Source organism: Papio anubis, chromosome 16 (assembly GCF_008728515.1).
Source record: "Papio anubis isolate 15944 chromosome 16, Panubis1.0, whole genome shotgun sequence".
Taxonomy (NCBI): Eukaryota; Metazoa; Chordata; class Mammalia; order Primates; family Cercopithecidae; genus Papio; species Papio anubis.
This window is the reverse complement of record NC_044991.1, coordinates 29,123,867-29,255,449: the sequence shown is the minus strand read 5'-3', so window position 1 is coordinate 29,255,449 and position 131,583 is coordinate 29,123,867. Positions and strand designations below refer to the sequence as shown.

The window sequence follows — 131,583 nt, the reverse complement described above, 5'->3', positions numbered from 1 at the left end:
GAGACCACCCTGGCCAACATGGTGAAACCCCGTCTCTACTAAAAATACAAAAATTAGCCGGATGTCATGGTGCATGGTGCATGTGCGTAGTCCCAACTACTACATGAGACACGAGAATCACTTGAATCTGGGAGGCTGAGGTTGCAGTGAGCTGAGATCATGCCATGACACCCCAGCCTGGGCAACAGAGGGAGACTCGGTCTCAAAAAACAGTGCAAAAGATAACTAATATACAATAATATTTTTTAAGTGTCATATGTAATAATGAAAGAAAGCACAAACAAATTTCTCATAATGGGGTTAAATAGTCCACATAATGGAATGTGGATTAGGCCAGGAGTAATGGCTCATGCCTGTAATCCCAGCATTTTGGGAGGCTGAGGCGGGCGGATTACCCGAGGCTGGGAGTTCAAGACCAGCCTGACCAATATGGAGAAACCCCATCCCTACTAAAAATACAAAAAGTTAGCTGGGCGTGATTGAGCATGCCTGTAATCCCAACTACTCAGGAGACTGAGGCAGGAGAATCGCTTGAACCTGGGAGGCGGAGGTTGCGGTAAGCCAAGATCGCACCATTGCACTCCAACCTGGGCAACAAAAGCAAAACTCTGTCGCAAAAAAAAAAAAAAAAAAAATTAGCCGGGCATGGTGTCACATGCCTGTAGTCCCAGCCACTCAGCAGGCTAAGGCACAGCACAAGAATTGCTTGAACACGGGAGGCAGAGGTTGCAGTGAGCCGAGGTGGCGCCGCTGCACTCCAGCCTGGGCGACAGAGTGGGACTCCATTAAAAGTAAATAAATAAGGCCGGGAGCAGTGGCTCACGCCTGTAATCCCAGCACTTTGGGAGGCCCAGGTGGGTGGATCACGAGGTCAGGAGTTCAACACCAGCCTGGCCAAGATGGTGAAACCCCATTTCTACTAAAAATACAAAATTTAGCCAGGCATGGTGACGGGCACCTGTAATCCCAGCTACTCTGGAGGCTGAGGCAGACAATTGCTTGAACCCAGGAGGTGGAGGTTGCAGTGAGCCCAGATCACACCACTGCACTCCAACCTGGGCGACAAAGACTCAGTTTCAGAAATTAATTAATTAATTTAATTTAATAAATAGGACAGGCACGGTGGCTCACTCCTGTAATTCTAGCACTTTGGGAGGCTGAGGCGGGTGGATCACCCAAGGTCAGGAGTTTGAGACCAGCCTGGCCAACATGGTAAAACCCCGTCTGTACTAAAAATACAAAATTAGCCTGGCACGGTGGCGCAGGCCTGTAATCCCAGCTACTTGAGAGGCTGAGGCAGGAGAATTGCTTGAACTCCAGAGGCAGACATTGCAGTGAGCTGAGATCCTGCCATTGCGCTTCAGCCTGGGTGACAAGAGTGAAACTCTGTCTCCAAAAATAATAATGATAATAATAAATCCGTACATTTTTTAATTAAAAAATAAAATCTTTTTTTTTTTTTTTTGAGACAGTCTTACTCTGCCGTCCAGGCTGGAGTGCAGTGGCATCATCTCGGCTCACTGAAACCTCTGCCTCTTGGGTTCAAGCAATTCTCTGCCTCAGTCTCCTGAGTAGCTGGGATTACAGGCACCCACCACCACGCCCGGCTAGTTTTTGTATTTTTAGTGGAGATGGGGTTTCACCATCTTGGCAAGGCTGGTCTGGAACTCCTGACCTCATGATCCACCAGCCTTGACCTCCCAAAGTGCTGGGATTACAGGTGTGAGCCACCGTGACCAGCCAAAAGTAATTAAAAAAAAAAAAAAGAGGCCAGGTGCAGTGACTCACACCTATAATCCCGACACTTTGGAAGACTGAGGTAGGAGGATCACTTGAGGTCAGGAGTTCGATACCAGCCCAGCCAACATGGTGAAACCCCATGTCTACTAAAAATACACATAAAAATATTAGCCAGTCATGGTGGTGCGCCCCTGTAGTCCCAGCTACTCGGGGGACTGAGGCAGCAGGATCACTTGAACCCAGGAGGTGGAAGTTTCAGTGAGCCAAAATCGCACCACTGCACACTGCAGCCTGGGCAACAGAGCTAGACCCTGTCTTAAAAAAAATTGTATTTTTTATACAAAATTTAGCCGGGCGTGGTGGTGGGCGCCTGTAGTCCCAGCTACTCGGGAGGCTGAGGCAGGAGAAGGGTGTGAACCTGGGAGGCAGAGCTTGCAGTGAGCTGAGATCCTGCCACTGCATTCCAGCCTGGGCGACAGAGTGAGACTCTGTCTCAAAAAAAAAATTGTAGTTTTTAAATGCATGCAAAAATATTGATATATGGAAAAGTAACTGAAGAAAATAAATCAAAAATATTTACAGACGTTCTCCCTGGAAGTTGGGAATTTTTTTTCTATACATGTATACTTTAGTGTGTTATTTTTATTTTATGAAAGTAACATTTCTTTTCTTTTCTTTTCTTTTCTTTTTGAGACCAAAACCTCGAACTCCTGACCTCAAGTGATCCACCCGCCTCGGCCTCCCTAAGTGCTGGGATTACAGGTGTGAGCCACTGCACCCAGCCTACAGTGTGGTGCTATTAAAAAATATTTTTGGCCAGGCACAGTGGCTCACGCCTGTAATCCCAGCACTTTGGGAGGCTGAGGCAGACAGATCATGAGGTCAGGAGATCAAAACTATCCTGGCTAACATGGTGAAATCCCGTCTCTACTAAAAAAATACAAAAAATTAGCTGGGCGTGGTGGTGGGCGCCTGTAGTCCCAGCTACTCAGGAGGCTGAGGCAGGAGAACGGCGTGAACCCGGGAGGCAGAGCTTGCAATGAGCTGAGATCGCACCACTGCACTCCAGCCTGGGCGACAAAGTGAGACTCTGTCTCAAAAACAAAACAAACCAAAAAAAAATACATATATATATATATATATATATATATATATATATATGTATTTAGGCTGGGCACAGTGGCTCACACCTCTAATCCCAGCACTTTGGGAGGCCGAGGCAAATGGATCACTTGAGGCCAGCAGTTTGACAGCAGTTTGAGACCAGCCTGGTTATCATGAAGAAACCCCATCTCTACTAAAATATTAGCCAGGCACGGTGTCACATACCTATAATCCCAGCTACTAGGGAGTCTGCGGTGGGAGAATCACTTGAACTAGGGAGGCAGAGGTTGCGGTGAGTTGAGATCGTGCCACTGCACACCAGGCTGGGCAACACAGCAACACCTCGTCTTAAAGAAATAGAAAGAAAGAACGAACGAATGAAAGAAAGAAAGAAAAAATAAATAGCAGATTTCAAAAAGTTGTTCTCCTTGGCAGCAACCCAGTAAAGCTACATCTGGGCGGAAGGTAATATGGAAATATAAAAACTACAGATTAACAGGGATGGGAGGACCTGCCAGAAATGGGTTCGTTTTGTGTCCTGACTCCCTCCGGATTCTCTGTGTGTCTAGTCCAGGATCTAACCACTGTGATCTGCTTTCCTCATCCATTTGGGAATCAGGGCACCACTGCCTTGGGAGGCTTGAATGACATGAGGTTAAGCAGGCAGAGCACGGAACTCAGTCTCTGGTGAGCCCTGGTGTGGTGACTATGATTCTTGTGTCATATAGGAAGGATCAATTAGACCTGATTTGTTATTTTATCATTATCTGTTTTCAATAAAAACAGAAAGAAAACAATTATAAAAAAAATCCCCAAACAGTAAATTTCAGCTTTTTATCATGACAGCTAGGTTTAGCATTTAACAGTATTCCCAAATTTGAATTTCAGAAAAACAACCAGTAATTCTTTAGTATAAGTGTGTCCCATACAATATGACTTCTCATCTTCCCATATCCCAAACTCAAGACACCTTATATACACCATGATTTCTCCTGCCATCTCTGGGCATTCACACCAGGGCTCCTCCTGTCCAGGTCACCCTTCTCCCTTCTCCCACCTGTGCCTGGTGAATGACTCAGTTCAGACATCATCTCTTATAGGAAGTCTCCTGTGATCCCAGGCTAATCACCCTGATACAGTGCTGAAATACTGCTGAGCAGTTGGCATGAGGGCAGGAAGACTTGGTCTTGTTCACTCTTGTACCCAGCTTATACATGGCACCAAGTAGGTTCTCAATTAAAAGTCAAATGAGGGGCCAGGCTCGGTGGCTCACACCTGTAATCCTACCACTTTGGGAGGCCGAGGCGGGTAGATCACCTGAGGTTGGGAGTTCGAGACCAGCCTGGCCAGCATGGTGAAGCCCCATCTCTACTAAAAGTGCAAAAATTAGCCAGTCGTGGTGGCAGGCGCCTGTAATTCCAGCTACTGGGGAAGCTGAGGCAGGAGAATCACTTGAACCCGGGAGGGAGAGGTTGTAGTGAGCCAAGATTGTGCCATTGCACTCCAGCCTAGGCAACAGAGCGAGACTCCATCTCAAAAAAAAAAAAAAAAAAAAAGTCAAATGAGGTCGAGCACAGTGGTTCATGCCTGTAATCCCAGCACTTTGGGAGACTGAGGCAGGAGGATCACCTGATGTCAGGAGTTCAAGACCAGTCTGGCCAACATGTGAAATCCGGTTTCTACTAAAAATACAAAATATTAGCCGGGTATGGTGACGCATGCCTGTAATCCCAGCTATTTGGGAAGCCAAGGCAGGAGAATCACTTGAACCCGGGAGGCAGAGGTAGCAGTGAGGTGAGATCATGCCACTGCACTCCAGCCTGGGCTACAGAGCAAGACTCTGTCTCAAAAAAAAAGAAAAAAGTCAAATAAGGCCACTCATGGTAGCTGGCGCCTATAATCCCAGCACTCTGGGAAGTCAAGGCAGGAGGATTGCTTGAGTCCAGGAGTTTGATACCAGCCTGGGCAACATAGTGACATCTCATCTCTACAAAAAATTTTAAAAATTAGCCGGCCGTGGTGGCACTCATCTATAGTCCTAACTACTTGGGAGGCTGAGGCAAGAGGATTGCTTGAGCCCAAGAATTTGAGGTTGTAGTGAGCTATACTTGAGCCATTGTACCATAACTGGGCAACAGCCAGACGCTGTTTCAAAAAAAAAAAAAAATTGGCCGGGCGCGATGGCTCAAGCCTGTAATCCCAGCACTTTGGGAGGCCGAGACGGGCGGATCACGAGGTCAGGAGATCGAGACCATCCTGGCTAATACAGTGAAACCCCGTCTCTACTAAAAAACACAAAAAAACTAGCCAGGTGAGGTGGCGGGTGCCTGTAGTCCCAGCTACTCGGGAGGCTGTGGCAGGAGAATGGCGTGAACCCGGGAGGCAGAGCTTGCAGTGAGCTGAGATCTGGCCACTGCGCTCCAGCCTGGGCGACAGAGCGAGACTCCGTCTCAAAAAAAAAAAAATTAGCCAGGCATGTGGCATGCACCTATAGTTCCAGCTACTCAGGAGGCTGAGGCAGGAGGACCATTTGAGCCCAGGAATTTGATGCTGCATTAAGCCAAGGTCACACCACTGCACTCCAGCCTGGGAGACTGCGTGAGACCCTGACTCTAAAAAAAATAATAATAATAATGAAAATGAAAGTCAAATGAATGAGGCCAGGGGTGGTGGCTCATGCCTGTAATCCTAGCACTTTGGAAGGCTGAGGTGGGTGAGTCAGCTGAGCCTTGGAGTTACGGACCAGCCTGGGCAACATGGCGAAACCCTGTCTCTAAAAATACAAAAAAGAAAAAAACCAGGCGTTGCGGTGCGTGCTTGAAGTCCCAGCTACTCAGGAGGCTGAGGTGGGAGAATAGCTTGAGCCCAGGAGGTCAAGGCTGCAGTGAGCTGAGATTGCATCACTGCGGCCTAGCCATGATGACAGGGCAAGACCCAGTCTTAAAAAAAAAGAAAAAAAAAAAAAGTCTAGGCCGGGCGCAGTGGCTCAAGCCTGTAATCCCAGCACTTTGGGAGGCCGAGACGGGCGGATCACGAGGTCAGGAGATCGAGACCATCCTGGCTAACCCGGTGAAACTCCGTCTCTACTAAAAAGTACAAAAAACCAGCCGGGCGAGGTGGCGGGCGCCTGTGGTCCCAGCTACTCGGGAGGCTGAGGCAGGAGAATGGCGTAAACCCGGGAGGCGGAGCTTGTAGTGAGCTGAGATCTGGCCACTGCACTCCAGCCTGGGCGACAGAGCGAGACTCCGTCTCAAAAAAAAAAAAAAAAAAAAAAGGCTAGTGAATGAATTTCCTCCCAATTCCCCCTTCCCTCCTGTCACAATGCATCCTGCTGGTGCTTCAGAGCCATATAAACTCATTCGTTCATTTTTAGATTCATTCGTGTCACAGGGAATGCCATGCAGGCAGCATACACAGGTCCCGTAACCAGGAGGTAGAATCTCTCTTATATAAGAGCAACAGTCCCACTCAAATTCTGGTTGCTGATTTTGGCTCCCAACACTGAGTTTTCACTCTGTGTGGACAAAGCACTTTCCTCACATGCACTAGCTGTTTCTCAATACCACCTAGGAGGGGGTGTTCGTACTACCCCACTTTACAGATGAGAAAACCAAGGTTAGAGAGGTTAAGTCACCTGCCCAAGGTCCCTAGCTAAGCTCAGACTCCAGCCTCTCAGACTGACATGAGCTCAGTTCACCCTCTTAGGAACACTATGTGACGAATGCATCCCCAGCAAGCATATTCCCTATAGCAAAGGCCAGGCCTGTGATGGGTGCCCCCCTCCTCACCACACTCCTTCCTGTCAAGCCACCACTCCTCCACCCCTAGCAGAGTCATTCACCTTGAGCCCAAGGGAGGCCCCTCATGGGACTGTCATTCAACCAACAGATGCTGACAGCATTGATGAGGTGGACACTGGGCTAGTGAACAGCACAGATGTGTTCCCTGGCCTCAGAAGCCCAGAGACTCAGGAGAAGATGATGGAATACTCACAAGGTTGCTGGGGCTGGGCAAAAAGGTGCAGGCTGCTTTGCCAGGTCATAAAAGGGGAACTGACTTCCCTGGTCTGAGGAACCAAGCAAGGGTCCGTACCCTTGCCATGCCCTCTGCCTGCCATGCCGTGCTGTTCTTCAGTGCCTGCTCTAAGGTCACTCCTGGTGTGGTTTTCTCTGGCTGCCTTTCTTTTTTTTTTTTGGGGGGGGAGACAAACTCTGTCACCTAGGCTGGAGTGCAGTGACACCATCTCGGCTCACAGCCACCTCCACCTCCTGGGTTCAAGCGATTCTCCTGCCTCAGCCTCCCGAGTAGCTGGGACTACAGGTATGCACCACTACGCCCAGCTAATTTTTGCATTTTTAGTAGAGATGGGGTTTCACCATGTTGGTTAGCCACGATGGCCTCCATCTCTTGACCTCAGGATCCACCCCCCTCAGCCTCCCAAAGTGCTGGGATTACAGGCGTGAGCCACTGCACCCGGCCCTTTTTTAATTTTTTAATTTTTATTTATTTATTTTTTTGAGACAGAGTCTCGCTCTGTCGCCCAGGCTGGAGTGCAGTGGCGCGATCTCTGCTTACTGCAAGCTCCGCCTCCCGGGTTCGCCATTCTCCTGCCTCGGCCTCTGGAGTAGCTGGGACTACAGGCGCCCGCCACGACCCGGGCTAATTTTTTAGTATTTTTAGTAGAGACGGGGTTTCACTGTGGTCTCTATCTCCTGACCTCGTGATCTGCCCGCCTCGGCCTCCCAAAGTGCTGGGATTACAGGCGTGAGCCACCGCGCCTGGCTTTTTTATTTTTTATTTTTATTTTTTATGGAGACAGAGTCTGGTTCTGTTCCCCAGGCTGGAGTGCAGTGGCACTACCTCGGCTCACTGCCAGCTCTGCCTCCCAGGTTCATGCCATTTTTCTGCCTCAGCCTCCCAAGTAGCTGGGACTACAGGCACCCGCCACCACGCCTGGCTGATTTCTTGTATTTTTCCTAGAGATGGAGTTTCACCCTGTTAGCCAGGATGGTCTCGATCTCCTGGCCTCGTGATCTGCCCGCCTTGGCCTCCCAAAGTGCTGGGATTAAAGGCTTGAGCCACCGCGCCCGGCCTCTTTCTTTCTTTCTTTTTTTTTTTTTTTGAGACAGAGTCTCACTCTGTCGCCCCCAGGCTGGAGTGCAGTGGCGCAATCTCGGCTCACTGCAGACTCCGCCTCCTGGGTTCAAGCCATTCTCTGCCTCAGCCTCCCGAGTAGCTGGGATTACAGGCGCCCACCACAATGCCTGGCTCATTTTTGTATTTTTAGTAGAGACAGGGTTTCACCATCTTGGCCAGGCTGGTCTTGAACTCCTGACCTCATGATCCACCGGCCTCAGCCTCCCAAAGTGTTGGGATTACAGGCGTGAGCCACTGTGCCTGGCCTGGCTCCACTTTCTTAGGGAGCTTTGCTTGCCCTCTGCTTGGGGTAGTTTGTGAATTAATTGCTCTGTCTCCCCCAGGTCCTGGGTCTCCTGCTCGTGATCAATCTGTCACGTGCCATTTGATCTCGGAGTTGTCTCCACCATTAGACTGGCAGGGTCTGTTTTCTGGGGTCTGTGTGTAGGATACAATGGCCCCAGGATGGGTAAAAGAGGGGACCCAGTTGTTCTTCCGTGATGGGTGGAGAAAAGGGCCAGCAGGCCTGTTTCTCGGTGAAGCCCATGGGGAGACAGTCAAACCAGGAACCAAATCCAGCCAGGCGTGGTGGCTCAAGACTGTAATCCCAACACTTTGGGAGGCCGAGGTGGGCAGATCACCTGAGTTCGGGAGTTGGAGACCAGCCTGACCAATATGATGAAACCCTGTTTCTACTAACAAAAAATATATATATATATTAACCTGGCGTGGTGGCACATGCCTGTAATCCCAGCTACTCGGGAGGCTGAGGCAGGAGAATTGCTTGAAACCGGGAGGTGGAGGTTACAGTGAACCGAGATTGCTCCATTGCACTCCAGCCTGGGTGATAGAGTGAGACTCAGTCTCAAAATAAAAAAAAAGCTGAGCGTGGTGGCTCACGCCTGTAATCCTACCACTTTGGGAGGCCAAGGTGGGCAGATCACGAGATCAAGAGGTGGAGACCATCCTGGACAACATGGTGAAACACTGTCTCTACTAAAAAATTAGCTAGGCATGGTGGTGCACACCTGTAGTCCCAGCTACTCGGGAGGCTGACGCAGAAGAATCACTGGAACCCAGGAGGCAGAGGTTGCAGTGAGCCAAGACTGTGCCACTACACTCCAGTGTGGCAACAGAGTGAGACTTGGTCTCAAAAAAAATAAACAAATAATAATAAAAAATAATAATAAAAATAAAAAAAAATCCTGGCTGTGCCACTAACCGGCCAGATGCCCTAGAACTGACTGCTATGGACCTCAGTTTCATACCTGTGGAATGGAACTCAGAGCCATATCTGCTTCACTGGGTTGTGCAAATGTGAGGTAGTTACAGGATGCAGCAGACAGAAGGTCGGCACAGCCTCAGTGGTTGGAGGAGTGGGGGTCAAGTGGACAGAGAGGGTACCCGAGGGCCAGACGTAGAGGCAAGGTGAAGCAATGCTTCATTTCCCTGCTGAGGTTCCTCTCTAGCAGTTTGGAGGTGGGGCAGGAGTGGAGAAAACACATCCCCTCCTCAACGTGGGCTGAGAAACAGGGTTCTTGAGGCACCAAGAACCTCTCTGGGGCTCTGGCTTGTCTCCTGTAGTCAAAGGGATGGGCTGTGTGCAATGACTCACACCTGTAATCCCAACACTTTGGGAGACAGAGTCAAGAGGCCAGACCAGCCTAGGCAACACAGCAAGACCCTGTCTCTACAAAAAACTTCTAAAAAAATTAGCCAGGCACAGTGGTGGCACCTGTAGTCCCAGCTACTTGGGAGGCTGAGGTGGGATGATTGCTTGAGCCTGGAGAGGTTGAGGCTGAAGTGAGCTATGATGGCACCACTGTACTCCAGTGTGGGCAACAGAGTGAGACCCTGTGTCTAAAATAAAAAGAGGGCCTGGTGTGGTGGCTCACGCCTGTAATCCCAGCACTTTAGGAGGCCGAGACAGGCAGATCACTCAAGGTCGAGAGTTCAAGACCAGCCTGGCCAATATGGTGAAACCCTGTTTCTACAAAAGTGCAAAAATTAGTCGGGGCGTGGTGTTGGGTGCCTGTAATCCCAGCTACTCGGGAGGCTGAGGTGGTAGAATTGCTTGAACCTGGGAGGTGGAGGTTGCAGCGAGCTGAGATCACACCATTGCACTCCAGCCTGGGCAATAAGAGCGAAACTCCGTCTCAAGATAAATAAATAAATAAATAAATAAAATAAAAAGAGAGTGGGAGTGGACCAAGGCCTAATGGCATGGAATTTCCAAATTCTAGCTCCCTAGTTTTCTTTGGGGAGCCTTCCTCCATCACCAGGGCCCAACAGGGCCTCAGATGGCAGGGGGTAGGGGGGCAACACATATCCCTCATGGCCAAGATGCTAGGAAGCCCCTGAGTTGGGGCAATAGCCTCTGGTCACAGTCACGAGGGAGGTTGGGTGCAGCAGCGCTTATCTCGCCTGACCTTGTGGAGACTGACCACTCCCTCCTTCCGGAAAATGTTGCCCCCTGCCCTCTCCACGGCCTCCTCCTTCTTACATCCCCTGGTCCTGGTTGGGGCCTCAGCACCCAATTCTACTCCTTGACCCACCACCCTGAGGTACTTTTGCCAGGCCCCAGCCCACAGCCATCTGCCAAACGCCTCACCCTGGAGTCCCTGCGGCATCTCTGACTCAGCAGGTCTGTGCCTGCCCCTGCTGTTCCCCCCACCCAGTGGCTCTGCAGAGCACCCTGTTGCCCAAGCCCTGAGTGCTGGCCACTCCCAGGGCCTCGCCCTCCCCCACCACCAGCACCACCAATTTGAATTCCTATCTCTCTCTGGCCTCCTCCCTAGACCCAGGCCCTGCCCCAGGGTGGGGGAAGGAATCCTACAGATAAGGGCATTGGTCAAAGGGACACACCTGGGTTCAGGCCCTCAGCTCTGCCCCCAACCTGCTAAATGATCATGACAAATGACCACACCCCTCTCCAAATCTGAGTTATTCCCTATGTAAAAGGGGCGAATAATGAAACCATCTGGGTACATTGTGCTGAGCAATATGTGAGCTCAGGAAAGGTCAGTTTTCTAGGGGAATTATGGCCGCTGAGAGCCCCAGTCCAATGCTTCTCATTCACACGCTGGTTGGTGCCTTTCCTAAGTTGGAAATGGGTTGGTCCACAAATCCCGATGCCTGGTCCACACCAGGTCCACGTGCCTGCATTCAGGGTGCAGGGTGGAGTAAGACAGTCTGAAGAGAAAGGTAGCAGGATAAATGAGTAATTCCTGGGTGCGTTTTGGGATTATGCCTAAGGGCTGTCCAACCATGTGGGAGGGGAAGCTAAATCCTGTAAGGGAGGGGAGAATGGGGGAACACTGCCTGCAAGAAGTGGTGGAGGGTGCTTTGGAAGGACACCTGGGGGAGTGAGTTGGCTGTAGGCACAGGGCAGCTGGAAGGCCAATTTTAGGGAAGAGGAAATTGAGGCTGAAAGTCAAAAAACAAAGGAACTGCCTGAGGTCTCTCAACTGAGAAGTGACTGGGCCAGGGTTCAGATTCAGCCCCCACTCCATTCTCAGGCTGGGCAGGAAGGTACCTCGCCCTCAGGAGGGTGCCTTCGACCCAAAGCACCCTGACCAAGAGGCTGTGCACCGTGGTGACCCTAAGACTGAGGCCCAGGTCCTGGAGTTCCACCAAGGTAGGTACAGCCAGCCAGGTAGTGACAGGAGGATTTACTGGGGCTTTTGGGGACCCTGTGAGAGGGCAAAAAGAGGGCACATAAGCCTGTAGATATCAGATATAGATAGTGAGGGCTAGCGCTTTATGGGGAGGGTGGATGGGCCCTGTGGGCCAGGGATGTTTAGGAGATCTTCCAAACAGAGCATTCCAGCCTGGGGGAACAGACCCATTATAGACCCCACCCACCACCTAAAACAGGGACAGGTGGGGCTGAGCCTGGAGGCTGGCAGGACCTGTGGGGCCGGCTGGGGTGTCAGCAGTGCCACCGTGTGTGGAACCCTCTGTGCCTAGGTTCCTGGAGCCGGCTCCACCTGGCAATGTGCTTGGTTTCACAAGACGAGAGTTGGCCCATCGTGTTCCACCTCAGATGGAACACCTGACCTCCTGCACACCCCACCCAGCCTCCAAATTCAACCACCCCAGGAGTGAGACAGGGAGAGGAGGGTGTGACCAGAAGGTGGAATGAGCTTAAAATAGGCTGCAGAGATAGCTCTGAGCTTTTAAAAAAAATCATATCTTTCATATCACGTTCTTGTGAAATCTTCTCCAGATTTTTTACGATGACTCTGAAACTGATCAGTTAGCCTCATGCTTTCAAAATCCATAGCAGCAGCAAGCGAGAGGGGGCAGGTCAGCAAGAGGTGGAGGGGGCAGATGGGCCAGAGGTGCCTGGGCAGGGGTGGATGGGGCCAGGACAGGCTTAGTGACCCTTGCACCAGAACGCTCTGGACGCCGCCCCTTCGCCCACTCGTTAGGCTCCTCTGCCTTCAGGCTGGCTGGGCTGCCCATCCCCCCTCGGTCCCCTCCTGGGCAGGTCTGGACTGGACAGGTTTTGGGCCTCCAGGTCCTGCAGTCAGTCAGGAAAGGGGCCTGGTGCAGGCCACAGCCAGGCATCCACCTCCTTCCCAGCCCACCCCTATCCCCCAGCCGCCTGTCAACCTTGCTAGACCTGTGTGGCCTTCCCTTCTGATGAAAGTCTCCAGATTCTCAGGGCTCTGTAGGGGGAGCCAAGCCGGGGCTTAGAACCATGCTCCCTTGCCCCCACCCGCGACCTGTGCCCTCATCTGCTTTCTTTTTTTTTTTTTTTTGAGACAGAGTATCGCTTTGTCACCCAGGCTGGAGTGCAGTGGTGTGATCTTGGCTCACTGCAACCTCCGCCTCCAGGGTTCAAGCAATTCTCCTGCTTCAGCCTCCTGAGTAGCTGGGACTATAGGCGAGTGCCACCACGCCCAGCTAATTTTTTGTATTTTTAGTAGAGACAGGGTTTCACCATATTGGCCAGGATGGTCTCAATCTCCTGACCTTGTGATCCACCCACATCGGCCTCCCCAAATGCTGGGATTACAGGCGTGAGCCACTGCGCCCGGCCTCTTTTAAATTTTTTTTGTAGAGACAGAGTCTTGCTATGTTGCCGAGGCTTGTCTCGAACTCCTGGTCTCAAGTAATCCTCCTCCCTCTGCCTCCCCCATAGCTGGGATTGCAGGCACAAGCCATGCCGCCCAGCTTCTCATCAGCTATCTGGGTCTTTCTCTGGGTTCTGACACCAGGCCAAGTGTTCTGCACACCTGACCTGCTCAAAACAAAACCAGTTCTGCCACAGTCTGGGAAAATGAGGCTCAGAGAGGCCTTGCAGCTGTCCGTGAGCAGGCTGGCATTTGGATCCAGTGACTGGGTTCTGGAGCCCAGTGACTCTGTGGCCCTGCCTCTCCAGCCTTATGCTTCTTTAAAACTGCCCATGGCCTCTGAAGTTGAGGATTTAGGGGAGCAGGGCTGCCAGAGGGGTGAAGAAGGAGACCTTTCTGTGGGTGGGCATCAGAATGACCAGGCCTGACACTAGTCACTGCTCCCCTGGAAGGACAGCCCCTCTCGGTATGTGGGGAGTGGGCTGCCTAGGGTGCTCTGGGGAGAAGGGAGGGAGAGAATGGGGCTGGTCGGGTAGGGTGTGGATTCCAGGCCTGCTCAGTCAAAAAGATACAGTATTTCCTGTTCCCCCATACACTGGGCAGGCAGGTGTGGCCCAGGCAGCTCTGCCAGGTGTGCAGTCCCTGGGGGAATGACCCTTAAGCATATCTAGGCTGCCCCCTGGTGGCGGCATGAGGTCCTCCTCCCAGGACCTGTAACCCTCCCAGAGGAGGAGATCCAAACCAGCTGATGGGTTGGCACCTGTCCCCACTCCCTTTCTTCTTTCCTGTGCCACTGCTCCCAGAGTTGCCCAAAACACACGATCGACCAGGTGCAGTGGCTTGCAAAAAACTCTGTCTCTACGGAAAATACAAAAATTAGCCAGGCATGGTGGCGCATGCCTACAGTCCCAGCTACTTGGGAGGTTGAGGTGGGAGGATCAACAGCCCAGGAAGTCAAGGCTGCAGTGAGCTGTGGTTGCGCCACTGTACTCCATACTCCAGCCTCGGTGACAGAGTGAGACCTCGTCTTAAAAAAATTAATTAATTAATTAATTAAAACCTAGGTAACATGCTTGGGGGTGATGAGGGTTGTGGAGGAAAATAAAATAGGTGGGGGCTGGAGTGAAGAATGGGGGTGCCCCTTCATAACTCTGACAAAGACTACAACGCAGCTGTCGGAAAAAAAGCTGATTTGAGGCAATGGTCAGGGAAAGTTGTGAAATTAAGTAAAAAGTGATAGAACAGGCTAGGTGGGAAGTGGTGGCTAACACCTATAATCCTAGTGCTGTGAAAGGCCAAGCAGGAGGATCACTTGAGGCCAGGTGTTTGAGATCAGCCTGGGCAACATAGCAAGACCTTGTCTTTACAAAAAATGTAAAAATTAGCTGAGGGCTAGGCGCAGTGGCTGATGCCTGTAGGGAGGCCAAGGTAGGTGGATTGCTTGAGCCCAGGAATTTGAGACCAGCTTGGGCAACATGACAAAATTCCGTCTCTACAAAAAAAAAAAAAAAATGCAAAAACATTGCTGGCTGTGGTGGCTTACGCCTATAATCCTAGCACTTTGGGTGGCCGAGATGGGTGGATTACCTGAGGTCAGGAGTTTGAGACCACCCTGGCCAACATGGTGAAACCCCATCTCTACTAAAAATACAAAAATTAGCTGGGTGTGGTGGTGCATGTCTGTAATCTCGCTACTCGGGAGGCTGAGGCAGGAAAATTGCTTGAGCCCAGGAGACAGAGGTTGCAGTGAGCCTAGATCATGCTACTGCACTCCAGCCTGTCTGACAGAGCAAGACGCTATCTCAAAAAAAAAAAAAAAAACTTGCTAGACTGGTGACATGCACCTGTAGTCCCAGCTACTCAGGAGGCTGAGGTGGGAGGATCACTTGAGCCCAGGAAGTTGAGGCTATGATCGTGCTACTGCATTCCAGCTTGGGTGACAGCCAGATTCTGTCTCAAAAAACAAAACAGACAGGGCACAGTGGCTCACCTCGGCCTTCCAAAGCACTGGGATTACAGGTCTGCACCACCATGCCTGGCCTGACAGTGCATGAATTAAAGTTTCTATTCTCTTGCTAGTCTGTCATTGCTTCCCTAGTGTGTGGGAACCATACTTGTCCCCGCTTCTCTGTCAGAGAGCAGCTTGCCAACCTCCAAGCCTGTTGTCCCTCACTCAAGAGGTCCCAGGCTGTCCCCTCTGCAGAAGCAGCTGTCTTGTGGCTTACTGTGCTCAGACTCCATTTCTAGGCTGTGGGCTCACAGGGATCTAGTGCTTTGAAAAAATGTAAAGAAGAGCAGCAGTATTATTCACAATAGCTAAAAGGTAGAAACAACTGAAGTATCCATTGACAGATGAATGGATAAACAAAACGCGTTACATAACACACAATGGACTATTATTCAGTCTTAAAAAGGACGGAGGCCAGGTGTGGTGGCTCACCCCTATAATCCCAGCACTTTGGGAGGCTGAGGCAGGTGAATTACTTGAAGCCAGGAGTTGGAAACCAGCATAGACAACATGGGGGAACCCCCTCTCTACTAAAAATACAAAAATTAGCCAGGTGTGGTAGCACATGCCTATAATCCCAGCTACTCTGGAGGCCAAGGCATGAGAATCGCTTGAACCCAGGAGGTGGAGGTTCATTGAGCCAAGATCATGCCACTGCACTCCAGCCTGGGTGACAGAGTGAGACACTGTCTCAAAAAAAAAAAAAAAAAAAAAAAGATGGGGTGGAAGAAGGGAAGAAAATTGGCCAGGCACACTCTGGTAGGGGATGGTTAGATGAAGACAGACAGACAATAGAAAAACCTAAATAAAGACCTGGCGCAATGGCTAATGCCTGTAATCCCAGTACTTTGGGAGGCTGAGGCAGAAGGAACTCTTGAGGCCAGAAGTTTGAGACCAGCCTGGTAAATATAGTAAGACCCCAGTCTCCTAAAAAATATTAATTGGCCGGGCGCAGTGGCTCACACCTGTAATCCTAGCACTTTGGGAGGCCGAGGCAAGCAGATCACCTGAGGTCGGGAGTTCGATACCGGTCTGGCCAACATGGAGAAACCCCATCTCTACTAAAAATACAAAATTAGCTGGGCATGGTGGTGCGTGCCTGTAATCCCAGCTACTCAGGAGGCTGAGGCAGGAGAATTGCTTGAACCTGGAAGGTGAGGTTGCAGTGAGCTGAGATTGTGCCATTGCACTCCAGCCTGGACAGCAAGAGTGAAACTCCGTCTCAAAAAAAATAAAAATAAAAAAGGAATAGGCCGGGTGCAGTGGCTCATGCCTGTAATCCCAGCACTTTGGGAGGCCAAGGCGGGTGGATCACTTGAGGTGAGAGGTTTGAGATCAGCCTGGCCAACATGGTGAAACCCCATCTCCACTAAAAAAATTAGCCGAGCATGGTGGCAGGCACCTGTAATCCCAGCTACTCAGGAGGCTGAGGCAGGAGAATGGCTTGAACCTGGGAGGCAGAGGTTGCAGTGAGCCGAGATTGCCCCGCTATACTCCAGCCTGGGCAACAGAGTGAAACTCTGTCTCAAAAAATAAATAAATAAATAAATAAAACTTGTAAAAAGTAACAAGAAGAAGAAGAAAAAATATGAAAAAAAAAAAAAAAAAACAACAAGAAAAAAATAATAGGCCAGGCACGGTGGCTCATGCCTATAATCCCAGCACTTTGAGAGGCCAAGGTGGGCAGATCATGATGTCAGGAGTTAGAGACCAACCTGGCCAACATAGTGAAACCCCGTCTCTACTAAAAATAGAGAAAAATTAGCCGTGAGTGGTGGCAGGCACCAGTAATCCCAGCTACTCGGGAGGCTGAGGCAGGAGAATCACTTGAACCTGTGAGACAGAGGTTGTAGTGAGTCAAGATCATACCATTTTCCAGCCCAGGTGACAGTGCAAGACTCCATTAAAAAATAAAATAAAATAAATATTAATAATAATTTTAAACAATATAAAAATATGCTTTTTTTTTTTTTTTGAGACGGAGTCTCGCTCTGTGGCCCAGGCTGGAGTGCAGTGGCCGGATCTCAGCTCACTGCAAGCTCCGCCTCCTGGGTTTACGCCATTCTCCTGCCTCACCCTCCCAAGTAGCTGGGACTACAGGCGCCCGCCACCTCGCCCGGCTAGTTTTTTGTATTTTTTTAGTAGAGACGGGGTTTCACCGTGTTAGCCAGGATGGTCTCGATCTCCTGACCTTGTGATCCGCCTGTCTCAGCCTCCCAAAGTGCTGGGATTACAGGCTTGAGCCACCGCGCCTGGCCTGCTTTTTTTTTTTTTTTTTTGAGACAGAGTCTTGCTCTGTTGCCCAGGATGGAGTGCAGTGGCATGATCTCAGCTCACTGCAACCTCCGCCTCCTGGGTTCAAGTGATTCTTCTGCCTCAGCCTCCCAAGCAGCTGGGACTACAGGCACACACCACCATGCCCGGCTAATTTTTGTATTTTTAGTAGAGACGAGGTTTCACCATATAGGCTAGGCTGGTCTCGAACTCCAACCTTGTGATCCACCCACCTTGGCCTCCCAAAGTGCTGGGATTACAGGCATGAGCCACCACACCTGGCCAAAAAATATGTTTTTTAAAATAATAGAGATGAGGCTGGGTGTGGTGGCTCATACCTGTAATCTCAGCACTTTGGGAGGCTGAGGTGGGTGGATCACTTGAGGTCAGGAGTTCGAGACCAGTCTGGGCAACATGGTGAAACCCTATCTCTACTGAAAATACAAAACTTAGCTGGGCGTGGTGACACATGCCTCTAGTCCCAGCTACTTGAGAGGCTGAGGCAAGAGAATCGCTTGAACCCAGGAGGCAGAGACTGCAGTGAGCCAAGATTGCACCATTGCACTCCAGCCTGGGAGACAAAACAAGACCCTGTCTCAAAAAATAAAATAGAATAAAATAAAATAAAAGAGATGAAGACCAGGTGCACTGGCTCATGCCTGTAATCCCAACACTTTGGGAGGCTGAGGCAAGTAGATCACCTGAGGTCAGGAGTTAGAGAGCATCCTGGCCAACATGGTGAATCCCTGTCTGTACTGGAAATACAAAAAAATTAGCCAGGCGTTATGGCGGGCAGCCGATGATCCTGGCTACTCAGGAGGCTGAGGCAGGAGAATCACTTGAACCTGGGAGACGGGTGTTGCAGTGAGCCAAGATGGTGCCACTGCACTCCAGCCTGGGTGACAGAGCAAGACTCTGTCTCAAAATAATAATAATAGAGATGAGGTTTCGCCATGTTACCCAGGCTGGTCTCCAACTCCTCGGCTATAGCGATCCGTCCACCTTGGCCTTCCAAAGTGCTAGAACTACAGGCTTGCGCCACCACCCTGGCCTTAAACAATTACTCATGAAAGGAAGGAAATTCTGACACATACTACAACATGGATGAAGCTAAAGGACATTATTCCAAGGGAAGGAAGCCAAGGACCTGCCAATCAAGGTCGCAGGCCATCAAGGGCTCCAGTGAACGAGAAGGATTGAGCAGGTCTCTGGGCTGAGCAGTGGGGGCTCTGCTTTGGTGAGAGTGTGGCACGGATGGCGGCAGCCTGTGGAGTGCAGGCGCCGTGGAGCAACTGGACACTCTGTTGAACGAAGTACAAGGTGGTAGGTTTTTGCTTTTTCTTTTTCCTAAGATGGAGTCTTATTCTGTCTCCCAGGCTGGAGTGCAGTGGCACGATCTTGACTCACTGCAACCTCTGCCTCCCAGGTTCAAGCAATTCTCTGCCTCAGCCTCCTAAGTGGCTGGGATTACAGGCGCGAGCCACCATGCCCAGCTAAATTTTTTTGTATTTTTGGTAGAGACGGGGTTTTACCATCTTGGCCAGGCTGGTCTTCAACTCCTGACATCATGATCCACCCGCCTCGGCCTCCCAAAGTGCTGGGATTACAGGCGTGAGCCACTGCGCTCAGCCACAAGGTGGTGGTCTTTCTCAAGGACGCTGGGGCAACCCCATTGCATCTTCACCAACACCCTGGTATAGATCCTTCAGCTGCAGTTTACCCTGTATACAACATGTGCAATGATCCCTAGCTAGGCAAGGCATTCAGAACTATTCCATAGGCCGGGTGCAGTGGCTCCAACCTGTAATCCCAGAAATTTGGGAGCAAGGCAAGGCGGGTAGATCATCTGAGGTCAGGAGTTCAAGACCAGTCTGGCCAACATAGCAAAACCCTGTCTCTACTAAAATACAAAAAATTAGCTGGGTGTGGTGGTGCATGCCTGTAATCCCAGCTACTCGGGAGGCTGAGACATGAGAATCACTTGCACCAGGAGGCGGAGGTTGCAATGAGCCGAAATCACACTACTGCATTCCAGCCTGGGTGACAGAGTGAGACTCTGTCTCAAAAAAAAAATTAGCCAGATATGGCCACGTGCGGTGGCTCACGCCTGTAATCCCAGCACTTTGGGAGGCCGAGGCAAGCGGATCACGAGGTCAGGAGATCGAGACCATCCTGGCTAATATGGTGAAACCCCGCCTCTACTAAAAATACAAAAAATTAGCCAGGCATGGTGGCGGGTGCCTGTAGTCCCAGCTACTTGGGAGACTGAGGCAGGAGAATGGTGTGAACCTGGGAGGCGGAGCTTGCAGTGAGCCGAGATGGTGCCACTGCACTCTAGCCGGGGCAACAGAGCAAGACTCCGTTTCGAAAAAAAAAAAAAAAATTAGCCGAGCATGGTAGCATGCATCTGTAATCCCAGCTACTCGGGAGGCTGAGGAAGGAGAATTGCTTGAACCCAGGAGGTTGCAGTGAGCCAAGATCGAACCACTGCACCCCAGCCTGAGTGACAGAGACTCCATCTCAAAAAAAAAAAAAATCGACTATTCCATGGGAGGCAAAGGCAGGATGGTTTCAGGCCAGGAGTTGGAACCAAACTAGGCAACACGGCGAGAACTCCTCATCTCTACATACATACACACACACACACACACACACACACACACACACACACATAAATTAGCTGGGTGTGGTGGTGCATGCTTCCAGATACTCAGGAGGCTGACGTGGGAGGATGGTTTGAGCTCTGGAGGTTGAGGCTGCAGTGAGCTATGATCATGCCATGGCAGAATGGGGACCAGGTAGAAGAACTGAAAAAGTTGGGGATCCACTCCACCCTTTCAGATGGAAAGAAACACCAAGACTCAAAATGAGGGTGCCCAGGTCCTCACTGAGCAGAGACTCATTGCTAAAAAAAGCCTTACCTATTTGAGTTTTCACTAGTAAGCTAACAACTGCTACTACTGATCTTTATGGTTTGTAAGCAGTCGGTAATTTTAGTTTGTCTGGGTTTCAGCCAAGAATATTCTATTGTAAACTTAATTATGACAACTGCACTGTAATAATTCAATGTCCTATTATGATATTGCTATAGACAAAATTTGCCTTTACATTGTCGTTTATTTTGTTTTATTTTTCTTTTGAGACAGGGTCTCACTCTGTCACCCAGCTGGAGTGCAGTGGCTCGATCTTGGCTCACTGAAACCACTGCTTCCCAGGCTCAAGCAATTCTTGCACCTCCGCTTCCCAAGTAGTAGGGACCACAGGTGTGAACCACCATACCAGGCCAATTTTTGTATTTTTAGTAGATACGGGGTTTCACCATGTTGCCCAGGCTGGTCTTGAATTCCTGTGCTCAAGCGATCCATTTGCCTCGCCTCCCAAAGTGCTGAGATTACAACTATGAGGCACTGATTTTTATTCTTTCTTTTCTTTTTTGTTTGAGATGGTCTCACTCTTAAATAATAGGCTATGTATCATGCTGATCTCGCTCACTGCAAGCTTCTGACTCCCAGGTTCAAGCTTTCTCCTGCCTCAGCCTCCTCCTGCATGGGACTATAGGCGTACCACCATGCCCAATCCACTTGAGATCTTGAGTCTTGCTCCTTGGGTCACCAGGCTGGAGCATAGTGGCAGTCTCATTCACTCTGCAACTACCCAGGTTCAAGCAATTCCCTCTTCCTCAGCCTCCCAAAGTAGCTGGGATTACAGGCACCTGCCACTACATCCAGGTAATTTTTGTAGCTTTGCAGTAGAGATGGGGTTTCACCATGTTAATCAGGCTGGTCTCTCAACTCCTGGACTCCTGTGATTCCACCCTTTGGCCTCCTGGCTACAGACATGAGCCACCGACTGGCCTACTTTTTTAGAATTAAATTTTAAAAATTGCTTCTTATTTTAATGTTATTTTTATTTTATTTTGAGATGGAGTCTTGCTCTGTCGCCCCAGGCTGGAGAGTGCGTGTGCAGTGGTACTGTCTTGGCTCACTGCAACCTCCCCAGCCTCCAGGGTTCAAGCATCTCTCCCTTGCCTCAGGCCTCCCAGTAGAAGCTCGCTGGGGCTACAGGTGTGTGCCACCAAGCCTGGCTAATGTTTTTGGATTTTTTTTTTTTTTTTGAGACGGAGTCTCGCTATCTCCGAGGCTGGAGTGCAGTGGCTGGATTTTGGCTCACTGCAAGCTCCACCTCCCGGGTTCATGCCATTCTCCTGCCTTAGCCTCCCGAGTAGCTGGGACTACAGGCACCTGCCACTATGCCCAGCTAATTTTTTGTATTTTTAGTAGAGACAGGGTTTCACCGTGTTAGCCAGGATGGTCTCGATCTCCTGACCTCATGATCCGCCCACCTTGGCTTCCCAAAGTGCTGGGATTACAGGCGTGAGCCACCGCACCCAGCCAATTTTTTTGTATTTTTAGTAGAGACAGGGTTTCACTGTATTAGTCAGGCTGGTCTTCGACTCCTGACCTTGTGATCTGCCCGCCTCAGCCTCCCAGAGTGCTGGGATTACAGGTGTGAGCCATGGCACCCTGCCTTATTTATTTATTTATTTATTTATTTATTTATTTATTTATTTTGAGACAGAGTCTCGCTCTGTTGCCCAGGCTGGAGTGCAGTGGTGCGGTCTCAGCTCACTGCAAGCTCCGCCTCCCAGGTTCATGCCCTTCTCCTGTCTCAGCCTCCCCAGTAGCTGGGACTACAAGTGCCCACCACCACGCCCAGTTAATTTTTTTGTATTTTTTTTTAGTGGAGATGGAGTTTCACTGTGTTAGCCAGGATAGCCTTGATCTCCTGACCTCATGATCCACCCGCCTCGGCCTCCCAAAGTGCTGAGATTACAGGCATGAGCAACCGCACTGGGCCCAGCCTATTTATTTATTTTTAAAGAGATGGGGTCTCACTATGTTGCCTAGACTGGAGTGCTGTGGTGCTATCTTGGCTCACTGCTGCAAGTGATTCTCCTGCCTCAGCCTTCTGAGTATCTGGGACTATAGGGATGCACCACCACGTCCGGCTAATTTTTGTATTTTTAGTAGAGATGGGGTTTCGCCATGTTGCCCAGGCTGGTCTCAAACTCCTAACCTCAGGTGATCCACCCGCCTCGGCCTCCCAAAGTGCTGGGATTACAGGTGTGAGCCACCGCACCCAGCCATCTGGTGTGTTCTTTGAGGATAAGGCAGCACTAAGTGTGTTGGGTTGAGACAGCCCTCAGGCCTGTGCCTTCCCTATCCCCACCTTTAACCGCAGGGACAGCGTGGTAGAACCCAGTGGCGCCAGTTCATGAACTTTCCATGGAACCAGTTGGTAGCTCTGGTCCTTCTGCCCCAAGGTGCTTCTGGTCATTTCTGATGACACCGAAGAAGTCAGTGTCCTTTCCTTATTTTCTCTCTCTCTTTTTTTTTTTTTACCTGGGTATTCTGGAAGTGTCTTTCCTCTGACAGTGTTGCTGGACATAGGGAAACGAAAGGGTATGAAAAGACCACCCCTCATTCCCGCCCTCCCAGAGGGGCAGCCTGGGAAGTCTATGGAGGAGGTGACTTTGAGCCATGATGTGACCTTAGATGAGGAGCCCCTCTGAGCCTTAGGAGGCTCTTCTGCAAAATGGGACAAATAAAGAAATGTCACCGGGCGCGGTGGCTCATGCCTGTAATCCCAGCACTTTGGGAGGCCGAGGCAGGCGGATCACCTGAGGTCGGGAGTTTGAGACCAGCCTGACCAAAATGGAGAAACCCCGTCTCTACTAAAAATACAAAGTTAGCCGGGCGTGGTGGCACATGCCTATAATCCCAGCTACTACAGAGGCTGAGGCAGGAGAATTGCTTGAACCTGGGAGGCAGAGGTTGTGGTGAGCCGAGATTGTGCCATTGCACTCCAGCCTGGGCAACAAGAGTGAAACTCTATCTCAAAAAAAAAAAAAAAAAAAAGAAATGTTCACTGTGTGCAGTGGCTCAGGCCTGTAATGCCAGCACTTCGGGAGGCCAAGGCAGGAGAACCACTTGAGTGCAGGAGTTCCAGATCAGCCTGGGCAACATAGCGGGACCCCATCTCTGCCAAAAAATTAAAAAATTAGCCAGGCACCAGGTGTGGTGGCTCAGGCCTGTAATCCCAGCACTTTGGGAGGCTGAGGCAGGTGGATTCTTGAGCCCAGGAGTTTCAGACCAGCCTGGGCAACATAGTAAGACCCCTGTCTCTACACACACACCAAATTTGCCAGGCGTGGTAGTGCACATCTGTGGTCCCAGCTACTTGGGAGGCTGAGGTGAGAGAATCATTTGAGTCCTGAAGCTCAAGACTGCAAGTGAGCTGTGATTGTGCCACTGCCCTCCAGCCTGGGCAACAGACCAAGACTCTGCCTCAAAAAAAGGAAAAGGGCCAGGTGTGGTGGCTCACACCTATAATCCCAGCACTTTGGGAGGCTAAGGTGGACAGATCACGAGGTCAGGAGACTGAGATCATCCTGGCTAACATGGTGAAACCCCGTCTCTACTAAAAATACAAAAAATTAGCCAGGCATGGTGGCGGGCACCTGTAGTCCCAGCTATTTGGGAGGCTGAGGCAGGAGAATGGCATGAAGCCAGGAGGCTGAGCTTGCAGTGAACTGATATTGTGCCACTGCACTCCAGCCTGGGTGACAGAGCGAGACTCCATCTCAAACAAAAAAAAAAAAAGGAAAAGAAGGCCGGATGTGGTGGCTCATGCTTGTAATCCCAGCACTTTGGGAGTCCAAGGCGGGTGGATCACGAGGTCAGGAGTTCAAGACCAGTCTGACCAACAGAGTGAAACCCTGTCTCTACTAAAAATACAAAAAATTAGCCGGTGTAGTGGTGTGCACCTGTAACCCCAGATACTCAGGAGGCTAAGGCAGGAGACTCGTGTGAACCTGGGAGGCAGAGGTTGCAGTGAGCCAAGATGGTGCCATTGCACTCCAGGCCGGGCAACAGTGCAAGACTCTGTCTCCAAAGAAAAAAAAAAAAGAAAAAGAAATGCCATCCCAAGGTGGTCCTTCACAGAAAGGGACTCAGAAAAGCAGTGAGCTGGCCGGGCGCGGTGGCTCACGCCTGTAATCCCAGCACTTTGGGAGGCCGAGGCGGGTGGATCACGAGGTCAGGAGGTCGAGACCATCTTGGCAAACACGGTGAAACCCTGTCTCTGCTAAAAATACAAAAAAAAATTAGCCAGGCGTGGTGGTGGGCGCCTGTAGTCCCAGCTTCTCGGGAGGCTGAGGCAGGAGAATGGCGTGTACCCGGGAGGCGGCAGAGCTTGCAGTGAGCGGAGATCACACCACTGCACTCCAGCCTGGGTGACAGAGCGAGACTCCGTCTCAAAAAAAAAAAAAAAAAAAAAGAAAAAGAAAAGAAAAGCAGTGAGCTACAATAGCTATCTGAAGCTGGGAGACACTACTGACTACTCACTCTTCGCAAAGGGCTCAGCAGCACACAGCCTCCCTGTGGGGATGCCCTCGGGGAAGATGTGGCCCAGAGTAGTCTTTTAGGCCCTGCTCCTCAGTCCTGGCTCTTAATAGGACCCTCAGCAGTCAAACTAGCACAGCCCGAGCCACGCTGACCTCAAAAAGTAAGAATTCAGGGCCTAGGGACCTTGAGCAAAGCAGAGAAGTTAGCGTCAGATGAGGTGCAGCGGGTATGGTAGAATAAGGTGTTCTCAGGTCCCCAGTGCAGCCCCCAGATAAGACTGCAGTATTTTCCTTATATGATCTGGTCCCACCGTGGGCAGCACTGCATGCCCAGAGCCTGAGAGGATTATGAAAACATGGCAAGGGAAGTGAGGCCAGGGAACCCAGCATGGGGGCGTGAGGAGCAGGGGACGGTGGGTGGGGCTAGAGGACAGGGAGTTTAGGGAGGCCTCTGCTGCTGTGACTGTGAGCCCCAGCCAATGATGATGTGGCCACTGCACAATCTGAGTTCTGGGAACCACGTGGTGGAGTGTGTTCTGGGAATAGACTGCAGCAAGGAAAAAAAAAAAAGCAGAAGGGTGCACCCTCCCTTCCCTGGCCAGGAAAACATTTCTGTAGCCCTTGCAGACCCACTGCACGGTAGTGAGAGGGAGGAAAGCCAGGCTCATGTTTTCCTTGGTTGTGCTTCAACTTCTAAAATATGTTTTTACTATGAACATTTTAATGAGGGGTTGGACATAAGACAGAAAAATAACATTCTGATAGCTTGTTTGGAGGTCCTAGCAGGGGAGCGCAGCTACTCTTATACCTTTGACTGAAGACCGATCCTCCTCTATCGGGGATGGTCATCCTCTTCCACTGAGCGCACAGCTTCTGGAGGGACACACACGGAGCAGTGAGGGAGGAAGGGGATACCCGCCCAGTCAGCCAGATCAGCCGAATCAACCCTGGTGATCAATGGGGTGACAGATGTGGCAGCCAGATCACCCTCACATCCCAAAAATAACATTCAGATTGCATTTTTTTTTTAAGATATAGACTTTTCTTGAGACTTTCATACATACAAGGCAATGGATAGACAACCTTAACCTCCTAGAGAAAACACACATTGACCACAGAAAAAAGGCACTTCTCCATATACCTACCATAGTTATCAGCAACTTTTGAAATGGTCTCTCAAACTCTCAGGGGTTGGCTTGTTTTGCTTGCTTTTGCAAATAACTCAGGCTTAAGTCCTGCTACTTTCAGAGCCTAGGGAACACTTAAGGACTACCATCAGTTTAAGGACTACCATCAGTTTAACATGGTGGCACTTGGAGCACATGCTACTTATGGTGGTGAGGAGGGGTGCTGGTGTGAGGGTCTGCAAGATTGCCTCTTCTCTGGCAGGGTGTGAGCAGCCAGAGACCACTACCTGGGCAAGGATGCTTGCTCAGTGTCCATGGAGGGACATGTGATCCAGCAGGTGGGCAGGGACCAGGCCTCTGTGGCCGCCCAACTCTCCATAATAGAATCCTTGATCATCCATAGGCCCATAAACCATGACCACATCTCCTGCCCTCAGTGCCAGCCTGCCCTTCGCCTGGCCCCCTGTTTGCCCATCCATGGGATCATAGTCCACAGCTGCTATCATGGTCTTTGGAGTCCACAGTGGGGGCCTCTTGGAGTTCCCTTGGAGCACCAGGGAGGAACCCTGGGGGATGGTGAGCCCCTGAAAGTCCTCAAGGTGGGCCACAGAAGGCAGGTGCCCTTGGGCTGGCAAACACCACGTCCTGTCAGTCTGCTCTGTGCCCACCTCCATCTCAGCCACTAGGTGCCCAGGGATATTGCCCACTTGCCTGTTGCGCTCGCTGAGATAGAAGCCGTGGGTGTCCTGAGAGCCCCACACTCTTAGCAACTGCCTTTTCTGGAAGACCAGCTCCTCCTCTGCAGCCTTGGGGTTGGCAGACATCACCAGGGGGCTGTAATCAGAGAGGGCCACAAAGACCCTGGCTGGAGTGTTGGCCCCTGTCCCCAGCTGTTGGGGGCCACCCCTGGGCATCTCGATGACTTTGGCAGATGGAGCTGGACACGGTGCTGAGCTGGGCTCGTGGAGTTGGCACTCTCTCTTGGCCCCCAGAGCCTGTCCTTGCCTGCTCTGGGGCTTGGGCTCCCTCCTCTTCTCTTGCTTCTCTGTGCCCCATGGATCCAAGCACAGTGCCTCCTGCTCCTCCTCCAAAATGTTATGGAAGTCAGATGCATACTGTTGGCTGGCGCCCAGCTGGGGAGGTGTGAACCCTTGGGCATCTTGCTTTTGCCGAAGTATCCTCTCAAGGGCAGCCTTTTCCTGACACGGTTCTTTCCTAGACCCACACTTGGTGTGTAGTTGGATGAATCCTGGAGCAGGGCTTTTGCTGGTGCCCATGTGCTGGTAGCAATTTTCCTTCTCCCCAGGCTGGTCACTGAGCAAAGGTGGTCTGTGATGCTGGGGACTCTTCTGAAAGAGCAGGTCCTTTCTACAGCCCTCCCAGGCCTCTGCAAGCTCCTCGGCTTGGCTGCCAGTCCCTGAACTCAGATATTCTCCTTCTGAGCCCAGGTTGGACACTGGGGATTGCCTCCTTGGTGGTTCTTCAAAGAATGCTTCTAGGAACTTGTCCTGGGGCTCCCCACAGCTTCCAGGGTTGTGGGGGCTGTCCTTGGCATTCAGAGGAGCCAGTGCCAGCTTCTGGGGGCAGACGGGGAAGGTGACTCTGTAGGTGGATGGGTCGCCACAAGTGTAGCTGAAGGGTGGAGTCTCTGGCCATTGGTGACACATGAAGCAGTCCTCGGGGATCTGAGCTGGCACCGAATCCAGGGACTCACCACAGAGTGACATGGTTCTCACTGAGACCTTCTGCCACGTTAGGGGCACCTGTAGCTGGGAGAATTCCAATAGAGTGCTCCCAGCAGTGGCATCGGTGACCTCACAAACCTTAAGCCCATCTGCATACACAGCATAACCGGTGACCTGGACTCCATTGGAGGACCCAGCTGAGTCAATGGTCACAGGGAGCCAGCTGACCACTAGGACGCCTGGCGAGGCATGGCGCTCCACCAGCACATCCAGTGGCGGGTGGGGAGGTCCTGCCAAGAGTGTGTCAAAGGTGATGGTGGAGGACATAGTTCCCCAATACACCTGCAGTAAGTCCCATGGCAGCCGCACCTCCACCCGCGCCCGGTAGTGCATGCCAGGGCACAGGCCCTGGAAGGTGTAGCAGCTCACACCCGCTGGGGTCAGGGCATGCTCTTGGTCATCAAGATACACCACGTGGGGGTGGCGGTGGCTGCTGTAGACCCAGGTGATCTTGGCCGATGTGGCTGTGACATTCTGCAGGTGTAGCTGCATGGGAGCCATACGGAGCACCCCTTTGGTCCCCAGAAGGGATCTGAAAAGGCCCTGCTTCCCCATGCTCTGCAGCAAGCCCAGCTGGCAGGCTTCCATCTTGGTATCCAGGATCTCTGTTGCTACTTCTGTCTTGGAGCCCACCCTTACCATCTGGTATAGCCCTCTGTCCACCACTCCCTGGGCTTCCCCAGGTAATAAGCTGTCTTCCTCCAGAGCTTCATCCTGCCCAGCTGGGAGTTGATGGGGGCGTAGGGCAGGGGATTTTGCAGGCAGGCAGCCTGAGATGTAGCTGTCTGGAATCTGCTCCACCAAGTTGGAGGGCACCAGCCCCCGCCGGCCATCCTCAAGCTCCCCCTCATAGAATCCATCTTCATCCATGTCCCCAAAGATATATATGTAGTCCCCAGCTGTGAGGGGCAGCTCACCCTCGGGGTGATCATTGGGCCCCTCGAATGGGTCATAGTTATACTGAGCCATAAAGATCTTGAGCTTGGGGGCAGCAGGAGCCACTGAGCCCCCCACTTCCAGGGCCAGGGACACGCTGTCAGGCTCCAGGTCATCCACCTCACTGGCTGTGTCCCTATCCAGAGTAGGGCAGGATGGCACGGTGGCCCACATCGACCCCTCAGAGGAGGAGTTTGACTGGGAGCTGGTTTTCTTGGACACAGGTTGGCTGGCAGGGACTGTCTCTGAAACTTGGGGGACACTGGCTGGCTCCCCAAGGGCAACTGGGCTCTCCTCAAGGGAGACTTCCCTTTTCTCATGTATGTCTCTGTTGGGCTGTGACACTGTGTAGTCTTCAGGCAGTGCCTGGAACTTGGGCCTTCTGCTACCCTTAACTTGGGACTCGGGCATTTGACTGGTCTCCCAGGGCTGTTCGGGAGGGTGAACAGGCTGACACTGGAGCGCCTGTATCTCCTTCTGGGAAGCATGAAGGTCACACAGGGCCTTCTGCGGGTCGCATTGCAGCTGCTGCTGCCTGTCCTGCCCGCGCGCCGCCTGCTGCAGCAGGTGTTCGGCCATTAAGCCGGCGGCATCGCGCTCTTGACACGCGCGGCCCACGTGGCCGCGCACTTCGCTATTCTCAGCCTCCACCTTCCGCACCCAGTCTGTCTTGGCCTGCAGCCGCCCATTCTCCTCCGCCAGCCAGGCGTTTTTGAGCAGCGCCGCCTGCAGCTGTGTCTCGGCCTCCTCGCCGCGTCGCCGCGCCGCCGCCGCCTGCGCGCCCAGCTCCTCGCACTCGCGCCGCCGCTGGTCCAGCTCGCTCTCCAGCGCCAGCATCTGCCGTCGCACCTCCTCGCAGGTTGTGCTCTGGCCACCCGCCTTGGGCCTGGCGCCACCGTTGCCCTGCTGAAGCGTCAACTGCCTCTGCAGGCGCAGCACTTCCCGCTGGGACTCGCGCTGCAAGCGGTCTAAGTCTCTGACGTTGAGCCACTGGGTGCAGGGGCCTCCCCTTCCAGTATGCGGGTCGCTGCAGGGGCCCGAGGCGATACGCGCCTGCAGGAGGTGGCACTCCTGCCGCAGCTCTTCGATCTGCTTGTCCTTGGCCAGCAGCGCGCTCGCCTGCTCCGACAGGTCCTGGGCGCGCTGGCGGGCAAAGGCTTGGCATAGCTCCAGGCTGGCGCAACTCTCGCCGGGCACAGGCGCGCTCACCGCCCGAAGGTTGGTCTCCTCCAGCTTGCGGGCGCGGTCAGCTAGGCGCCGCGCGAGCCCGGTCAGCTCCGCGCGCTTTACCTTGAGCCGCTTCACCTTCTCGTCTGCCTGGTAGGGGCAGCCTGCACGCCGCAGCTGCTTGTTCTCCTCTTGCAGGGTAGAACAGCGGCGCGCCAGCACCCGCAACGCCTTGGCCAGCAGCCAGTTCAGCTTTATCAGCTCTTGGTGGCCCAGGCCCGGGGGTGAGGGAGTCAGGACTTTGCAGGGCTGGCTCTCAGAGCCTTCTCCTCCCTGCGGGTTGCTGAGTTTCCTGTGGACTGATGGTGGTAGTGGTGGCAGGAGTGGCGATGGTGGCGGCCGGAGTGGCGATGGTGGCGGCGGGAGACTCTGGGAGCCAGGGATGGAGGTGTTTGGTGAGGAGGACCGCTCCTCGGATTTGGAGGCCTTGGGGAGACTCCGGGTGCTGTCAAGCGAGCGGGAACGTGCTGGTGCGAAGCAATCAAGGGAGCTGGCGCGCGTGGAGAGCAGTCCGTCTAGGGAGCTGGAGCACGCAGAGGACACCAGGTCAAGCGGGCGGGAGTGGACACCGACGTCGGCACTCAGGCTGTCTAGAGATCCGAGTTGACAGGCGGGTTTAGGGGCGTGGCAAGAGCCGCTCGAGGTCTGGGGCAGCCGCTCTTCCAAGGAATGCACAGCTTGGGGGTCCGCGGGTTCCGACAAAGCGGGGTTCCTGCCGAAGTGCTCCAGGATGTACTTGAGGAAGAGCTGGCGCTCCACCTCCAGCGCCGCCTGCAGATAGCGGATGCGCGCCGCCTGCTCGCCATCAGTCTGCCAGCGAAGCTGCCCCAACACTTCCTGCAGGCGACAGCGGCACTGCCCCGCGGAGACCTCGGACGCCCCCGGGCGGCTACAGTGGCCGCGGTTCACCAGCTCCTCGGCCAGCTGGCGCTGCAGTTCCCGGGCTTGGCGCACCACGCCATCGCGCTCACGGTGCAACAGCTGCTGCAGCTGCCGCTGCTCGGCCTCTTTCCAGCGCAGCAGCTGCCGGATCTCGGCCTCGCGTTCCCGCTGCATCTCCTCTTGCAGCTGCCGCAGCTCCCGGCCGCGCTGTGCCTCCCACTTGGAGCGCAGATGGTCAGCCAGCTGCCGCCGCTCCCTCTCGGCCTCCTCCCGCAGCTGGCGCGCCTGAGCAGCGAAGCGCCGGCGTTCCGCCCGCCAGCCCGCCCGCTCCGCCTCCAGCTCTGCCCGTAGCTTTTCCAGCTCCCGCCTCTGGTTCTCCAACACTGACGCTGCCGGGCTGGAGCAGCCCAGCTTCTTGGGCGACGCGCCCAAGGGGCTGGGCGAGTCCTTGGCCATTGCGGCCGCGGCCCGACTGGACTCCAGACTTCGCCTGGCCGACCGCAGCTCGCCAACGGCCGCCGCCCCGGCAGCGGCCAACCGCCCGGCGTGCCCCTTCCGGCGCCCCCTGGGGGTCTCCGCGCGCCCCTTCCGTCTCTTGGAGTGTTCCCCCGCCTCCTGCCACGGATGTCTGGCCCACGTGCCTCTCCACCTGGCAAGGCCAGGGCTGCACTCCCACACCCCTGCCCAAACTGGCCCATGTCCCTTCCAGGATGCACGAGGGCTTTTCTGGTCCCTACACTTTTCCTGCTTCTAGCACCATGTCCCTTGTGACCCTCCCTAGGCACCCTCCCAGGCACTGTGCAGTCCCAAGCAGGCTGAGGTGCCCTGAGGGAAGTCTGGGCTGCTGCTCCTGGACTTGGAGAAAGGGTCAGGGTGTGTGTGTCAAGGCCACCCAAGGGGTGTGGGCATACCTGGTCGTGGGTTCAGGTGGTGTATTTGGGTCAGATGGCTGGAAAATGCAGTAGGATATGCCTCAACTTGGCTAGACCTGGACTCCCCAGGACCCTTCAGCCCCCATAACAGCCCTGATCACCCAACTGGTCATCCACCTTTTGGGGAAAGGATGTGCCTGATACCCATTTGTGTTACTGTGCAGAGTCGGCTCAGAGGAGGTATAAACGAAAAGACCCTCCCCAGCAAGGTGGCATAGGGACCCAGGGCCAGATAGGCATGAGGGGCACTGCCCAAACTGGCCATCTGGCCTGCCTACCTCCCACATCCAGGTACCACCTGGTGACAAATGCTGGAGCCCCAGTGTCTGGGCTACTCATTGGCACTTTAGGTAGAGGCCTCAGGATGGGCTAGGAGTGAGGGTGAGGCTTCAGCAGAAATGCTGGAGGCATCCTGAGCCGCAGAAGACACACACACACACACACACACACACAATGAGCTGCAGAAGAAACATACAGACACACACACACAATGAGCTGCAGAAGAAACATACACACACACACACACACACACACACACACACACACTGCCTGTCTCTGACTGGTGGCCACCTGTGTGGCTTGGAAGCTAAGGAGCCCTGCTTCAGTCTGGCTCCTCTTTGCCCTTCCTGCCTGTTCCTGGTGCCAAGTGGCTTTTGGGAAACATGGATGGACACCTGATATCTGGCCATCTGCATCGAGACATTGGTTTTTAAATTATTATTATTATTATTATTTTTTGAGACAGATCCTCACTCTGTCACCCAGGCTGGAGTACAGTGGTGCAATCTCGGCTCACTGCAACTTCTGCCTTCCAGGTTCAAGTGATTCTCCTGCCTCAGCCTCCCAAGTAGCTGGGATAACAGGCTCGTGCCACCATGCCCAGATAATTTTTTGTACTTTTTAGTAGAGACAGGATTTCAGCATGTTGGCCAGGATGGTCTTGAAATTCTGACCTCAAGTGATCCACCTGCCTGGGCCTCTCAAAGTGCTGGGATTACAGGTGTGAGCCACTGAACCCGATGAGACCTTGATATTGAAGTCACATCAGAGGCCCCTTTACTTCTCCGTCTGTCGTGTCTCCCTGTCCCCAGTGGTATGAATAGCCACTGTGCTCCAGCCTGGGCAACATAGTGATGAGATGCTATCCCTAAAAAAAACACACATAAGCTGGGTGCAGTGGCTCACACTTGTAATCCCAGAATTTTGAGAAGTCAAGGCAGGAAGCTTATGTGAAACCAGGAGATTGAGACCAGCCTCGGCAACAAAGAGAGACCCTCATCTCTACAATTTTTTTTTCTTTTTTTTTTTTTTTGAGATGATGTCTTGCTCTGTTCTGCAGCCTGGAGTGCAGTGGAATGATCTCAGCTCACTATAACCTCCGCCTCCCGGGTTCAAGTGATTCTCCTGCCTCAGCCTCCCTAGTAGCTGGGATTACAGGCGTGTGCCACACCACCAGGCTAATTTTTGTATTTTTAGTAGACATAGATTTCACCATGTTGACCAGGCTGGTCTTGAACTCCTGACCTCAAGTAAAGTCATCTGCCTGACTCGGCCTCCCAAAGTGCTAGGATTACAGGCATGAGCCACCGGGCCCGGCTGCCAATTTTTTTTTTTTTTTTTTGAGACGGACTGTGCCCGGCTCCAGCTGACAATTTTAAAAACATTTTTGGGCCGGGCGCGGTGGCTCACGCCTGTAATCCCAGCACTTTGGGAGGCTGAGGCAGGCGGATCACCAGGTCAGGAGATCAAGGCCATCCTGGCTAACACAGTAAAACCCCATCTCTACCAAAAATGCAACAAATTTTTTTTGTAGGCTGGACGCGGTGACTCATGCCTGTAATCCCAGCACTTTAGGAGGCCAAGGCAGGTGGATCACTTGAGATCAGGAGTTCAAGACCAGCCTAGCCAACATGGTGAAACCATGTCTCTATTCAAAATACAAAAATTAGCCGGGCATGGTAGCGTGAGCCTGTAATCCCAGCTACTCAGGAGGCTGACGCAGTAGAATTGCTTGAACCTAGGAGGCAGAGGCAGAGGTTACAGTGGGCTGAGATGACGTCATTGCACTCCAGCCTGGGTGACAGAGACTCCATCTCAAAGAGAAATTTAAAAAAATGTGGCCCAGCATGGTGGCTTATGTATTCCCAGCACTTTGGGAGACGAAGATGGGTGGATTGCTTGAGCTCCAAAGTTTGAGACCAGCCTGGGCAACATGACACCCCCCTACAAAAACCACAAAAATTAACTGGGCATGGTAGTACATGCCTGTAGTCCTAGATACTTGGGAGGCTAGGTGGGAAGATTGCTTGAGCCTGGGACGCCAAGACTGAAGTGAGCCATGAGTAAGCCACCACAGTCCTGCCTGGAAGACATAGTGACACCCTGTTTCTAAAATAAACAAAAAAAGTCAGGCATGGTGGCATGTGCCTGTAGCCCCAGCTACTTTGGAGGCTGAAGCGGAGGATAGTTTCAGCTCAAGAATTCAAAGCTGCAGTGAGCAATGATCATGCCACTGCGCTCCAGCCTGGGCTACAGAGACAGATTCCATCTCTAAAAAAAAAAGTAAAATTTGACGATGTTTTGTCTGATCTTTATCGAGTGTTTTCCGGATCGAAGATCTGATTTTCGAGGACGACGAGGAATATGATTTTTTCCTCTCCCTCCCCCTCCCTCCCTCCTCCTCCTCCTCCCTCCCTTCCTCCCTCCCACTCCCCTCCCTCCCCTCCTACTCCATGTTGCTTGGCTGGTCCCGAACTCCTGACCTCAAATAACCCACCTGCCCCGGCCTCCCAGCAGCCACCACACTCCACAATAAATTAATGGCCAGTGGCTCCTCACACCTGTAATCCCCAGTGGGAGGCTGGTGTGGGCGTGGATCATGGAGGTTTGGGAGCCTGCATCAGCCCAGTCGCATGGCAGTCCCCGTCTCACCAAAATATAAAATGGCTATAAAATGTGTCCTGCCACCAGGAGGCTGAAGCAGAATTGCTTGAACCTGGGAGGCGGAGGCTGCAGGAGCCGAGGATCACACCTACTGCACTCTAGAAATTGGGCAAATAGAGCTGGGAGTCCGGCTCCAAAAAAAGAAAAAAAAAAACTAACTTATTATGGCCAGGGTGATGGCCCATGCCTGTAATCCTAAAAGTACTTTGGGAGGCTGAGATACAGCAGATCACTTGAGCCTAGGGAGCCAAGACCAGCCTGGGGCACATGGCAAGGCTGTGAATCTTGCATTAAAAAATTATATATATATAAAAAATTTAGCTTTCAGATAATGGTGTGGTGCACTTCTATAGTCCCAGCCATTTGGGAGGCTGGGATAGAAGGATAGCTCTGAGCCTCAGCTTAGAGGTTCCAGTGGATTGAGGATTGTGCCACTGTAATTCCCACCTGGACGAAAGAGCCAGACTTGTTCTTAAAATAAACTAAAAACAAAAACTCCAACCCCAAATAAAAAATAATAATAAAATAAAAATAAATACAAATTACAGAAATACTCATAGGCCTGTTGGGAGGGAGACCTGCAGGGCTGGATGTATACACCGCCCCTACTCTTGGTTTTGAAAGTGGGTAGATCTACCTTAAGGCCATTTGGCTGCGCGGGTACCTGCTCTCCAATCCTGTGCACTGGGAGGCCGACGGGCTGGATCATGAGGCCAGGAGGATCGACCATCCCACACACGTGAAACCCCTGGCCCCTACTAAAATGCTAAAAGGGCCGGGCGCAAAAATCGCCCAAGCCTGTAATCCCAGTGACTTTGGGAGGCCGAGGCGGTGGATCACGAGGTCAGGAGGATCGACCATCCTGGCTTAACATGGTGAAACCCCTGGCCCTGTTTGGGAAAATACAAAAACTAGCCGGGATGCGCGGGTGGCGTGGGCGCCTGCAGTCCCAGCTACCTGGAGGCTGACGCGGAGAATGGCTGGAACCCGAGGCGGAGCTTCAGTGAGCCGAGATCGCTACTTTACCGCACTCCAGCCCATGACAGATTAGACCTGCCCCAAAAAAAAAAAATACAAAACTAGCTGGCAAGGTGGCTGGGCTCTGTGGTCCCAGCTACTCAGGAGGCTGAGGCAGGAGGAATGGCGGAACCTGGGAGGCGGAGCTTGCAGTGAGCTGAGGATCCCAAATGCACGCAACCCATGAGCAAAAACGAGGACTATGTCCTCCAAAAAAAAAGTGTCTCTTTATCAGATCTCAAGAAGCACTTCTGGTTTTAATAAAAGGTTATGCCCTTTGGAAATACGTCGAGGAACCCCTGGGTTAGAGTGGAATTTTGCTCTTATTATGTGCTACATACATACACACATACACACACGGCTACTACCACACCCGCCATCCCAATACGTCATGAGTTCTCTGACCTGGAGAGAAGGTGTTATGTCCCCTTTACATCTCAGTTGGCCCCACAGCGCCAGCCCTGTATTCCACTTTCCCTCTCTCTACAGCCCCAGTCTATGACTTTTGGGCCATAGAATCGGGTTCCTGGGCAACCTGGTTCACATCCTTCTCCTGCCGGCCTGGCCTGGCTCCATTTCTGTTTGGTTACCAAAGCCCCAAGCTTTGTAGAGCCTGCCTGGCCTTGAGGAGGCGAATGGGCTCCATTCGAGAGCATGCAGGAGTGTTTAAGCTTCCCATCCCCCATTGCTACAGTAGCTCCCCCAGCTTTTCATTCCATATCCTTTATTTTTATTTATTAAAAACTTAAAATTTTTTTTTTTTTGTAGAGACAGGGTCTCCCTATGTTGCCTGGGCTGGTCTCAAACTCGTAATCTCGAGTGATCCTCCCACCTCAGCCTCCCAAAGTGCTGGAATTACAGGCATGAGCCACCACCCCCAGCGGCATATTTTTTATTTTTGTTTCTATGTGTTTTCTGTCTGTTCTTTGCTGTCTCCTCCATGTCTAGAACAGTGCCTGGCACACGATAGGTGCTCAGTAAATACATGACTGAAGAAGACAGAGGCAGACAGGCCAGATGTGGCTGCTGCCCTCAGGGAATTGACAGTCCATGATCTATGAGAATGAGCTGCAGACTGGGAGGCAGGTGTCCCAGCATGAGCTCACCATACTCCTGCCCTCTCCTGGTCCAGCTTTCTCACATATTAAATGAAAGCGAAGCTGGACATGGTGGCCCACGCCTGCAATCTCAGCACTTTGGGAGGCTGAGGTGAGTGGATCACTTGAGATCAGGAGATTGAGACCAGCCTGGCTAACATGGTGAAATCTCTACTAAAAAATACAAAACTTAGCTGGGCGTGGTGGCAGGTGCCTGTAATCCCAGCTACTCCAGCGGCTGAGGCAGGATAATTGCTTTAACCTGGGAAGTGGAGGTTACAGTGAGCTGAGGTTGTGCCACTGCACTACCGCCTGGGTGACAGAGCAAGACTGTCTCAAAACAAACAAACAAACAAACAATAAATGAAAGTGATGGATTACCTGAATGGTTTTCAAACTGGGTTCCTCAGGGCTCAGTCTGGGGGAGGATGCAAAGGTCAAATACAAATAACAATGGAATGTAGTAACATTGGTGCTTGGGCAAGTGCTCTGGGTGAGGAATGTGGCGCTGAGGGGGAGAAGAGCCGCATCAGAGCAGGATTCCTGGATGAGGCAAGGAGGAAACACAGGGGCTGAGAGCTGAAGGAGAGGGAGTGAGGGCTGCCAGAAGAGCTGAGAGGCAATTTCGGGCAGTGGGAACTGGAGCTGCAAACCACCAGCCTCCTGCAGTCTGGCTGTCTGTACCGGCCCTCACTCATGCCCACCACCCTCAGGGCAGGCACATCCCTTCTTGCACTGATATTTGCCCATCCTATTATGACCCTCATTTGAGGGTGCAGGGAGGACTGGAGCTCAGAGAGGGAAGGTCACCTGGCCAGACTCTAACCAGCTGAGTTCCAGTGGAGTTCCTTCCATCCCCCAGCACTGGGTGGGGCTGGATACCTGGAGAGGTATCGTGGTGCTCTTCCTGGGCTCTGCAGCCTGCCCGGCTGGTCCACATCTTCCTGGGCCAGAAGGGCAGCATTGTGCCAGCTTCTAGCTCTCTGGCAGGGGCCCCTGGCCTGCTGGGCTGTCCTACTGCCTTGGTGGCCCTGGCTCAGCTCCCCAGCTCATGTGCCTCTGCAGCAAGTGGTCAGCCCCTTCCCATCTGCACTTTATAAGCCTCATCCCTGAATCCCCCCTATAGCCATGGAGCCTAGCACTATCCTCTCCAGAGAAGGAAACTGCCCAGGGTCACACAGGGACTTATGTGCAGGTCTGTGTGACCTGAGTCTGGGCTCTGAACTGGTGCTTGCAGGGTCTTACCCGCTGGCTCTGGCAGCCTGAGTGTTACTGTAATCCCTGAGCCTTTGGACAAGCAGGCACTGCTTCCTGAGATCCCCATTGCTGCTGGCAGCGTTTCTGTTTCCCAATTCCACACTGCTACCAGGACAGACATATCTTCTGTCTTCTAGCATCTGCATTTCTCTTCCCTTTGGATCTTTTTTTTTTTTTTTTGAGATGGAGTCTCGTTCTGTCATCCAGGCTGGAGTGCAGTAGAGCGATCTTGGCTCACTGTAACCTCTGTCTCCTGGATTCAAGCGATTCTTCTGCCTCAGCCTCCCAAGTAGCTGGGATTACAGGCATGTGCCACCACGCCTGGCTAATTTTTGTATTTTTGGCAGCGGCGGGGTTTCACCACATTGGCCAGGCTGGTCTCAAACTCCTGACCTCAGGCAATCCGCCCACCTTGGCCTCCCAAAGTGCTGAGATTACAGGCATGAGCCACCAATCCCAGCCTGGATGTATTTCAATCACCCTCCTTCCTCTGCAGTCTGAAGCTTGAGGCTTTGCCCACTTCCCAAAGGCACCAGTAGCAATGACCATTTGTTCTGTCATTTGGCCATAGCTCTAGGTCAGAAGACCGTCCTTCATCAAATGTTTATTAAGCATCCAATCTGGCCAGGGGATTACAAGGGCTCAGTAATGTGCTAATTTCTTCATTCACCAAGCGCAGAGAACGGAGTAGAAGGAAGGTGGAAAGGAGAAGGAAGGAAGGAAAAGAGAGAGGAAGGAGGATAGAAAGGAAGGAAGGTGGGAGGGAGAAAGGAAAGAAAGAGGGAGTCCTTTAGGTTATCTAAGCCCCTCAGGACTTGGTCTGGTCCTCACAGTCCAAGAACAGACTTGGGCTTCAGCCTCTGACCAGTCAGATGACTGAGAAGTTGAGGAACAGCTTGAGCCTCAGTTTTTTCCTCTGTAAATGGGGTTGATAGCAGTTCTGACCCAGAGGGCTATAGCAGTTCTGACCCAGAGAGCCCCCCAACAGAGGGCTGTTGGGGAAGTCACAGAGATGCTGGGTGTTGCCTTTGCACTCAAAAGCGTCCAGGCTAGCTGTGGTGGCTCACACCTGTAATCCCAGTACTTTGGGAGGCTGAGGTGGGAGAATCTCTTGAGTCCATGAGTTAGAGACCAGCCTGTGCAATATAGAGACAATCTGTCTCTACAATTTTTTTTTTTCCCAAAAATTAGCCAGGCATGGAGGTGTGCACCTGTAGTTCTGGGAGTCTGAAGTGGGAGGATAACTTCAGTACAGGAGGTTAAGGCTGCACTGAGCCATGATCACACCACTGTACTCCAGCCTGGGTGACAGAGCCAGACTCTATCTCAAAAAAAAAAAAAAAAAAAAAAAAATTCAAAAGGGTCCAGTATGCATCTTACTGTCAGCTTACCCAAGGGAGCATGATAAATTGAGTCCCTGACATGTGGACATGGGGAGTATAGGGGGAGGGAATGGCAAAGGCACCACAGGCAGAAGGACCAGCCTGGGCATGGTGGGGGGCGTGATGTGGCACAGCACTGATTGTGGGAAGCGAGGGATGTGGGAGATGAGGCTTCAGGTTGTCAGAGGGAGGTTGAGGCAGAGCCTCACCTGCATACTCTAGACAGGGTCCAACTCCTGGTACCCAGCTTCCTAGCCCAGTGACGGGCCACTTCTCTTAGGGCCACAGTTTTCTCTCCTATCAAATAGAACATCTCAGCACTGCTCTGTGGTGCCAATGAAGGGTATAAGTGTCCGGTGCCCAGCTGGCCATTTCCTGCCCCAGCAGAGGCATTTGCTTTTCCTTGTCCTCTTGCCTACTGGGAATTCCTTCCATCCCCGGTTCCTCCACCAGCTTCTGTGAGGCCCCTCCTATGAGCCCCCACACCTCATCAAACCCTCAACACCCTCTAGTGTTTTCCTTGGTGCCTCCTCAGGATGCTGCGAGCTCCTTGGGGGCAGGTGGTGCCTGTGTATCTCTCTTTTTTTTTTTTTTTTTGAGACGGAGTCTTGCTCTGTCACCCAGGCTGGAGTGCAGTGGCACAATCTCAGCTCATTGCAAGCTCTGCCTCCCGGGTTCATGCCATTCTCCTGCCTCAGCCTCGGGAGTAGATGGTACTATAGAGGCCCGTCACCGCGTCCGGCTTTTTTTTTTTTTTTTAATTGTATTTTTAGTAGAGACGGGTTTTATCGTGGTCTCGATCTCCTGACCTCGTGATCCACCCGCCTAGGCCTCCCAAAGTGCTGAGATTACAGGTGTGAGCCACCGCGCACAGTCCTGAGTATCTCTTTTTCTGGACCTGGGCCCAAGGCCTAATAGATGAGTGCCCAGGACTCCATGCTGACTGGAGGAAGGAACAGCATGTGGTCAATGTGAGCAGAAGGGCTGGTAGTCCACGAGGAAAAAGCAGTCACTTCTTTTTAAAAAAATTTATTACTTTTTTTTTTTTTTTTATTTTGAGATGGAGTCTCACTCTACAATGAAGCTGAAGTGTAAAATGGCTGATTCAGTCTACTGCAACTCCACCTCCTGGGCCTGGCGATTCTCCCACCCTCAGCCTCCTAAGTAGCTGGGACTGAGTAGGAGCGTGCTACCACACCCGCTGCTAATTTTGTAGTAGATAGGGAGTTCTACTATGCTGCTTGGTCTTGAACTCCCTGACCTTGGTGGATCTGCCTGCCTTGGCTTCCCAAAGTGCTGGGATTACAGGTACGGAGCCATCATGGCCTCTGGCCTATTTATTTTGTGATATGGTGGTCTCATATGCTGCCCAGGCCAGCCCTGACCTCTGGCCCTTTGGCAACCTCCTCCCACCAGCCTCTAAAATCATTGGGATTATAGGGGTGGAGGGACTGTGCCCCAGCCAAGAGTCCATTTCTCTTATTTATTTTATTTATTTATTTGAGACATGGTCTTACTCTTTCACTCAGGCTTGAGGTGCAGGGTACAATCATGATTTGGCCTAGGTTTATTTATTTATTTATTTATTTGATATGGCCCACTTTTCTACTCAGGGCTTGAGGCAGTGGGTACACCATGGCCTACTGGGCAAGGCCAAGCTAACTTACAGGCTCATGGATTCCTCTCACCCCAGCCTCCCAAATAGCTAGAATTACTTGGCCATCACACCTGGCTAATTTTTTTTATTTTTATTTTTTGTAGAGCTGGGGTCTCCCTGTGTTGCCCAGGCTGGTCTCAAACTCTTGGGCTTTAGCAATCCTCCTGCCTTGGCCTTCCCAAGTGCTAGGGTTACAGGGATGAGTCACCATGAGGTTACTTCTGATGGGAGGCTTGGGGAGATGGCACAGAAAGGATAAGTGTGTATGAACAGGGTTTGGCTGAGTGGAGGGGATCGGGTATGACTAGAAGTCACGCCTACTAGAGGAGGAATGAAGGTTTTAGAACGAGAGAGGGGCCCCAAAGGCCAGGCCGCCCTTCCACTGGGACTGGGTACATTTCCTGAGTGCTTGTTTAGCAAAAGCACTTTGCAGCTCAGCGGCTTGGCTCCCCACCTGCAAAGTGCAAGAGAGTCATCTTGCAGGCAGCGGAGAGGATGTAAGAAGATGCCATGGTAAAGGCTAGTCCTTGACATTGAGCCTCTGATGATCCCACTCTCTCTATTCTCAGCTTAGCACATCGGGTCGAAGGTATGAATTGTGCTTCCTCATCTGGCTTGGAATTTCTCAGAGTAAGGGTCCCTTTCGTCTGTAATTCTCCACAGAGGAAAGCAGTTCTCAATAAAGCTATGTTTTTCCTTTGTCCTGGGCCCAGTAAGGGCAGGCCCGGTGCTCACAGTAGACCCCAGAGTCAGTCCCAGGCTTCTAAGTTCACCATGACCCTAGGGAGCTGATGGGGTCCCTCATACATACGCTGAATGTGTATTGAACTTCCAGTGTACTGGCCTTGGGGGAGGTAAAAGGCAGGCAGAATGGCTGATCACATGAGGCTTGTCATCTAGTTTCTCCCTCCTTTCCTGTGTCAAGCCTGGGCTCCCAAGATGAGTGTGAGGCCAGCCTTATTCCAGGATATATTATTTCCAGTTCCCTTTCCTTCTCTCCTTTCAGGGGAGACCCACTGTTCTTAGAAATGGAGAAAAATGTCCAAGCCCAGTGACTCACACCTATAATCCCAGCACTTTGGGAGGCCAAGGTGGGTGGATTGCTTGAGGTCAGCAGTTTGAGACCAGCCTGGCCAAAAATGCTAAAACCCTGTCTCTACCGAAAATACAAAAATTAGCTGGGCATGGTGGCAGGTGCCTGTAATCTATGCTACTCAAGAGGCTGAGGCAGGAGAATCACTTGAACCTGGGATTCAGAGGTTGCAGTGAGCTGAGATCATGCCATTGCACTCCACTCTGGGTGACAGAGTGAAACTGTGTCTCAAAAAAAAAAAAAAAAAGAGAGAACTCCTTAAGAAGGTCTGAATATATTCTGAAGCTATGTTCTTCTCTCTTCTTTGCTACCTGAGGTCCAAACCAGTGTCACCTCTTTGCCTGAACGATTGCAACAAGTTTCCAAGTGGCCCCTGCTCCCCTTCTTATCCTCTTACCCACCTCCATTCCCCATTCTCCAATCAGAGTACTTTTTTTTTTTTTTTTTAAGACGGAATCTCTGTCGCCCAGGCTGGAGTGCAGTGGCGTGGTCTCGGCTCACTGCAACCTCTGCCTCCCAGGTTCAAGCAATTCTCCTGCCTCAGCCTCCTGAGTAGCTGAGATTACAGACGCCCGCCACCACGCCCGGCTAATTTTTTGTATTTTTAGTAGAGCCAGGGTTTCACCACATTGGCCAGGCTGGTCTGGAACTGCTGACCTCGTGATCCACCCGCCTCGGTCTCCCAAAGTGCTGGGATTACAGGCGTGAGCCACCGCGCCCGGCCAACTATTTTATGCAATCAATATTTATTATTTGCCTACTACGTGCCAGGCACTGGTTGTAACTGTCATCTGATTGGACGATCCGTAAACGCTGCGGCTCAGCCTGTGCGGTTCACTTCTGTTCCTCCACGCGCCTCCGAGCACGCTGGGAAGCATACAGTAGGTGCTCTGCTCCGCTCCTGTGCCCCGCCCCGCGGCCCCTCCCCCCTCCAGGAAGTGCGGGGGCTCCAGCCGCCCGGCCGGCCGCGATGCATTCTGGGGAAGGAGCAGCACCAAATCCAAGATGGCGGCCAGCAGGAGGCTGATGAAGGTAAAAGCCATTCTCTGGCCTCGGTCGGGCGTGGGGCGGCGTCCCAGGCTCCGGACTCCCGAGGCAGGCAGCGGCCTCTCAGGGCGCTGCCGTCTGGCCTCCTGCCTTACACGGCCTCGTCGGTTCCCTGGGCCGTGCGCAGGTTCAAGGAGCTAACGGGGCTGGCCTAGGCCGCAGCCTGGGCGGGAGCGCCAGGCCGCGCTGGGAGCCGCTGTTGGCCCCTCAGCCCGGCCCGGGGCGTTCACGCCACCCTCCGCCCGGAGCGTGGCCGCGTCCCCCTGTCGCGGAGGCCGCGGTCCGACGCGAGGGCGTCGTTAATGTGAGAGCCCGGTTGGGAGGCTCCAAACTGAGCGCCTTCGGGGAAGGCCCGAGCGCCGGAGCCCCTGCCCGGAGCCCGCGCCGTGGAACCGCCCCGCCCTGGGCCTCAGCGAGCCGGGCTTGCAGCTCCGCTTGGCCCAGCCGCAGCTCGGAACTCTGGAAGGCTTGGCCTAGGAAAGCGGGGAGGAGGCCAGGCGGCCAAAGTTAGGTCAGTTTGTTGGTGGGTCGTTTGGAATTGCGCTGGGTCCTAGCAAACTGTCGCCTTGTGACTGCAGAGTCACACAGCGGGCAAGTTCCAACTCCAGGAAGGCCTGAGGTCGGCCCCGATCGCGGCGCGGTTCTCCTTCCCTCTCCTCCACTCAGTCATCTCGATCTCCCTTCCCTGATAAAGCAAAATGCCATTTTTGGGGGGGTAACGGTTGGTTTCAGTCGTTCGAATCAAAACGGGCCAAAGTTTATAATAATAACTTGGTACTTTGGATGTTGAATGCAGCAGGGTGCTTTCTCGCTACTTGGCACCTTTTAGTGAGGAACACATTAGCTAAATTGGCTTAGTTCTTTTGCCAGTGGATTTGACAACGTCCTCCGGAGTCCCCTCCGCCGCGGCGGCTGGCTAGTGCAGCCGGCCTGCAACGGGCCGGAAATTAAAAAAAGGCCCCGGAGCCGGTTTCCTGAGGGGAGATAAAGAGCTGGGGTTCGTTCTGGGCAGAGCAGTGTTTGGTAGAGCTAGACATTGAACTTGGAGCCACAGTCTCTGAGCCCTCCCTCCCTCCCTGGGAACGTTTCCTTTCTTTTGTTCCCTAAGGGCTAGAGAGGACATTAACTTTATAAAACTGGAGTGTAAGTGGGCACAAAAGAAAACTCAGAGGACTTCTGACTTCTCCTCATCTCTTAAGCTAGTGACACCACCATTCACCAGATAAGGGGTCGGTTAATGGCTTTCTTTCCTACCCCACTCCCAGGTGCAATCGTCTTTCAACCCTTGTGGATTTAAATTTAGGAAGTTTTCTGGAGTGCAGGCCGGGCGCGGTGGCTCACGCCTGTAATCCCAGCACTCTGGGAGGCCGAGGCGCGCGGATCACTTGAGGTCAGGAGTTCAAGACCAGCCCGGCCAACATAGTGAACTCCTGTCTCTACTAAAAATATAAAAATTAGCTGGGCGTGGTCGCATTCGCCTGTAATCTCAGCTACCCGGGAGGCTGAAGTGGGAGAATCGTTTGAACCTGGCAGGTGGAGGTTGCAGTGAGCCAAGTTTGCGCCACTGCACTCCAGCCAGGGCGACAGAGACTCCATCTCAAAAACAAACAAAAAAAAGATTTCTGAAGTGCATGACTTGCTTTCTGATGTTACTGAAATTCCTCTGAATCTGTATCCTCATCTCTCAGGTGCCCTCCGGAGTGCTCTCCTCCCCAGACTACCCCTCACGGACACCAGAGTTCTTTTAAGGCAGATAACTCAATTCTTTTCACTCCTGTTAAAAATGTCTATGGTCTTATTGTCCTCAGCAGTTAATCCTAACCTCTTACTTGGCATGCAAGACCTTTCTGAGACTGACGGAAAGCAATCAGTTGAGCCTCACCTCCTGCCCTTTGGTTTCCCACCATTCTTGCACCTAATCGCAGTAGCTACTATTTTTCCAGCTTTTACTTCGTGCTTTATATGCATGATCATGTTTAATCCTTCCTGTGAAGTAGACATTGTGATTTCCATTTTGTCGATGAGAAAAGATTCTTTGGCTTGCCCTGGGTTACCTAGCTAGGGAGAGTGAGCTGTGATCGAACTGGGTTCTTTCTCCAAAGCAAAGTCTCCTGCTCTTACTTGCCCTCTGGTGTCTCTTTGCACGTGTCGTTTGCTCTGCCCCAAAAAAGTTGCCTTCTCCTCACTTCTCCCTTCCAGAGAAGTCCCAGGTTCAACTCCAATGCCAACTGCTCTCTGAGCCCCTGCTTCCACATCCCCCTTCAGAATGAGTTGTTTCCTCCTCTGTGTGACCACAGCACTTTATGTTTCTCTTTGAGCACTTGTCACAATCTCTTTGTGTTACAGATTTGTCTTTCCTATACTGGGTTCTGAGATCCCGAAGGGCAGGGATCTTGACCTAATTCATCCTGGAAGCCCCCTAGCCTATCCCAGTTGACCCAGTTTGGAATCCCCAGGCTCTCAGGGGTCTAAGAGGGGACTTATTACGGGTTTAAAATTATTACTCTGTTTCTAAAAAAATAGACCTTGGAAAAGAATTTGTAACATTAACTGAGTATTTATTAAATATTAGGTTATTTACATAAGTTATCTTTTCAACACTCCAAGTTAGTGTATTGTCATTTTTATGTTTTTACAAATGAGGACATTGTGAGGTTAACTAGGTTAAGGGAGTTACCTAAGGTAGAATCGTAGAATGTGGTGGGGAGAGAGAAGACACTGACTCTTCCTGTCTTTAGGACCCAAATTCCATGCCTCTTGTCAGGCTGTCTTTCTTACTCAAAGGCTGCATGGAGCGGTGTGTTGTTTCTTAAGTTGAGGATGGAAAGGCTTTCAGTTCACTAGGGGAACGCTTAGCATGTAATGCTGACTCACATGTGAGCTGGGCTGCTTGGGTGACTGTAGTTTTTGAGACGTGAGTCTCTGCCTCTGTCACTCCAGGGCTGGAGTGCAGTGGCCGCATTCAGCCTACTGTAAGCTCCTGGGCCCCTGTCTACTTACCCTCCTGCCTCTAGCCTCCCAGTAGCTGGGACTATAGGCGCCTCACCACCTCGGGCCTCTGCTAGTTTTTGTATTTTCTGTGTAGAGACGGGTTTCCACTGTGTTAGCTAGGATGGTCTTGACTCCTGACCTCGTGATCCTCACTCTGCCCCGGCCTCCCAAGTGCTGGGATTATAGGGCTTGAGCCACCGGCTACTGGCCTTTTTTTTTAAAGAAGAAAATTATTGGATACAAGTCTTACTAACAGTCTCTTTCTAGTACATGGGGTGGAAGCTGAAGTGATTTCAAGTGCAGGAAAATTGGGACGAGTGTATAGGAGAAAATTTTAGGTATAGCAATCTAGTAAATGTTGAAATTCGGGATCAAATTAATTACATCTTTTTTTTTTGAGACGGAGTCTCTGCTTAGCAGCCTTGTGGCTGGAGGTGAGTGGCTAGATCTCAGCTTCACTGTAAGCTCCCACCTCCCAGCTCACCATTCTCTGACTCCTGTAGCCTCCCTGAGGTAGGCTGGGACTACAGGCTCTACCATCCTACCCAGCTTAGTTTTTGTATTTTAGTAGAGACGGGGTTTCTACCATGTTAGCAGGGATGGTCTCATCTCCACCTTGATTCACCTGGCCTTGGCCTCCCAAGTGCTGGGATTACAAGCTTGAAATTCACAAGTACCAAGCAAATTGCTTAATTGGCATCTTTTTGAGATTTGAGTCTCGGCTTCTGTAGCCTAGGCTGAGTGCAGTGGCTGGATTCCCAGCTTCACTGCAAGCCCTCCTGGGTTCACGCTTATCTTCCGCCCTCAGCCTCCCGAGTAGCTGGGACTACAGGCCTCACCACCTCGCCCTTCCGGCTATTTCCTTTTAGTCATTTTTAGTAGGATGGGGTTTCACTTGCATAGCTAGGGATGGTCTCCATCTCCCTGGACTCATGGATCCCCATCTCGGCCAGCCTCCCAGCTGGGATTACAGGCTTGGAGCACCAAGGCCCAAATTAATTGGCATTCAAAGAACTCTTTAGGATTCTGTTAAAAATGTTTTCTAGGACATTCCACAGCAAAGATTTCTTTGTAACAATGGACTGCAGATAGTGTAAAACACATTATTAAAAGTAGAGTAATTTGCATATACTACACTGAGAAGTTATTTTAGGCAAAGTGAGTATGATAAAGTCTTTTATTTCAAAAGCATTTGCCAAGAGGATTAACCTCTTTTAGAACCCTTTTTAGGAATTATAGTGTTAATAAAACATTAAGTACATTTTAATTTGCAAGCAGCTAATTTAGCATTGTTGGCCACAACCAGATTGTAACCATTGCTTCAATCAGGATGGGGAAATTGCTACAAAAGCCAAAAGTGAAACCTTTATGTGTGGCTTAGGCAACTGATTGCCATCTGATCATTTCTTTGCAGCTTCACACTGCACACACTTCCCCCAAGGGCCCATTGAGTAGCTTCCCAGAAGGGCTTTTCTCAGAAGGGAAATCTGTGGATTTAGAGGGGTGTGTGTGTAACATCTTATTACTTATCATGATGTAACTGTTGAGTTAAGGAGTTTCGCTCTTGTTACCCAGGCTGGAGTGCAATGGCATGATCTCTGTGCACTACAACCTCTGCCTTTCAGGTTCAAGCGATTCTCCTGCCTCAGCCTCCTAAGTAGCTGGGACTATAGGTGTGCACCACCATTCCCTGCTAATTTTGTATTAGAGAGGGGGTTTCACCACGTTGGCCAGACTGGTCTCGAACTCCTAACCTCAGGTGATCTGCCTGCCAAGGCCTCCCGAAGTGCTGGGATTATAGGTGTGAGCCACTGTGCCCGGCCTAATGCTATTTAAAAATGTTCACTCAGAACTTCATATTGTTATTCTTTCTCCCAGTCCATAGTCATAGTAGGAGGAGCCTATAAAGGTTCATTCCTTGGGTTTCGTTGTATTAAGCAGTGAGGTAGTTTGCTTTTGAGTATAGGTTTAGATTCTGAGTTTGGGTAGTTAAGAAGATAGAGCAATGAGTGTGTCTAGTAGTTGTGTCACATGTGTCTGGAGGTGAGAGGAGTTTTATATGTGATGTTATGCCAGTGTAAATGTCCTGAATCTACTGAGGCTTTGTGAATTGAGAAAAACGTTGCATCTTTTAGTCTAAATTCATGCATTCCAGTAAGTTGGGACTGTTTCAGCCTCCCTTAATGATATTCTTTGTAAATGTTTGGGACAGGTGATGGGAAGGAGTATATTCAATTATTGCAACATTTGGGGCCTTTTAAGGTATTTACTAGAAAACTCTGAGACAGGCCAGGCGCGGTAGCTCACGACTGTAATCCCAGCACTTTGGGAGGCCCAGGCGGGCGGATCGTGAGGTCAGGCGTTCCAGACCAGCCTGGCCAACATAGTGAAACCCCGTCTCTACTAAAAATACAAAAAATTAGCTGGGCGTGGTGGCGGGTGGCTGTAATCCCAGCTACTCTGGAGACTGAGGCAGGAGAATTGCTTGAACCCAGGAGGTGGAGGTTGCAGTGAGCCAAGATTGTGCCATTGCACTCCAGTGCGAGACTCCGTCTCAAAAAGAAAAAAACAAAAAACAAAACAAAAAAACACCCTGAGACAAAAACTCTTGTCTCAGGGTACTGGGGCCTTTTCTGATCCTGTTAAAACTCTAAATTAGGAGACTGTTGCTTTAAAATTTTATTGTAAGAGGACACTTGAAAGTATTCTCATTTTATTGGAACATTTATTACGTTTAAGATATTTCTATATTCTTCGCTACAGCAGTAAATGTGAGAGCCCCATTTCTTTGCAGCTTCACACTGCACACACTTCACACTGCACAGACTTCACACTGCACACACTGTGCCCATTAGAGAGCCACGGAGACGTTCCTCCTGAGCCCAGACTCCAGCCACTTCCAGAGTTTTCCTGGGAACAGCGCATAGATCTGTAGGCATCTTAAGTCTTAGCTCCTCCTGTGACTCTCTCCCTCTGGCCCCATGTGTCTCCTCCTGTCCCACCTTAGTTAATAAGGAAAAAACGCCAGCTGACCCCTTCCTCCCTTGTCTGGTCACCTGGCAGATTCTGCTGAACTATGCCTTCAGTCTCTGTTCTCTGCCTGTCTTCTCTCCATCCCCACTCCTACTCCCACTGCCACTGCCTCAGTTCAGGCCATCCCTGTTTATGGTAGACACCTGCATCGAGTTCCTTAATGGTTTGTCTGAACTCCTTACTAGTCAGCAAACCCTCTGTCCCACACTATTCCTAACCAGCAGTGCATCAGAGTAGTGTGTGGTGTGTTGTGCAGTAGAATACACATGACCAGGCCCTGCTGACAGAGATTGGAGCAGAATTTAGTAGGATGAGGATGAGGCTGGGACTCTGGATTACAAGTGCACATTCCTTGTTCCTTCAAGGTCTTGTCTTACCAGTCTTGTCTCTCCCCACTTGCCCGTTGAGTCCCCTAAACATAGCATGCTTTGCACACTCTGGATCTCGTGATTGGCATCCCTGTCTCTTCTCTGTACCGGGTTAACTTCTTGACCTTTGAGACTCAGCTCAAGGGGCAATTCCTCTGCCCTTGCGGAGCTCAGCAAAGGAGAAAAATGGTGTGTACCTGGAACAAAGAAATCCTGGGCTGGTCATTGTGTGTTGGATGTCTGCCACCTTAATAATGGCTTGCAGGGGAGGGAAACACCCCCTCTGACACTGAGGAGGAGGTCGAACTTGGCCTGACCCTTTAAGCACGAGTAGGGTTTCAGCAGTTGAAGAAGAGGGACCAGGTGACCAGTGAGGTTGAGTCTCTCTCATCCCTCAGGAGGGCTCTGGGCAGTGCCTATGGGAAATGCCATGAGGAGCCCCCAGACACCATCTGCCTACTTTCCAGTGCTGCTTGCCTCTGACCTTGTGCCATCCCGCTTTGGGTTTTAGTTAGGCCAGCCCCTGAGATGCTTTTCAGAAGTGTTGAGGCATTGGCTTGATTTTACCCTGGATTGGCATGTCCAGTGCACCTCCAGAGCTAGGAGCCCTCCCTCTGCCAGGCCAGCCTTGGAGGGTGAGCTCCCTCTCTATAGAGGGGTCACTGAGGGCAGTGCTGATGGATTTAAGGACAGGTGGCCGAGATGCCATAGCCTTTAGATTGAGGGGCCAGATCTACGTATCTCCTGGATGCTCAGCTATCCAGGAGAAGTGGCATGCCACTTACTCAAGAAGGGCTTTGCATGTATCTCCTGTGGCCCGCTTCATCCTGCGTGTTCTTGGGGGACATAGATGAACCTAACCTCCCCAAGCCGCCCACCCATATAAGAAAGGGAGGAAGGGGCTTTTGCTCAGAGCAAAGCTGTTTAGAGAAAGACTACAGGATAGCAGTTAAAAGCACTGGTTCTGGAGTTTCAATCCTGGGCCTGCCACATCTTAGCTGAGTGACCCTGGGCAAGTTACTTACTTTATCTCTCTGTGCCTTAGTTAGTTCGTCTGTGTGTGAAGGTTAAATGAGTTAATACATACCAACTGCTTAGAAGAGTGCCTGGCATATAGTAAATGTGAGCTACTTGTAGATATTATTATTGAAAATAACCAAGACATGTTCCAGGGCAGTGAGGTGACCAGCCTGTCAGGAGGGGAGGATTTGGAGGAGTGATAGGAGATGGTAAAAGTGGTTTCGGGCCAGGTTGGGGCCAGCCTGCCTGGACATACCCTCATCACTGAGAGCCCATTCTCTTACCTGTGGTACTCTCTTATTTTGTAGTTTGGAGAAAGAGTTACTGAGACAGCTGCGTGAATGTTTTTTTTTTTGAGATGGAGTCTCGCTCTGTCGCCCAGGCTGGTGCAGTGGGCCGGATCTCAGCTCACTGCAAGCTCCGGCCATGGGTTTGCACCATTCTCCTGCCTCAGCCTCCCCGAGTAGCTGGGACTACAGGCTCAGCCACCTTGCCCGCTAGTTTTTGTATTTTTTTTAGTGAGAGTGGGTTTCACCGCATTAGCTAGGATGGTCTCGATCTCTGACCTTGTGATCCCATCTCGCCTCCCAAAGTGCTGGGATTACAGGCTTGAGCCACCGCGCCCGGCTATGAATGTTTGTTTAAAAATGTTGGCTGGGGGCCGGGCGCGGTGGCTCACGCCTGTAATCCCAGCACTTTGGGAGGCCAAGGAGGGCGGATCATGAAGGTAAGGAGATTGAGACCACTGGCCAACATGGTGAAACCCTACCCCACCAAAATACAAAAATTAACCGGGTCTGGTGGCACATGCCTGTATGTCAGCTACTAGGGAAGGGGAGGCACAAGAATTGCTTGAACCTCATGAGAGGCAGAGGTGGTGCCAATGTGGCTCAGGCCTGCACCCCAGCAATTCTGGGAGGCCGAGGCAGGATCACTGAGGTCAGGAGTTCGAAACCAGCTTGGTCAACATGGTGAAACCTGGTCTCTACTAGAATCACAATAAAATTAGCTGGGTGTGGTGGCATGTGCCTGTAATCCCAGCTACTCGGGAGGATGAGGCAGGAGAATCGCTTGAACCTGCAAGGCAGAGGTTGCAGTGAGCCAAGATCACGCCACTGCACTCTGGCCGGGGGAACAGAGTGATACACCATATCAAAAAAAAAAAAAAAAAAATAGGCCAGGCGCAGTGGCTCAATGCCTGTAACCCCAGCACTTTGGGGAGGCCAGGACGGGCGGATCATGAGGTCAGGAGATCAGACCATCCTGGCTAACACGGTGAAACGCCGTCTCTACTAAAATACAAAAAAAAAAAAATTAGCCGGCATGGTGGTGGGCCAGTCCCAGCTACTGGGGAGCTGAGGCAGGAGAATGGCGTGAACCCGAGGCAGAGCTTGCAGTGAGCCGATCGCTACCACTGCACTCCAGCCTGGGCGGCAGAGCGACCTCGGCCTAAAAAATAAATAAAATTAAAATAAAATAAAATAAGTTTACTTGGCTGGGCATGGTGGTCTACACCTGAATCCCAACACTTTGGGAGGTCAAGGCGGTGGATCACTTGAGGAGACCAGCCTAGGAAACATGCAGGAAACCTCACTTAAGTAAAAAAAGATAAAACTGGAGGCCGGTGATCGGCGGATCGGGCTGGGTCAGGAGATCGAGAGTATCCTAATGATCTCTTAGAGATGGCCTCACCTTAACACGGTGGAACCCCATCTCTACTAAAAATACAAACTAGGCCGGGTGGAGGTGGTGGGCACCTGTAGTCCCAGCTACTCGGAAGGCTGAGGCAGGAGAATGGCGCAAACCCGGAGGCGGGCTTGCAGTGAGCCGAGATCCGGTCACTGTGACCCAGCCTGGTGACAGAGTGACTCTGTCTCAAAAAAAAAAATATATATATATATAGAGTTATATAAACTCAGCCGAAAGGTGGTGGTGCTTCCTGTAATCCCAGCCACTGAGACAGAGGCCGAGAGAATCATTTAACACGTGTGGGATGATAGTTGCAGTGAGCCAAGATGAGCAGTTCCAGCCTGGGTGATAGAGATCTCGAAAAAAAAAAGTGAGAAGTTTCATTTTCCGAACAAAATTGGGAATTTTTTTTTGAAACGGTCTCTATCAATCTAGGTTGGATGAGTGGCCCATCTTGGCTCACTGTAATCTCTGCCTCCCAGGTTCAAGCAATTCTCTTGCCTCAGCCTCCCAAGTAGCTGGAACTATAAGCATGTGTCACCATACCCAGCTGATTTTTGTATTTTTAGTAGAGACGGGGTTTCGTAATACCCAGCTGATTTTTGTATTTTTAGTAGAGACGGGGTTTCGCCGTTTCCCAGGCTGGTCTCGAACTCCTGCCCTCAGGCGATCCGCCTCAGCCTCCCAAAGTGCTGGGATTACAGGCATGAGCCACTGTGCCCGGCTTAAAATTGAATAGCTCTTGAACTCAAAATTTGTCTTCCTAATATCTCAGAAATTTACCTGGCGTATTGTATACATGTAGTGTAGTGTGACAGTCACCGTGTCCAAAGATGAACATAGGTGCTCTGGAAGGGTCCCACAGGCACTGAATTGGGGCAGGGTTGGAGGTTTGAAAGCAACCTCTTTTTTTTTTTTTTTGTGGTGGAGTCTTACTCTTTCACCCAGACTGGAGTACAATGCATAATCACGTTCACTACAACCTCCGGGCCTGCCTGCCACCTCCTGCTCTCCAGCCTCCCTGGAGTAGGGGCTGATTACAGACAAGGCCACTTCACGCCATTAATTTTTGTATTTTTAGTAGAGATGGGCTTTGCCATGCTGGGTTAGGGCTGGTCTCTCAAACTCCCATCTCGTGGTTCCACCCACTCGCCTCCTAAAGTTCTAGGATTACAGGTGTGAGCCACTGCCTGGCCTAAAAGCCACTCTTGATTGAGAAGTTGATGTCTCAGATTGGCATCGCTGTTTCTTGTCTTTTCTTTCTCCCTTTTTTTTTTTTTTTGACACGAGTTCTGTCGCCCAGGCTGGAGAGCGGCACATCTTGGCTCACTGCAAGCCCCATCCCTCCGGTTCACGCCATTCTTCCTGCCTCAGCCTCCCATGTAGCTGGGACTACGGCACCCGCCACCATGCCTGGCTAATTTTTGTATTTTTAGTAGAGACGGGTTTCACCCTCGTGTTAGCTGTGATGGTCTCAATCTCCTGACCTCGCGGAACTTCTGTCTTGGCCTCCCAAAGTGCTGGGATTACAGGCGCGGAGCCACGGCGCCCGCCTTTTTTTTTTTTTTTTTTTTTGAGACACAGTCTCACTCTGTCACCCAGGCTGGAGTACAGTGGCACGATCTTGGCTCACTGCAACTCACCTCTGGATTCAAGCAATTCTCCCTGGCCTCAGCCTCCAGAGTAGCTGGACTACAGGCGTGTCACCACACCTGCTAATTTTTTTTTTTTTTGTTTTTTTGAGATGGAGTTCTGAGGTAGTGGCACAATCTTGGCTCACTGCAAGCTCCACTTCCCGGGTTCACGCCATTCTTGTGCCTCATCCTCTCAAGTAGCTGGAACTACAGGCCACCACGCCCGACTAATCTTTTGTATTTTTTTTTTTTTTTTTGAGACGAGTCTCACTTGTCGCTTCAGGCTGGAGTGCAGGGAGCTGACCTCGCTCACTGCAGCCCACCCCGGTTCACGCCATTCTTCCTGCCTCAGCCTCCTCCGAGTAGCTGGGACTACAGGCTACCGGGCCACCACGCCTCGCTAGTTTTTGTATTTTTAGTAGAGACGGGCTTCACCATGTTAGCCAGGATGGTCTCTGACCTCCTGACCTCAGGATTCACCGCCTCCCAAAGTGCTGGGATTACAGGCTTGAGCCACCGCCAATCTTTTGTATTTTAGTGAAGACGGGTTTCACTGCATAGCCAGGATGGCCGATTCCTGATCCTACCACTTTGGCCTCCCAAAGTGCTGGTATTACAGGCGTGAGCCACCGTGCCCAGCCTAATTTTTGTATTTTTTAGTAGAGGTGGGTTTCACTGTATTGGCCCAGCTGGTCGTGAACTCCTAACCTCAGGTGATCCGCCTGCCTCAGCCTCCCAAATAGCTGGGATTACAGGTGTGAGCTACTGTGCCCAGCCGTTGTCTTTCAACCTTGAAGCAGAAAGTTAAGAAAGTTGCTTCTGGTGGCTGTGTAGTTTCTCCTTCTGATCCTTGCCGCACACACTAGAATTCCAGAGCTGTGTGAGGGACCTTGGAAAGCAGACACCAGTGGCCTCAGTTTACAGATTAGGAGGCTGAAGTGAGTGGTAGAGCCAGGCCCACCGTCAAGGTCCCCTGCTCTCTGGGCCTTGCTCCTGCTTTTTAGATGGTTGCTTTTGGTTTTGAGGAAGGGACAAGATGGAGAGGAAGAGGGTTCATTTCAGATCCGGTGGCTGTTTGGATTTTGTTTGTTTTGATTTTTAACACTTCCAGGACTGTGTTGATGATAGTTTTCTGTATTTCATTTTCTTGTCAGATTTTGCCCCCACTTTCCTAGCATAGGTAGGCGAAGCGGGGAACATTCTCTTTTGACAGCCCCTACCCCAGCAGGCACATCTGCAACTAAAGCAGGTGCTAATGTCAAAGGGCTCATGGGCTAATGTCAGGGCTCATGTGGTGCTCCATCTTTCTAAGAGGGGACCCACCTGCTCACGGTGAGGGAGAGGGTATGACTCAGAGGTTGAATAGCCTCTGAACCTATCTGAGGTGGCTTGTAAAAAATAGTGTTTCACACCAGCACACCTCTCATTAAGAACAGTCAGCAGCCGGGCGCGGTGGCTCATACCTGTAATCCCAGCACTTTGGGAGGCTGAGGCGGGCGGATCACAAGGTCAAGAGATCAAGACCATCCTGGATAACATGATAAAACCCCGTCTCAACTAAAAATACAAAAAAAATTAGCCGGGCGTGGTGATGAGCACCTGTAGTCCCAGCTACTTGGGAAGCTGAGGCAGGGGAATGGCGTGAACCCGGTAGGCAGAGCTTGTAGTGAGCCGAGATCATGCCACTGCCCTCCAGCCTGGGCAAGACTCTGTCTCAAAAAAAAGAACAGTCAGCATAAGAAAATCTAAGCTTCCTGAAGGATTCTCCTCAAGTTTTACACAGGCAGTTCCCGTCGTGCCCCTTTGTCCTGTGTCAGGCTTTGTGTGGTTGAATCTGTTGTGGACAGACTTGAGGAGGTCGGTGTCCCAGCCCTCAAGGAGCTATCAGTCTGTTAGTGGGGTGCTGGACTCTGGAGTATGTAATGGAGGTCAGGAATGCCAGGCACACCCATGTACAGATGGACACGGAAACACCTTCCAGGAATGAGGCCTGGCAGCCAGAAGCTGGTGTCAAGGCCTGCTGAGTTGGAGCCTTGGCCACGCTTCCCCCGTGCTTACTGTGGAGGTTGTGGGCAGTGCGTTCTTCTAAGCCTCTGTTGAGTGTGATCATAGCCAAGTGTATTATTTGTTTATTTATTTATTTGAGATGGAGTTTCACTCTTGTAATCTAGGCTGGAGTGCAATGACGTGATCTTGGCTCACTGCAACCTCCGCCTCCCAGGTTCAAGCAATTCTCCTGCCTCAGCCTCCCGAGTAGCTGGGATTCCAGGTGCCCACCACCACACCTGGCTAATTTTTGTATTTTTAGTAGAGACGGGGGGGTTTCACCATGTTGGCCAGGATGGTCTTGAACTTCTGACCTCAGATGATTCACCTTCCTCGGCCTCCCAAAGTGCTGGGATTACAGGTGTGAGCCACCGTGCGCAGCCCCAGATGTAATTAGTTATGATGATAACTAAATGTAAGATAGCTATCATACTGCTGACCTACAGAAGTGATGATGTCTTGGCATGGGTCCTGCCCCTTAGCTAAATATTAGGTGAAATGAGAGAATTGCATTAGAAGGCTATGAGGCTTATGTTTGGATTTTTAGTATATTGGATTACATTTAAGTCATGGTTTAGTGGCCAGGCATGGTGGCTCATGCTTATAATCTCAGCACTTAGGAAGGCTGAGGCGGGAGGATCACTTGAGCCTAGGAGTTTGAGACCAGTCTGCCCAACGGAGTGAGACCCTGTCTCTACACAAAAATAAAAAGATTAGTTGGGCACATTGGCACATGCCTGTAGTCGCAGCTTCTCAGAAGGCTGAGGTGGGAGGATCGCTTGGGATCTGTAGGTTGAAACTGCAGTGAGCCATGATCATGCCACTGCACTCCAGCCTCGGCAACAAAGCGAGACCCTGTCTCAGGGGAAAAAAAGAAAAGTCATGATTTTAGTGTCATTGCCAACAGTTGCCTTATGCAAGCTTGGAAAGTTTGCATTTCTGTTACAAGTATTTACTTTGATAGACCAGTTATGCTGGAATTTGGAAGATTTAAGGCAGGTTTATGTAACTCTCCTCAGATGTCCAGCTCCATCTGCCAGGTTTTGTTTTGCCTGGGCAGTAGGAGCCTAGAAATATTCCTTGCACAACAACACAGGCACATAATGACTAGCTGTGCAGGACTAGGGAAAATACTGAATATGTTCATGTTTTTGTTGATGTAAATATTGGTCAGTACTATTCCAGAGCAAGCTAAACTCTCCTGGGATCCCACAGAGTAAACAGGAGCACTTGCTCTGTCAGTTTCCAATGGGAGCATTAACTTACTGCTTAGGGTGGCTAAGATGGTCAAAAAAGCAGTTTCAGTGCTGGCTCTAGTCCTGGGCCTGCTCTGTACAAGTTCTTTGACTTGGACCTCTCTGAGCTTTGGCTTTACTGTTTGTGAAATGGGGCTAATGTGCTCTACTTGCCCATCTCAGGGCTGTTAACTGTAAACAGTGCAGAATGGCCTCATAATTGACCGCTTCCTCTCGTGCCATGGCTGCCCCTTTCCCAGCATCTCTCTGTTTTCTGTTCTTTGTTGGAATTACTCTTTTCTTCTCTTTTTCTTTTCTTTGAGATAGACTCTCTCTCTATTGCCCAGACTGGAGTGCAGTGGCGCGATCTCTGCTTACTGCATCCTCTACCTCCTGGGTTCAAGCAATTCTCCTGCCTCAGCCTCCCGAGTGGCTGGGACTACAGACATGCGCCACCATGCCTGGCAAATTTTTTTGTATTTTTAGTAGAGACGGGGTTTCACCATGTTGTTCAGGCTGGTCTCAAACTCCTGACCTTGTGATCCGCCCACCTGAGCCTCCCAAAATGCTGGGATTACAGGTGTGAGCCATCGTATCCGACCTAGTTTTTGTATTTTTAGTAGAGACGGGGTTTCACCATGTTGGCCAGGCTGGTCTCGAACTCCTGACCTCATATGATCTGCCTGCCTGAGCCTCCCAAAGTGCTGGGATTGCAGACATGAGCCACCGTGCCTGGCCTCTTTTCTTTAAGAGACAGGGTCTTGCACTCTTGCCCAGGCTGGAGTGCAGTGGCATGATCATAGCTCATTATAACCTTGAATTCCTGGGCTCAAAGGATCCTCCTGCCTCAGCCTCTTAGGTAGCTGGGACTACAGGTGTGTGCTACCATGCCGGCTAATTTTTTTTTTTTTTGAGATGGAGTCTCCCTGTCACCCAGGCTGGAGTGCAGTGATGTGATCTTGGCTTACTGCAACCTCTGCCTCCCAGGTTCAAGCAATTCTCCCACCTCCATCTCCCAAGTAGCTGTAAGACTATAGGTGAACACTACCATGCACAGCTAATTTTTGTGTTTTTTGGTAGAGATGGGGTTTTGCCATGTTTTCCAGGCTAGTCTCGAACCTCTGGGCTCAAGCAGTCCACCTGCCTTGGCTTCCCAAAGTGCTGGGATTATAGGCATGAGCCACCACGACTGGCCATTTTGTTATTCTAATTTTGTTATTCTCAACATAGCAAGATGGGATCTTGCTATGTTGCCTAGGCTGGTCTTGAACTCCTGGCCTCAAGCGCTCCTCCTACCTTGACTTCCCAAAATGCTGGAATTATAGGTGTGAGCCACTGTGCTGGCCAGTGTTCACTTAAAGGAAAAAAAAATTTGGACTGGGCGCGGTGGCTCACGCTTGTAATCCCAGCACTTTGGGAGGCCAAGGTGGGCGGATCACCTGAGGTCGGGAGTTCGAGACCAGCCTGACCAACATGAAGAAACCCCGACTCTACTAAAAGTACAAAATTAGCCGGGTGTGGTGGTGCATGCCTGCAATCCCAGCTACTCGGGAGTCTGAGACAGGAGAATCACTTGAACCCGGGAGGCAGGGATTGCGGTGAGCCGAGATCACACCATTGTACTCTAGCCTGGGCAATAAGAGTGAAACTGTCTCCAAAAAAAATAAAATAAAATTCAGACCAAGCTGTGCCCAGTAGCTCACGCCTATAATCCCAGCACTTTGGGAGGCCGAGGCAGATAGATCACCTGAGGTCAGGTGTTTGAGACCAGCCTGGCCAACATGGCAAAACCGCATCTCTACTGAAAAAAAAAAAATGCAAGAAAAAATTAACCAGGCGTGGTGGCGCCTGCCTGTAGTCCCAGCTACTTGGGAGGCTGAGGCAGGAGAATCGCTTGAACCTGGGAGGTGGAGGTTGCAGTGAGCTGAGATCACACCACTGCACTCCAGCCTGGGTGACAGAGCGAGACTTCATCTCAAAACAAACAAACAAACAAACAAACAAACAAAAGGTTCAGAACAATGTCTGGGTTTCGGTGCCTGTAGACTTGTAGTCAGAGGTTTTTTTCCATGTGCTTAGCTCAGTGGGAGGTTTTAGTCCTTTTAGGAGCTTGTTTCTAGCTGTAGAAATGACACTGCATTCATCAAGGCCCCAGTTTTTTCCTTGCCAAGAGACTGAGTGATATGAATGTGGTGGTTTTTTTTTTTTTTTTTTTTTTGCGATGGAGTCTCACTGTGTCACCTAGGCTGGAGTGCAATGGTACGATCTCGGCTCACTGCAACCTCCGCTTCCCGGGTTCAAGCTATTCTCCTACCTCAGCCTCCCAAGTAGCTGGGATTACAGGCATGCACCAGGACTCCTGGCTAATTTTTGTAGTTTTTTTGTTTTTTTGTACAGAGTTTCACTCTTGTTGCCCAGCCTGGAGTGCAATGGCACCATCTCGGCTCACCGCAACCTCTGCCTCTGCCTCCCGGGTTCAAGTGATTCTCCTGCCTCAGCCACCCGAGTAGCTGGGATTACAGGCACGCGTCACCACGCCCAGTTAATTTTTTTATTTTTAGTGGACGAGGTTTCACCATGTTGGCCAGGCTGCTGTCGAACTCCTGACCTCAGGTTCCACCTGCCTCAGCCTCCCAAAGTGCTGGGATTACAGGTGTGAGCCACTGCGCCCCACCCTCAATATGGTGATTCTTAAGCAGAGCAGGGGTTACACATCACAGTCATCTGGGAGCACTCCCCACACAGAGGTACCCATCTTGTACTGGGGGATGATGCAATAAGCAAGTCCTAGATGGTGCCTAGGCACATCAGCTCTCCTTCTTTCTCCCCAGTACCCCTCTGACCCCTTCCGCTACCTCTCTGTATGTGTATTTTAAACAGCCCCCAGGGGCTTGGCCAGGCACCCTGGCTGGAAAGTTCTGGCCCTGATGATGACTGCCCTGAGTTGGTAAACACTCCAGCTAAGCTGGCTTCCTTTCTGCTTCCCTAACGCCCCTGCTGGTTTCTGCCCTCCATGTCTCTGCATACACATTTCCCACACATGGACACCTGTTCTCTAGCAGTTCTGTCTTCCCCCGTCTTTCAAGGCCCATCTCAGAGCCTGTCTTCCATAAAGCTGTTCCCTCCACTGGTGTCTGCTAGACTTCCTCACTGTGACCTAAAGGTTCCTAGAGCAGCGTTTCTCAGTTCTTTTAACCCACCCTCAACAGCCAAGAAAAGTTGCCTTAAGCTTTACTTTCCTTTAAGGATATTACAGGCCTTTTGCCATTTAACAGATATAAAATGACACAGTAGTATGGAATATGCTTGTTTACATTGCACCAGTGTCCTTGCATTGAGACTTTTTGCCCATAGCACTGCAGTGACATCTGAAGCATCCCTGACTGGCCCCCCTGGTTATTGCTCTGCACGTCTGTTCACCTGCTCCTGGCACTGACTTCAGAGGAGGCTCAAGAGAGTGTATAGTACGGTCCTGCCCAGTGCAGGTGGCTCCTTTCTGACATCCCTGGCCACTGGCAGCCCTGTCTGCCCCACCCATTTGAGTATCTATAGTGACATGATGACTGCTGCCCCAAGTCAGGGGGGTTGGACCACGCGGAGGTGGCATTTAAGAGTTTGGCACTGAGTCAAAAGCTGCCTGTGATAGTGAATACTTGCCCCAATTCTTTCTTTTTTACTCCTGTAGAAAGTTGAATCCTTTATAGGTAAACTTTTTAAATTAATTTTTTTTTCTTTTGAGGCGGAGTTTCACTCTTGTTGCCCAGGCTGGAGTGCAATGATACGATCTTGGCTCACCGCAACCTCCTGCCTCCTGGGTTCAAGCGATTCTCCTGCCTCAGCCTCCTGAATAGCTGGAATTACAAGTGTGCGCCACCATGCCCGGCTAATTTTGTATTTTTAGTAGAGATGGGGTTTCTCCATGTTGCTCACTGCAACCTCCACCTCCCGGGTTCAAGCGATTCTTCTGCCTTAGCCTCCCAAATAGCTGGGACTACAGGCATGCACCACCATACCTGGCTAATTTTTGTATTTTTAGTAGAGATGGGATTTCACCATATTGACCAGGCTGGTATCGCACTCCTGACTTTGTGATCTGCACACTTTGGCCTCCCAAAGTGCTGGGATTACAGGCATGAGCCACAGTGCCCAGCCCTGGCCTAAATATTTTATTTTATTTTATTTTTGAGACAGAGTCTTGCTCAGTCGCCCAGGCTGGAGTGCAGTGGTGCGATCTTGGCTCACTGCAAGCTCCGCCTCCCAGGTTCACACCATTCTCCTGCCTCAGCCTCCCGAATATCTGGGACTACAGGCGCCCACCACTACGCCCAGCTAATTTTTTTGTTTGTATTTTTAGTAGAGACGGGGTTTCACCGTGTTAGCCAGGATGGTCTTGATCTCCTGACCTCGTGATCCGCCCGTCTCGGCCTCCCAAAGTGCTGGGATTACAGGCATGAGCCACAGTGCCTGGCCCTGGCCTAAATTTTATTTTATTTTATTTTTATTTTTATTTTTATTTTTATTTTTATTTTTATTTTTTGAGGCAAGGTCTCACTCTGTCACCGAGACTGGAGTGCAGTGGCATGATCATGGCTTACTGCTTCCTGGATATCCTGGGCTCAGGCAGTCTTTCCGCTTCATTTTTGATTTTTTGGTACAGATGAGGTCTTACTGTGTTTCCCAGGCTGATCTTCAACTCCTGACCTCAAGTGATTTTCCTGCTTCGGCATCCCAAAGTGCTGGGATTACAGGAGCACTTTGGGAGGTCAAGGTGGGCAGATCATTTGAGGTTAGGAGTTGGAGACCAGCCTGGCCAACATGGCAAAACCCCATCTCTACTAAAAGTACAAAAATGAGCTGGGCGTGGTGGTGCATGCCTGTAGGCCCAGCTACTCAGGAGGCTGAGGCATAAGAATCGCTTGAGCCTGGGAGGCGGAGGTTGGAGTGAGCTGAGATCACGCCTCTACACTCCAGCCTGAAGAGCGAGACTCCATCTCAAACAAACAAAAAACAACAAAATGTGAAACTACTGGCATAAGCCACTTCATCTAGCCAGCAGGTTAACTTTTTAACATTTGAAGACAGATGTGTGTCATCTTCACATCTCTTTAGGCCATAGGTTCCTGGTTCTTTTGATTATTCCTGGTAGGACATGATCCTTGCTGTTCTTGTCCTGAGCAGCCCTTATTTGATGTGGTCTTCTAAAGTACGATGTCCAGAACTGGACACAGCATTTGGCTCTGAATAGTTTAGGGTAGCCTGGATGTTAAACACGGCACAAACGATTGGTTAGCTAAACCAGTCAGTTTTTCACGCTGCTGCTAAGGTTCATGCCTTGTACTAGGTGAAAAATTAAGTGTTTGGAACCAAGTCCAGGTCTTTACTGGATCTCTAAAATATTTCATTCTGTGGCTTGGGGTGTTGTTTTGCTATCAAGAACCCTTAGAGGTTTAGTCTTTAAGCCTATACTCGTTCCTTCCCTGATATGTGGTACCTGACTACATCTCTCTCAGCCCACTTCCCACCAGGGTGACTTCAGGCCACCAGTTCTAAAGCCATTCGATTCTCCTCAGCTCTTATTGATCCAGCCTTTCTTTATTTTGTACAGAAACATTGTAGTGGCTGTTGAGAGAAAGGAGCATCACTTTTAGCCAGGACTTGGGGAGCTCCTTAGAGGAACGGGCATTTGAGAGAGGCTTTCAGTGATGAGCCTGTTGGGGATGTGGGGCTGGTGATAGGCAGGACAGTTGGGGACATCCTTCCAGCAGACATCCTGGGGAAAGACATAGAGGGGGGAAATCACCAGGCTGACTTGGTAGGATTCTGCACACTGCTCATTTGGGTTGCACCAAAGAGCTTTAGTTGGAAATATTGGATGGCAGGATTCCTACATATTTTGCAGGGGGAAGAGTCGTCTGGTGCTGTTGGATTTCTTTTCTTTTCTTGTTTCTTTTTCTTTTTTGAGACAGGGTCTTGCTCTGTTGACTAGGCTGAAGTATAGTGGCGCCATCATGGCTCACTGTAGCCTCAACCTTTTGGGCTCAACTGGTCATCCCAAGTCAGCCTCCTGAGTAGCTGGGACCACAGGCATACATCACCACACCTGGCTAAGTTTTAAATTTTTGTAGAGATAGGGTCTTGCTATATTGCCCAGGCTTGTCTTGAGCTCCTGAGCTTAAGTGATCCTCCTGCCTTGACCTCCCAGTGTTGGGATTACAGATGTGAGCTACTGCCCCTGGCTCTTGGCCTAGATTTATTTTATTTATTTTATTTTTTTGAGACGGTGTCTCGCTCTGTCACCCAGGCTCAAGTGCAGTGGCGAGATCGCAGCTCACCACGACGTCCACCTCCTGGGTTCCAGTGATTCTCCATCCTCACCCTCCCAAGTAGCTGGGAATACAGGAACCCGCCACCATGCCTGGCTAATTTTTGTATTTTTAGTAGAGACGGGGTTTTACCATGTTGGCCAGCCTGCTCTCGAACTCCTGTCCACAAGTGATCCACCGCCTTACTTCCCAAAGCGTTGGGATTACAGGCGTGAGCCACTGTGCCGGCCTTTTTTTTTTTTTTTTTTTTTTTTTGAGACGGAGTCTTACTCTGTCGCCCAGGCTGCAATGGTGCCATCTTGGCTCACTGCAAGCACCGCCTCCTGGATTCAAGTGATTTTCCTGCCTTAGCTTCTTGAGTAGCTGGGACTACAGGTGCCTGCCATCACACCTGGCTAATTTTTTGTATTTTTAGTGGAGATGGGGTTTCACTGTGTTAGCCAGGATTGTCTCCATCTCCTGACCTCGTGATCCACCCACCTCAGCCTCCCAAAGTGCTGGGGTTACAGGCGTGAACCACCGTGCCTGGCCTTTTTTTTTTTTTTTTTTTTAGACAGAGTCTCGCTCCGTCGCCCAGGCTGGAGTTGGAGTACAGTATGCGATCTTGGCTCACTGCAACCTCTGCCCCACTGGTTCAAGCGGTTCTCATGCCTCAGCCTCCCGAGTAGCTGGAACTACAGGCATGCACCCCTATGCCTAGCTAATTTTTGTGTTTGTAGTAGAGATGGGGTTTCACCATGTTGGCCAGGCTGGTCTCAAACTCCTGGCCTTATGTGATCCACCTGCTTTGGCCTCCCAAAGTGCTGGGATTACAGGCATGAACCACCACGCCTAGCCCTGGCATAGATGTCTTTTTTTTTTTTTTTTTTTGAGACAGAGTCTAGCTCTGTCACCGGGCTGGAGTGCAGTGGTGCGATCTCGGCTCACTGCAACCTCTGACTCCCTGGTTCAAACTCTTCTGCCTCAGCCTCCTGAGTAGCTGGGACTACAGGCACGTGCCACCATGTCCAGCTAATTTTTGTATTTTTAGTAGAGACGGGGTTTCACTATGTTGGCCAGGATGGTCTTGATCTCCTGACCTCATGATCCGCCCGCCTCGGCCTCCCAAAGTACTGGAATTACAGGCGTGAGCCACTGCGCCCAGCCTAGATTTCTTGATGAATGGCTCCTGATGGGTTCTGAAACCTGGCCTTGTGTGAGGATCATCTGGGGAGATTTTGAACGGTTTTCTAGGCTTCATTGTAGACCCCAAAAAGAAGCAAAAGAGAAACTTTGTTAACTGCTTTGCCAAGACGCAGGTGTGTACATCTGAGCCGTGTGACTGAGCGCTGGCTGTACGCAGCAGTCTCCTGGTCTCCCATCTCCTCTCAGGACTTAGGTCGGTGGCCTTCTGCTGGGGCCCAGGGCCCATCTCTCCTGTTAATGCTTGCAGAGCTGTTAAGTAACCATCCCTCTCTGCCATGCTCCACACTTCGTCCTGGAGTGGGCATCGAGCTCTCTGGACTTGAGTTTGGGGTGTGGATGTTTTCCATTTTCAGGAGCTGAGTGGCACCCCTGGGCTCTTTCAGTTTCCCTCTATACACTGAAGTCTACTTGGGCTCAGAAGTGGACCTCATTCTAAGAAGCATTGCTCTCTTTCTCCTGCACCACCTGCCCTGGTTGGGAAGCCTGCTGACCCCATCAAGAGAAGGAACATGTGAGCTGCCTGGCGGTTTCCCTTGAACTCTTCTCTCTCCATTTGTCAGCACTGCACCATCAGCCCTGAGCAGCTGATTTGGGCTGCTTCTTGCTCTGAGCAGAACTGAAACAAACCTTTGTGGGAGTGTTGTTTGTAAGCGTCTGTCATTCTTGGCTTTGGTCTTCCTAACTCTGTTCTAGAGCTGGGCTGCTCTTGTGGTTTTTATCAGGTCCTTTCTTCTGTCATTTGTAACATCCTTTTGAATTCCACTTCTTGGAGTTTACATTGGTTTCCTTCAATTTCTTCCCTAATTCTTCACTATCAGGACCATTCTCAGTTATCGGGGCACAGTTTTGCTTGAGGGTTTACAACCATCTTGAGGGTTTGAGTCATCTGGCCTTTTGAGTCTCATATATTCAGATGGAACTGATCTCTGAATGTTTCCGATTTTTCTTCTTCTTTCTTCTTCTTCCTTTTTTTTTTTTTTTTTTTTTTGGAGATAGGATCTCACTCCAGTTGCCCTGGCTGGAGTGCAGTGGTTGTAATCTTGGCTCACTGCATAGCCCTGACTGCCAGGGCTCAGGTGATTCTCCCACTTTTCATCTCTCAGCTTCCCAAGTAGCTGGGATCACAGGCGCACACCACCATGCCTGGCTACTTTTTTTTATTTTTTATTTTTATTTATTTATTTTTGAGACAGAGTCGTTCTCTGTCACTCAGGCTAGTGTGCAGTGGCGCAATCTTGACTCACTACAACCTCCGCCTCCCCGGTTCAAGCAGTTCTCTGCCTCAGCCTCCCAAGTAGCTGGGATTATAGGTGCCTGCCACCACGCCCAGCTAATCTTTTGTATTTTTAGTAGAGATGGGGTTTCACCATCTTGGCCAGGCTGGTCTTGAACTCCTGCCCTCGTGATCTACCTGCCTTGGCCTCCTAAAGTGTTGGGATTACAGGCGTGAGCCACCGCGCCCAGGCTGTATTTTTTTTTAGTAGAGGCAGTGTTTTGCCGTGTTGGCCAGGCTGGTCTCGAATTCCTGGGCTCAAGCAGTCCACCCGCCTTGACCTCCCAAAATGCTGGGATTATAGGCGTGAACCACTGTGCCCGGCCTGAATTTATCTTCTTGAAGTTGTTTTCCTCAGTGGAGGCATGATTGGCATTTTGGGCTAAATGGTTTCTGTCCACAGGGCTGATCTTGTGCAATGCAGGTCTTTTAGCATCCTGGCCACTCATAGTGCCCGTGGTTCTCAGTGGAAGCTGTAGAGGACGTTGGGAAATTGGGGTGGGTTGGTCACAATGCCTGGCATCTGTCTCAGGGTAAGGAAGGGCCTGGGAGGCTCAAGTGCAGAGTCGTATCTGGATTCCCGCAACACCCTGTTGAGAAATTTTCTTCTATGGGATGCTCATCATTCTCTGAAGATGTCAGGGCCTGTTTGTTTGTTTGTTTGTCTGTTTCTCTCACTTCTGCCTTATAATCAGTTCTTCCTTGTTGTTTAGAATTATGTAAAGGAGGTTGCCTCTTCTGTCTTTGGAGAGCTTAACTTGACGGCAAGGTAAGTTAGGAGTTTATCTGAGAACCCTGCTTTGGATTCTCTGAGCTTCCCAACCCTGCTCTCATTAGCATCCTCAGGATTACCCGTTCTTCTTTCTGGCCTGGTGTGTGGCTCACTCCCATGGCAGTATTGCTTTTCTCTTTGAGGATCCCCTGGATCTCCTTGATCCCAAAGCACCAGTAAGTGTCCTTTCTGCACCCCTGCCCATAGTGCTCCTCACTGACTGCCTCCTCTCCTTTTTCTTGAGCAAGATACAGGTTTTCACTCTCATGTTACAGTTGAGTTCCATCTTGCCATATTTTTGTAATTCTTGTGGAATTTACTTTGTGTTTATCACCCATACTTTTTTTTTTTTTGGGAGATAGTTTCACTCTTGTCGCCCAAGCTGGAGTGCAGTGGTACGATCTTGGTTCTCTGCAACCTCTGCCTCCCGGGTTCGAGCGATTCTCCTACCTCAACCTCCCAAGTAGCTGGGATTACAAGTGCCCACCACCACGCCCGGCTGATTTTTGTATTTTTAGTAGAAATGGGGTTTCACCATGTTGGCCAGGCTTGTCTTGAACTCCTGACCTTGGGTGATCCACCCACCTCGGTCTCCCAAAGTGCTGGGATTACAGACATGAGCCAGCGCACCTGGCCATTGCCCATACTTTATACTGTTGGAGTGTGGATTTTTGAAACCATAAACTATTTACAGATGATTTTAAAATTTGTTTTCTCCCATAAATATTCACTGTTGTTTCTTCTTTTGTTAGTTGTCTAGTTTCAAAGTTCTATCTGGCATATTTTTTTCCTATCTGTATTTGGTTTAAAACATTTTGTTTGCTAGGACTCCAGCCTTAAGGGACATGCATGCTATATTCTGTCTTTAGCCAAGAATCTTACTCTAGTGTCTTGAGCCAAGGTCAAAAAAGCCAAACATTGGAATTGTAGTTATAGAAAATCCTTCCCACCCCAGATTCTTTTTTCCTCCCAAAGCCCCAGCTTCCCATCTACCCACCAACCTGGTCATTAAGCACATGTTTGAGCACCACTGTGAGCTAGGCCCTGGCAGGACCGGGGCTTCCTGATCCCTGCCCTCGTTGAGTTTACATTCTATTTGGAGAGTGGAAGGAGGTGGTAGTGTGGGTGTGAGATGTTTTCCCCTTCCTGAGTCTGCCCAGGCTTCATAATCCCCAGGGGAGCATTTCTGATGAGTGAGCAGGAGGACCAGGTAGCAGCTGGCGGGTTGGAGTGGTCCCTCAGGTTCCGTACCTCCTTATGCAGGGAAAGAGGGACCTCATGCAGGTGGAGAAGGGCCAGACCACTCCATTCCTCACTGCAGGAGGTTGCAGCCCATGCTGCTAACACCTCAGGGAGAAATAGATCCGTCATCTCTCCCAGCGGTGCCTCTTCTCACCACAGGCACAGCCTGTGAGAAATCCCTGTGTTCAAGATCCACCCACCTTTGCTGGACCAGAATTTCTGGGGCTCGGCCCAAGTCCAGGTGATCGTGGTGGGCAGATTAGGGTGACAGGCAGGAGCACCCTGTGGGGAGAAACTTGTGCCTGTTGCCTGCTATGAAGCACCAGTGTGTTCCACCTCTTCCGTGCGTTCATTCAGCGCGCACTCCCTCTCTGCTGCTCTGGGCCAGGCGCCCAGTACATCTTCCTACTCATAACCAGTAACCTGAACTCTGGTTCCCCCTTCCTTGCAAATTGTTTCCTTCCCTGCCTGTGTAGCCTCAGGGTGCCTTTTAAACTACCACTGTATGATGGAAGTATGAGCTTTTTGGGCTTGATGTGAGGGCTGATAGGGAGCCCCCATGCCACTTTGAGTTGAAGCACCATATAAGGAGGTTCTGGAGGGTGCTGGAGCTGGGCCAGAGGAAGCAGCCTGGCAAAGGAGGCAGGGCTTAGCTGGATGGTGCTCAGGCTGCAGAAGAGAAGGTGCCTGACAGGTGTGGAGGCAGCTGTTGTGCCACTGGATGGGAGGCCGGGCTGAGGCGGGTTAAGTGGCACTCGTGTGTCAAGAGTGGAGGAATGTTGGCGAGGCTGGTGTGCTGGCGGGAGGGCATGCTGGGTGGCTTGGGTTATAGCACCTGCCAGGCATTCACTGAGATGTTGGAGGCAATGGGAAATGTCAGGCTGGTGCACAGTTGAAAAACAGGTGACAGTTCTGAAGACATCTCAGGCAGGACCCTGAAGTCGTGAAGTTGTGCTTTCTGGGTGAAGTGACACTTGCTGCATTGACTGTTCATACACCAATAACCCCACATATTTGCAAGGGGTCCTGTTGCCCACAGCATGGCTTCCCCTTCCTTTTCTGCATTCTGGGTCTGTTTTGCAGCTGAGGAAACTGAGGCTCATTGAAGGTTTCCCGTCCCCACCCCACCCCCACTCCCACCCCAGTCCCAGACTGAATGGTTCTCTTTGCTGTGTGCCCATGTTGAGGTGGAGTCCTTCTGAAATCACACTTATAGCATTGGGTAGAAAACTGGATATGTGTTTGTGTCTGGTTTGTTCCCAGTCCCCAGTTTTATTCATCTTTAGGTTCTCAGCATCTGATGCATAATCAGTGCTTAATGAATCTTGATTGGAAGGTATCAGGTGTACAGCACCTCAGTATAGCTCCTGCCACGTGTCTGCCCTATGCAGGGTGCTGAGGGATTTAAACAGGCATGATGACCAACCCAAAGAGGAGGTGGTACATCCACAGAAGCACAGTTCCCCCTGTCGTGTTTAGGGGGTTCACTGAGGTGGGGACTTGTCTTGGTCTGGGGCATGGGTAGAGGCAACGACCTTGCAGAGGGGACTGCCATGGCAACTCCATGCCTCCTTAACCACTCCAAGCACAGTTTAGTCCTCACTCTCCAATTTTGACATTGGCATTATTGGCACTTGGTTTAATTTGAGGGCATCAGGAGGGATCTTAATATGTGGTGCTTTCCCCTATTTGACACCCCTTTATGCTTTGTCAATCAACAGGAGCTTGAAGAAATCCGCAAATGTGGGATGAAAAACTTCCGTAACATCCAGGTTGATGAAGCTAATTTATTGACTTGGCAAGGGCTTATTGTTCCTGTGAGTATTGAACACTTCCACTTCCTACCAGATTACTCTTTAAGGTGATGTGTGTGCTGTTGGGCTTGTTTTTCTGCTCCTTAGTAGGCTCTTAGTCTAGGCAGCCAGCAGATGCACAGAAGTGGCTGTCGCTCTAGGGTGATAAGGTAGGGAGTGTAGCCTTGGGTCCTGAGTAGAGTCACATCTTGGCACTGGTTTTGTCAAATTCAGGGGCTCTTGAGCTTTGCAGATCTGTGGACACAGAGAAAAGGAGTGTGTCTGTGCTCCTGCTCTTTTCCTGGCTTCCCTGTGCCTGGCCTGATGGATCAGTAGGACCTTCTTCTCTGAGCTCCTTGGGAGGGGACAAGCATTCCCCTCTAGATATTTTGCTTTCTCTCTTGGTTTTGCATTCATGTCTCTAACCCTTTGGATACCTGTATTTCGGGCTTTATTCCTGGTCCCCTCCAACCTGTGCCTTCCATTTGTCTCAAGTCCCTTTTCCTAATTGCCCACATGTTCACCTCACCCCATGTCTTTTTCTGGGGCTTATGCCTCCAGAGTCTGCCCCCACAGCCCAGTTCCCCCATCTCACAGACTTCTGCCTTCTGATGGGCTCAAGCCCCTCCTAACAATGGCCTTCCCTGGAACTTAGCACCCTCTTAGTGTCTACTCTTTTCTGCATCCTTTCATCCCCTCCCCTTCAAGAGGCTTATCTTATAATTAACTCCAGTTTGCAGTCCCCCTTCCTCTCCTGAAACCATATCACACCCAGCCCACGGGCTGCCCCCACTGTTGTCACACCTCTAGCTCGGTAGTGCTGGCGTCATGGCCTTTGCTTGCCTCCTGAGCTTTTAGAGCATGGGCAGCGTTCCAGGCCCCAGTCCTGTGACCAGCCTGCCACTCTCTCCTGTCTTGCCACTCCTTAGCCTCCTCACTCTTAAACATGGCTCTTGTTAGTCTCCTGCTGTTCTCCTGTTCTGTTTTGTCTCTGGGGACCCTACTACTTTCAGCATCATAGATGATTATGCTGGACGTGAAGGATTCCCACACCTGTCTCCATTCCTGCCTTCTCCCCAGAAGCTGCACCATCTCTCCACCAGGCAGCCTCACTTGGTCGTTGTGTAGCCTTCCAGCTACCCCAGCTCACAGCCTTGTGCTGTGTGAGTGCCCTCCTTTCCTGTTCTTCCTCATCCACTCACCTTCTTTCTTCCTTTTCTTTCCCACTTTGCACATCTGAGCCTTAGGCCCTTGCCCTGTGCCTAACCCTGTCCTGTATGTAATTTTTTCTCATGGATGGATTGGCTACTTTACCAAAGCAGAGCATGGAACATGCTTCCTCCTATAGATGCTTCTTGATGCTGGTTATAAGGTCATGCCTTTTTTTTTTTTTTTAAAGTCCCTGAATTTGATCAGCAATTATTGGATTTGTAGTTTATTTCCATAATCATTTGGATAACTAAGGAAAGATATGCTTTGTAATGATTTAGTATGCTCAGAATGTTTAAATCTGGGAGCTTCCAGTCTGATTTTGAAGATGAGTCCTTTAGATTTCTTTAGGCTTGATGGTGTTAGGGCTCAGGGCAAAGGGTGTGGGTGGCAGAGACACCTCTGCAGGGGAGAGGTTGGCCTGTGAGTACAGCCCTTGCCTACTCTAGGGACCTGAAGATGGCCGGGACCATCTGACATCTTGTCCCCTTTCTAATTGAGATTGTGTAGCCTACCAAGCAAAGAAGTGAACAGTTAATCTGTGGCTCTTTGGAAAATGATAAAAATGAATGGAATGGTTTTAAGTGGTAAGGCTTGGGCAGTCTGGCCCTGAGAGTTTAGTGGCCTGAGAGCCTGCTAGCCGGCTCCAAGGGTAGACTGCTGCTGGGCATGTTCTGCCCCAACTCATGCAAAGGCCTCACTCTGGTTTCACGCTGGCAGGGGCTGTGGAGCAGTGGGCTAAGATCTTACTAGGCCAAAGGTGGAGGCTGGCTGGTAGAATCCCAGTGTGCTTGGACTGAGGCTCTGGGGAGCTATCCAGGCCAAAGTTTTGCCTTGGAGACAGTAAGCCACAGTCAGGGCTGCTCTTGTGCCTGTGTATACTTCTTCTCGGTCCTCTCCATTGCTTTCTTCCAGGGCCCTAGGTTTGTATGAGGAGTGTTTCAACAAAGTCTTCTTCCTTCTCCAGAGCAGTTAAGACATGCTTAACATCTGACATCCCCAAGGTCCACACTTGTACCCCAACCTGGGCCTTAGGTCTTCCTGCATTGGACGGGCTGGGCCAGCATGGGAATCTACTATACAAATTCACCTGAGGTGAAGTCTGCCCAGTTGGGATGAAAGCAGAGCCAGGTCGATGAAGGCATGGCAGCCCAGCCCTGGTCCTTAGTGGAAGGTGCTACCCTTGGGTAGCCACTTAGTGATTGCCCTGGTCGTAGTGCACAGAGGAGGGTAGGTGGGAGGGGAGGCTGGAGAGGTACTTCCTAGAGACTTCATTGTTGCCAACACAACTCAGGTCTATTCCCTTTAAACATTTGTTTTTCTGTAATTTTTTTTCATCGAAGATTCTAAGGTAACGTCTAAGAAAGAAAATATTACCCATAATCACATCATCAAGAAATTCAGTTACGTTTTGGGTATTGCCCTTTAGGAACTAGAGATATGGTGGTGAACCTTCTTGAAGCTTCTAGCCCAGTGAACGTGTTTACTCTTAACCTTCAGCATACTTCCACTCAGCCTTTTTTCATGCAGTTTTTTTTTTTTTAATTGAGATGGAGCCTCGCTCTGTCGCCAGGCTGGAGTGCAGTGGCATGATCTCTGGTCACTGCAACCTCTGCCTCCCGGATTGAAGCGATTCTCCTGCCTCAGCTTCCCAAGTAGCTGGAGCCACAGGTGTGTGCCAGCACACCCAGCTAATTTTTGTATTTTTAGTAAAGACGGGGTTTCACCATGTTGTCCAGGATGGTCTTGGTCTCTTGACCTTGTGATCCACCCACTTCGGTCTCCCAAAGTGCTGGGATTACAGGCATGAGCCACTGCGCCCGGCCTTCATGCAGCTTTTAATAAACCATTTCATAACTTCATAATAATGTTTTGTTGTTTTGAGGCAGAGTTTTGTGCTAATCACCCAGGCTAGGGTGCAGTGGTGCCATCATGGCTCATTGCAGCCTTGAATTTCTGGGCTCAAGAAATCCTCCTGAGTAGCCAGGAATACAGGTGTGTGCCACCACACCCAGCCAATTTCTTTTCTTTTTTTTTTTTTTTTGAGACAGAGTCTTGCTCTGTCGCCCAGGCTGGAGTGCAGTGGCATGATCTGGGCTCACTGCAAGCTCCCCCTCCCAGGTTCAGGCCGTTCTCCTGCCTCAGCCTCCCTAGTAGCTGGGACTACAGGTGCCCGCCACCACGCCCGGCTAATTTTTTGTATTTTTTTTAGTAGAGACAGGGCTTCACCGTGTTAGCCAGGATGGTCTCGATCTTCTGACCTCATGATCTGCCCGCCTTGGCCTCCCAAAGTACTGGGATTACAGGCGTGAGCCACTGCGCCCGGCCGCCAATTTCTTTTTATTTTATTCCATTTTATTTTATTTTTTGAGACAGTCTTACTCTGTCACCCAGTCTGGAGTGCAGTGGTGTGATTTCGGTTCACTGCAACCTCAGCCTCCTGGGTTCAAGTGATTCTTATACATCAGCCTCCCGAGTAACTGGGATTGCAGGTATGCATCACCATGCCCAGCTAATTTTTGTTTTTGAGACAGAGTCTTGCTCTGTTGCCCAGGCTGGGGAGTGCAGTGATACGATCTCAGTTCTCTGCAACCTCCATCTTCTGGGTTCAAGCAATTTTGGCTAATTTTTGTACTTTCGTGACTGGGTTTCTCCATGTTGGCCAGGCTGGTCTCGAACTCCCGACCTCAAGTGATCCACCCGCCTCAGCCTCCCAAAGTGCTGGGATTACAGGCATAAGCCATTGGGCCCATTCTATAACATCTTAAATTCCTACTGCAAAGGTTCCAGTTTGTCCACATCCTTCCTAACATTTGTTATTTTACTTTTTTTCTTCTTACGTTACAGCCATTCTAGTTGGTATGTAGTGCTGTCTCATTGTGGTTTTGATTTCCATTTTCTTCATACTAAGGATGTGTGGGTTTTGTTTGTTTGTTTGTTGTTTGTTTGTTTGTTTGTTTGTTTTGAGACAGGGTCTCACTTTGTTGTCCAGGCCAGAGTGCAGTAGCACGGTCTCGTCTCACTGCAACCTCTGCCTTCTGGGTTCAAGTGATTCTCCCACCTCAGCCTCCCGATTAGCTGGGACTACAAGTGTGTACCACCACAGGCGGCTAATTTTTGTATTTTTTGGTAGAGACAGGGTTTTACCCTGTTGGCCAGGCTGGTCTCGAACTCCCGACCTCAAGTGATCCCCCCGCCTCAGCTTCCGAAAGTGCTGGGGTTACAGGCGTGAGTCACCGTGCCCGGCCTGATGCACTAACATTTTAAATTTTTTAATTTAATTTTTATTTTTAGAGACAGGGTCTTGCTCTGTCATCCAGGCTGGAATGCAGTGGCTCAGTAATGGCTCACTGCAGCCCCAAACTCCTGAGTTCAAGCAGTCTTCCCAAGTAGCTGGCACTACAGGCACATGCTGTGACACCCAGCTAATTTTAATTTTTTTTTTCTGTAGAGATGGAGTCTTGCTGGGGCTACAGGCATGCACCACCATGCCCGGCTGATTTTTTTGTATTTTTAGTAGAGACGGAGTTTTGCTGTGTTGCCCAGGCTGGTCTTGAACTCCTGGCTTCTTTCACCGTTTTGCAGTTTTATTTGTAGTTAGACCTCTCACCTTCTTTCTGCAGGCTTATTTGCACAGCATGTTGCTCCTAAAATCCATGCCCTCCAGATGCCTCATTCCTCCTCCTCTCTACACTGCCCCTCTGGCCTTTGTTGGGAGCTGCATCCTGTCTCCCTGGGCTCAGCTCTTGCCTATTAATTGTCAGTTCTTTTCTGCTTCCTACTAATTGTGCTACTCTGTCTTCTCCCTCCGCTACTTCCATCTCCTGTAGCTGTAATTGTTTGTTTGTTTGTTTGTTTGAGATGTAGTCTCGCTCTGTCGCCCAGGCTGGAGTGCAGTGGCGCGATCTCGGCTCACTGCAAACTCCGCCTCCCGGGTTCATGCCATTCTGTCTCAGCCCCCCAGTAGCTGGGACTGCAGGCGCCCGCCACCACGCCCAGCTAATTTTTTTGTATTTTTAGTAGAGACGGGGTTTCACCGTGTTAGCCAGGATGGTCTTGATCTCCTGACCTTGTGATCCACCCACCTCAGCCTCCCAAAGTGCTAGGATTACAGGCATGAGCCACAGCGCCTGGCCCTGTAGCTGTAATGGTTGAGACCTAATGAGGGCAGCCCTGTTTTCTGACAAAGAGCCACACATAAAAAATAATTTTGCCATCAACCTCAGGGCACACTGGAGTTGTTTTTGGGAGGAAGAGTATCCCCCTACGTTTATGGGCTGTTGAGCTCCTATTACAGCCAGACACAAGGCTCTGTGGACAGAGGCTGCAGAGAAGCTGCCATCCTGGAATCCATGGTCTTTTAAGCACTGAGTGTGACTCCACCTGCAAGGCACTTAAGACCCAACAGAAGAGGGGCAGCGGTGGGTGGGAGGGTGACAACATCTGGATTGCATGGTGGAAGGCAGTGTGAGCAAAAACTATGAAAAAATATAGTCAATGTGAGGACATATGAGTAGTTTGCATAGATGTACAGAAATTAAGGCCTTTGGCCGGGCGCAGTGGTTCACGCCTGTAATCCCAGCACTTTGGGAGGCCGAGATGGGAGGATCACGAAGTCAGGAGATTGAGACCATCCTGGCTAACATGGTGAAACCCCGTCTCTACTAAAAATACAAAAAATTAGCCGGGTGCAGTGGCGGGCACCTGTAGTCCCAGCTACTCGGGAAGCTGAGGCAGGAGAATGGCATGAACCCGGGAGGCGGAGCTTGCAGTGAGCCAAGATTGCGCCACTGCACTCCAGCCTGGGCGACAGAGCAAGACTCCGTCTCAAAAAAAGAAAAAGAAAAAGAAATTAAGGCCTTTGAGAGCACCATGTATGCACAGAGAACATTCTCAGGCTGGGCAGCAGGGGCCTGGCAGCATCCTGGGGAATGGGATGTCTGGTGGGTTTTTGTTTGTTTGTTTGTTTTGTTTTTTTTCACTTCTGTTTTTGGCGTGAGGGCTGTATTTTTTCCATTCTTGGGAGAAAAGTGAATTATGTATGAGAAGTACTCATGGCTATTTGAGTTCAAAGGAAGGAAAGGTCTTTGTCAAATTCAGTTAATAGAGATTGTGATTTTAATTGTAGATATAATTCAGAAGGTAGTTTATGAACATTATGAAGTCATGAAAGATTGGAAAACCAGTTCTAAAATACTTATTCCTGGCCGGGTGCGGTGGCTCATGCCTGTAATCCCAGCACTTTGGGAGGCCAGGGGAGGCGGATCACTTGAGGTCAGGAGATTGAGACCAGCCTGGCCAACATGGCAAAACCCCATCTTTACTAAAAATACAAAAAAATTTAGCCGGGCCTGGTGGTGGGCGCCTGTAAATCCCAGCAACTTGGGAGGCTCAGCCAGGAGAATCGCTTGAACCCAGGAGATGGAAGTTACAGTGAGCTGAGATTGCGCCATTGCGCTCCAGCCTGGGCAACAAGAGCAAAACTCCATCTCAAAAAAAAAAAAAAAAAAGTTATTCCTACTAATACGTACTTCCAAAGGGAATGTGATTGAACTCTTTAGTGTTGAAATATTTGTTGCCGGCCGGGTGTGGTGGCTTATGCCTGTAATCTCAGCACTTTGGGAGGCCAGGGGAGGCGGATCACTTGAGGTCAGGAGATTGAGACCAGCCTGGCCAACATGGTGAAACCGCATCTCTACTAAAAATATAAACATTAGCTGGGTGTGGTGGTGGGCACCTGTAATCCCAGTTACTAGAGAGACTGAGGCAGGAGAATCTCTTGAACCTGGGAGGCGGAGGCCGCAGTGGGCTGAGATCGCACCACTGCACTCCAGCCTGGGCGACAGAGTGAGACTCCATCTCAAAAAAAAAGAAAAAAGAAAAAAAAAAAAAGAAACGTTGGTTGCCAAAGAACTGTATTATGAAAAATCCCCAAAACCAAATTGTTGAAAACAGTACAAAGAAGTCATCTTCAGAAACCAATATTAGAACAAGAGGAATCTTATGTAGCAGATTTTGTGATTCAAATAACCAAAAGCCTGTTTTCAGAAGAGGCAATAAATACTTAAAGACAAGGTGGGGTGCGATGGCTCAGGCCTGTAATCCCAGCACTTTGTGGGGCCGAGGACGGTGGATCACCCGAGGCCAGGAGTTTGCGACCAGCCTGGCCAACATGACGAAATGAACCCAGGAGGTGGAGGTTGCATTGAGCCGAGATCGCGTCATGCACTCCAGCCTGGGTGACAAAGCGAGACTCTTTCAAAGAAAAATAAATAAAGACTTAAAGGCAATTTACAAAGTTAAGTTCTTATGACTTTCGAATGTAGAGTAAGGACATATTCCATATTTAGAAATTACGAGAACTTAACCTCCTAAACTTAACTCTTTTGGTTGTTTTTGTTTGTTTGTTTGAGACAGAGTCTCTCTTGTCCCCCAGGCTGGAGTGCAGTGGTGTGATCTCAGCTCACTGCAACCTCCGTCTCCCGGGTTCAAGCGATTCTCCTGCCTCAGCTTCCTAAGTAGCTGGGATTACAGGCGTGTACCACTATGCCTGGCTAATGTTTTTGTATTTTTAGTAGATATGGGGTTTCACCATGTCGGTCAGGCTGGTCTCGAACTCCTGACTTCAAGTGATCCACTCACTTCAGCATCCCAAAGTGCTGGAATTATAGGTATGAGCCACCATGCCTGACTTAACTCAGTTCTTGACAAGGTTCCAGAGTGGATCACGAAGGCTTGAGAGCATAGAAACCAGCCTGGGGCACTCCGAGCAGGCCAGGCCGCGTCCCCTCGTTCTCTCTTAACAGTGGACTGGACTGTGTGGGGATAGGCAGCCCACAGGGCTGGTCTGAGTAGATATCCCTATGGCAGGGAAAGCTTGGGCTTTGTTAGTTCACTGGGTGAAAAAGGTTAGTCACAGGGAAAGGACGCTGCTGTGGAGTCACTACCATGCTAGACAGAAGTGACAGCAGTGCACAGGACCCTTCAGTCTATCTGAAGCCTGGCATGAAGAGGAAGCATGCTAGTTAGATCCAAACTAGGATCCAACTCTTCAAGTCAGCCATGAGTCCTGTCTGTGGTGTCCTACAGCCAGCTAGGAACACATCACAGGGATGTGCCATGTAGCGGCAGTCCAAGTCAGACAACTAGAAGACACCTTGACTTCCTCTGTGGCTGCCAGAGAGCTGTATAGTTGTCTTCACTGCTTCACAGCAGTGACATGAAACTGTGACTTCTGTGGGATGAAGGACTCTGGGTCTTTACTTGGGAAGGGAAAACATGAAGTGGAATGGGGTTTTAGGATTCTTGAAGGGTTGCCATAGGAAAAGAAGATTGGATTTGACCACAGGGTTAGAGCTAACCCCAGATGGTTCGGTGCCATATGGCAAAGAGCTTCCTCTTAGTCTTAGCTGCCACAAAATGGCTTTGTGCCATGGGAGGTTGATGTCAAGAGCTGTGAAGGATCTGAGATTTTTACCTTACTTGCAGCCTAAAAAGGTGGCCTGCCAATTTATTGAATGTTGGTAGAAGACTTGAGAAAAAGGCCAGTTCCCCTCGTCCCTGCGTCCCACAAAGGTGGTGAGGATGGACCCACATGGATACCTGCAGATATGAGGGGTGGGTTCCGGAACAGGAAGGCTGAGTTTAGGAGAGGTCTCAGGCCAGTCACTCAATTGTACTTCACTTGCTCCATTTCCAAATGTGAGTGATGGCAGCACTGGCTTCCCAGGGCTGGTGTTAGGGGACCAGGACGGGTGGAATATGGACTGGAGATGGGACGGGAAAGCACCTGGCATCTAAGTACTTGAGAAACTTTGGTCAGATTTTTAAAAATTGGCTTTCCCAGGTTGAAATGATCAACTCTTATTTACATGCATGCATATAATGACTAGAAGCAAATACTGGAAATTGTTAGCCAGGCTGTATATAAAAGAAAATCCACTTTAAAACAAGTATCTTTCTGTCTTTATAAATAGCAAGTGGGCCGGGCGTGGTGGCTCACACCTGTAATCCCAGCACTTTGAGAGGCTGAGGCAGGTGGATCACCTGAGGTCAGGAGTTCGAGACCAGCCTGGCCAACATGGTGAAACCCTGTCTCTAGTAAAAATACAAAAAATTAGCTGGGAGTTGTGGTTCGGGCCTGTAGTCCCAGCTGTTTGGGAGGGTGAGGCAGGAGAATCACTTGAACTCAGGAGGTGGAGGCTGCAGTGAGCCGAGATCGTGCCACTGCACTCTAGCCTGGGTGACAGAGCGAGACTCCATCTCAAAAAAAAAAAAAAAAAAAAAAAAAAAAAAAGGTGGGCCAGTCACGGTGGCTCATGCCTATAATCCCAGCACTTTGGGAGTTTGCGCTATGGATCACGAGGTCGGGAGATCAAGACCATCCTGGCTAACATAGTGAAACCCCGTCTCTAGTAAAAATACAAAAAATTAGCTGGGCGTGGTGGCGGGCGCCTGTCGTCCCAATTACTCGGGAGGCTGAGGCAGGAGAGTGGCGTGAGAGGCAGAGCTTGCGGTGAGCTGACACCGCGCAACTGCACTCTAGCCTGGGCGACAGAGCAAGACTCTGTCTCAAAAAAAAAAGACAAGTGGATAAAAAGTCTGCAAAGTCTGTCCTAGAATTTAGACATGGATTGAAAAGGTGTCTTTTTGTTTGTTTGGTTTTTGAGACAGGGTCTCACTCTTGCCTAGGCTGGAGTGCAGTGGTGCAATCATAGCTCACTGCAGCCTCCAACTCCTGGGCTCAGGTGATACCTGGCCTTCCAAAGTGCTGGAGCTTCAGTTTGTGAACTAGTTCAGAGTGTGTAAAATTATCATAAGGAATTAATTTACTTCTCAAATGATTACCTCAATACAGCAGTATGAGCTTAGGGAGCACAAGACATTCACATAAAGGCAGGCATAACAGAAAAACACTAGTCATGTTCAGTGAAGATAATGCTGAAATCAGCTGGGCATGGTGGCGCACTCCTGTAATTTCAGCACTTTGGGAGGCTGACATGGGTGGATTTTCTGAGCTCAGGAGTTTGAGACCAGCCTGGGCAATACGGTGAAACCCTGTCTCTACTAAAATACAAAAAGTTAGCCGGGTGTGGCAGCCTGCCCCTGTAATCCCAGCTACTTGGGAGGCTGAGACAGGAGAATCATTTGAACCCGGGAGGCGGAGGTTGCAGTGAGCCGAGATCCCGCCATTGCACTCCAGCCTGGGCAAAGAGTGAGACTCCATCTGTAAATAAACAAATAAATAGATAATGCTGAAATCTTTGGTTTATTTGACACTGAAATGTTGCAGCTTAAGTTGGAGGCAAATTTTCTGCAATGTTGTGTGATATTTATATTTTTTACAATAAAACCATGATTCTTCATTAACATCCCTTATTATTTCTGAGCGGCCTTCCCAAAGGGCAAATTTAGCTCTAATGTTGAAATTCACTTGTAAAGCTTTAGACCTTTACCCGGAAGGTATTGTCTCATGTTTTAATTTTTGCACGCCTCTTTCACCAAAAATCTCTGGGACAGGCACATAATTTGTGTGACTTGTGCACACCTGAGCCACTCCTTTGACCATCCACAGAGCCCCAGACTAGGAAAGAGGCCCAGAGAAGTTCAGATGAGTTTGACCAAGTTCCCTGGGTGGTGAGAGGCCTGGCCTGCCTCACGTAACAACAGAACTGCTTGTTTTTTTTCTTCCTCTTTTTGGAAGAAAAAAGAGGTAGGATCTCACTCTGTTGCCTAGGCCGGAAGGCAGTGGCGTGACCATGGCTCACTATAGCCTTAACAACTAACAACTTAACACTACAGCCGCAAGCAGTCCTTCTACCTCAGCCTCCTGAGTGGCTGGGGCTACAGGTGTGCACCAGCAGCGTGCACAGCTAATTTTTAAAAAATTTTAGCAACAAAATGAGATCCTGTCTTTACAAAAGGATTTGTTTTTGTTTTGTTTTGTTTTGTTTGAGACAACGCCTTGCTCTGTCGCCTAGGCAGGAGTGCAGTGGTGCGATCTTGGTTCAACCAGTTCTCATGCCTCAGCCTCCCGAGTAGATGGGATTACAGGTGCGTGCCACCACTCCCGGCTAATTTTTTGTATTTTTAGTAGAGACGGGGTTTCACCGTGTTAGCCAGGATGGTCTCGATCTCCTGACCTCATGATCCACCCGCCTCAGCCTTTTTTTAGTAGAGATGGGGTTTCTTTTTTTTTTTGTTTTTTTTTTTGAGATGGATTTTCACTTTTGTTGCCCAGGCTGGAGTGCAATGGGGCGATATCATCTCACCACAACCTCTGCCACCCAGGTTCAAGTGATTCTCCTGCCTCAGCCTCCCAAGTAGCTGGGATTACAGGCATGCGCCACCACGCCTGGCTAATTTTTGTATTTTTAGTAGAGACGGGGTTTCACATGTTGGCCAGGCTTGTCTCAAACTCCTGGCCTCAAGTGATCTGCCCGCCTCAGCCTCCCAAGGTGCTGGGATTACAGGCCTGAGTCACTGCGCCCAGTCTGTTTTTGGCTTTTTTGAGATAGGGTCTCATTCTGTCACCCAGGCTAGAGTGTAGAGGTGCGATCATGGCTCACTGCAGCCTCAACCTCCTGGGCTTTTGTGATCCTCCTGCTTCAGCCTCCCAAAGTGTCGGGATTACAGGCATGAGCCACTGCACCCAGCCAAATCTGCTTCTCTTGAGCTTTGCCCATGTGTGAGGCATGTAGGACTTTATAGTCCTTATCTCTCATCATGAACTCTGGGTGCAGGCTGCTGCTACTCCCATTTTACAGATGTACGGGAACATTCTCAGACTCTTTAAGCTAGGAAGAGGCAGAGCCTGAGGCTAGACCTGCTAACTTGGGGCCAGATGGCCTCGTTCATGCTTGACCCCAGCTTCTCGGACAGGACCTGGCCCACAGTGGGGAACAGGGGAGGTTGGTCAGTCCTGGACAATCAGTGAAGACCTTTAGCAGATTTCACCAACCAAAATTCATGCAGGAAAGCGTGTGTGTGTGTGTGTGTGTGTGTGTGTGTGTGTGTGTCTGTGTGTGTGTCTGTCTGTCTCAGGGTCTTACTCTTTTGCCCAGGCTGGAGTACAGTGGCACAATCTTGGCTCATTGCAACCTCTGCCTCCCAGGTTCAAGTGATTCTCCTGGCTCAGCCTCCTAAGTAGTTTGTACTACAGGTGTGCCACCACACCCAGCTAGGGAAAGCTATTTTTACGTGGCTCAAGCACTGTAAATGACAATGATGTTTACTTATTCTGCCCCCGCCCCCACCACTACCATTTAATTCTCCTCTTGAAAACTAAAAACTGGCTGGGCATGGTGCATCATTCCTATAATCGCAGCACTCCAGCGCTTTGGGAGGCTGAGGCGGGAGGATCACTTGAGCTCAGGAGTTTGAGGCCAGCCTGGACAACATAGTGAGACCCCATCACTACAAGAAATAAAAAATTAGCTGAGTATAGTAGCATATGCCTGTAGTCCCAGCTACTTGGGAGGCCGAGGTGGGAGGACTGCTAGAGCCTGGCAAGTCAAGACTGCAGTGAACTGTGATTGCACCTCTGCACTCCAGCCTGGGTGACTCCCCACAGATAAATATGCTAACAGTGGTTTCAGCTGCTGGGGGTTGGTTCAGACCTGGATGCATGGCTTCAGTAGCCCTGGGGCCCCACTGTCTGCCTGCAGCCTTCTGTCTTACTCTATGCTATTCCTTCCTAGTCCCTGCCATCTAGGCTTTAGTCCTCTCTGCTTGGGAGGCCTGTCCCGCTCTTCAGCCTTATGTCATCTTATCCATCCTTTAAGGCCCTTGCTCCATGCCTTCCCTCCCAGGGTAGGGCTTGAAGGTAGGAGAATGTGGAGAACTGGTGCGCCAGCCTTGCTCCCCAGCAGAGGAGCTCTGTTTACTGGAGTGCCTACTTAGGCCAGGGCCTGAAGACATGGGGCTGAGGTGTAGGGCTGTCAAGATTGTTCCTGGGGCCAGGTGCAGTAAGTTCACTCCTGTAATCCCAACACTTTGGGAGGCCAAGGCGGGTGGATCACCTGAGGTCAGGAGTTCAAGACCAGGCTGGCCAACATGGTGAAATCCCGTCTCTACTAAAAATAAAAATAAAAAAAATTAGTCGGGCAGGATAGTGGGTACCTATAATCCCAGCTACTTAGGAGGCTGAGGCGGGAGAATTGCATGAACCAGGGAGGTGGAGGTTGCAGTGAGCTGAGATCGCGCCTCTGCACTCCAGCCTGGGTGACAGAGCAAGACTCCATCCAAAAAAAAAAAAAAAAAAAAGATTGTTCTTGGGCCCTCTGTGAAGCTTGGCTTCCTTTGGGTTAGGTGTGCCATGGCAGACCTGGGTGAGGGAAAAGGGAGTACAATGGGAAGGGCTTCCTCAGCTCTGGAGATAGGTAGGATTGGGGAGAGGCCAAAAGGTTCTTTGCTGGGTCATCTCAGGCTCCTGGGGCCATCAGAGTGTCCAGGCCCCAAAGGTGGTTTTCCGGTGGTTCCAGGGGCAAGGAGCTAGGGCATGGTGCTGGCCCTGCCTGGTGATCACCTGTTGAGTGACCAGCTCAGGTCACCAGGGTCCAGCCATTGAGCTGACTACTGCTTCCACCCTGGGAAGATTGAACTGGCCAGGACTTGGCATCAAGGCCGTTATTTCGACTTCCAGTACTCACATTGTACTCTGGTTGGGTTGTAACTTACCTCTGGTATAACTCTACTTGTATCTTCAGAGAAGATCAAGGGATATTTGCAAAAACATTATCTGATAAAGGACTGTTGAAAGGACAAAGAAAACTGAAAAATCTGTAATAAGAAAACAACAATAAATAATACTGTGCACCTCTTACAATGACCAAAATCCAGAGCACTGCCAAATGCTGCTGAGGATGTAGAGCAACAGGAACTCTCGCTCTTTGCTGGTGGGAATGCGAAATGGTGCAGCCACTTTGGAAGACAAGTTAGGCAGTTTCTTTCATTTATTTATTCATAAAATCTTTTTAACAAATAAATTGAGTCTCACTGTTGCCCAAAATGGAGTGCAGAAGCTTGATCACAGCTCACTGCATTCTCAAACTCCTGGGCCTAAGAAGTCCACCCTTCTTAACCTCTCAAGTAGCTGAGACTACAGGCACACGCCACCATGCCAGGCTAATATATTTATTTTATTATTATTTTTTGAGGTGGAATCTCACTCTGTCACCCAGGCTAGAGTGTAGTGGCGCAATCTCAGTTCACTGCAACCTCTGCCTCCAGGGTTTCAGCGATTCTCCTACCTCAGCCTCCTGAGTAGCTGGACTACAGGCGGGCACCACTGCGCTCTGCTAATTTTTTTATATTTTTAGTAGAGACAAGGTTTCACCATGTTGGCCATTCTGGTCTTGAACTCCTGACCTCAAGTGATCTACCCAGCTTAGCCTCCCAAAGTGCTGGGATTACAGGTGTGAGCCACTGAGCCTGGCCCAGGCTAATATATTTTATTTTTATTTTTATTTTATTTTTTGTAGAGATGGGGTCTTGTTATGTTGCACAAACTGGTCTTGAACTCCCGGCCTCAAGTGATCCTCCCTCCCTGACCTCCCAAAGTGCTTAGATTACAGACACGAGTCACTGCTCCTGGCCCAGTTTCGCAGTTTCTTACAAAACTAAACATACCTCTTACCATTCAATCTTGCAATTACATTCCTTAGTATTTAGCCAAATGAATTGAAAACTTGTATCCACACAGAACCTGCACACAGATGCTTATAACAGCTTTATTCATTAATTGCTAAGGTTTGAAAGCAACCCACATGTCCTTCAGTGGGTTAATGGATAAATTGTAGTACATCTAGACAAATGATATTTAACACTAAGAAGAAATGAGGCTGGGTGCAGTGGCTCACACCTGTAATCCTAGCACTTTGGGAGGCCGAGACAGGCAGATCTCCTGAGCCCAGGAGTTTGAGACCAGCCTGAACAACATAGCAAAACCCAGTCTCTACAAAAGTACAAAAAATTAGCTGGGCGTGGTGGTGCCTATCTGTAGTCTCAGCTACTTGGGAGGTTGAGGTGGGAGGACTGCTTGAGCCTGTGAAGTCAAGGTTGCAGTGAGCCAAGATCATGCCACTATACTCCAGTGGGCAACAGAGCAAGACCCTGTTAAAAATAAATAAGTAAGTAAGTATGAAGGGAAGAAAAACAAGTAACAGCTGGGCACAGTGGCTCATGCCTATAAACCCTGCACTTTGGGAGGCCGAGGCTGGCAAATCACTTGAGGTCAGAAGTTCAAGACCAGCCTGGCCAACATGGTGAAACCCCATCTCTACTAAAGATACAAAAATTAGCTGGGCATTGAGGTGGGTGCCTGTAATCCCAGCTACTTGGGAGGCTGAGGCAGGAGAATTGCTTGAACCCAGGAGGCGGAGGTTGTGGTGAGCCGAGATTGTGCCACTGCACTCCAGTCTGGGCAGCAGACTCTCAAAATAAATATATAAATAAAAAGAACAAATAGCTTCTAACAACAAATTTATTTCTCAGTTATTGAGGCTGGGAAGTCTGAAGATCAAGGCTCCAGCAGATTCAGTGGCAACTGAGGGCCTGCTTTGTGGTTTATAGATGGTGCCTTCTCACTGTGTCTTTGTATGATGGAAAGGGCAAGGCAGTTCTTGGGGTCCTCTTTGATAAGGACACCAATCCCATCATGACCTAATCACTTCCCAATGGCCCCAACTCCTAATACCATCACATTGGTGATTAGGTTTCAACATAAGATTTTTGGGGAGATACATTCAGACATAGCAGCTACATATTGCATGATTCCAGCTTGTCTGATAACCACATAAAACCTATAGAATATGCAACACCAAGTGTGAGCCCTAACATAAACTAGGGAATCTGAGAGGTCATGATGTGTTAAGGTAAAAGGTTCATTGATGGTAACAAATTTGCCCCTCTGGCGAGAGATGCTGATAGTGGGGAAGGCTGTGTGTATTTAGGGGCAGGGGGTATATAGGAACACTCTGTCCTTTCCTCTCAGTTTTGCTGTATACCTAAAGGTATTCTAAAAAGTAAAGTCTATTTTTTTAAAAAGTATAAAGAGACCAGGACATCAATCTCAAGCCTTTTCTCAGTTTAGCAGATATCTTGCTCTAGAAATACTAATGGGTGGCTAGGTTGTCCTGAAGGTGGCAGGGCTTCAGTTGATACTTGAATCCCTTGAAATAAATTGATTTTTCAGATAAACAATTGAAACATTCCTATCTTGGCCATAGGTTTATGAACCATGGTGTGTTCATTTTGATCTCTCTTTCCTTCCAGGACAACCCTCCATATGATAAGGGGGCCTTCAGAATCGAAATCAACTTTCCAGCAGAGTACCCATTCAAACCACCGAAGATCACATTTAAAACAAAGATCTATCACCCGAACATTGACGAAAAGGGGCAGGTCTGTCTGCCAGTAATTAGCGCTGAAAACTGGAAGCCAGCAACCAAAACCGACCAAGGTAAGACATGTGCCTGTGTCTTCCTTGGAGGGGGTCTTTGGGGGTGCTGCTCTGGGGTGGGGGTTTCTGATACCAGATCAGACAGAATCCAGAGAATCTTTCCTACCTTACCAGGTACACGCAAAATGTAGCTGAGGTCCTGTCAGGCCTTGTGGGAATGACTCATCTCAGCTGAACTTTTGACCTGTACAGGGATTGAGAAGGCCCTCCCAGTGCTCAACCCTGGGCTGCTGTCCACAGTGGGAACACACATGGACAGACAAGCCCAGCGGCTTGCTGCTGGTGCAGAGGGGTTCAGGCCCTGGTTTCTGGAAGGGATGAAGGACTGTGGGGCTGCCTACAAGGGAAAGGGAGAGTGGGATTTAAGGTGGCCTTACACAGTAGTTAGTGCCTGAACTCAGACTCCATGGAGGAAAGGAGGTTGGTTGGAGAGGGCCTTCCAGGCTATAGGAAGGGGGTGAGCTAGAGCCTAGTGGCTCAAGGGGTGATGTGAGCGGAGGGACAGAGGCAGATGTAAGGGCAGTATTCCCAGATGAAGGCACATGGTTGGCTTTAGTGGGCCTGGGATTCCCTGGAGTTGGATGTGGCTGTGCGTGGTGCATGTGTCTGTGTGTGGCTGTATGAACATACACATGCTCATTCTTCTGGGAAGAGTATTCGAGTCAGTATTGTGGTTGTCCTCACTTTTGTCCCCTAGAAGTGACTAGAGTTTGTTATGGACTGTGTCTAGTTTTCATTTAATTCCAGACTTTCTTTGGAAGCCCTCATCTCATATTGTGGTGGCTTTCTTTTAGTGTAAAGTCTGTTTAGATTAGAGTGGGCAAAGCTGGCACCTGAGAGGCTGCAAGTGGAGGGTTTCTTTGGGTGGTACTGCTCTCAGGTGGAGGCTCATGGGTCCTTTCTAATGCCAGCTCCGACAGAGTGCAGAGAACTCCTGCCTTGCCAGGTGCACGCAAAGTATGGCTGAGGTCCCACCAGTCCCATGGGAATAACTCAGTTGAACTTTTGACCTGCACAGGGATTGAGGAGGTCCTATGTTTCAGTGACTGAGAAAAGCCCTGGAAGGTGGCGTGGAAAGCCTTTCACAAGAAAAATTGAGCCTCACTTGTTGGAAATAATCACCATGAAAGGTGCCCATTAGACTCCCACACTGAGTAGAAGAAAGGAGTGGGTGCTAAACATTCGGTCAGGGCAGAAGAGTCTCTAGTGGGCTTGGTCCTTGTTTGTGTACAAGTTGATGTTTATAAAAGCTTGACACAGTTCTCAGTGCACATGGCCTGGTCTTGTTGTGTCATGTCGTGTCGTGTCCTGTCTTTTTTTGAGACAGAGTCACCTAGGCTGGAGTGTAGTGGTGCCATCCCAGCTCACTGCAACCTCCGCCTCTTGGGTTCAAGCGATTCTCCTGCCTGAGGCTTCCGAGTAGCTGGGATTACAGGCGCCCGCCACCATGCCCGGCTAATTTTTGTATTTGTGGTACAGACAGGGTTTCATCATGTTGGCCAGGCTGGTCTTGAACTCCTGACCTTAGGTGATCAACCGGCCTCAGCCTCCCAAAGTGCTGGGATTACAGGCATGAGCCACCATGTCCGGCCGACCTGGTTTTTTTAAATACAGATTCCTAGCACTGTTGAAAACCTATAACTGCATTTGATCAAGAGTGTTCAATAATTCCTGGAGTCCTTGCTGAGTCATGTCTGTTAAACTACCGTGCCTGGGGAGTGGCAGTCCTTCTAGGCCAGGCTGCCTAGGAAAGCCCTGCACCTCAAGTTCTGGCCACAAAGAGTTCTGGGACTCCTTCCTTACCTGTAGACTGAGAGGGTGGAGCTAGGGCCAGGGAGGCTTTCAGGAGATGGATGCACATGCTTTGCCGCCTCTCATGGGGCTGCTGTGTAGAAGGCCGTGGCAGGATAATTCACTTTTTACCTTCCTCTCCAGGTGCATTGCCAAAATGCTGTGCTTTTTCACACTGTGGCTGCTTTTTTTTTCCCCCCTAAAGAGCCAAATAACTTAGAGGCAGCTTTTAATTTTTTTATAAAAAGTACTGTTGACTTGGGATTTTTAAGGTAAAAATTTTGGTACAGGAGCTTTTCTGTGTGCCACGATGGACAGAGCCAGAATTGCTATTTTGTGATTTGGAACAGTTGAGGATTCCTTCCTAGAACATTATTATGTAGATTGTTTGTGGCATGGCCTTGATTCATCCTCACATGCATCAAGAATGTTCCTGGCACTTGATGGCCACATTCCCATGTTTGTTATCTATTACTACATTATAACCCCTATCAAAACTTTGTGGCTTAAAGTAACACCAGTTTATTAGTTTTTACTCTGGAGGTTGGCTGGGCTCAGCTGCATGGTTCTACAGCTGACCATTCGTTCCTGGGGTCACTCATGCAGCTGTATTGAGCTGAGAACTCAATTTGGCTGGGAAGTGCTGGTAGGCATTGTGCACATGTGTGGAAATGGCATTAGCTAAGGCACTTTGGTTCTCTTTGTGTTCTCATATTTTCCACAAGGCTAGATTGAACGCTTTCAGAGCATGGTGGTGTCAGGGTTCCAGGTTGAAGGTACAGAACTGGTACAGTGTCGCTTCTGCAGATTCTTTTGGTCAGGCAAGTCCAGATTTAATGAGAGGGAAAATAGACTTCAGCTCTTGATGGGAGGAACAGGCAGGATGGGAGACAGGATGGCAGAGGTGGGACAGGCAGGCAAGGATGCTGAGTCCCCTTGCTGCCTCCTCAGACCCACTTGGGCCTGCTTTTCCCAAATGGCAGCTCTTCTGGACATGCCATTCCTTCTCCCACCTGCCTGATTCTTCATATGTTGGGTGTCCCTGTTTTTCTGGTGCTATTTCCTGACTGCTGTTCAGCTGCCACTGTCCTGCAAACCCTGCCCTTTCAAATGCCTCACCATTCCTTCATTTGTTTCCTAAATATGGTAAGTGAAAGTGCCACTTGAGGCCGGGCACAGTGGCTCACGCCTGTAATCCCAGCATTTTGGGAGACTGATGCAGGCAGATTGCTTGAGCCAAAGAGTTTGAGACCAGCCTGAGCAACACGGTGAAACCCTGTCTGTACCAAAAAAAAAAAAAAAGGAAGGAAAGAAAGAGAAAGCCAATTGTGCCACCCTCCTGCTGTAATCTTCCAGTGCTCTTCCTTTGTCCCCAGAGCACCTGCTCGTGATTTTTGTCTCCTGCCCTTGTCCTTAGAAACTTCGGCATTCCCAATTATGGCTTCTTCCAGATCCAGCCTTGAAGTTCTTTGACCTCCTCAATTCACAACCTCTAGCTAACTTTAGCCATCTACAAGTACAGAAAAGTAAGCATAATGGAAGAAATAGTAATATGAAAAGATGCTCATATGACCCAGCAGTTCCACTCTTAGCTATATCTACCCAAGAGAAATGAAAACATATGCTCAATAAAAACTTGTACACAGATGTTCATAGCACCATTATTCACAATGAACAGGAAGTGGAAAGAGCCCAAATGTCCATCAGTTGGTGAGTGAATAAACAAAATGTGAGCCGGGAGCGGTGGCTCACCCCTGTAATCCCAGCACTTTGGGAGGCTGAGGTGGGTGGATCACCTGAGGTCAGGAGTTCAAGACCAGCTTGGCCAACATGGTGAAACCCTGTCTCTACTAAAAATACAAAAAATTAGCTGGGCGTGGTGGCGAGCACCTGCAATCCTAGCTACTTGGGAGGCTAAAGCAGGAGAATCGCTTGAACCTGGGAGGTGGAGGTTGCAGTGAGCCAAGATTGCGCCACTGCACTCCAGCCTGGGCAACAAGAGCCAAACTCCCTCTCAAAACAAAACCAAGCAACAACAAAAAAGTAGTGTATCTCTACAATGAAATCTTATTTAGCCATAAAAAGCAATGAAGTACTGTCTTAGAGTACATAAATGTTGAAAATATGCTAAATGAAAGAACCATCCATGGAAGGCCACATATTGTATGATTCCATTTGTGGTTGAGCCTCATTGTTCATAGAGTCTGTGTTTGTGAATTTGCCTACTCACTAAAGTTTTTTGTAGCCCCAAAATCAATATTCTCGGCACTTCTGGTCTATCACAGATGTGCGCATGTGCAGAGCAGCAAAAAATTTGAAGTACCCAGTGCACGTGTTACAGGCTCACGCCTGTAATCCCAGCACTTTGGGAGGACGAGGCAGGCAGATCAAGACCATCCTGGGTAACACAGTGAAACCCCATCTTTACTAAAAATACAAAAAATTACCAGGTGTGGTGGTGGATGCCTGTAGTCCCAGCTACTCGGGAGGCTGAGGCAGGAGAATCACTTGAACCCAGGAGGGGGAGGTAGCAGTGAGTTAAGATTGCGCCACTGCACTCCAGCCTGGGCGACAGAGGCAGACTCCATCTCTGCTTCTCAATTAAAAAAAAAAAAAAAAAATTAAGACTTGATCAAATTAGTGAAAGTGAAACTTTAGAAAATAATGAAATAGACAAATGGCATCTTTTGAGAAATAGGTCTTTTATTTTTAATTTTTATTTTTTAATTTTTTTTGCGATAGGGTCTCGCTCTTGCTCAGGCTGAGTATAGTGGCACAATCACAGCTCACTACAGCCTCAATATTGTGGGCTTGAGCAATCATCCCACCTCAGCCTCCCAAGGAGCTGGGAGTACAGGCATGTACCACCATGCCCAGCTAATTTTATTTTTTAATTTTGTAGAGGCCAGGTCTTGCTATGTTGCCCAGGCTGGTCTCAAACTCCTGGCCTCAAGTGATCCTTCCTCCTTGGCCTCCCAAAAGTGCTGGGAATACAGGTATGAGCCACCAACCTCTGCATTAGTCACCAAGGTGATGATAGTGAGAAGTAGAGAGCCTAAGTATTCATATCAGAGAGTGAGTTGAAAACTCCTGAGCGTGCCCCTGACAAAGTACTCAGCCTGTCCTTAGCCCAGCAAGGTTTCTAAAATGCTAATACAGTGGTAATTCTCCTGTTACAGAGCCATTTCTAATCATGGGAAAAGAAAGGGAGCCACCTGTTTGTGCTCTTAGGCGACTGTTGTTCAGTTTCCAACCCTGAAGTCAAGAACAGCCAGGAAAAGGGAGCAGTCTCACACCGAGGGTGGCGTGCACTGAATACACTGTGGCCAGTGAGCCAAGGGTGGGCTTCGTTTATTAATTAAATAAATGTTTATTAACTCAAAATATACCTCCAGGGCCTGCTGCCTCTAGGTGGCTTGTACAGGGAGGTGATACCATCTACCCCTGAGGCTTGGAGACTGAATTAGAGGCCACCCTGGCCTGCAGAGAGCTTTCCAGGCCCCTTGCCCCCGCTTGCTGTTGGCAGTCCACCCTCCTTGCCCAACCATCCCCTAGCCCCAACAAACGTGGAACCTGTCAGCCTTGCATGCGCCATGCCCTCCTCGCCTCTGCCCCACTGCTTCATCTCTACCCGCTGTGGTCACAGGAGCTCTCTCTTTTCCCTTCTCACCAGGCATGGTAAGAAGCAGAGGTTAGGCAGGTGGGCTTTGGATACCAGGCCAGGAGTACTTCGTGCTGTGGCCCTCACTATGTGCTGTTGAATGATTGTGCCTTTGCATATGACTCAGCCAGCATCAGCATTTTGTTTTATTTATTTATTATTTATTTATTTTTGAGACAGAGTCTTGCTCTGTCACGCAAGCTAGAGTGCAGTGGCACGATCTCGGCTCACTGCAACCGCCATCTCCTGGGTTCAGACGATTCTCCTGCCTCAGCCTCCCGAGTATCAGGGACTATAGACATGGGCCACTATGCCTAGCTAATTTTTTGTATTTTTAGTAGAGACGGAGTTTCACCATGTTGGCCAGGCTAGTCTTGAGCTCCTAACCTCAGGTGATCTGCCTAGCTAGCATCAGCATTTTAGTCCATTTCTTGTAATGCTGAGTGAACGATACGAGCCCTCAATAAAGGAATTGTGGCATCAGCAGTTCGGAGAAGAGGGGCACTGTTTTACAATGGGAAGGAACATTCTGAGGATGCTGATCCTGACAGGGTTGGGGTCAGCTGTGGCAAAGTATGTGAGGAGGTGTGGGTAGCAGCTGCTTCTGATTCCCCACTATCCTTCCACCCTGGAGCACGTCTGGGCTATGGCACCTAGGGGGAGTACTGTCGCACCCATCAGAGCCATCAGTGTGACATCTGCCTGTGGTCTTGACAGTGTGATGCGATGGCGGTTGTCAGCTTCCCATTGGCTGGCCCCAGTGATCCTTTCTGGAGGGTGCAGAAACTCCTAAGGGTCTTCCAGAGTTGGGTCGTTGCACATTGATAAGTGCAGTGCTGCCACATACCCTTCTTTCTAGTGCCCACTCATTCACCTTAACCAAAACTTCCCTGAGCCGAGCATGGTGCTGGGTGCTGGGCTGATGCAGGGAAGTTCTACCCAGTCCTGCCCCGAAGAAAGTGACCCTGTGTGTGTGTGTGTGAGAGTGAGCAGTTCAATGCTAGGCCTCCTATCTCCAGAGCACACAAGAGGACTGGATTAGCCAGGCATGGTGGTGCGCGACTCTAGTCCCAGCTACTCGGGGGACTGAGGCTGGAGGATTGCTTGAGGTCAACCCAGGAGGTTGACGCTGCAGTGAGCCAAGATGGTGCCACTGCATTCCAGCCTGGGTGACAGAGTGAGACCCTGTCCCTCCTCCCCAACCCCCTGCCAAGAAAAAAGGGCTGGGAGTGACTGAGGGCTAAGACTTCCCCAGGTGTCAGGTCAGGAAGGTTTCCTGGAGGCGGAAGCACATCACTGTGAACAATTATCCACCGTAGTGTTAGCTATTTGTTGTCCATCAATGTCTCCTAATCACAGAGGAAGGATGAGTTTTCTGGTGGTCAGAATTTTGGATAGATAGGCTGCTTTGGCTTAAAAGCACATTAGCTATAAACCAGTGGTAAAGCCAGAGTTTTGTTCCCGGGATTAGCTGCCTCTTGCCTGTGCCATTTCTGAGACTGTGTTAACCCCCCATGCCTTGTCCTTCTCTTGGCAGTAATCCAGTCCCTCATAGCACTGGTGAATGACCCCCAGCCCGAGCACCCGCTTCGGGCTGACCTAGCTGAAGAATACTCTAAGGACCGTAAAAAATTCTGTAAGAATGCTGAAGAGTTTACAAAGAAATATGGGGAAAAGCGACCTGTGGACTAAAATCTGCCACGATTGGTTCCAGCAAGTGTGAGCAGAGGCCCCGTGCAGTGCATTCAGACACCCCGCAAAGCAGGACTCTGTGGAAATTGACACGTGCCACCGCCTGGCGTTCGCTTGTGGCAGTTACTAACTTTCTACAGTTTTCTTAATCAAAAGTGGTCTAGGTAACCTGTAAAGAAAGGATTAAAAATTTAAGATGTTCTAGTTCTGCTCTCTTTGTTTTAAAAATCACTGCTTCAATCTATTCCAAAAGAATGGTGTTTCTTTTCTTGTCCAATTTTATCCAAAATCTTCAAGTTGCATTTAGCCCATAATGTTTAAAAAAAAGGAAAAAAAAGGTTGTGGTTCCCTTTCTTCCCTACCCTTGCCACTCCCACTTTCTGGCACCGAGTTTATTTTTCACTTACTTCCCCAGACCCGGGGCCCGCCTCCACAAAAGAGAAGAGACTGCCCTGGCGGTCCTGGTGGCTTTTCTTAGCACGTGTGGGACTGTTGTCCAGTGTGGGAGTTGGTTTAAATTCTCCTGACTCCAGTTTATAACATCCTTTTAAAAATTTTAAAAACAAACAGCCACACCCCTCCTCCAGTCCTTCTCCTCAGTTCTTGTGTGAATCTCCAGCTGATGTTACCACAGTAACATCAGTTAATTGGGCAAGCTCTGATGTCAGTGTGTGTAACTGACCTCTGGCCTGGCCTGCACAGACAAACCCTATAATCACAGGTCTGTGGTGGCCCCGAAATGGGCCTGCTAGTCAGGAGGATGCTGTGCACACTGTGTGTGATGAATCTCGCCAGAAAGGCTCCTGATGTCCCAGGTTGGCACTTCTTCCTGCAGCCATTGTAGAAGATCTGCTGGTCCTTGCAGGCAAAGCTACAGCCAGAATGTCCGTTTGAAATTCCCAGCTCATCTGTCACCGAGTTTCATCTGAATGTGCCACGGAGCTTGCTCTCCACTTCCTCTGTGCAGCGGCCCCGCCACAGCCCTCCCTCGGCACACTTTGACCCTTTGTAGGATTGGAATTAGCAGGACTCGGCTATTTAAAGCACCAGTCTGGGGTCTCCTGGGCCCCTGCTGACCCCTTCCTCCAGAGCAGCTGGCCCAGCCCGGGAACAAGACGGACTTCCTCTCCCTTTGGACTCACAGCCTTTGCAGAGTCAAGCTCCACTTGAAGCTCACTCAGTAATATCCTTTCAATGTGTTTTATATTGTTTTGACTGCCTTTTTTTGTAGAAATAAAAATTGACCTTAGAATTTATCATCAGATAAACTTGTAAAGATTTGAATATTAATGTCTTTTCAAGGCAAATGGGATTGTCCCCAAACTAGTAGAGAATCCGTGTCACTCTGACACCCCAAGGAAGCCGACGATCCAAATGCCGTGTGTCACCAACCCCGCTTCTGCCACTGGTGGCTTCCCTTCTTGGCTTTTGGGGGGACTAGATCCTGTGGAGAAGATGACTTTAAACTTTGCTTTTTGTTTTAATTTTAATTCTAGATCTTTCTGGTCTGATCTGTGCAGAAGTGGGGAGTGATGGGCAGGTTCGGCAGCCTAACATCATTCAGGCGCGTGGCCCCTGTGGTGTGTACATGAACTCAGCTTCTTTTGTCCTAGGTACGCCAAGGGCAGGTTTCTGGAGACTCGTGTGCCCAGGATGGCAAGGGCACCGGGCTGGCGTTTCCGTATATGTCTCTTCATTAGCAGAAAAATGATGATGGATTTTATTTCACTCACACTCCAATTTGTAATAAAATGCCAAATTCTGTCAGAAACTATCCAAACAAGCCACCATTTGTTCTTGTTGCTTCTCTGGATCCAGAAATGTTGCCATTCTTGGAAACTGTCCCATTGCTTCATATTTCTGCCAACGTAGCTCTGCCTGCCTGTCACCCCCTCACTGCGCTCTGCTCACCACGGGAGGATACCTGTGTGCCAGCAGCCCCTCAGGGACTCTCAGCCCTGGCACTGGCACCCCAGGGTTGGCCCCGTCAGCAGAGGCCTGGCTTTTGAGCCAGTGGGTGTCTCTCCTTCAGGCCTGGGCGACTTGCTCCTGCCAGCCATGCCCTCAGGGTAGGCTCTGAGCAAGCTGGTGAACAGCCTTGGCTGCTCCAAAACCAAAAAGCTGGGTCCTCTGGAGGAGGGGCGAGCTGTGGAGCAGCCACCCACTGCTGCCCCTAGCTCACTCAGGAATTCACACCCGCCTGGTTTCTTGAAGTGTGCCGGGTCCTTCCCTCTGCTCCCCACTCCCCACCACGGCAGAGAATAGGCTTTCTAAGATGCTGCGATCCCGTTCTGCTGCCCTTAATAAAAATGCTCTCAGACACTGGTTAGTCGTGTGGGTTTCTTCCTTCCTGGGAGCGGGCAGTGCCAGGGGCCTGTGCTCTTGGAGATGGGAGGGCTGGCTGGGGCCCAGGTCCTGGGGCTTCTGATCTCTCTCCCCATTCCCAGCCTCTCCAAAAGAGGTACATAGAGGTGTTCCTGCCTCCCTAGAGGGAAGGAGATGAGGTATAATCAACGAGAAAGCCAGAGACTCCAGACAGTCGGGGCCTGCAGAGGGCGCTCTTGGATGTCTTGTGAGGGGACAGGGAATAACGTGTGGGTGCATCACTTACATGTGGGAGTCATCCTGGAGCCCCCTGGGAGTGTTACGATCCGTGTTTTGAAGAGGCAAACCTGGGGTCCCAAGAGGTCACAGAATTAATAAGGCTGTGCCTGAGGGTGGAGCTGGACCATGTCCATGAATGGTGCCAGCCAGAAACACTATTTGAGTCCCCCAGTGCAGCCCGCTGCCAGGCGCTGCAGCAGTGGTGCTGACTCAGCAAGGGCTCAGCCAGGCCCAGGACTTTTTTGGCCAGGCCTTCCCTGCCTGGAATTTGACACCTGCTGAGACCAGGCCTGCACTGTCAGCTGGATCTGCAGGTCTTGGGGAAGGAAGCTTCCTGGGGTGTCGTTTTACTAGCCTTTAACATACCTAGCACTTTACCCTCTGAGCCTCAGGAGAGCCCTGTGGCATCCTTATCCCTGCTTTTAAAGACAACCAAGACCCCTGGCCTGTTTTTGTTCACATTCTGACTGCAGAGCCTGTTGCATTCCACCACTTGGCACGTTTCCTCCCACAGGGTCCCTCTGAGCCCAGAAACAGCCAGTTACCCCCCTCCCCAAAGCCAGAGACCTTTAAGCCCCTCTGTCAACTTCCTCTTTCCTACAGCCACCAGCCACCAGTTTTGGCCTTGTTCACTATTAATTGTTCAGCTTGAAATAAGCATCCATTTCATCACTCCTGTACCTGCCGCAGCCTGACTTCTGTCACCTGCTGCCCCTTGCTGCTGCTCCTTTCATTTGGTGCCATCTAACCCAGCCCTAAAAGAAAGCCAGAGCTGCTCTCTGCATTTCCCACCCTGTCCTGCCCACCTCTTCCTCCTCTCCCTGCTTCCTGGGTATGGCGTGGGGGAAGGGCACCAAACTGGAACAGAGGGGAGCTGAGGGTACCATTGCTCCCAGTGCAGTGCAGTGCTTGGCCCAGGCCATGCCTGGTAAGTGGCCATTTCCCAGATTATTGGAATGTGTTCTTGTTCACTGACGGTTCCTAGGGAACCCTGGAGGCCTCAGAGGATCAGAGTGGAAAGGACCACCGTGCAGAGGCCATAACTGAGGCCCTGGGAAGGAAGTCACTTGCAGAGAGCATTCCCCACCCTGTGCTGGCCAGGTTCGGAAACCGCCCTGTGGCTGCACACGTTGCCGCGGGTTTCTCCTACATCTTCCTGTGTCACTGGATGACTGTCCTTGTGTGTACCAGACTGGGAGCTCCTTGCAGACCAGGCCGTTTCAGCTCCAGCCCTGGCCTGGCACAGAGTGGACCCTCCAGACACGAATGCTGAGTGGGTGGGTAACAGTGAACCACTTGGCTAAGACATACCCCTGTTGCTGCCCCCACAACCCCCGTGGGCCACAAGTCACCACCCTAACAGGTCCTTATCACTTTCACCTCCTCGTGAGGAGGGCCTCATTATAATCAGGTGGGCCTGATTATCCTGTGAGTCTGTGGCCCCTCACTTCACTCTTTTTTTTTTTTTGAGCCGAGCTCACTCTGTCGCCCAGGCTAGAGTGCAGTGGCATGATCACTGCTCCCTGCAGCCTCTACCTCCCAGGCTCAATCGATCCTCCTATCTCTGCCTCCTGAGTAGATGGAACTACAGGCTCGTGTCACTACACCCGGCTAATTTTTGTATTTTTTATAGAGACAGGGTTTTGGCATGTTAGTTAGTCTGGTCTCGATCTGCTAGCCTCAAGCCTTCCCGACTCAGCCTCCCAAAGTGCTGGGATTACAGGCGTGAGCCACTATGCCCAGCCATTATTTTTTCTTTTTAAAATAAAACAGAAATGAGGTCTTACTGTGTTGTCCAAGCTGGTCTCGAACTCCAGAGCTCAAGTAATCCTCCCACTTCAGGCTCCCAAAGCGCTGGGATGATAGGTGTGAGCCACTGTGCCTGGCTTCACTTCACTCAAATGCTCATGGTCAGCAGGGCGCTGTGGCTGACACCTGTAATTCCAACACTGAAGGAAAGGCCAAGGTGACCAGATCTCTTGATCCCAGGAGTTTGAGACCAGCATGGGCAACATGCCAAAACCCCATCTACAAAAAATAAAAAATGAACCAGACATGCCTGTGTTCCCAGCTCCTCGGGAGGCCAAGGTGGGATGATCAACTGAGCCTGGAGAGATCGAGGACTGCAGTGATTGTGCCACTGTACTCCAGCCTGGGTGACAGGATGAGATCCTGTCTTTAAAAAAAAAGTTCATGGTCCCCAGGGTTGCTGTCGGCTCTTTGCCCATCCCTCCTTCCCTCCGTGGGTGACAGTAGCCACTCATCTAGCATCTGTGCAGACGCCCAGATCTCTCCTGCCCACCCACACCTCTCTCCTGAGCCTAGAGCTGCACAACCAGCTGCCTGCTCCTCTCAGAACACTTCCATAACAGAAGCCCCTCAAGGGAGCTGCATCTGTGCCCCCGGCTAACTTCAGGCCACCCCTCTCCCAGCCCCAGCCAGGAGTGTGGCCGGATCTCATTAGGCTGAGGCGAGGAGATGGAGGCTAGGCAGCAGGAGGAGCCACCGTACAGTGATTCCAGCTCACAAGCATGGGTGCAAGAAAGCAGGAAAAGGGCTGTGGATGGGAGAGTCCAAGTCTAGTGAAGGTCAAGATGGAAGACGAGTGTGGAGCCAGAAAAAGGGACTGAAGCTGCAGTCAAGGGGATGGGGCATGGGTGGGTAGAAGCAGGAAGGCGGAGAGGCATCCCACACTCACCCTTCAGAACGCCACACGACCCCCTAAGCTGCCTAGGCTGGGTGAGAGCTCTCTTGGCCACTGATTCCATGTTTGGCCCAGGCTAGGGCCTGGTGCACATTAAATAAATGAATGAGTAGTTTCAAAGCGCTGTTCTGCCACTCCTGCCTCTACCCCTGTAAAATGGGGAGATCGGTGCCTGCCTCATAGATGCTATTTCATGAAATGAGATAAGAACCACATGGTATTCCATCTGCCTTTCCATCCTCCGGAGTGGGGCAGAAGGACTCTGTGCTCCAGAGGACTCCCACTGCCTTCCCCATCTGCTCCTGCACCTCAGGAGCTTTCACCGAAGCCACATGGGGCCCCAGTCCACAGGGCATCCCTACACTGCCAGGTCAAGTTAGGAACCTCGGTATCCCATTTCCTGGGAAGACTGCTCCTCCTAGAAAAATTTAAATGTATTTCCACGGGGTTGCAGGGTCTCCTCACGCCTATCCCCTAGAATGGCTTACATCTAAACAGATGACTCCTTTTTCTTTTTTTTTCTTTTTTTCGAGACGGAATTTCACTCTTGTTGCCCAAGCTGGAGTGCAATGGCGCAATCTCGGCTCACCATAACCTCCGCCTCCCGGGTTCAAGCGATTCTCCTGCCTCAGCCTCCTGAGTAGCTGGGATTATAGGCATGCACCACCAACGCCCAGCTGATTTTGTATTTTTAGTAGAGATGGGGTTTCTCCATGTTGGTCAGACTGGTCTCAAACTCCTGACCTCAGGTGATCCACCTGCCTCGGCCTCCCAACGTGCTGGGATTACAGGTGTGAGCCACCGCACTCGGCCTACAGGTGACTTCTAAAAATCACTACTGAGATTATAGTATTATGCCTCTTCAAAAGCAGCCTGGTGAGGGCAGTCTTCTCCCACTCCCACCCACTAAAAAGGAATAAAGAAAACCGCAGCATGAACAAATGAACAAAACCAGAATGGAGAATGGGCCATTTCCTGGAGTGGTTTGAGCCAAGAGGGAGCTGGTCTTTGTCCCTGCTTGTTTCTGTGAGGGTCTCCTGGGCAGAGCTAATAAACCACCCAAGTTTGAAAGACACACGTTATTTTATTAATATAGCCATCTCTCCCCACTGCCCCATTGGTGAAGGTGTTTGCACTGCAGCATGGAGGGGCACCAAATGCTCTGCGGGCCCTAGCCCGCTGCCACAGGATGGACCCGCCTGCAGCCAAGAAGGCTGCTCAAACTCTAGATACCATTTGGAGCCATGAGGACCTGGGCCCAGACGTGGCAGTGTCCTACCCAGGGAAGTCAACAGACCCTGCTCCAGGGACCGGTTCTGGGCTGGGCCAGGACTAAATCCTGGCTCCCCTTGCTTGGTAGTAAGCGGATTAGTGCTTGGTTGTCGGTAGCGGGTCAGAGTAGGGAGGGTTCCAGGAAGGGTTCCAGAGTGGCCTCACAGGGGACCTCCTCCCCTGGCCTCTTGGAGTCCAGGTCGTCGAGGGCGCAAAGCTGCACGCCATCCTGGGCAAGCCGGGTCCGCAGCGTGGGCGCGGTGAGGACGCGCAGCTCATGCAGCCGCTCCCAAGAGCAAGAGAAAGCGTCGGGGCCTTCACCGCAGCCGCCGGTGGGAGGCACACTGGGGTAGCCGGGGTGCGCCATCAGCTCGGCTGTCAGGGTGTGGCCCGCTAGGGTACCTTCCAGGACCCGCGCCAGGGCCCCGGACACGCGGTGAGCGGACATGTGCCGGCCGCAAGTGCTCAGACCCACGAAGGCGTCTGTCCACCTGTAGTGGGCGGGGCATCAGCCGCGGGGCCAGGCCGGGCCATGGCCAGGGCTAGGCTAGGGTAGGGTAGGATAGGGTAGGGACGGGGGACGGGAGGGGGGAACTGGGGTGGCGGCAGCGATCGACGCCAGACTCGCTTCCGGGCTGAGAAACGGACACAGCTAGCCAGGTGAATAGTCAGTGCGGAGGGACTGGGGCGCTATGGTAGCAGACAGGGCGGGAAGCCTCACCGCAGGCCGTGGCGGGAGAAGGGGCCCACGGCGGCCCGGGCGTCGCGCTCCACGGCGCAGGCGAAGGCGCGCGCGGGGGCCTCCAGCCAAGTGCAGCCACCCACACCGCGCTCCAGCGGCAGTCGCGTAAAGCGCACCCCATAGGCCTGCAGCGCCTCGGCGAACACCTGGCACACGCCTGCGGGTGGAGCGGGTCTAGGAGGAGCACGTCCCTTCACCTGGGGGCATCGAACTACCCCTACTTCCCCAGCCCCACCTGGGAGTAAACGCCCTCCAAACTGGGATCACCAACCACGCACCTGGGAGCACGTGCACGTGCTGGTGGCCATCCACGTGCGTGGGGGCCCTGCCCATCAGCTCCCGGAAGCAGCTTAGTTGGGCCTCGAGCTCCTCCCGCACCTAGAGGGCGAGCGAGAGACACCTTGAGCAAACGGGAGTAGCTGCCGAGGACACCCTCCTCGTGCTGCCGTGTGACCGCTCCAGTGTTTAAATGAAGAAGTCATCCACCGCCATCTCCTAATGGCCTCACAGTACCCTCCGGGCGGAGCTCTGGGGGTCCTCGCGAGCATCCTCCTGCAGCTGCGGCTCCGCACCTGAGGCAAATCCACGTCTCCGGCCGCCACCGCCTCCCGGAATCCCATCTTGCCAAGGAAGAAGCCTTCGGGGCCGAGCAGCGACGAGGCGCCACGGCGGGCCGGACCCACTGGGCGGCCCTCGGACAGGTTGGCGTGGAGGCCCGTGGGGATGCTGTGCCTGAGGGCGGAGCGCGAGCTGGAGCACTGGCGGCCGCGGAGCAGCGCGCCCCAAGCCGATCGCCGCCCTACTAGGGCCCTCCCCTCACCTGCGGGCCAGCTCCGCCGCGCTCTCCGTGGCCGCACCGTTGACCAGCAGGGACACGCTGGTCACGGCCCCGGCCAGAAAGGCCTCCACGATGCCCTCATCGCGTCGCGGGCAGTAACCAAAGTCGTCCGCGGTGACCACCAGGCGCACGCGAGGGCGGGACATGGCCGCCTGGGCCCACCGCTAGCGCTCCCAGGGGAGTGGGCCGGACAGCCCAGGCCCCGCCCCTGGACGCTGCCCATGCCCCGCCCCGACGCACACGCCCAGGTGCGGCTGCGCTTCGCCTTTGTTCTCGCCACCTAGCGGTCCGGCGTGCCCCTGCAAGGACCCGGCAACAGCTCCCGCGCTAACCAGACCAGTGCTGGATTCATTGCAACGCGGAACTTTCCTTGACTGCAAAAGTGATATTTAATATGAAAAATACCAAAAGGAAGTCGGGCGCAGTGGCTCACGCCTGTAATCCCAACACTTTGGGAGGCCGAGGCGGGTGGATCACGAGGTCAGGAGTTCAAGACCAACCTGGCCAACATGGGCAAACCCCGTCTCTACTCAAAATACAAAAATTAGCCGGGAGTGGTGGCACGCGCCTGTAATTCCAGCTACTCGGGAGGCTGAGGCAGGAGAAATGCTTGAACCCGGAAGGCGGAGGTTGTGGAGAGCCGAGACCACATGACTGCACTCTAGCATGGACGATAGAGCGAGACTCTATCTCAAAAAAAAAAAAGAAAGAAAGAAAAAAAGAAAAAGGAAAAATACCAAAAAAGAAAAAAAAAAAAATCTCCTACCCTTCCCAGAGATTGCCATTGTAAACTTTCTGGGTTGTGTCCTTCCAGTGTTTTCTCTAAGCAAATAAACACACCCAACTCCCTTTCTCCCCAACCCACCTTTTTTGTGTGTTGTTTTGAGAACATAAAGATGATTACACCAATGTTATCACATTCTAGTAGTTTCTTAGCAGTGTGAATGAAAATTTTCATATTATTAGCTATTCTTATTCTTTTTCAAATTGCCTATTCATCTTTTGCAGATTTTTATAAGAGCAGGCATTTTCTTGATTTATTTATTTATTTTTTCTTGAGCTCTAGACACTAAGAAAATGAAAGAAAGCATATACACTAATGGGTTTTTTTGAGAAAACATTATCTCCTGTTTCCATCTTGAGCTCTCTGCCAGGCTACAGCTTTTACATTAATAACTTCACTGTTTTTCTCTTTGGTCCAGAAAAGCTTTCCTTACCCATGACTGTATATGGTAGGCAGCCACAGTTTTCACTGCAATGTGGCAGTCTTGATTTTTCCCATGGTATTTGTGTCCAGACTATGAAATTGGTAATGTCATTCCTGTTTCACAGATTAGGAAACGGGGGATCAGAGAGCGAAAGTGTGGTCCTGCCAGGAGTAGTGGAGATAAGACTGAACCTCACAGCTCAGGGCCTGCACCCAGACCTGCTTTGTCCTCTCTGTCCCTGACCTAGTGGGTAGCCAGAGCTGAGAGGACAGAGCAGAACTCGAGAGTAACAATATTTCATGAGGTATGTGAGGATTGAAAGTCTCACAGAGTCCTTCAACCATGCTCTTGGCATAACGACTGTTGTGTTTATAGTGACTGGTAAATTGTCAGACCTCAACCAACCACCATTCTCCACTGGAAGCTGATCTTGGAAAGGTCAGAGGTCCCGAGGGTGCGCAGATGGGAAGGAGGAGACTGACATTTATTGAGCACCTACTTGGTGCCAGACACTGGAAGTATTAAAGATTCAGGGTGACTTGCCTCAGTTCTGGCCCCAAAGGAGCACCATCTGGTAGACACATAAGTAGCAACATGATATGGTGGAGTCTGGAATGGGGTTTACTGTGAATCGTGTACGGAGTGGCAGAATTCACAGTAAAAGCTTTTTGGAAGAAGTGACACTGTGGTGGGGTATTACTGAGCAAAAGAGAAAAGGAGGGAGGGAGAGGAGGTAAGAATATTCAAGGCTTCACTGGGATACAGGGTGTGTTGTAGGGAGATTGTATTGAATCCCATATTCCCATATTGGAAGAACACTCAAGCCCATTTACAGTGCAGGACCAATGCTAAGAGAGGCTGAGTCACATTGGCAGGAAAGAGCAGAGCCAGGAACTGAAGCTAGGTCTGTGACTGAGAGCCAGCACTCTCTCCACTGCAGAGGGGAGAGGTCTCAAGGTAGAACCTGGGGCTGTGCACACCGCGGGAGGGGCAGAGGCCCCTGGAAAGGAACAGGAGCAGGAGGCCCAGGGCTGCGCAGCGACCAGGGAGGACACGAGGAAGGTGCTTGTGTCACCGGTGGAAGACGCGGCTTTGGCTTTTAGACTCCCCTCGGGGCAGGAGCGGATCATAGAGCCTAGCCCCAGCTTCGGTGGTGGGTGGGGGTCCTCCCGGCAGCGGGGAGGTAGACACCAGCATCTTCACCCTGCGCCTCCCAGACGAGTGTGGGAGGGCAGAGTCCAGAGAATTGGAGGTTGGGCCAATGTGGGCCCCGCCCCCAACTATTGTGTCGGAGAGGGTAGTGGATGAGCTCCTCGGTAAGAACCAATGAGGATGTGGTATGCAAATAAGCAAGTGGAGGCCGCCAGTCGACTTCCTCGCACTGTGTAGCTGCCCCAGTGAGGGCGCAGACTGTACTGGCCTGCGCGGAGCAAGGCGGTGTTTCTGGTGAGTCCGTTGATTCCGGGCTGGGGCGAAAGCCAGGTTGCCCAGGGTTTGGGAGTAGGGAGGGTTAAGCACACGCAGATCCAAAGATGATCGGAGACAGGATGGCCCTCGGCGATTCCATCCCGATGACTCTGGGAACTGCCTGCCTGCAGACGCATGGGGGCCATGGAGCAGAGGAAGGGCTGGATGCATGAAGGACGCGGGGTGCGGGGAGCAAGGGAACCGCAGACTCCAGGGTCACAGATGTGTGGACCTATTGGAGACCCTCACGTTGTCTCCCCAGCCCGCGCAGAGAGGAATGCGCAGCTGAAGAGAGAGGTGGGCAGCAGGCTCGGTCACCTGCCAGGTGACCACATGGCCAGGTGCCGCCACCACTCGGGCTACGTGGCTGACGATGAGGCCAGCCACTCCATGTGCAGTGCACGAGTAAGTGTGCCCAGCAGGACCCCGACCCTTAAGGCCACAACATGTTCCCCGCCAACCCTGACACCCAAGACCACAGCCCCCATTTCTCATTGTCTATTGACCTGCTCTGTGGGCCTCTTAGCGGAGTCCTTATTGCCTTGACTTCTCCTATGACTCCCCTGCTTGCCCCTGTCACACTCAATTTCATTCCTTGTTTCCTTCTGACTTCCAGCGACCTGGAAGGTGCTTGGGTGGACTGGGACCCTAGAGTGGGAACTGGGAGTTGACTAGGTGCCTAGGGCTCAAGTTGGAGAAACAGCCCTGGGTAGCACAGGGCTCAAGACCTCAGCTATTGTCTGCACTCAAGACCTCAGGTGTTGTTTGCAGCCCTGCCATGGAGACAGGGATGGCCTGCTGCATGGACAGATGAGGAGCTGGAGGGAGACTCCAAGAGGTTCATGATTGCTCATCCTGCCATGTATCAGGGCAGAAGCAGGCTAAGTCCCTTAGCCAGGACTTGTGTGTGTGAAATGTAGGTGTTAGGAAAGCTTCAGGGCGACCCTGAATAGACCTCCACTTTGCAGATAAGGAAATTGGACCTCAAGAGGGGCCATCTTGCACACTGTCATCAGGCTGTAGGTGGCAGAGCCAGGGTCCAAATCCAGGGCTTCCAGACTCCAAAATGCAGCTCCTTCCACTACTCACTCTCACTCAGGTCCTAGTGTTACCCTAGGAAGACGCAAGGGAGCCCTTCACCTGTAGGGCACCCATGCCCACTGTGACATACCTGTCTGCTCAGGTGCAGCTACCCAAGAAGCCACTGGTTCCAGAGATGGGGCCAGCCTCCAAGCCGGGCCATGTGCCACACCCACCATCCACATGTGGCAGCTCAGCGCTCCAGAACCAACGCCGAAACAAGAGGCACCCTCAGCCCTTTAGCCACTTTCTGGATTTCCTGACTGAGAGCCATGTCCTGGACAGCCTGGAGACAGTGGTGGAGAAGGCGACTGAGCGCATGGCTGCCATGAAGACCGAGGCTGGGGTGCCGCTTGTGGAGGTGCAGGACCCAGTGGAGGTGCCAAGTGGTGGGCGGCGGGCACATGCCCGGCCCAGCCTCAGCACTGTACACCGGCACCGTGTACGGCCGACCCTCTGCACTGGACACCCCAACAACTACCCATCCAGCTCCAGCTCCATGTCCGACTCCCATAGCAGCCTCATGGCTGGCTGGCTGGGCTCCCACAGCCGGGACAGTGACCTAGGTGCCCAAGGCTTAGGCTCACTGCCACCTGTGAAGGACAAACTCCTGCTGGAGAAGAATCTCAAGCGGCTGCTACAGCTGGAGAGGAAAGGGGTGAGAGCCGGGGCCATGGCTGGGTGGGGTGGACTCCCACGGAGAGCCCAGGGCCAGCGTCAGCCCTGGCTTGGCTGCTCCTGAACACTTCTCAGAGTCACCCTCTTTCTGCAGAAAGGCCTCAGTCAGTCCTGCTCCAAGAGGGACTCCCTGCTGTGGGATTTGCTGGGCAGCCAGACCAGCTTTCAGTGGACCCAGGAGCAGCCCCTGTCCTGGTTCTCGGAGCTGCTGGGCTCAAGCTCTGGTGTGCCTGAAGCATCAGAGCCGAGGCCTGGAGAACAGGAGCCGATCTGCAAACGAGAGTTCAATAAAGAGATCAAGTCGTTACTGAGCCAGCTGGAGTCCCTCGACCTGCCTGGCTACTGTCCGCTCCGTGAGCCCCATCGCACACTGAACTTCCTGGCTGACCACCGCCTCTTCCCTGCCCTGCAGAGCGTCGTCAACCAGGCTGTGGATAAGCTCCGTGGCGCCCGCTGCAGCGACGGCCGTCCTCTGTTCCCCACCAGCTTGAAGCCCCCCTCAGAGCTGCAGGTTCAACGCAATCTGCCGCCGCTGGGCTCTGAGCCGGCTAAACCCACCAACAGCGGGCAGCCCCACCCCACAGTCTCCAGCCCCAAGATGCCTCAGAGAAAACACAAGGACAGAGAAGGCTCCCCCTCCATGTCTAGTGCCCAGGTGGCCACCAGATTCAAGCTCAAGGTGACACCCATGGAGAAGCCCGATGTCCCCAGCCCCTCACTCCACTCCAGGGAGAAGGAGCCTGACTCAGATCCCAAATTACAAAACCCACCTGTTTCCCTGAGCTCCAGACAGAGGGCCCAGCCCTGGCGGGGCCTGCACCTCACCCTGCCCGCGCCCGGGATAGTGGTGGAGGCGGCCTGCGGCCAGGGCCACCTCAGGGTTGTCACACCTCCACTTGCCTGCCCCTACCCCCGCTCTTCCTGCTACCTTCTCCCTGAGCTCTCCCCAGTTGCTTCCTCATCTCCTGCCTCACTGTGTCCAGAGGTGACCTCCTCGAAAGTAGGACCGGACATGAGTTTGCAGGAGAAAGGCTCCTTGACCCACCACTACTAGCAGCCACTATCACTGGCAGGTGCTCAAGGTCAAGGTCTCTTGCCCTGCACTGTGGAAACCTCCTGGGCAGGGGTCAAGCTGATGGGGGCCCGTGAATCCTGGCCTAGCTACTACCAGGTGTTGTCACAGATAAATAAAGGCTATTTATTTATGCTGGGTATTTTTGCTAACGTTTCTATGTGAATCTAGAGACGCTCCTATGTGGGAGTGGAGGGTCCCGTCCCTTGTGGACAGAAGCACTAGCCTGGCCGGGGCCTTGCCTCCTAGGTCTAGTTCCCTTGAATCCAGCTGCCTCCAGCAGGACTCTCCAGTCTCTGGACTTTGCCGAGGGAAAGTTGACCAGGCAGGATGTGCACAAGACGTAGGTGGCCTCACACTCGTGGATCTCCAGCATGGTCCCTCGACCCTTTCCTCGGCCATCAAGGCTCCTGCAGGCATCTCTCTGGGCAGGCCTGGGCAGAAGCCTGCCCAAACCCAGTTGTCAAAGCTCAGATTAACCTCACCCTGTGACAGTTCTCTGCCCTTGCCCCAGGCCCAACAGGTGTAGGAGGTGTGATGGTGAGGTGAGCATGAGAGTGGGCAGTTGAGTGCGTCAGCATAGCATATGTGGCAAAGCTGTACCCTTCGTGTGACAAGTGTGTTTGTCACACGAAGTGTACCCATTCATGTTTGCGATGGGCAGGGCTGGCAGGGCTCTGAGGAGGGCACAGTGGCTGGAAGGGGTGTCACAGAGGGATGGGGCTGGCAGATGTGACATGTGTTCCTTTCCCTCCCCGGCTGCTATGCAGAGCCCCCGCAGCAGTGGCAGGTTCACAAAGAAGAAGCCGCTGCCTTCCATCTCATCGAAGTCCAGCATGTCTCACTTCTCCAACCGCCTTTATGAGGAGCTCGCTGACTTCCTGACCCAGCAGGCAGCCTCCCTGCTCATCCGCAAGTATGAGTTTGAAAAGGACCTCAGTAAGCAGCTGGGCTTCTTCTCCTTTCCTGTCACCCAAGTGCTCAGGGACCTTTCCCTGGGCTTAAAGAAGGTGAAAGGCTCCCGCATCCAGCTGTCCTCGGAGACCCACCGGAGCTGCCTACTGCGTAAACTGGAGGAGGCCAAAAGGGCCCGGCAGACCTCTCGGCTCAGCACCCCCCACCGCAGCACAGAGACACCCTCTGTGCAGCAGGAACCGGCCACCCACACTGCCCAGGACCAGGCCACAGAGCCCTGCCGCTCCATTTACACCAACTTGCCAGCCAGCCGGCAGCTCAGCCCATTGGAGCCCAAGCTCTCAGTGTCCGCTGGCACCGGCATGGGTTCCAGTCTCCCCAAGTCCAAGGACACGGACAGTGAAGGCCATGATGAGGCGGAGGTTGAAGATGAAGATGAGGATGAGTACAAGGATGAGGACCAGGATGAGGACAAGGAGGAGGATGGAGTCCAGAGCCTCCCAGAACCTGGAGAGGAGGCCTCGGTCAGCCACTCTGTGGACGTGGGCCATAGTGACCCACCATGAAGTCCCCACTAGCCACTCGATTCCCTGCTCTGTCAGAGTTGCTGCCCATTACACCAGCCCCGGCCATGAGCAGACTCACCACAGGCTGAATGCCCACGAGGAGCTCTGCTGAGACTCTCAGGGGAGCCAGCGAAAGAAATAGAAATAAAGCCTGTGTTGCTGGGACACAGGTTTGTTGTCCTGAGGTTTCAGCCGCCATTTTATTTATTTACTTATTCGTTTACTTATATTTAAGATGAAGTCTTGGCTGGGCTCATGCCTGTAATCCCAACACTTTGAGAGGCTGACGTGGACAGATCACTTGAGGCCAGGAGTTGGAGACCAGCCTGGACAACACGGTGAAACTCTGTCTCTACTAAATACAAAAATTAGCCAAGTGTAGTGGCAAGTACCTGTAATCCCAGCTACTTGGGAGGCTGAGGCGGGAGAATGGCTTTAACCTGGGGAAGCAGAGGTTGCAGTGAGCCGAGATTGCACCACTGCACTCCAGCCTGGGCAACAGAGTGAAACTGTGTCTAAAAAAAAAAAAAAAAAAGTCTTGCTGTGTCTTCCAGGCTGAAGTGCAGTGGCATGATCTTAGTTCATGGCAACCTCCACTTCCTGGCTTTAAACAATTGTGTCCCCTCAGCCTCCTGAGTTGCTGGGACTACAGACGCCCGCCACCATGCCCAGCTAATTTTTGTATTTTTAGTAGAGACGGGATTTCACCATGTTGGCCAGGGTGGTCTCGAATTCCTAACCTCAAGTGATCCACCAACCTCTGCATCCCAAAGTGCAGGGATTACAGGCATGAGCCACCACGCCTGGCCACTAATTTTTTATGTATTTTTAGTAGAGATGGGGTTTCACTATGTTGGACAGGCTGGTCTTGAACTCCTGACCTCAGTTGGTCTGCCTGCTTCAGCCTCCCAAAGTGCTGGCATTACACGCATGAACTACTGCACCCGGCTTTTATTTTTATTTTTATTTTTTGAGACAGAGTCGCTCTGTTGCCCAGGCTGGAGTGCCTTGGTGCGATCCTGGCTCACCACAACCTCTACCTCCCGGGTTCAAGGGATTCTCCTGCCTCAGCCTCCTGAGTAGCTGGGACTACAGGCGTGTGCCACCATGCTGGGCTAAAATTTTTTTTTTTTTCTTTTTGAGACGGAGTCTTGCTCTGTCGCCCAGGCTGGAGTGCAGTGGCGCGATCTCTGCTCACTGCAAGCTCCGCCTTCTGGGTTCATGCCATTCTCCTGCCTCAGCCTCCCGAGTGGCTGGGACTACAGGCGCCCGCCACCATGCCCAGCTAATTTTCTTGTATTTTTAGTAGAGATGGGGTTTCACCGTGTTAGCCAGGATGGTCTCGATCTCCTGACTTTGTAATCCACCTGCCTCAGCCTCCCAAAGTGCTGGGATTACAGGCGTGAGCCACTGCGCCCGGCCAATTTTGTATTTTTAGTAGAGACAGGGTTTCACTATATTGGCCAGGCTGGTCTCCAACTCCTGGGCTCAAGTGATCCTCCCGCCTTGGCCTGCCAAAGCACTGGGATTACCGGCATGAGCCACCATGCCCCGCCCAACACTGGAGTTTGGAGGCTCAGTGGGGCAGTGGTGTACACTGGAGTTGCTTATGTGACTGCTTTCAGCTGCTCACTGAACTGAGGCTGGAACATTCCAGGGTCCCTCTCTATGTGGCTTTTTACCACGCAGTAATCTGGCACTTCATTACCGCAAGGTGCATTGTCTAGCTTCCTAGAAGGATGAAACCAGACCTGCCAGAGTTCTTATGGCCGGTGCTCAGAAGTCCCCAAACAGTACTTCTTCGGCATTCAATTGGTCAGAACAAGTTGTGCTACCTACCCAGATTCAAGGAAAGAGGAAATGAACTACGTATCTTTGGCTTACGGGGATGGGAGGAATTGTTAGTATTTGGAGACTAGTTACCACCCTTCCTCCTCTCCACAGCTGATTGTACCTTTAGCAGTCCTTGGGCCCGAGTTGAGCCAATCAGATGCTCTCTTGAGAACCTGAACCTTAAGACAAATTATGGTTGGTAGGTGGAGGGCATTGGAGAGGCCATAATCAGCCCTGAGGAGCTGCCCATAGGGTGAGCAGGGGAAGGCGGTCTGCAGCAGGAGGCTGGAGAAGGGAACAGCAAAGAGAGGCCAAGAGGCTCCCCGTGAGAGTCAAGGGAGTGCTACATTGGCTTCCCCACTCTAGGTCTGGTATCTCAGCCTACTTAGAATCCTGTCTTGCTTGTCAGGAAGATTGCCTGCTGTGTCCTCACCCTCCTGTGGTCCTAAATGCAACTGGGAAATGGCTGGCAGCTTCTAGCAGGGAACTGGCATGATCTTTTGATCTATGCTTTTACCACTTTCTTTTGAGACGAAGTCTTACTTTATTGCCCAGGATGGAGGACAATGGTGTGATCTTGGCTCACCGCAACCTCTGCCTCCTGGGTTCAAGCGATTCTCCCACTTCAACCTTCTGAGCAGCTGGGATTACAGGCACATGAGACCACACCTGGCTAATTTTTGCATTTTTAGCAGAGACGGGGTTTCGCCATGTTGGTCAGGCTGGTCTTGAAGTCCTGACCTCAGGTGATCTGCCTGCCTCATCCTCCCAAAGTGCTGGGGAGTCACCGTGCCCAGCTGCTTTTACCACTTTCCTGTGTAGAAAGAATGCTTTGGAGGGGCCAGCATCATAATGGAAACAGCTAGACCTGTTAGGAGGCAGTGGTCAATATCTAAATGGGAGATGGAGGGGCTTGGGTTAGAAACTGTGATGGGGACTCAGGAGAGATGCCTTGAAATGTGATTTGGAATGACAGCCATAAAGACACGTTGAGTGGGCTGGGCATGGTGGCTCACGCCTGTAATCTTTTTTTTTTTTTTTTTCTGAGACGGAGTTTCGCTCTTGTCGCCTAGGCTTCAGTGCAATGGCACGATCTTGGTTCACCACAACCTCCACCTCCTAGGTTCAAGCGATTCTCCTACCTCAGCCTCCCAAGTAGCTGGGATTACAGGCATGCGCCACCATGCCCAGCCCACTCAACACGTCTTTATGGCTCTGATTTAGTAGAGATAGGGTTTTGGCCGGGCGCGGTGGCTCAAGCCTGTAATCCCAGCACTTTGGGAGGCCGAGACGGGCGGATCACGAGGTCAGGAGATCGAGACCATCCTGGCTAACATGGTGAAACCCCGTCTCTACTAAAAATACAAAAAACTAGCCGGGCGAGGTGGCGGGCGCCTGTAGTCCCAGCTACTCCGGAGGCTGAGCCAGGAGAATGGCGTAAACCCGGGAGGTGGAGCTTGCAGTGAGCTGAGATCGGGCCACTGCACTCCAGCCCGGGCTACAGAGCAAGACTCCGTCTCAAAAAAAAAAAAAAAAAAAAAAAAAAAAAGATAGGGTTTCTCCATGTTGGCTGGGCTGGTCTTGAATTCCTGACCTCAGGTGATCCGCCCACCTCGGCCTCCCAAGGTGCTGAGATTGCAGGCGTGAGCCACCGGGCCCAGCCTATGCCTGTAATCTTAACACTTTGGAAGGCCAAGGCGGGTGGATAACCTGAGGTCAGGAGTTCAAGACCAGCCAGGCCAACATGGTGAAAACCCGTCTCTACTAAAAACACAAAAATTAGCCGGGCGTAGTGGTACTGGGTACCTGCCTTAATCCCATTAGCTGGGTACATGCCTGTAATCCCAGCTACTCAGGGGACTGAGGCAGGATAATCGCTTGAACCCGGGAGGCAGAGGTTGCAGCAGTGAGCTGAGATTGCGCCACTGCACTCCAGCCTGAGCGACAGAGCAAGACTCTGTCTCAAAAAAAAAAACAAAGAAAAAAAAAGAGTTGTTGAATGAGGCACATGTGGAGACTCAAAAGTTAAAAAACTAAATAAATAAATAAAGGCTGGGAGTGATGGTGGTGGCTCACGCCTGTAATCCCAGCACTTTGGGAGGATGAGGCAGGTGGATCACCTGAGGTCAGAAGTTCGAGACCAGCCTGGTCAACATGGTGAAACTCTGTCTCTACTAAAAATACAAAAGAATTAGCTGGGCATGGTGATGCATGACTGTAATCCCAGATACTCAGGAGGCTGAGGCAGGAGAATCTCTTGAACCCGTGAGGCGGAGGTTGCAGTGAGCCGAGATCGCACCATTGCACTCCAGCCTGGGTAACAAGAGCGAAACTCCATCTCAAAAGAAAAGAAAAAAAAGAAGACTTGTTGAATGAGATGTGAGGAGCAACAAGGTAAAGAGACGAATGAAAGAAGAATCCCAAGTTTTGGGCCTGAATGGAGGTGCCATTTACTGAGACTCAGAGGCCTGGGGGAGGGGCAGTTTGAGGGCAGAGACCAGGAATTCTGCTTTGCATGTGTTGATTTTGAGGTGATGGCTGACATATCCAGGAGTATACATCCGTTGCCTCTCAGATAGTACTTCAGCTCTTCCACCCTAGACTGACTGGAAACCCCTCAAGTGCAGTGACTACCAAATCCAGGGTAGACTGACCTTTAACTGTTTGGACACCTAAATGCTGAAAAGATCAAGGTGACTTACACTACATGTAACTCAAAATAAAAACAATATAACATGTTGCTGTAATGAAAATCGCTTTACTCTGGATTTTCTGAATGCAAAATTCTGGACGATTTAATTAAATATGAACTTTTGTCTCTGCTTTGCCTGTGCTTCAACTACACCTTAGTCAGCCTCTTGAGCCCAGAGCTATTTCCTCTGTGACCCCACAGGATCTGGAGTGAAGCCGCTGCAACAATGTCCCATGAATGAATAAATAAACAGTGGTATAAGTTTTCCTCCCTTGAAGGTTGAGCTGACAACACTCTGAGAAGGTGGCAAAAGGGAGACCTACTCATGGCCAGGAGACTGGGACACAGTCACCCAGGCTTGGTTCCCACAGCCCCTTGGTCTCCTTGGACTCTGGTTTCCTAAGACAGCTCTAGGGCTTTCTGGTGGGAAGCTGCCATTATTCTCGACACCACAGCTCCCTGCTGCCCTCTCCTGCCCGATGACCCAGTGACCACAAGATTTAGCCACGAAAGGAGTCAAATGTATAAGTAGCCAGGGGAATTCAGAAACCCCAGGGTCTAGGGACTGTGGTGACCCAGTGTCAGAGAGGCGGCTAGGGCCGAATGACTGGGCTTTCATTAATCTTGGGGTCCAGGGACTGAAGGACCAGACGATTCAATGATTCTGGGATCTGTCGACTTTGTGACCACAAAATCTAGTGATCCAACAGCCTCAAGACCCTGCAGTTGTGGTCCCAGGTTCTGAGGGGAGAGACTAATTACTGAGTGCCCAGGAGTCCAGGATCAAGGGGCGTCGTGAACACGTACCTGCAGGGTCCTAGGATCCTGAGCTGGTATCCAGGCACTCAGCGGCTGCGGGGCTCGGACTCGGCGTCCTCACCAAGCGCTCCCGCTCATTCTCTGCCGCTTGGCTACTCAGCCGCCCTTCCCTGGACACTCATTGGAAAGTCCTCGGAAGCGTGTACCAATCAAAACCCTCCTCGTGTCTCCAGTCCCCGCCCAGCTACTGCTCTAGAGAGCCGGGGGCGGGCCCTCTCCTCAATGACCCAATGGCAGTGCAAGCGGAGTGCCGCGCGGGCCGACCATTGGCTGCCGCGAGCGGGCGCTGTCAGAACTGGATTGGGCCGCGGTGAGGACGGAAGCAGCCCAAGGGCCGGAGCGGCTGGAGCCGGGTCGGGGCGATGTGGAGCGCGGGCCGCGGCGGGTCTGCCGGGCCGGTGCTGTTGGGGCTGCTGCTGGCGCTCTTAGTGCCGGGCGGTAGTGCCGCCAAGACTGGCGCGGGGCTCGTGACCTGCGGGTCGGTGCTGAAGCTGCTCAATACGCACCACCGGGTGCGGCTGCACTCGCACGACATCAAATACGGATCCGGTGCGTGTGACCTGCGACTGGGAGAGCGCGGGGATCGGGGGCTTGGGGTTGGGAGTGTGGAGACAGGGTGGTCGTGGGGGTCTGTGGGCCGTCTCGAAGCCGGGCGGCGGAGGCTCTAGAGTCGTTGGGGGGTCGAGGGGCGCAAGGCTTTGAGGGTGTCGAGGATATTGAGGGTGGGGACGGTCGTCGGGGAACTGCAGGCCCAAAGACTGAGGGAGGTGTCAGGCGGGGGCCGGGACTGGGGGTGAGCCCCTTGGGGTCCCCTGGGAAATGTTATGGTCCCAGGGCGAGGGTCCGGGGTTCTGCGATTGACGGAGACCCTGGGTGGGTGGGGTGTCACTCCTCAGGCAGCGGCCAGCAATCGGTGACCGGAGTGGAGGCGTCGGACGACGCCAATAGCTACTGGCGGATCCGCGGCGGTTCGGAAGGCGGGTGCCCGCGTGGGTCCCCGGTGCGCTGCGGGCAGGCAGTGCGGCTCACGCATGTGCTTACAGGCAAGAACCTACACACGCACCACTTCCCGTCACCGCTGTCCAACAACCAGGTGAGCCCCTCCCGGAGCCCCCAGAGAGATTCCTGGCCTGTGTGAGGGGCCAGAGTTCCTGGGTTCCAATCTGAGCCTCAGCTTCTTCGTGAAATGGAAATTTCACTTCAGAGATGGTTATTGAGCACCCCTTCGGGGGAAACAGAGTAACTCCGCCAAGATCATGCCCCCAGGTGCTCCTGGCCCGGCAGGGAGACCGATGGGAGAGAGATCCGAAGAGATCCTCCTGGATAGCTCTTCCTCTGGGGGCAAGTGGGACCCAGGAGGAGAATCCACACAGCCTTGAGGGTGGGGAATAGGAAACTCCACTGGGGAGGAGGAACTCAGGCTGGGTCTGAAAGGATGATTAGGAGTCCTCCAAGCCACAAAGAGAAAAGGACTTCCCAGGCCAGCAGAAGAGATTGCACCAATGCATGGAGGTCAGTGGAATTCAGGGGATTGGGATGGAACAGTGGGTGCCCTTGGAGAGTTGGTGGAAGAAAATGTTTGAGATAGATAGACAGCTTGACTGCTAGCCTGAGGGGCTGAAGGTAGGTCAGAGGGGTTAGGACTGGGAGAATGTGGAGGAGGAGGCCTTAGCTCTGTGGGGACCAGTGGTCTCTGCACAGACAGATGCAATGGTGTGTGCATGTGTCTGAAGAGCCCATGCTGGGGAGGGAGTGCCAGAGGTTGCGTGGGTGGGTCATGGTGTCACCTTTTGCAGCTGTGGGAGCTGAGTCTCCGGGAAGGGCAGGGAAGGATCCTAGGCTCAGTGTAGGTGCGAATGCCGCCTTCTGTGGTGACCACTGTCCCCTCACCCTCTGCACCTATAGGAGGTGAGTGCCTTTGGGGAAGACGGCGAGGGTGACGACCTGGACCTATGGACAGTGCGCTGCTCTGGACAGCACTGGGAGCGTGAAGCTGCTGTGCGCTTCCAGCACGTGGGCACCTCTGTGTTCCTGTCAGTCACGGGTGAGCAGTATGGAAGCCCCATCCGTGGGCAGCATGAGGTCCACGGCATGCCCAGTGCCAACACGCACAATACGTGGAAGGCCATGGAAGGCATCTTCATCAAGCCTAGTGTGGAGCCCTCTGCAGGTCACGATGAACTCTGAGTGTGGGATGGATGGATGGGTGGATAGAAGGTGGCAGGTGGGGTGTCTGCAGGGCCACTCTTGGCAGAGACTTTGGGTTTGTAGGGGTCCTCAAGTGCCTTTGTGATTAAAGAATGTTGGTCTATGATTGTGTTTCACTGTGATCCTGAGGATGACCAGGAGCTGCCAGCCCAGGCCCAGTTGATCATCTCTTCCTCAGTGTAAAACCTGTCTCCATCCCAGCGTGACTGCTGAACCTGTCCAAACCCTTTATTATTATTATTATTATTATTATTGGTTTTTTGGGGGGTTTTGCTTTTTTTTTTTTTTTTGAGACGAACTCTCGCTCTTGTCCCCCAGGCTGGAGCGCAATGGTGCAATCTCAACTCACTGCAACCTCCGTCCCCCGGGTTCAAGTGATTCTTCTGCCTCAGCCTCCTGAGTAGCTGGGATTACAGGCATCTGCCACCACACCCGGTTAATTTTTGTATTTTTTTTTTTTTTTTTTAAGTAGAGACGGGGTTTCACCATGTTGGCCAGGCTGGTCTCGAACTTCCTACCTCAGGTGATATGCCCACCTCAGCCTCCCAAAGTGCTGGGATTACAGACATGAACCACCATGCCCGGCCTGGGTTTTGCTTTTTTAGAGATGGTCTCACTCTGTTGCCCAGTCTAGAGTGCAGTGGCATGATCATGGCTTGCTGTAAACTTTTTTTTTTTTTTTTTGAGACGAAGTCTCGCTCTGTCGCCCAGGCTGGAGTGCAGTAGCACGATCTCGGCTCACTGCAAGCTCCGCCTCCCAGGTTCACGCCATTCTCCTGCCTCAGCCTCCCAGGTAGCTGGGACTACAGGTGCTCGCCACATCACCCGGCTAGTTTTTTGTATTTTTTAGTAGAGACGGGGTTTCACCGGGTTAGCCAGGATGGTCTCGATCTCCTGACCTCGTGATCCACCCGTCTCGGCCTCCCAAAGTGCTGGGATTACAGGCTTGAGCCACCGTGCCCGGCCTTGCTGTAAACTTGAACTCCTGGGCTCAAGTGATCTTTCCACTTCAGCCTCCTGAGTAGCTGGGACTACAGGCACACGCCACCATGCCCAGCTAATTATTATTTCTGATGAGACAGAGTCTTGCTGTGTCATCCAGGCTGGAGTACAGTGGCAGTGATCATAGCTCACTGCATCCTGGGCTCAAGTGATTTTCCTACCTCAGCCTCCCAAGTAGCTGGGACTACAGGCATGTGCCACCATGCCTGGCTAATTTTTTTATTTCATTTTTTTGAGACAATGTCTTGCTCTGTCGCCAGGCTGGAATGCAGTGGCAGATCTCTGCTACTGCAAACTCTGCCTCCCAGGTTCAAGTGATTCTCCTGCCTTAGCCTCCTGAGTAGCTGGGATTACAGGCATGCGCCTCGACGCCCAGCTAATGTTTGCATTTTTAGTAGAGACGGGGTTTCACCATGTTGGCCAGGCTGGTCTTGAACTCCCAACCTCAAGTGATCCGCCCACCTTGGCCTCCCAAAGTGCTGGGATTATAGGCCTGAACCACTGTGTCCACTCCCCCTGGCTAATTTTTAAAATTGTTTTAGTAGAGACAAGGTCTCACTGTATTGCTCTGGCTGGTCTCAAATTCCTGAGCTCAAATGATCCTTCCACCTTTGCTCCCATAAAATGCTGGGATTACAGTTGTATTACTTTTATTTTGAGACAGGGTCTTACTATTTTGCCCTGGCCAGACTCGAACTGCATAGTTCAAGCCTCCTCCTGACTCAGTCTCTCAAGTGGCTGGGATTACAGGCGAGTGTCACTGTGCAATCTAAACCTTTTCAGTGGTCTTCCATGTACTCCAGTGCTGCCCGGGGCATCCCCCTGTCCACCCTCAGGCGATCTGATGGCAAGTGACCCCAGTTCCCTGTTCCCCAGCCCCTTAGCTTTATGAACCTTCCTGTTAAGGGCCAAGGCCAGACCTCAGAGCAGGATGGATGGGAGCCCCACTCCCTGTCAGCTGGGATGAGGCACAAGCTCTTCAACTCCCTCATCCCTAGATGTGAAGAGCTCACTCTCCTGTCAGTTGTGGCAGTCTTGACACCTGTATTTGACCAAGAGACAGATGAGGATTCTGCCCATCCACTGGAAAGTAGCATCACAGTTTCCCTCACTCGGTGCAAGTGGCACCCCACCCACCCTAGCCTGCCTAGGCACATGGCATCTCAGGCCCCCACCATGACCTTTGAAAGTATCAGTGAGATAACAGAACTACAGAAGATACTGCAAGGGAAGGCAGCCGCGTACAACTGCTACCTGCAGAGATCTGAGAAGACTTCCTGGAAGAGTAAGCACAATTTGGGCAGGCCAGAGTATGGTACCTTTAAGGCAGGAACAGATTAAATAGGAGAGCCCTAATAAAGGAAGATCACTGTTAGCTTTGCTGGTGTGTGGGTGGCCTCTAGCGGTTACGGCAGAGATTACAGGCTTCCTGGACTTGGTAACTCAGCTGGGCAGCTGTGGGTTGGCTTAGGACACAGGAGCTACTGAGTATAATGGTTCGCTTCCCTGAAGCAGAACAAAAGAGCCCAAGGAGAGAGGCTAGGGGTGGCAACTGACTGGAAGAGGCTCGGAGTAGTGTGGACAGAGCACCCTGCATTGGAGAAATCAATTGACCTTTCATGGTTTTTTTTGGTTTGTTTTTGTTTTTGAGGCAATGTCTCTGTTGCCCAGGCTAGAGTGAAGTGGTGCAATCTCGGTTCACTGCAACCTCCACCTCGCAAGTTTAAATGATCTTCCCACCTCAGCCTCCGGAGTAGCTGGGACTATAGGCATGCACCACCACGCCCAGCTAATTGTAGTATTTTTTTCTAGAGACAGGGTTTTGCCATGTTGCCCACGCTGGTCTCGAACTCCTGGACTCAAGTGATCTGCTCACCTCAGCCTGCCAAAGTGCTGGGATTACAGGTGTGCACCACCACGCCTGGCCTCAGTTGACCTTATTAAAGGATGGAGCAGCTGAACATGGTGGCACACGCCTGTAATCTCAGCGCTTTGGGAAGCTGAAGTGGAAGGATTGCTTGAGCCCAAGAGTTGGAGACCAAGAGTTGGTGAGCTATGATGGTGCTACTGCTTTCCAGCTGGGCAATAGAGAGACTCTGTCTCTTTTAAAAAAAGGCCGGGCGCAGTGGCTTACGCCTGTAATCTCAGCACTTTGGGAGGCCGAGGCGGGCGGATCACAAGGTCAGGAGATCAAGACCATCCCACAATAGCTGGCATGGTGGCAGCTGTCTCTACTAAAAATACAAAAAAAATTAGCTGGGCATGGTGGTGAGCACCTGTAGTCCCAGCTACTGGGGAGGCTGAGGCAGGAGAATGGAGTGAACCTGGGAGGCAGAGCTTGCAGTAAGCCAAGATCCTGCCACTACACTCCAGTCTGGGCAACAGAGCGAGATTGCATCTCAAAAAAAAAAGGAGCCGGGCATGGTGACAAGCCTGTAATCCCAGTACTTTGGGAGGCCGAGGCAGGGGATGGATCAAGGTCAGGAGATGAGACCATCCTGGCTAACACAGTGAAAGAGCCCGTCTCTACTAAAAGAATACAAAAAACTGGTGGTGGCCCGAGGTGCCTGTAGTCCCAACTACTTGGGAGAGCTGAGGCAGAATGGCGTGAACCTGGGAGGCCCGGAGCTTGCAGTAGCTGAGATCAAACCACTGCCTCCAGCCTGGGTGACAGAAGCGAGACTCGTCTCAAAAAAAAAAAAAAAAAAAAAAAAAAGAGCTTGGGAGGGTGGTGGGAGAAAGCTCTAGCCAATTATGAGTTTGAACTCCTGGGCTTAAGCAATTCTCTCATCTCAGCCTCCCAAAGTGTTAGAATTGTAGGCGTAAGCCACAGCGCCTGGCTTTTTCTTTTTTATTTTTTTGGGGAGATAGGATCTTGGTCTGTCACCCAGGCTGGAGTATAGTGGCTCAATCACAGCTCACTGCAACCTCTACCTCCTGGGCTTAAGAGGTCATCCCACCTCAGCCTCCTGAGTAGCTGGGACCACAGGCATACCATACCACACCTGGCTAATAGTTGAATTTTATGTCGAGATAGGGTTTTGCTATGTTGCCCAGGCTGGTCTCAAACTCCTGGGCTCAAGTGATCCTCCCACCTTGGTTTCCTTTTTTTTTCTTTTTTTTTGAGATGGAGTCTCACTCTGTCACCCAGGCAGTGCAGTGACTTAATGCAACCTCTGCCTCCCAGATTACAGTAATTCTCCTGCCTAGCCTCCCAAATAGCTGGAATTACAGGCATGTGCCACTACACCTGGCTGATTTTTATATTTTTAGTAGAGACGGGCTTTCGCCATGTTGACCAGGCTGGTCTCGAACTCCTGACCTCAGGTGATGTGCCTGCCTCAGCCTCCCAAAGTGCTGGGATTGCAGGCGTGAGCCACTGCGCCTGGCCCCCGCCTTGGCTTCTGAAAGTGCTGGAATTATGACCGTGAGCCACTGCACCCGTCTTCATCGTTAAACTTCTTGAGGATCATCTACAAGTCTATCCACCTCTCCCATCACTCATCTGACCTGAGAGGATTTGAATGGAAGTATTGCTATCCCAATGTGCTGGCATAGAGGAATGGGGCTGTGAGAGGGGACGGGAAAGAAGCCAGTGAAAGGTACATTATTGAGCAAATTACCCCCGTGGGCAACTGGAGCTCAATCCCATTGGGGATCTCTGGGACCCAGTGCAGAATGTGCATCAAAGTTATCCTACCCAGCCGGGTGCAGTGGCTCTCACGTGTAATCCCAGCACATTGGGAGACCAAGGTGGGTGGATCACTTGAAGCTAGGAGTTCGAGATCAGTCTGGTCAACAAGGCGAAACCCCAGCTCTACTGGAAAAAAAAAAAAAAAAAAAAATTAATTGGGCATGGTGGTGCATGCCTGTAATCACACCATTGCATTCCAGCCTGGGTGACAGGAGCAAAGCTCTGTCTCAAAAGAAAAACAAAAATTAGCTGGGAGTAGTGGTGGGCACCTGTAATCCCAGCTGCTTAGGAGGCTGAGGCAGGAGAATTGCTTGAACCTGGGAGGCAGAGGTTGCAGTGAGCCAAGGTTGTGCCATTGCACTCCAGCCTGAGTGACGAGAGCAAAACTGTCTCAGTTTAAAAAAAAAAAAAAAAAAAAAAGATACTACTTGAGACTGGGTAACTTATAAATAAGAGATTTAATTGACTCACAGTTCTGCATGGCTGGAGAGGCCTCAGGAAACTTACAGTCATGGCGGAAGGCAAAGGGCAAGCAAGTCATGTCTTACACAGTGACAGGAGAGAGAGTGCTCAGGGGAAACTGCCACTTTTATTTATTTTTGAGATGGAGTCTTGTTTTGTTGCCCAGGCTGGAGTGCAGTGGTGTGATATCAGCTCACTGCAACCTCTGCCTCCCAGGTTCAAGCGATTCTCCTGCCTCAGTCTCCTGAGTAGCTGGGACTAAAGGCGTACACCACCACACCTGGCTAATTTTTGTATTTCTAGTAGAGACAGGGTTTCACCATGTTGGCCAGGCTGGGAAACTGCCACTTTTAAAACCATCAGATCTTGTGAGAACTCCTTCACTATCAGCACAAGAACAGCATGGGGGAAAGTGCCCCCATGATACAATCACCTCCCACCGGCTCCCTCTCTTGACACTTGGGGATTACAATTCTAGATGAAATTAGGCTGGGGACACAGAGCCAAAACATATCACCCTGCAAATCCAAGGGGGCACTCCTGTGGTCCAACCCCAGTTCCTGTGGGCTGTCAAAGCCCACTCCTCCCTCTCTGTCTATTCCCCCACCTCCACCACCACACATGGGTAAGCAGTGAGGTGAGGAGCATTGACTAAGACGAACCCAACAATGCACAAGTGGGAATCCCTGGGCAACAAAAGCCCAAGCTGTGGGAGCAGATAAGATTGTTCCAGGCAGAATGCAGGACGAGACCAAAAATAAAAACTGCAGTGGCAGCAGAACTCACTTTTAGTGAAAACTTACTAAATGCCAGGTGCTGGGCCAACAATTTACACAGCATCTCATTTGCTCCTGGCAACAGCCAGCCCTATGGAGCAGGTTTGATTGCCATCTGGGTTTTGCAAGAAGGCAACAGGGGTTCATAAAGATTCAAAACCACCTCTGCCTGCCTCAAAAACATTTGCTCTCAGCCATTGGACTGATAATAAAGCAGGAGGGGTTACAGGGGCACAGTTGTCTAAGCACAGTTTCCCCCTTCCCCCTAGGAGCCGTTCAAGAGCCCGGTGACCAATATACTTCCTAGTCATCAGCGGAGGGTAGGCGCTTAATGAATGCTTATCCGCAAAGTGGATCACAATCACGAAGAAAGCAAAGCTTACACTCCGTTCCCCGTATTTCCCACAGATCCAAAAGACCACGGGGCCCAGGACCGGGTCTCCATAGCCCAGTCATACCCGGGGGTTTTCAGGAAAGCCCCACTCGCGTCCTGCCGGGCGATCCGGGGTGGCTGAGTTGGGAGGGGGGCTACCCCAGTTCGGAAGCCCACCACGTCCGAATATCCCAGAGAGCAACCTCAGCACGCACAACAAAGCCCGCGGCCGCGTTCACAGCAGGCTTGGCTGGGGGTTCGGGAATTTCCAGAGGGTCTCGGCCTCCCCCACGGCGGGCTCGCGCCTGGCGTCCCTCACCGGGCTTCCAAGCGCTCTTGTCGGTGTCGCTAGAAAACTTGCAGAGATTGGAGCTGAGAAAAGGCGGGCAAAGTTCCTTTTGATAAGTTATGAATGGGGAAAAAGTGTTTGTAAAACTCATTGTTAAAACCACGGAGCCAGAGACTCGGCCGGCGCCGGGCCAATGGGAGCCCGGAGGCTATTTTGAAATCGCTCCCGTCTCAGCCAATAGGCGTGCAGGAGGCGAATCCCCGCGCCAGCGCCGGCCAATGAGCGCGGCGCTATGCTAAGGAGTCGGGGGCCCGGCCCCTCCGACTGTCAGCGGGTTAAAGATGGAGCCGGCAGGCGAGGGGCCGCCACGAGGTACAGGGTCGTCTGGTTGGGGACCCGGGGGCAGACGATGGCCGGGATCCTCCTCCATCTAACCCTCCGCATCCTGACCCGGCCCTGGGCGGAAGGGATGTCTGCGTGAGTAGCTGGGTCTGAGGAGGGGATCCTGGGTTGGGCTGGGCGGCCCTACCCGGCGGGTCAGGCGGAGGGGCGCGGCCAGGATCCCGGGCGCCCTCTTTGGAACAGGGAACTCTAGAAGGGTGGGGACCCCCATCCTCTGCTCTGCTCTGGGCCTCCAGGCAGAAGAATATGTTAGAACAGAACCCGGAGCCTATGTAGTGCAGGGTAAGGGGCCAGGGAAGGGATGGGGTCGTCAGCTAGAAAGGGCGCGTCGTCCCGGGGTGGGGCCGCCCTTCTTCTCCTGGAGCCGCGGGCTGAGTCAGGGTGCAGGGTCGTCGGGCTGTACCCACCCACCTCTGGGCGCTAGCCGGCTTTGGACTGCGGCTGAACGCGGGTCCGTCTTTGTGTGTGCGCCCCCTCCCCTGCGTGGCCCATCAGCTCCTGCTCCGGGACTGGAACTACCCCCTAGTCTGGGGTTTCTTCTCCACCTGATTCCGGAGCGTTCTGGGAAAGGCCTGGGTGTCCTGGGTTCTGAAGACCCCAAGGACGCACCCCGCTGCGGCCTCCTTCCCTGCCCAGATGGACTGGACAGGGGCTCTGGCCCCACCCACCTATCCATGGTTGAGCTTCCCGCCCTGCATGTATTGGGGGTGGTGGGGTCCCCCCTGCTGACCGCAGGTGCTCTGACGAGGTTGCACTACTGTGCTCTGAGAAGCAGTGCAATGATATTGTCAAAGCATCTGGGACCAGCCTTGGGGATCTCCCTCCCTACAACCCTCACCTCCCACTCCCCAGGCAGGGCCTCTTGGGCTTGCAGGCCCTCCCCTCCCCCCTGCCCAGTTCGCTCCCTTTTCCATGGAAACTTGAGATTCTAGCCAGGCCTGGGCCTCTGGGGTCAGAGGGCACCCTTCCCCCAGGCAGAGGCCCCGCCCCAGCCAGCTTGCATTCCAGGTCTCAGATCCCTACAGACCACCCTGTGGGAGGCACTGGCAGGCCTGCCCGACACTCTTTCCCTGTTGCACTACTGTGGGCCACTGGGAAGCAGTGCAATGATGAAAGGGCATCGGTCAGGTCCGGCCTGCTACCCTGGGAAGGGGAAAGGGAGCTTGCTGCCTCACTCCACTTTTCAGTTGAGAAAGTTGAGGTGCCCAGAGGGTAAGTGTTTCCACTGGTTAGGCACAGATATGAAGCTGGACTGGACCCTCCATCAGAGGATCAGGTGGGTGCAGAGCTGGAGGATCATCACTAAACTCTCCATCCTGGTCATGGCTGGACAGGTGCAGGAGAAGACCCCCCCCCCAGCTTCTGAAAAGCTCTTGTTTGAAGGTCTTTCCACATTGGGTCCCTGGGGTAAGACTGGGACTCCAGGCCTGATCAGGGTCTTAGGGGAAATACAGGCCCACTCCTTTGCATGGAAGATCATTCTGGGCCTGGCTTGGACCCAGTCTCTGGAGAGAATGTTCTTCTGGGTAGCAGTTGGGGAGGTGGGGGTAAGGCAGGCCTTCCAGGAGGCAGCCTTCACCCCAGGGCATCAGTCATATCTGGACTCAGCTGGAGTGGTATTATGTGAGATGGATGGGTGGACTTGGGATACAAAGCCTGCAAATGATGCCTACCAACCATACCAGTTTGTTCTCTTACAGAGAGGTGTGCCCTGAACCTGCAGGAGGGACTGAGAAGTGTCTAGTATGCCAACCATCCTGGCTGGAATGAGGGGTTGGAGCTGAACTTCCAAGGAGCCTGACCCCAGGCATGCTTGGATGACCACCTCTACCATCAGACCTGACACACTGCAAAAGGTTTCTATGTGCCCAGTGACGGTCATTCAGATCTTTTTTGTTTGTTTGTTTGTTTTTTTAGATGGAGTCTCACTCTTGTCACCCAGGCTAGAGTGCAGCGGCACAATCTTGGCTTACTGCAACCCCCACCTCCTGGGTTCAAGTGATTCTCCTGCCTCAGCCTCCCAAGTATCTGGGATTACAGGCATGTGCCATCATGCCTGGCTACTTTTTTGTATTTTTAGTAGAGATGGGGTTTCACTGTGTTGGCCATGATGGTCTCAATCTCCTGACCTCGTGGTCCTCCCTCCTCGGCCTCCCAAAGTGTTGGGATTACAGGCATGAGCCACCATGCCTGGCCTCAAATCTTTAGAGGACTAGGTTTCCAGATGGGCTTTTGGGAGTTCCCCTCACCCCTAGCTGGGCACATTGGGAAACTGCTTTACCCCTATCCTGGGGAGAGAAGCCCTGGCACCGTGGGCAGAACAGGGGCAATGACACATGTTCCTTGCCTTCCTAGTCCTGATCCCTTGGGGTTCCTTGATCCCAGGGTCGTTTGACTTAGATCCATCCTCCCTTCGTCTAGGCACCAGGGGCCATGGCTGGTGGCCACCCCTCAGTCCTGTACAGATTCTGTACCCACTGGCTGGAGACCCCCATGCAACTGTCTCTTGCTCTTGCTTGGGGGGACTGAACTCAGGGCTCTGCTCATGGGCTCCTTCCCTGTGGAAGCCTTCCCTGGGCTCCACAGCATTGAATGTTCCTGCAGCACAGCCTGTTAAATCCTTTTTTTTTTTTTTTTTTTTAGATGGAGTCTTGCTCTGTCACCCAGGCTGGAGTGCAGTGGCACAATCTCGGCTCACTGCAACCTCTGCCTCCCAGGTTCAAGCGATTCTTCTGCCTTAGCTTCCCAAGTAGCCGGGACTACAGGTGCGTGCCACCACGCCCAGCTAATTTTTGTATTTTTAGTAGAAACAGGGTTTCACCATGTTGGCCAGGCTGGTCTTTAATTCCTGACCTCATGATCTGCCCTTCTGGGCCTCCCAAAGTGCTGGGATTACAGGTGTGAGCCACCGCACCCAGCCTAAATCAAAATTTTCTCCCTGTGGGCCGGGCGCGGTGGCTCAAGCCTGTAATCCCAGCACTTTGGGAGGCTGAGACGGGTGGATCACGAGGACAGGAGATCAAGACCATCCTGGCTAACACGGTGAAACCCCGTCTCTACTAAAAAATAAAAAAAAAACTAGCCAGGCAAGGTGGTGGGCGCCTGTAGTCCCAGCTACTCGGGAGGCTGAGGCAGGAGAATGGCGTGAACCCGGGAGGTGGAGCTTGCAGTGAGCCGAGCACTCCAGCCTGGGTGACAGAGCGAGACTCGGTCTCAAAAAAAAAAAATTTTCTCCCTGTGGCAGAAGTGTCCATTAGACTGGGAGCCCCTGAGGACAGAGACAACTGTCATTTAAAACATCTCTCTGGCCAGGTGCAGTGGCTCATGCCTGTAATCCCAGCACTTTGGGAGGCCAAGGTGGGTGGATCACCTAAGGTCAGGAATTCGAGACCAGCCTGGCAAACATGGCCAAACCCCGTCTCTACTAAAAATACAAAAAATTAGCCTGGTGTGGTGGCGCATGCCTGTAATCCCAGCTACTCGGGAGGCTGAGGCAGGAGAATCACTTGAATCCAGGAGGCAGAGGTTGCAGGGAGCTGAGATTGCACCATTCACCATTGCACTCCAGCCTGGACAAGAAGAGGGAAACTCTGTCTGAAAAAAAAAAAAAAAATCTCTTAGCAGTACCTGAACAAAGAGGAGGGGCCCAATACCCCTTTTTTTTTTTTTTTTTTTGAGATGGAGTTTTGCTCTTGTTGTCTAGGCTGGAGTGCAATGGCACAATCTCGGCTCACCACAACCTCCGCCTCCTGGGTTCAAGCGATTCTCCTGCCTCAGCCTCCCGAGTAGTTGGGATTACAGGAATGTGCCACCACACCAGGCTAATTTTTTGTATTTTTAGTAGAGACAGGGTTTGACCATGTTTGCCAGGTTGGTCTCGAATTCCTGACCTCAGGTGATCTACCTGCCTCGGCCTCTCAAAGTGCTGGGAGCCGTGAGCCACTATGCTGGCCTACACTTTTAAAAAATACAAATAGGCTGGGCGCGGTGGCTCAAGCCTGTAATCCCAGCACTTTGGGAGGCCGAGACGGGCGGATCACAAGGTCAGGAGATCGAGACCATCCTGGCTAACACGGCGAAACCCCGTCTCTACTAAAAACACAAAAAATTAGCCGGGCGAGGTGGCGGCACCTGTGGTCCCAGCTACTCGGGAGGCTGAGGCAGGAGAATGGCGGGAACCCGGGAGGCGGAGCTTGCAGTGAGCTGAGATCTGGCCACTGCACTCCAGCCTGGGCGACAGAGCGAGACTCCGTCTCAAAAAAAAAAAAAAAAAAAAAATACAAATAAAGGTATGAAGTGTGAAGCATGGGTTATTAGAATGACATGATGGGAAGGTGATTAGGGATCTGCTCGACCCTCAAGGGGGTGCTTGTCCTGTATGAAAAAAGGCATGGGCCGGGCGCAGTGGCTCACGCCTGTAATCCCAGCACTTTGGGAGGAAGGCGGGTGGATCACGAGGTCAGGAGATTGAGACCATCCTGGCTAACACAGTGAAACCCCCGTCTCTACTAAAAATACAAAAAATTAGCCAGGTGTGGTGGCACACACCTGTAGTCCCAGCTACTCGGGAGGCTGAGGCAGGAGAATGGTGTGAACCCAGGAGGCAGAGCTTGTAGTGAGCGGAGATCATGCCACTGCACTCCAGCCTGGGTGAGAGAGCAAGACTCTGTCTTTAAAAAAAAAAAAAAGAAAAAAGGCACATACTGGCCAGGCACGGTGGCTCATACCTGTAATCCCAGCTCTTTGGGAGGCTGAGGCAGGTGGATCACCTGAGGTCTGGAGTTCAAGACCAGCCTGGCCAATATGGAGAAACCTCGCCTCTACTAAAAATACAAAAATTCACTGCGTGTGGTGGTGCACGCCTGTAGTCCCAGCTACTCTGGAGGCTCACACAAGAGAATCTCTTTAACCCCGGAGGCAAAGGTTACAGTAAGCCGAGATCGTGCCATTGCACTCCAGCCTGGCGACAGAGTGGGACTCCGACAAGAAAGAAAGAGAGAAAGAAAGAAAGAAAAGAGAAGAAAAGAAAGGCACATACTATGGATTTTAAAGTTTCATTTTGTCGGCCGGGCGCGGCGGCTCATGCCTGTAATCCCAATACTTTGGGAGGCTGAGGCAGGCGGATCACGAGGTCAGGAGATCGAAACCATCCTGGCTAACACAGTGAAACCCCTTCCCTACCAAAAATACAAAAATAAATTGGTGGGGTGTGGTGGCCAGCGCCTGTAGTCCCAGCTACAGGGACTACAGCTTTGGGAGGCTGAGGCAGGAGAATGGCTTGAACCTGGGAGGTGGAGCTTGCAGTGATCCGAGATAGCGCCACTGCACTCCAGCCTGCGTGACAGAGCGAGACTCCGTCTCAAAAAAAAAAAAAAATTTCATTTTTTAAGTCACACTGGGCAGGAAGCAGAATAGAGATTTGAGTCCAGGTGTACCTGACCGAGTCTCTGCCTGCACTCCTAGACAAGATGCTCAGGACAGACCTCATTCTTCGGTTGTCCCCAAGCAGGAGGAAACAAATGCCACTTCCTATGTTGGGAGAGCTGAGGGCTGGTGGTTTAGCAGTAGGAGAAGAAAAATCTGATTAGATGTCTCAGGCACACTCCATGGATCTCAGGGCTGATGGGGGACAAGGAGAGGACAAGGGAGGAAGCAGTCCAGGGTGCACCCCCTTGTTAGTGGCTGGGGTCAGTGGCTGACCAAGTAGGAGTGCAGAGGGGTAAGAAAAGTAGCTTTCAAGGGTAAGAACCTGTGTGTGAATGTGGATATGTTCAGTATGAGATGTCCAAGAATCGTCCCCAGTGGTCATTTGGATGTGGGTCTGGAGCTGAAGGGTGAGAAACAGTAGGTGGGTTTTTCAGTCAGTTATGGGTTCTAATCAGGACCAAGAAGTGTGTAAGATCGTCCCAGATGAGACAGTGAAGCCAGGACCTTCAGAAACGCATTCGAGGGGCAAGAGGAAAAGGACAGTGAGGTGGAACAGGAGGAACAGGGCACTGAACAAGGACACTGAGGAGGAACAGGACACTGAGGAGGGGCCGGAGATGCTGGTAAAGAAGTGACAGCAAGTACTGAGCAAACAAGTGGCTATAAAGGGGAGGAGAGGACAGAAGCTGGGGAGGCCGCTGGAGAGTGAGGGGGAGAGAGGAGGGTGAGAAGTCGGAACTAGAGGGGTTAGGGGCGGAGCGAAGTTCTCGAGGCGTTGCCTGCATGAGGGGGAAGCGCGGCTTGAGGCCCGGGAGGGTACAGACAGCGAGGAGGGGCCTCCGTCGGAGGGGACTGGAGACCTGCCGAGAGGTGGGGGCCTTAAAGAAGTTGCTGACCAACCACGTCCTCGGCGCGGCCAAGAGCCGGGCCCAGGTCAAAGGCCCGATGGCCCCTGCAGAACTGGGCCAGGACCCGCGCAGCCGCGTTCGCCCCCTCGAGGTCGTGAGCGCGCGTGCCCAGAGCAACTGGCATTGTCACGTACGGCCGGCGCCCAGGGGTTGGCTCCGCCCCCGGCTTCCGCGGGGATTGGCCGGGGCTGGCCGGGGCTGGGCAGCTGCAGTAGGGTAGAGAGTCCGCACTTGCGCGGCGGCCGAAGTGAGAGAGAATTAGTCCCTGCGGTCCCACAAGACGGGCCCCGCTGCCCTTGGTGACCCTGCGCTCCGGCCTCGGGGTAGGTGGCGGTCGGCGCGCCGAGACCCTGGGGAGCCCCGCCCAGACGCCTGCTCCGCTCCCAGGCCTCCCGGGCTCTCCAGCAGCGCTCGCCATGGAGATCCTAGACGAGTTCGACTGCGAGGTCCCGCAGAGCGAAACCTTCTGCCAGCAAATCTCCGAGGAAGACTTGGAGAGGCAGGCGGACACCACACTGAGCGCGCGCTGCGCCGCCTCTTCCACCGCCTCGACCGCAACCCGTCGCTGGCGGAGAGGGTGGTGCAATTGGAACAGCGTGGGCTCCTCTTTTCTCCGGGTGCGGCCGCAGGGCCTGGGACCGACTGGGTGGCAACTGTCGCTACCCGGGTCCGCCGTCCCCTAGGGCAGAGCTCCGACAATTGGAGCTTGGGGGTGGGGTGGAGAGATAGCAATCGGCGTAGCTGGGGCTTCAGGGGAGGAGCTATCAGAAAACCGAGGCTGCACAGCCTGGGGAGTGGAGCGGGCAGGCATCTCACGCCCCGGACCTCCCCCTGCCCTGCCTCTCCCACTCTTGTTGCAGGCGAAGTGTGCAGGGGGAGCTGAACCATTGCAACAGCACGGGCGCCCTGGAGATGCACGAGCGGGTGGAGCAGCTGAAGCAGAGCATACACCGCGTGCACCTCTACTCCCGGGGTGAGGATCAACCTCTGCCCGTGCTGGGGCCCTGCGGGGAGTCTGAGCCAGGCCGAGGGCTAGATGACCACCTCCACTCTTTTCGGTTGGATTTGCCCTCCTTGGACCAAGTTTTATCCAGAGCAGGAAGGGGCCTGTCTGGGCAATCCGGACTTGGGAGAAGGAGAGGCGCTGCCCTTAGCTAGATTCTTTTTTTTTTTTTTTTTTTTTTTTTTTTGAGACAGAGTCTTGCCCTGTGACCCAGGCTGGAGTGCAATGGCACTGATCTCGGCTCACTGCAACCTCCGCCTCCTGGGTTCAGTCGATTCTCCTGCCTCAGCCTCCTGAGTAGCCGGGATTACAGGCGCCCGCCACCACGCCCAGCTAATTTTTGTATTTTTAGTAGAGACGGGGTTTCACCATGTTGGCCAGGATGATCTCGATCTGCTGACCTTGTGATCCGCCCGCCTTGGCCTCCCAAAGTGCTGGGATTATAGACATGAGCCACTGCGCCCGGCCCCTAGCTAGATTATTTAGTTAGGAGACTGACTTCTGCTTTGCTGCTTCCTGGCTGTGTGATCCTGAGCAGGCTGAGCTGCCTTCCCGAAAGAGAGAGAGCCCTCATTGCTCATCTTGGTGAGTGTTTTGGAGTGGTGGATGAAGACCTGCAGGTAGGGCCTGGCTCAAGCAACCCAGCAAACCTGACTCAATTGAAAAAAAAAAAAGCCGGGTGCGGTGGCTCACGCCTGTAATCCCAGCCCTTTGGGACAAGGCCGAGGCGGGCAGATCACAAGGTTAGGAGTTCGAGACCAGCCTGACCAACATGGTGAAACTGCCATCTCTACTAAAAATACAAAAATTAGCGGGGCATGGTGGCCGGCGCCTGTAAGCCCAGCTACTCAGGAGGCTGAGGCAGGAGAATTGCTTGAACCCGGGAGGCGGAGGTTGCAGTGATCTGAGATAGTGCCACTGCACTCCAGCCTGGGCAACAGAGTGAGACTCCGTCTCAAAAAAGAAAAAAAAAAGAAAGTTGAGAGAGTCCTGGCACTGACCAACCATGTCCTTCTTGTGGCCCTGTGGCTTGTCTCTGGCC

At 51.6% G+C, this 131,583-nt stretch overlaps 6 protein-coding genes and 2 non-coding genes across 12 annotated transcripts in view; 6 read left to right on the top strand and 2 right to left on the bottom strand.

The window, feature by feature from the left end:
* Positions 1–24,993: 24,993 nt before the first annotated feature.
* Positions 24,994–25,137, top strand: LOC116270887. Its single transcript, XR_004179192.1, has one exon.
* Positions 25,138–25,221: 84 nt separating this feature from the next.
* LOC116270883 lies at positions 25,222–25,304 on the top strand. Its single transcript, XR_004179188.1, has one exon.
* Positions 25,305–25,767: 463 nt separating this feature from the next.
* Positions 25,768–31,668, bottom strand: LOC101009121 (RIMS-binding protein 3A). Its single transcript, XM_003905268.3, has one exon. It carries the CDS (start codon positions 31,119–31,121, stop codon positions 26,181–26,183), a length of 4,941 nt encoding a protein of 1,646 aa, XP_003905317.2. The 5' UTR covers positions 31,122–31,668; the 3' UTR covers positions 25,768–26,180.
* Positions 31,669–42,954: 11,286 nt separating this feature from the next.
* On the top strand, positions 42,955–95,832 carry UBE2L3 (ubiquitin conjugating enzyme E2 L3). Of its 2 annotated transcripts, XM_003905270.4 has the most exons (4): positions 42,955–43,075; positions 69,623–69,718; positions 86,177–86,363; positions 93,353–95,832. In XM_003905270.4, exons 1-4 carry the CDS (start codon positions 43,049–43,051, stop codon positions 93,505–93,507), a joined length of 465 nt encoding a protein of 154 aa, XP_003905319.1. In that variant the 5' UTR covers positions 42,955–43,048; the 3' UTR covers positions 93,508–95,832. The 2 variants fall into 2 exon arrangements, with proteins under 2 accessions (XP_003905319.1, XP_031512331.1); XM_031656471.1 differs by lacking the exon at positions 69,623–69,718 and having other exon boundaries at positions 43,021–43,075.
* Positions 95,833–99,879: 4,047 nt separating this feature from the next.
* Positions 99,880–101,868, bottom strand: YDJC (YdjC chitooligosaccharide deacetylase homolog). 2 transcript variants are annotated; one of them, XM_003905269.5, is made up of 5 exons: positions 101,650–101,868; positions 101,402–101,561; positions 101,108–101,207; positions 100,809–100,986; positions 99,880–100,578 (listed from the first exon to the last, which is right to left on the bottom strand). In XM_003905269.5, exons 1-5 carry the CDS (start codon positions 101,811–101,813, stop codon positions 100,209–100,211), a joined length of 972 nt encoding a protein of 323 aa, XP_003905318.1. In that variant the 5' UTR covers positions 101,814–101,868; the 3' UTR covers positions 99,880–100,208. The 2 variants fall into 2 exon arrangements, with proteins under 2 accessions (XP_003905318.1, XP_031512330.1); XM_031656470.1 differs by lacking the exon at positions 100,809–100,986.
* Positions 101,869–102,728: 860 nt separating this feature from the next.
* CCDC116 (coiled-coil domain containing 116) lies at positions 102,729–108,837 on the top strand. 2 transcript variants are annotated; one of them, XM_009216871.4, is made up of 5 exons: positions 102,729–104,321; positions 104,605–104,747; positions 105,526–106,080; positions 106,195–106,779; positions 107,943–108,837. In XM_009216871.4, the coding sequence occupies exons 2-5, from the start codon at positions 104,676–104,678 to the stop codon at positions 108,651–108,653; spliced, it is 1,923 nt and encodes a 640-aa protein (XP_009215135.3). In that variant the 5' UTR covers positions 102,729–104,321; positions 104,605–104,675; the 3' UTR covers positions 108,654–108,837. The 2 variants fall into 2 exon arrangements, with proteins under 2 accessions (XP_009215135.3, XP_021777090.2); XM_021921398.2 differs by having other exon boundaries at positions 102,729–104,747.
* A 4,000-nt stretch (positions 108,838–112,837) lies between these two features.
* SDF2L1 (stromal cell derived factor 2 like 1) lies at positions 112,838–116,311 on the top strand. The gene is made up of 3 exons (XM_031656469.1): positions 112,838–114,546; positions 114,894–115,090; positions 115,903–116,311. Exons 1-3 carry the CDS (start codon positions 114,360–114,362, stop codon positions 116,182–116,184), a joined length of 666 nt encoding a protein of 221 aa, XP_031512329.1. The 5' UTR covers positions 112,838–114,359; the 3' UTR covers positions 116,185–116,311.
* A 12,239-nt stretch (positions 116,312–128,550) lies between these two features.
* Positions 128,551–131,583, top strand: part of LOC103888238 — a 5,692-nt gene continuing 2,659 nt past the window's right edge. Inside the window, exons 1-2 of one of the 2 annotated variants that reach the window (XR_652686.4) lie at positions 128,551–129,861; positions 130,399–130,511. Coding sequence is in view for 1 of the 2 variants with exons in the window: in XM_031656468.1 (XP_031512328.1) it covers positions 129,955–130,155; positions 130,399–130,511 (314 nt within the window). In the remaining variant the exon portion in view is untranslated. Of the gene's footprint in view, positions 130,156–130,398; positions 130,512–131,583 lie in introns of both variants that reach the window. The other variant, XM_031656468.1, reaches the window with a different exon arrangement.

Excerpts from the sequence above, each read along its gene's own strand:
- LOC101009121 (XM_003905268.3), bottom strand. The coding sequence starts at position 31,121 with ATGGCCAAGGACTCGCCCAGCCCCTTGGGCGCGTCGCCCAAGAAGCTG.
- UBE2L3 (XM_003905270.4), top strand. The coding sequence starts at position 43,049 with ATGGCGGCCAGCAGGAGGCTGATGAAG. Across the intron at positions 43,076-69,622 it reads CCAGCAGGAGGCTGATGAAG|GAGCTTGAAGAAATCCGCAA; the intron begins GTAAAAGCCATT and ends GTCAATCAACAG. Across the intron at positions 69,719-86,176 it reads GGCAAGGGCTTATTGTTCCT|GACAACCCTCCATATGATAA; the intron begins GTGAGTATTGAA and ends CTTTCCTTCCAG.
- YDJC (XM_003905269.5), bottom strand. The coding sequence starts at position 101,813 with ATGTCCCGCCCTCGCGTGCGCCTGGTGGTCACCGCGGACGACTTTGGT. Across the intron at positions 101,208-101,401 it reads GAGACGTGGATTTGCCTCAG|GTGCGGGAGGAGCTCGAGGC; the intron begins GTGCGGAGCCGC and ends CTCGCCCTCTAG. Across the intron at positions 100,987-101,107 it reads GCACGTGCACGTGCTCCCAG|GCGTGTGCCAGGTGTTCGCC; the intron begins GTGCGTGGTTGG and ends CTCCACCCGCAG.
- CCDC116 (XM_021921398.2), top strand. The coding sequence starts at position 104,478 with ATGGGGGCCATGGAGCAGAGGAAGGGCTGGATGCATGAAGGACGCGGG. Across the intron at positions 106,081-106,194 it reads TACAGCTGGAGAGGAAAGGG|AAAGGCCTCAGTCAGTCCTG; the intron begins GTGAGAGCCGGG and ends CTCTTTCTGCAG. Across the intron at positions 106,780-107,942 it reads CCACCAGATTCAAGCTCAAG|AGCCCCCGCAGCAGTGGCAG; the intron begins GTGACACCCATG and ends GCTGCTATGCAG.
- SDF2L1 (XM_031656469.1), top strand. The coding sequence starts at position 114,360 with ATGTGGAGCGCGGGCCGCGGCGGGTCTGCCGGGCCGGTGCTGTTGGGG. Across the intron at positions 114,547-114,893 it reads CGACATCAAATACGGATCCG|GCAGCGGCCAGCAATCGGTG; the intron begins GTGCGTGTGACC and ends GTCACTCCTCAG. Across the intron at positions 115,091-115,902 it reads CACCGCTGTCCAACAACCAG|GAGGTGAGTGCCTTTGGGGA; the intron begins GTGAGCCCCTCC and ends CTGCACCTATAG.